We start from the raw sequence: 136,888 nt of genomic DNA on the forward strand, positions 1-136,888 counted from the left end.
GGCTGGTTCTGGCCACTTCTCCTTTTTATGACCTTAAAGCTGAGGTCTGGGCAGGTCCCTGCTCGGAGCCCCCTGAGCATCCCTGCCTTGTCCCTGCTCCCAAAACCACAAACACGGAGTAAATGGGAATAAAGGAAAACAAACGGGACAGAATAAAATGGGAAAATAAATTTTAAAAAAGAAAATAAATCAGAATAGAAGAAAAGAAATAAAAGGGAAGAGAGGGAAATAACTGGATTGGAATAAAAGAAAAAATAAATACAATTACAAAAATAAATACATAGAATGTATTAATAATATAATTATTATTATGTATTAATAATAGAATTAAATAGAATTAAAGAAAATAATAAATAGATTAAAGAAAATAATAAAACAGAAGGAAATATAAAAATAAACGAAAATTGAAAACAAAAGCGAATAGAAAATTAAAATAGAATAAGAATAAAAGAGAAAATAAAAAGAGAAAAAGATGAGATAGAAAATAAAACAAAATAAAATTAAAATAGTAAAGTGAGGATAAAATAGAAAACAAAATCAAGTAGAAAAAATTAAAATAGAAATGAAAGAAAATAGAATGAAAGAAAGCCAAAGGAATTCACACAAGTAGGATAAAATATTGAAATAGAATGAAAGAACATAGAGTAAAATAAGTAGGATAAAATGTTTTAAACACCATAAAACACGAACTGTCCGCCCAGCCCCCTCCGCCGTGCCTTTCGCCCTCCCCCTCCCCGGCCCGTCCCTCCCGTGGGCGGGGCCGGCGCGGGCGGGGGCGGCCCCTTTAAGAGGAAGTAGCGCCGGCCGCGAGCGGCGCGCGGGAGGGCGCGGGAGCGGCGGGAGCGCGGCGGCCGCGCGGGGCGTGCTGCGGCCCGCGCTGAGGGAGTGCTGCGGCCCGGGGAGCCGTGCGCGTCCGCCGGCGAGGGAGCGCGGCCCGGCAGGTGCGGGGCTGGGGGGGCTCGGGCGGTGTAAGGGGACACGGGAGGGCTCTGAGGGAGGAGGGCCTGGCGGGGCGGGCTCCGGGGAAAAGGGGCCTGGAGGGGGCCGCGTGTCCCCGGCCCTGCCCACGTGTCCCCCAGCCCCGGTGGCCGCGTTGCCCCGGCGGGGCCGGGCCGGCTCTCCCCGGCCTTGGCGGGACGGGCCGGGACCTGTTGAGCCGCGGGCACCGCATCCGCGCTCTGGGCGATAATTGTTTGTGTGTGCCGGGCGGGGGGCGATGGCGGCCCGGCCTGAGCCCCCTCAGGAGGGCCCGGGGCGGGCAGGGCACGGATCCGCCTGCGCTGGGCCGGCCCGGAGGAGAAACCCCTGGGATGGGCCATCCCCGGGCTGAGCCCCGGCTGCTGGGCGCAGCCCCTTCCTTTCAGAGGGGTCGGACCTGCTGCAGGATTCATGAGCAACTGAAGAATTCATAAATGAGGAAAAAAAAATGCCGCAGAGAGTAAGGGGGTTGGTGGCACAACTGTGAAGTTACAGCTTTCAACTTCCCTATTTTATCCCACCTCTCCTTCCCGACTTTCTCCAGCCCAGCTGCTATAGGTGAAGGCACAGCTCTGAAGTGCCAACCTTTCAGTCTCTAAACTGGTCGGGGAATGGGGAATTTTCCATTTTTTTTCAGGTCATGGTGAGCCACGGCTCAGCTGTCATGAGGGAGAACGTGTCAGGAGGACTTGAAAGCAAACTCTTGCTCTGCTTCTGTCTCTTGCTGCGGGCTCAGGAATCCTGATCTTACAGAGCTGCCTCTGCTCTGATCTGGGCACAGTGAGCTCAGCTCCTTCAAAGAAACCTGTATGAGAAGGGCAGGCAAAAGGAAAGGGCAGGAGGTCCTCTGGAGGGAAAGGACAGGGGATCTGGAGTTGTCCAGTGTCCAGCACAGATGTTTGGGGAAAGTTTTTCTGTCCGTGCTAGTGAAAGGCAGGATTCCCTCCTCTTAGAGCTTGGAGCTGCACAGTGGTCACACTTTCTGGATTTCCATATTTTTGTTAAAAGTTCCTTTCCGGTCTGGAAATCTTCTGCCAAGTTTCAGGGCAGGGAGGGATTTTGCTGGGAGATGTGAAACTTCCCCAGCCACCTGTTTATCACAGTCCCCAGGGCTTTGTCCTTGCACTCTGCTTCCTTTCCCAACTTCAGGCTCACTTCCAGCTCCCTGTTTATCTGTCGCTGTTCCCTGGACTGTGTATCCCATGTTTCAGATTCACTTTCTGTCTTAGTCACTTCCTGTGAGGTGAACCTGGGGTGGGTTTGTGCCTCTTCAAAATCCCCAGAAAGAGGGAGAGCAGCATTGGGAATTCTTTCCAGTGGTGGCAGAACCTGGAGCTGTTGGTTTGTAGCGAGGATCTGAGCAGGTTCCCTGTGCCTGGCTCACCTTGCAGCTCCTGGGATGCTCTGTTCTGTCACCTCTGCCATCATCAGCCATGGGCTCTCCCATGTGCTTGGCCAAGGCCTGGGGAGCTTGGAGTGGACTCAGCATCCTGAGCAAACTTGTCCAACTTCACTTCAGCTGCCTCTGGAGCTGTTTGCCAGCTGCTTCCTTGTCCACATCTAACATGGCCCTTCTGCTGATGGGGTGAAAAGTGCCCCCACGCTGGAACGGGGTGATTTAGTCCTGTTTTGGAGTTGGGCTGTCCAGATCTGTGCTGTGCTTGGTCGCTCTTGCCCCTCTGTGAGGGCCAGGGGTCTCCATGGCCACATTAATGAAGGAGAAAATGTCCCCTGTGAGTAGTGAAAGTATCTGGGGTCAGAGCACAGATTGCAAAACCTTTCCAATCTTGTCCCCAGGTCTGGAAAGGGAATTGCTTTCAATTTCTGAGTTTTAATTTCTAGTAAGACAGGGCAGTATTTTCTGGTTCTTGAGCCATAAATGCTTCTGTAAGTGGATCCAGAACCAGCTTTACTGGAGGTTTATCAGCTTATCTTTAGGAATATGTAATACCAGCTAATATTGTCAATAAAGAGTGCACCTTTATCCTCCTTTTTCCTGGGAGGATGCCCCAGGATGCCCCTGGGAGGCAGAGGTGTCCCTGAGGCCTGGTTTGGTGTGCTGCCTGCTCCCCTGTGGAGCTGGTGGTGTGGTAGAGGTGCTGCTCTGCTCCTGGTGTATTTGGGTGGGTTTTTGCTCCGGGTACATGAAGCAGAAGGGAGGGCAGAGGAAGGGATGGAGGCAGCGAAGGCCAGAAAAAATCCCCAGCAAAACAGCAACTTTTGCAAGTGGGCAAAGCCAGAGCAAAACAATCCATCAGACTCTGACAGCTTTGGCTTCCTCCAGAAAACCTGGCTGAGGTCCCAAGGGGCTGGTGCTGGTGTAGGGTCAGTGTGAGTGAGACGAGGCCCCCGTGGTGATGCTGCAGACACTCCCTTGTGTGACCCTGTGCTGATTTCCAGGAACTCGTGGGACAGAAGATGAGCTGGAGCCACCCAGGCTGTGGCTGAGGTTGCAGCAGGAGCTGAGCTGGCCCTGTGGCTGCACTGAAAGGCTCTGTATTTTCTGCAGGCCTCTCTTGGGGCCGTTGTCTGGCTGCCTTTGCTTCCTTCTCTCTTTCCTCTGGCTGTGTGATGTGGTTGGTGTCGAGGTGGTCTCCAGCTCCACATCCATGAGCTCCTTCTGTGCCTGGAGCTGTGCTAAGGGATTGAGTTATTCCCATATCTCCTGCCAGGGCAGGAGAGGCCTCGTGGGCCTCTGCTGTCAGCAGGAAACAATCCTGCCATTCATCCCAACGTGTGACATTAACATAGGGAAAAGGGATGTTTGTCCCTGGGATTATCCATGCTCTGAGAAAGGCTGGTTGTGTGGCCAGCTCGTGCTCCAGCTCTGCCCTGGGGTGTGATCCCACACTTCCTGGGATCCCAGCCCTCTGTCAGAATGGTGCCATAGTCATTTTATCATCCTAATGCAAATTTCATGCTGCAAACTGATGTTAGCTTTGACTTGGGTGGGCGCAGATCCCAAAGGTAGAGGAAATGGAACTGCTGTGGGCCCAGAAATATCCCTGTCCAGTGAGGACAGTACAGAGCCTGCACAAGCAGGGAGAGACGAGCAGCTCAGCTGGGACTTAATAAACAGCACCCTGCCCTTCCAGCCCCGTAGTGGGGACAGCAAGAGACCTTCCTGAAGGACCAGGCTGCTCTGGGACCTGGAAAAGTGGGAGCTGCTCCTACTGTGCTGTCACTGGCCGTGCTCTTTTCCCTGTAAATACTTGTGTGTGCAGTTAGCCTGTGTGCTGGAGTCGTGACCCAGCTTGCCAGCTTAGCACAGCCCTGCAAAGCCTGCAGGATTAGCTCTGCCTCCACACGCAGCCCCATCCCGCCTGGCTCCGTGGAGACCTTCCAGCAGCTCTGACATTGCAATGGATGCAGATGTCACGTAAGAGCAGCAGGGCTGGCCCTGACTCAGTAACACCCGGGGCTCCGTGGGGCTCCCTGCAGTCACTGCTGTTCCACAGGAACACTTGGACATTGCAGCATCTGCTGCCTGACCTTTCCCTCTGGGGAGGGACCTTTTACAGAACTTACTTTCTCGTGTGGCTTTTCTCCCTCTGTGGCTGTGGGGAGGAAGGCCAGGGGGACAAAGCACGCTGGAAATTTGGGTTTCTTGCCTTCCCTCTCCCTTGCCAGACTGGGTTTTCCAGCCTCCCCAGCACTCACTGCCTCACCTGCCCTCGCTCAGCATCCTGTGCAGTGTGAGCAGTGTCACCTGTAATGTCCCTCCTGTCATTGATCTTGAAGCCAAGCAATAGACTCCCTGTTCATCCATCTGCCTGGGATGGATGCTGGTGTCTCCCTGCTGGCTGACCTGGGCTCTCTGCTCCAAGCAGCAGCATTCCCACTTGCAGCTCTTGATGGGCTCTGCCAGAGCTCCCCTCCCCTCTGGTGGTTCCTCTGCTATCCCAGATACTGCTTAATTTAACAGGGCTTTTCCCTTTATTCCATAAACTGACTCAACTTTAGGATTATCTGGAATGCTTGGCCTTACAGGGACCAAGGAGATGCCAGTTAAAGCCCAGGATAACTATTTCTGGTCTTTTATTATGCTTATGTTGTGCTTATAGCCTTGTCCTGCTCCTAAACCAACCTCTTCGCCTAAGCCCCGCTCTTTCCGGGAAGGGCCTGGAGATGCGGGAAGTCCCAGGAGAGCTGTACCATTTCTTGCTCGGGAATTTCCAAATTGTGCAGCAGATTGGAATAGCGGGGCCTGGGGGTGGCTGGCAACAGGCAGGACCTTCTTAAAGCTGACTGGTGAAAGACAAAAGGCTCTTTGTTTGCCCAAACCTTGGGAATTCAGCATTTCCAGTGTGCCCCTGTTCAGACTTGGTTGCAAATGCTGCTGCTAAAGCACTTTCTAAAAGAAAAATGTGGATGTTGTCCTGCAGAGCAGCAGAATGAAGTGGGGTTGGGGTTGGAGGTGCAGCTGGGCTGGGTCAAGCTGCTCCTTCTCCAGAAACTTCTGAGCAGCTTCAGCTGAGCCCAGGGGACGGACGGGGAAGGCAGTGCCGAAGGGAAAGGTGGCTCAGCTCTCCTGCAGCAGCACGGGGTGATCCTGCAGGAGCAAAGACAGAGCTTGCAGAGGGGAAGGATTAGCTTTTGGGAAAACATTGGCAGCTCCCTGGGCCGGGAGGCTGGAGGCAGTGCCAGACAGGAAGCGGCTGACGTGGAAGTGCGGCTGGCTGGGATTATGAATGGCCAGGGGTGCCCTCCAGCCACGCTGAGCCCTCCTCGCCCTGCCCTGCCCTGCCCGAGGTAAGCACGGGGCAGACCTTTGCTCCTCGTATCACAAATCCATTCGAAAGAGCGGCTGGAAGTCTTGTCCCAGGAAGACAAGCCCTCGTTTGTTGCCAGACTGGCTCTGGAGGCACAGAAACTGGCTGCCATTAGTGTGGTGTGGCTGCCAGGACTGTTCCGGTCCCTGCTCTCTGTAGTAAAATCTCTCCTTTGATTAGAGAAAACCAGGATCATCCTGTCCCGAGACACTGAGCTAGTGCAGAGTGGCCATAGGAAGGGATTTGTGAAAGGAGGGGGGTGGAATTGTGGAAAAAATGCATGTCTTGGCTGTTTTGTGCAAGTTGCCTGTTTGAAGCTGCTTTTCTTCTCTTCCTCACTCTGTAAATTCAGGTTTTTACTTGACATGCTCAGTGCATCCAAAATCCCTTTATCAGGGCTGCTTTATCAGTCAGGGGGGTTTTGTGTCCTGTGTTGGGAGCTCTGGCCTGGCGCTGAGGGCCCTGGGAGTGGCTCGGGGGAAGCAGGATCGTGACTCCCCTCTCCTGGTGAGCTCTGGGGACACGGTGGCTGACACACGCTCCCCACCCAAGGGTTACAAGCAGCTGGACTCGGTGGGATGTGAGCAGCCTGGCTTCCCGGTCAGGAAACTGGACAAATCCCTGGTTGGAAGAGCTGCCTTGCTGCCTGGGCTGTGCTGCAGGGCTGTTTTACCAGAGGCAGCAGGATGTGGCCGCCCGGCGCTGGGGTCACGGCGGAGGGAGGCGGCCTCGTGTCTGAGCCCTCCCCAGCTGCGGGGCCGCCGGGTTGTGGCCGCCCATGACACAAACGGGGAGGTTTTTTCTCCTCTTTTGAAAAAGGAAGCTTGGCCTCGGCGCCCGCCAGCGCTGACAGAGGTGCAGAGCAGGGCTGAGCCCTCTGCAGGAGTGACCTGCTGAGGCCAGGAGCACAGGTAGGAGCTTGCTGACTGCTGCCTTGCTGCTTTTCCCTGCTGTTGTTAAACCCCTGTGCAGCGTTGGCAGCAGAGGGGAGCATGGAGTGCTGCTGGGGCTGGCACTGCTGGAGCAGTCATGGGACTCCTGGAGTCTTTTTTGGGCCATTCTGCCTCTGTAGGGAGGGCAGGATCTGTTGGGAACTCTGCTGGCTTCTGGAAAACCTCGGGATGGCTCAGCAGGGCACAAGGGGAGGCAGTTTCTTGGTGTTTTGGAGGAGGTGACTCTTCCCTTTTCCAGACTCTGAGCTGCTTTTACAAGTGATCAGGAGTTGGGGAGCAGCTGCCTGGGCTTCCTTCCTCTGCCCAGAGCCTGGTGTTAGAGCAAGGCAGCTCCTCATGATGCACCATTCCTGGTGAGGGAAGAGGAATGGCAGGACAGTGCCAACAGCCCTGGCAGCAAAGCCAGCACAGGACTGGAGCTGCACAAGCAGGGAGTCAGAGAAGAGGAGCTTTTGGGATGGGAGGGGAAGGGAGGGCCAGGCCTTGACAACCCTGGGCAGGCAAGTGCAGCATGGAAGGGAGCTGCTCCTCCCGTGTCCTTGGGATAAGCTGGAGGTGTGTTTGTGCCCTGCACAGCCCACGGGGGTCATGGGCTCTGATCCTGAGCGCTGGCCAAGGTCCTCTCAGAGCACCAGTGACGTCTGCTGTGATCTTGGCTGGCTGAAAGGAGGAGGCAACAAAATGTACTGAGGTTTGTTTGGAGGGGGGGGGGGGAGTGGTTTTTCCCCTTGCCTTTAAAGCTTGCAGATAGCATCCAGGTGCTTTGCATGTCCCATTTTCCAATTGTCTCTAACCTTTCCTTTCCCTTGTGTGCGGGGGCGGTGTCAGCTGTGACTCCTGCCTGTGGAAGTAGGTGTTGTACAGATGATATCATCTCTGAGCAATGTCAGGGATGCTTTGGTCTCTGTGCCTCTTTATTTTTATTTTTTTCCTAGAGCTAAATGTTTCTTTTAGCTCATCGCAGTCAGAGACCGTAATTAAATAGGCTGCATCTGCTTGATGTCTCAGCTACTCATTTTGCTAATGCTTCACACAGATGCTGAATCGTCTGAGAGACAATTGTTCTGTGTTGAGCTCCCCTGTTCTTAGGGCTGATGTCTCCATAGGATCGGGAATTGGTTTGTAGGATGAGTACTGCCTCAACACCAAGTGAACTGCCCTGCACAGAGACCCTGACAAATGGGGGCTGGGAAATCCCCAGCCGTGTGACAAGTGACAAGGGCAAGTGTCAGATCCTGCCCAGGGATGGGGCAGCCCTGGATGCAGGGACAGACTGGGAGTGAGAGGCTGGAGAGCAGCGCCCTGGGAAGGGCCCTGGGGGTCCTGGCAGGGGCAAGTTGGATCTGAGTCACCGCTGGGTCCTGGCTGCCCAAAGGGCCACCCTGTCCTGGGGACACCAGGCCCAGGGAGGGACTGTCCCACTCTGCTCTGCACTGGGGCAGCCTCACCTCCAGGGCTGGGGCACTCTGGGCACCACGAGATCAGAAGGATCCAAAGCTGTTGGAGAGTGCCCAGAGGAGGGACACGGAGCTGGGGAAGGCTCTGAGGAGCGGCTGAGGGCCCTTGGCTGGTTCAGCTGGAGCACAGGAGACTGAGGGGAGGCTCCTGGGGGCTGCAGCTCCTGCCCAGGGCAGGCAGAGGGGCAGGGGCTGAGCTCTGCTCTGGGCCAGGGCCAGGAGCCCACCAAGGGCTGGAGCTGTGGCAGGGCTTGGCATGGAGCTCAGGGCAAGGTTCTTGCCCCCGAGGGTGCTGGCACTGCCCAGGCTGCCCAGGGAATGGTCCCGGCCCCAAGGCTGCCAGAGCTGCAGGAGCGTTTGGACAGCGCTGCCAGGGCTGCTCAGGGTGGGGCTGTTGGGGTGGCTGTGCAGGGACAGGGGCTGCCCTGAGCATCCCTGGGGGTCCCTTCTGACTCAGAATATTCTGGGATTCTATGAAAAGTCTCTCCATCCCGCTCAGATGAGCAAAATGGTTGGTGTTTGTTTCTTGATGTGTGGTGCCAAAGCCAGGGGATGTTTGGTTTTACCCTTAGGTTTTTCTCCCTCCACATCCATGCCAGACCCTGCAGTGCAGATCCTTCAGAAAAGAAGCAGGGATGGAGTCACACTGCTGGGGGTGCTCCAGGGAGCCACTTGGAGGGTGGTGCTGCTGCTGCTTTGTGGTTTCTTGTGTGAGAGGATGTGTTTTCCTCCATCTCCAGTGCAGGGAACTCATCACAAGTGCTTCCCTGGACTTTCTGCTGGAAGCAGCAGCAGCCTCAGCACCTGCTGCCCACATTGCTGCTTCTGTGGGGGCCGTGCCTCAGTTCTGGGTGGGTGCAGTCCCTGGAGCTTCCGACTCTGCCACAGGATGTGGCCAGGCTGTGACACAGCTCCTGCTAACCAGCACTGCTCAGCTGTCTCTCCACACCCTCCACTTCTTCCTCTGCCACGTCTGGGGCTGGATCACGCTCCAAAGGACACATCTGCCAGGGGTTTGTGCTGGGTTTGTCTCCCCTGAGTGGCTCACGGGGTCACTGCAGCTGTTTGGCAGCAGGAAGGCCAGGTTGGATGGGGCATGGAGCAGCCTGATCAGTGGAAGGTGTCCCTGCCCATGGAAGGTGTCCCTGCCCATGGCAGGGAGTGGCAACTGGATGGTCTTTAAGGTTCCTTCCAGCCTAAACCGTTCCATGATGACATATCTGCTCTGGATTCACCTCTCAGCCCATGGTGGATCCCACTGAACCACATTAAAATGCTTTTAGGGTTTCTCCCAACACATCATAGCCCATGTTGGGGTTTGGATCTCTCAGCTCCTGCATGGAAGAGGTTACTGAGCCCATTCCCACAGGAAATGTTGAGCCTGTTCTTAGTGAGGTGAACTGGAGTGGTTTGGGGTTTCTTCCTCACTGTAATTAAATAAGGAAACAAGAGGCCTTGGCTTTAAAGGTTTTTAATCTTTCTTCAGAGAAGAACTGCTGATTAGCACTGCAGCATCTGATGGGCTCGATTGCAGCTGTGGTGCTCATGACCTTGAGTTTGGGATGTGCCTGCCAGCATTTGGTGACACTGTTTACCTATTGGAACAACACTCATGTAAACCTGAAGCCTTGTGTAAATCTAAGTAGATTCTGCTTGGGGAAAGGGGTTTTTTTTTTTTGCTTGCTTGCTTATGAAATTATAGAAACTTATTTATGCTATTTAAGGCATCAGCTTAATTTCTATTACTTTATTAATTTTTCTGTCCAGCACATATAAAATATTTTTGGTACACAAAGCTTTCTGCCTTAAGCTTTCATCAAAGAGCAGCCTGGCACAAATTCTGTGAGGGGCTGGATGTGGGAACAAAGGAGGTATAATTAGCTGCAGATAAACAGAGCTGTGTTTCTCGTCAGCATCCCTTCAGATCTCAACTTGTGTCTCACCCTTGGAGCTGATTTTCTACAGTCTGGAAGAGGAAGATGAGCTTCCCCTCATCTTCCAGTTTTCAGCTTGTAAATGCAGCTAAACTGAAATGGGAAATATGTTTATGGGCTGTGTGCACCTGCAGAAAGGGCTGTGGCTGCTCTCGGGGCTGATGTTATTTCAGGATATTTGCTTTCCGGGTGCCTGAGCTGTGACTTCTTCTTCTCGTTGCCCTCCACCCCGTGGTTCCTGTCTCTCACTTTCAGTGGCTGGCTTGGTGGGGGCTGTCTGGCAGCAGCTCTCAGCTGTCTTGTAGGCTGGCATGACCTGGCCTGGCCTTGTTCCCAAAGGGGGGATGCAGAGGTGAAAACGGGATCTGGGTGAAACCCCGCTGGTTTTACCCTTCTTTGTCAGTGCATGTGAGCCAAGCAGGTGGTGGCATTTCTGCAGGCTTGGGGTCTCGTGGTGTGGCACTGTTGGGGTGAGTGGCAGCCCTCTCCCATGGCTGTGGGGCCTGTTCCCTCATTCCCACATGGAACAGGTCGGGAGGTGACTCTGTTCAGCCCAGGTCACCCCTCCTCCTCCCCTCTGCTCCAGCCGGGGAGGGAAGGGGGAGGAAGGAAAGCTGCCGTGGGCTCCCCCCTTCTCCGATGTGGGGCGAGGGCCCAGATGGCATCCCAGATCTCTTCCTATGGGATTTAGACGAGGTTTCCTGTGGAGAAAGCTGCTCCTAATCGCTGCCCTTCTGTGCTGTGTTGCAGATCAGGACCAGATGAGCAGAGGGAGCTTTCTGTGAAGATCAGAGTCGCCCCAGCCGTGCCCCGGGAAGTGGCCGCGCCTCCGGCTGTCATCTCTGCAGGCCTGGAAGACACGCAAGAGAAGGAAAATGTCCCACGCTTTAAAGCAAGTGTTCAACAAAGACAAAACCTTCCGGCCCAAGCGCAAGTTCGAGCCGGGCACTCAGCGGTTCGAGCTGCACAAGAAGGCCCAGGCCTCGCTCAACGCCGGCCTGGACTTGAAGGTGGCCGTGCAGCTGCCGCCGGGCGAGGAGCAGAACGACTGGGTGGCCGTGCACGTCGTGGACTTCTTCAACCGCATCAACCTCATCTACGGCACCATCAGTGACTATTGCACGGAGCAGTCCTGCCCCGTCATGTCGGGCGGCCCCAAGTACGAGTACCGGTGGCAGGACGAGCACAAGTACCGCAAACCCACGGCGCTCTCCGCTCCCCAGTACATGAACCTGCTCATGGACTGGATCGAGGTGCAGATCAACAACGAGGACATCTTCCCCACCAACGTCGGTGAGTTTGGGTCCCAGCTGGGGCTGGAGGGAGGGAGGGAGGAGTGTGGAGCCTTCTCGTGGAGCCCCTGTTGCTGTTCCAGGAGTTGCTGCAGCACAGCTGACCCTTGTAGCAGTGCAGTGAGCTCTTCCCAGCTCTTCTGCAGGGCTGAAACACCCAGAGCTGTACCAGCTCTCACTGGGAGTCATGGATACCTCGAGGCGTGAAACAGGAGGCTGCCCTTAGAGCAGTCAGCCTCTGAGGTGGCTCATGCTGGATGCAGGGTGGCTCTCTGGGATCTGATGGCCAACCAGGTCTGAGGCACAGCTCTGTGTCATCTGGTAATGGTGTCACATGCCATAATCACCCCCTCTGTTATTAGAGGCCACACTGGCTGCCTCTGCCCCTCCTGAGGGATGGGATGCTGGCACAGGCCTGGAGGGAAGGGCCATGTTTCATCTACAGCCAGGACCATGGAAACAGGAGTTTGGCCTAAGACACCTCAATCTCCATATCCAAACACAGCTTTGGAACAGAGATTGTTGGCTTTTATTTTGTGATGAAGATGGAAGAATTTAGTCTCTAAGTTATCAGGTAAATACAACTGAGCCTCTGCAGAGCTTCCATCTCCTGGGATGGAGGAGATGAGGTGCAGCAGAGCTCCCTCCCGGAGTTTATCCCTTTGGAGCTCTGATGGGATGCGGTTGGTCCCTATTTGGGGCACATCTGCCACTTGAGCATCCACAGGGATCCTCCACTGTGCCAAAATGCTGCTTAAACCTGATGTGGAGTGGGCAGAGAGGGGAGGGGGGCTGTAAACAGCCAGTTTAGAGACAGCTGCAGCACCAAACCCTCCCCAGCCGTTCTCGCGCTGCACGGGCTCTGCTGCAGCTCCCTGGGGACCTCACTGGGGGTGTTGTTCTGTTCTGGGCTGCAGGACGAGCTTCCGACAGCACGAGGGTTGTGGTTTGGGGTTTTTTAGGTGTTACTGTCTCCAGCTCAGCTTTAACCAGATCTTTCAAAGCTGACTGAAATGCTGCAGCTCTGGCAGAGCAAGGAAAGGGTTTAACTCGTCCTTATTCCTCCAGAAACAGTGTGAACTTTACACCCATGGAGGTGGCTGCATGGCCAGACTGCTCTGCTGCAGGGGCCCAGCCAAACAGTTCTGGAGCCTTCAAAGAAGACCTTAACAGCTTTAATTTTTAACCAAAGAGCTACAGATGTACCAAAACAAGAGATAAGTGTGGGGAGTTAACAGCACCAGGCCCTTCCTTTGGGAAGTTGCTTGGTTGTATCTGGTGTTCTGCACTGTTTATATAAATACATCAAACAGTAGTAGAAGAAAACTCTTGTCTGACTGAAACAACTGCTGGGAATGTGGGCTCTGCTTTCAGTCACAGCAGTTCATCACTCTGTCACTTAAAAAATCTGTGCTTTGAAAAATGTGATCCAAAGGAAAGGAAAAAGGAGAGGGGAGCTGGAAATTACCAGGGGCAGAACTTGTGCCTCAATCTGTCCATTTTACCAATTCATTTTAGCCCTAAGCAACCAGCTTTAACTTGACCAAAGGTTTTTCATGGCCACTCTTCCCTCCCAAGGTACTCCCTTCCCCAAGAACTTCCTCCCAGTGGTGAAGAAGATTCTCTCCAGGCTCTTCCGGGTGTTTGTCCACGTCTACATCCACCACTTCGACAGGATCACCCAGATGGGCTCGGAGGCCCACGTGAACACCTGCTACAAGCACTTTTACTACTTTGTGAAAGAGTTCAATCTCATAGACACCAAGGAGCTGGAGCCCCTGGTGAGTGTCTGGTGGGGCTCCCAGGGTCTGTGGCCAGCACAGGGCTGGGGGAGGCACAGAGGGCTCTGGAACCTTCTCTGAAGGCCCCACCTCAGATCCTGGGGTCAGTGTTGGGCCCCTCACTCCAACAAAGACATTGAGGGGCTGGAGCATGTCCAGAGATAGGAACAGATCTGGGGAAGAGTCTGCAGCACCACCAGAAGGAACTGAGGGAGCTGGGAAAGGGGCTCAGCCTGGAGAAAAGGAGGCTCAGGGGGGACCTTGTGGCTCTGCACAACTCCTGACAGGAGGGGACAGCCGGGTTGGGCACAGTCTTGTCCCAGGTAACAAGTGACAGGACAGGAGAGAACCATCTCAAGCTGTGCCAGTGGAGGTTTAGATTGGATTTAAGGGAAAATTTTTTCACTGAAGGGGTGGGACAAGCATTGGAAAGGTCTGCCCAGGGCAGTGTTGGAGTCGTGGCTGTGACACTTGGGGACATGGCTTAGTGGTGACACAGCAGTGGTGGGGTAATAGTTGGACTTAATGATCTTTGGAGTCTTTCCAAACCTTAAGGATTCCATGATTCTCTTCTGAAGCTGGTTGCCCAAATTCAGGACCAGCTGCCTTGCAGTGTAACTGTCAGGAACCTGGGAGTCAGGATGTGATAGGATGGAGCTGTGGGCAGCAGGGTCACCCTGTGCCTAGGAGGAATACTGACAGCTAAACACAGGGGGTTTTCATCTACACCCTCACCTGGGAGCCTGGATTCTCCTTCACAGTCCCTTGTCTTCTCTGTCCCTTTGACAGAAGGAAATGACCTCCCGGATGTGCCACTGAGCTCAGACCCTCCTGCTCCCACCTCTTCCGAGGACTCCGAGCCCCAATCCCACATTGGAGACGTGATTCAAGGGGAGAACAGAGACGTTTCGTTTAAGAAATTATATATTTTTAATGAGTTTCAATGTAAAACTGTGATACTGCAGGAATATTTTTTTAAAGATGCTCTAGATTAACTAATTTTTTTATAGTAATTTCTATAAAAAAGAAAGAAAATATTTTGTGGGCCACTTGATGGGAATGTTGGCTCTCAGAGTGGGGAAGAGCTGCCTGAGCTGCCTCCTCCATGTGCCCTGAGTGAGCTGAGCCAGACACTTCACCCAGAGCTGCGTTGTGGGGCTGGTGCTGCCATGGAAGCAGTACCTCCCTTGGGATGCACATTTCCCACCCCTGGAGGCAGGGTACAGGACTGGTGCACGTGGATCCCCCAGGTGTGGATCCCCCAGCACCTCTTCCACTGGCTGTGAGTCTGGGTTTGGGGCAGAGCTGCTCTGTGCCCACCTGTCCCCAAGGCCTGGCTCTCGTGCTCTCCCTCTGAGTGAGCTGGGACTGGGCTTCATCCCATGGCTGCCACAGCTGGAGCCAGTGCTGTTGGAGTGGAAATCTGCCCTCGTGTGTCAGCCCAGCCCTGAGCTGAGCTCTGCACACACAGCCCAGCTGTGGCTCTGCACTGTCTCCATGGGGACACAGATCCACACTGGCAGCTCCTCGTGGGAGCCACTAGAGGGAAGGTGCTGGGACAGGCACCAGGAATTCTCCTGCATCCCCTCCCTCCCTGTCCCTCGTGGTACGCTGACCCTGTCACTTCCTGCTGGGGTATGGAGCCTTCTCCCTGTCCCCCAGCATCACCACCCCACCCAGCTCTGCACATCTGGGACCAAAATCTGCTGTGCAGCCAGAGCCCCCCCAGCCTCGCCTGCTGCTTGCACGAGGAGAGCTTGGCAGTGCCCCCCAGTAGGTAGTGGGTCTACCTAGGATTTGGGGACCAGTAAGTGACCAAACTGCACCACTAACCACTTCTTCCTTACAAAGCATTCCCGTGCCCTGGAATCTCTGTACATACGTGACTCTGTCATTTCTCATCCTGCCGTTAGGACACTCGTACAAATACCACTCGTGCTCTGAAATGGAACCAATAAATTATGTTGTATTTACACAGCACACGCCGCCGCCGAGCGTCTCGTGACTGCACGTTCGTCAGAACCTTCCCATCAGCAAAACAAACACGGGGTGTTTGGGCTCCTTGGGGATTGTGCTGGGGAGCTGGGAGCTCGTGGGTGTGTGCTCCTGGCACAGCTCCTGGGGGCTTGGTTGGGTTCCTCCTGCTCTCCACGTGCCAGGTCCAGGCTGCTCTGAGCCCTGGGGCCCAAGGCCGTGGGGCCTGACCAGCAGCCCGGGGTTGTCCTGAGTTGTGTCTGCAGTGTCTCTGTACCCAAGGGTTGAGCTGTTCTCCCAGCTCTGAAACTCAGGTGGAAGTGGGCAGGGGAGGGGAATTCCAGCTCACCAACTTGCCAAGAGGCTCCTCTACAATGGGAAGGAGCCAGGGGTGCAGTTATGGAGGCTGGTGGACTAAATTGGGAAGCATTGCATTTGAGGGATGCACATTGTTTTCCTGGCCAGGAGTGGAGTGAGGGGCTCCCCAGCTGTAGCTCCTCCTGCTCCCTGCCTGCAGCACTGGCTCTTGCCTGTTCCCCTGCCCAGTGGAGGTGCTGGGACCACCCTCCAGCCCCTCTCCCAGTGTTCTGTGGGTGCAGCTCAGCTGGAGAACGTGCTGTTCCTTGGTGTGGAATATCTCTTTGGCCAGCCTAGGTCAGCTGTCCCAGCCCTGCTTCCCCCAGTGGTTGTGCCCCTCCTTGCTGGCAGAGCACGGGACACACAAAGTCCTTGGCTTAGGGTAAGCACTGCTCAGCAACACCAAAACATCGGTGTGTTATCAGCATTATTCTCATCCCAGATCCCAAACACGGCCCTGTACCAGCTACTGGGGAGAGAACTGGCTCTGGCCCAGCTGAAGCCAGGACACCTGCAAGGCCCCAAGTGCTGAGCTGTGGTGGGGCTGCAGGTGGGTGGAGAGCAGTGCTGGATCAGCCCTCGGAGCCAGGGCAGCTCCTGCTGCTGTTCCTCAGCTTCCCCTTTCACACCCACCTGGAGTGCTGTGGGTGCCGAGTCCCTGGATGTGTGGCACCCACCCAGCTGTGACCCACAGGGCTGCAGGGACTCGCCTTCCTCAGCCCCCCTTTCTTTTTGGGGGAAAGACCCTCCCATGCCAGACCAGCTCAGCCAAGGGAGGGGGAGGAAAGGCACCTTTGTAGAAGATGTGGCAGGGCTGGAGGTGGCTGAGCCCAGCCCCACGCCCGGCACTGCAGGATGTTGCCCAGACAGGTCTGTGGAGCCACAGCTCAGCCTCGCTCTGCCTCTGCCCCAGCAGCCCCACTTTCATCTCCCTGGGCTTTCATCTCGTGTTTACTTGCTCCTGAGCTGCAGCTGAAGTGCTGCAGGGAACAGGCAGCTGTGAGCCCCTGGGGCTGAGCCCCCCAAGCTGAGCCCCCAGGACTGAGCACCCCAAACTGTGGCCCCAGTGCTGAGCACCACAAGCTGAGTCCCCAGGGCTGAGCCCACCCAAGCTGAGCCCCCCAAGCTGAGCCCAGCCTGGCCAGGGGGTTTAGCCTTGACCAGGACCTCTCGGTACTTTCCCTGCTCATCCCCCTGGCACAGGCTGGGTGCAGAGGCATCACAAAAGCTGTGCTGAGAACCCAGAGAGCAGCTTTGCAGATCTGCACTGCAGGGCCTGGGCTGAGCAGGTACAGTGCCCAGGGCTCCAGCAGCCTCCCCTCTGCAGGGCTGATCCTTTCCCAAAAGCACAGATGGCATCTGCCCTGGAGCTGGAGCGGGCACGGGCTGGCAGCACGGAGGGGGCTGTGGCTGCCGTATGTTCTGAGGGAAATGCTCCTTTCCTGTGCTTCAGAGCAGGGTCTCCTGCTGCTCCCAGGAAGCCGTGGCTCATCCTGATCCTCCCCTGCTGGGTTTCTCCATCCCCTGAACCCTCAGGAGCTTCAGGGCCTCAGTTCTGCCATGAATCAGGATTTAGGATCCTACCAACAATATCAGTTTGTCACGGATGAGTGATTTAGGGTCACTCAAAGAGTCACCATCAATGCTGTTAGCAAAAGTTATTTTAATATGAATCTATGAAAGTGGGTTTTAATAGAGTATAATGATGAGGTTCCCTCTGGTACTTTCTACATGGATGTAAAAGACTAAGAAAAATCAAGTTGGAATTGAGTTGGAATGATTTGCACTGAGACTGAAGATGTAAAAGGGTAAGAGAGACCCTTCTGTTGAATGCAAGGTTCAGACAAGACCCCCCTGCTTCCTAAACTCCTGATGGACCTTAGGTACAGCCCAGGTCCAGTCTTAGTCTCAGATTTGGACAGTGGTTCACATATGAAGGAATTAAATACATGGATTTCATTGGTATTAATTCAGGGTGTTGTCAAGAACTCACCAAGGAGCTGTTGCAAGTTAAGGGTCTCAGTCTCATCCCAAACCCTGAGACATGTCCCACCTGCAGAGATCACAGATGTTCAGTCCAGCTGCAGATTAGGGGGAACTCAAACTGGACTCATGCAAAGATCTGTTGGTGGTGGAAAGGTCTCTGTTCCTTGAGGCACAGGCTGGGAGGTGTCCCTGCTCCAGGACACCACGGCACAGTCACACTGCCAGGCAGGGAGAGCTCGAGGCACTCACTGGCGCCTTGCTGGCAGGGTGATGGGGTGAAGCAGCTGGCTCACAGGGAAGAGTGCAGGGGCTCCTTGTACCCACAACTTCCATTGTTCCCTGATAAATAACTCTTGGAAAAGCCACCTGCTCTCCATGCGTTAATCCCACAGTCAGTTCTGAGCTCACAAGCATCGATGCTCCCCGGGGCACTCTGCCCCTCCATGGGTTTCCTGGACTTCTTGGCCTGGCTCTGGCCTTTTCCTCCTCTGGATCCCACACCAGACCATTGCTGGGCTGTGACATCCATCATGAGTCCCATCAGGGTTTGCTTAAAGTGGGAACCTGGGGAGTGAGGGCAGCCTTTGCAGGGACCCTTGGGAAGCAGCCAAGGGGGAGCAGGGGCTGGGGGTCTCCTGTGGCACCTGTGGCTGCGTGTCTGTGGGGTCTGTGCCACAGCCATGTCCTGCTGGGTGAGGACAGCGATGTCCCCACCTGCCACCACCTCCCTGGGCAGCAGCTCCTGCTCAGAGCATTGCTGGGGCTGTGCTGTGACAGAAGATGTCCTTACACTGCCCTGCCCTGCCCCTCCAGCCCTGGGCACTGTCCCAGAGACAGCAGGGGGACCCCTCCAGAGGGGCCATGGGGCCCATGGACTGTGTTTCCATCCCCAGGAGGTGCTGTCTCATTCCATGCACCTTCTGAGTTGTGGAAACAGGAGCACAGATGGCACAGGACATGTCCCTGCACAGCTCTGCTGTCACACTCAGCCCCCCAGACCCTGGGAGTGCCTCTGTCCCTCATCCCTGCACGGGCAGTGGACGCTTTCCAAGCTCTGAAATGCTTTTTGTTTGTTCTGTGTTCCCTGGACAGCTGATGCCTCTGGAGCCAGATTCCCCAGGGTCCCTGGCAGCTCCCCAGCCCTGATCTGTGCCCGACTCCTCCCAGGCAGGGCTCTGGATTTGCTCTGCTCCAGTTTTGGGCTCCATGGAGGAGGTGACAGCCGTTCCTGGGACAAGGGAACAGTCACCAGCAGGGCACGTGCTCCCTCTCCCTTGTATGGCACCGGCCAGGCCGGGAGCCAGCAGCTCCAGGAACATGGGCAGGACCTGGAATGCTTCTGGGAAAATGCTGGAGCAGGGAGGACATGTCCCATCCCCGCGGGTGACACTGATACCGAGGGCACCTGCTGCTCCAGCCCCACGGGGACAGCAGGTCCCTCCTCACCAGGAGAAGGGGCCCCAGGATCATTTTTGGTCCTGGTGAACAAATCCCTGCTAACCCCAGAGGCTGCCAGTCCTCCAGCACGGGCTGTACAGGCCCTGCTGTGGTTTCAGTGCCCTTTCCAAGGGAGCAGGGGGAATTTTTTGATGATTTGGGAGTTTTTCTGCTCCTTCTAAGAAAATGTGCAACGTGCCAGCCTGCACCTCTTCCTGCCACGTCCCTGGGCTTCCCCGGAGTGACCCAGCTCAGGGGTCAGGGCTGTTGCTGCAGATTTCCCCCTTCCTAGGGAACTGGGAGGGTGGAGGAGGGTGAAAAGAGCCTGGGGTGTTTGAAGTCCTCCTGCAAATGCTTTTCCCATTTGCTGCTCTCTGCTAAGACAGGACTCCCACTGTGGCACAGCATGAGCCCTGTCCCTGCCCTTCTCCCAGCCACCCCAAAAGCACAGCGCCCGCAGCTCCTGTCCCTTGTTTTGGGGGCTGCAGAGATTTCCCTCCTGGAGGAACTTGCTCCATCCTTCCAGTAGATCCCTGGGCCAAGCCCCATCCCAATCCCACCATCTCCATGTCCTTGTCCCCTGGGGTTTGGCTGGTGTGGGGTGTCAGAGGATGGGCAATGAGGGAGGGAGGATGCTGCCCACTGAACTGGCACCTCCCTGAAGGACTTTTTTGGGGTGAAACCATGGTGTGTTTGTACCCTCCCTCAGGACACACTTCCCTGCAGCTTCCGTGTTGGGTTCCAGCTACTCTCACCCCTTATGTTGCCTCTTCCAGCTGGGGAAACTGAGGAACGACAGCACCATTCCCCTCCCTGCCTGTCCCCCAGCTGTGCCAGGGACACACTGGGCAGCTCTGCTGGGGGTTCCTGGGCAAGGGGCAGCCCTGAAACCTGGGGGTGAAGCAGGAGCCGGGAAAGCCAAGCAGGGCTCACCCCAGCCTGTGCCTGCAGCAGATGGGGACTGAGGGACCTGGGCCGTGTCCCTGGGAGAGCCCCACGGTGGCAGGCTGGGGACTTGGGGTGCACTGAGGCCTGGCAGGAGCTGCCAAAACTCCCAGTGGCTTCAAGGTGAGGAGGAAATCCAGGATCCACCGGCACAGGAACCAGCTCGGCTGTGAGCCCGTGTGTGCCCTGGGCATGGGGGAGGGGTGTCCCCTGTGTCCCTGCTGTCCCCTGTGTCCCTCCCATCCCTCCTGTCCCACCCCAGCGCAGGAGTGTCAAACCTCCCCGCTTCTGCCCAGCAGGAAATTCCAGGTTTTTTGCAGGATTTTTTCATTTGACACACAGCCAGAGTTCCAAACCTCTTGCTTCCAGGGGCGGGAAGCTGGGCCCTCCTTGGGCCGGGGAAGTAACACACTGGAAAAAAAAAAAAAAAAAAGAATAAAAAAAAAAGTTTATTTATTTTCCCTTCCAAAACAGAGCCGTGGGGTGGGAGGGGAAGCCCTGGACAGCCCCAGCAGCGCCTGCCCACACTGGGGCACATCCAGGGCTTGTGGGCAGCCACGAGTGGCTCCGGGCACAGGGGGTGACACGGTGGCCACGGTGGCTCCGGCCCCTGACGCTCCCGCTGCTCCCTGGCCAACAATAGCCGCCTTCCGGCACAGCCCCGCTCACTTTCCTGTTTTCCCTCTTGGAATGTGGGGCTGCAACAGCTCCTGGAGGCCCCACAAGACTGTGGGTCCTGCTGGAGGCGGCGGTGTGGGGACAGGTGACACCCTGGGGACACAGCAGGGGCTCAGCATGGGCGGGTCCTGGGCTGGGACGTGGGGAATTCGCTGCTGCCGGCCCCACCTCACACCCCTGGGACGCTGGATGTGATCAGGAGCAGAGAGGGAGCTCAGATGTGTCAAAATTCGTGTTTCCCTGAAAAAAACCATTCTGAAGGCCTGAGTTGTGGTCTGTGAGCTGCCAGCCCGGCCAGGGGCTCTTTGCACTGTCCCTGGGCACTGTGTCCCACAGCTGGAGCCACCAGCGCAGGGACCTGGGGGCCAGGCTGGGCCCCAGGGGGGGATTTTGGCTGTGCCCTGTGCCCAGCAGGAGAGGGAGAGCCCCGGTCCCGTGGGGGAAACACGGGTGGTACACTGGGATGAACACGTGTGCAGGCACAAAACAACACATGGTCACATGTATGTATGTGTGTGTGCTCGTGCAAACACCCCCGGGCCCATGCTCTGGCCTTGCACACATGTGTGGTTTTGTGCACATTCCCTGGCAGCCAGTTCCACAGGGAGCTGGGAAGGGAAGCCTTGGGAAGAGGAGCCTGTCCCGGTGTCCCTGTGCCCAGCGCTGGAAACCTCCCCTTGAGTGTGCACTGAGCGTGTGCCACCAGCACGGGAACAAACATGCCAAGGTCACGCCAGGCCACACGGGGAGCAGGGGTGGGCACTGAGCACACACTGGGTGTGCACAGAGGGCATGGTGATATGTGGGGACACGCAGGGGACACACAGGGGACACGCAGGGGACACGCAGGGGGCACGCAGGTGACGCCACACGCAGCCAGCACACAGCACACGTGGCACACACGGTGAACACGCTGCCACTGGCCCAGCTTCACACGGTGACAGGGACCCCCACGGGCCGGGCGAGCCCCCAGCCCAGCCCTGGGCAGCCCCCCAGGGCTGTGGGCCCCGGCTGTGCTGCCCTGTCACTCCCGGCTCCATGCCCTACACGGTGGTGGGCACGATTTGGGAAAGTGTGGCTCCTCAGGAGCCCCAGGAGGGGAAGGGACCGTCCCTGTCCCCCTGCGGACCCCCCACCACTCCCCCCCCAGTCCGGATTAGCGGGGAGCCCTCATTAGCAGCACCAACAAACAAAGGCCGGGCAGGCCCGGCCTGCGGGACGCAGGAGGAGCCGTGAGGGCCTGGAAAAGCAGGAATTTCGGCGGGTTTTGGGGGGGTGGGCAGAACCCCACTCTGGGGACCCCACACCGGGCTGGCACCGGGGTTTGGGGCGATGCACATCCCCCCAAACACCCCCAGCAGCGGGGAGAGGAGGGTGGGGGGCAGAGCAGGGCTGGGGCCGCGGTGCTGGGGGGGTCCGGGGGTGCCGATGGTGGCGGGGGGGCCGGGGGTGCTGATGGAGAGGGGAAGGGTCCAGGGGTGGCATTGGGGTGGGGGGGTCCGGGGGTGCCGATGGCTGAGGGGGGCCGGGGAGTGCTGTGGCAGTGATGGGGGTGTCTGGGGGGGCCAATATCGGCGATGGGGTGTCTGGGGGTGCCAATGGCAGTGACAAGGGGGGTCTGGAGGTGCCGATGGCACCAGGGGTGGCGATGGCCGCGACGGAGGGTTCCGGGGGTGCCGAGTGTTAGAGGGGGCTATGGGGGGTGCCGGTGGCTGTAACGAGGGGGTCCGGGAGTGTTGGTGTCTGTGACGGGGGCTCTGGGTGCCGGTGGCAGTGACGGGGGGGCCCGGGGGTGCCGTGCTGGTGACGGGGGGTCTGGGGGTGCCGGTGTCTGTGACAGGGGGCTCCGGGTGCCGTGGCGGTGACGGGGGGGTCCGGGGGTGCCGGTGTCTGTGATGGGGGGGCCCGGGGGTGCCGTAGTGTGAAAGGGGAGGTCCGGGGGTGCCGTGGCGGCGGCGGGGGGGTCCGGGGGTGCCGGTGTCTGTGATGGGGGGGCCCGGGGGTGCCGGTGGCGGTGACGGGGGGGTCCGGGGGTGCCGTGGCGGTGACGCGGGGGTCCGGGGGTGCCGTAGTGTGAAAGGGGGGGTCCGGGGGTGCCGGCGTCTGTGATGGGGGGGCCCGGGGGTGCCGTGGCGGTGACGCGGGGGTCCGGGGGTGCCGTGGCGGCGGCGGCGCAGCCAATGCGCGGGGCGGGCGGTGAAGTCACCGCGGTGCCGCAGCCACCGGCCCCGGCGCAGCCGCTGCGCGCAGCGAGCGCGTCTGCTGCGAGCCCCCGCTGGCGTCACACGGCGCGGGGGGGACAGCGGCACACGCGTGGGGAGGGGCTCCCACGGGGTCCCCGCGCCGGGAGGGGGGTCCCGCTCCCCACCCTGCTCCCCACAGCCACGGGTGGCCCGCGGGGACAGAGGGACGTGACCCCCTGCTCGTTCCCCCCACCAGTGCAGGCCGGGCTGAGCTCTGCCCCACTCGTGACCTGGGGGGCTCAGGGGGACCCCCCTCCCCTGCCACCAGCGTCCAGAACACGGAGACGGAGTGGCCTTGTCCCGGTGCAGGGGGGTCCCCAAGAGGTGTCCCTGTCCCCATCCCTGTGCCCAAGTGTGTCCGAAGGGGGAGGGGGGAATTGGGGTGCCTGGGGAGGGGGGATTGTCCCCTAAAATAGTGCAGGGGGGTCTGAGGGATGCGGGGGCTGCCCGCCCCCACCCCTGCACCCTCACTGGGTGCAATTTGGGGGGGGGACTGGGGGTGTCCCTGTCCATGGGTGCAGCACAGGGGGGTGACAGGGGGGTGACAGGGGGGTGTCCCTGTGCCTGGGTGCAGCACAGGGGGGTGACAGGGGGTTGTCCCTGTGTCTGGGTGCAGCACAGGGGCGTGGGAAAGGGGTGCAGCACGGGGGGTGCCAGGTATGGGGGCGCAGGGACCCTTCCGAGGAGTGTCCCCACTGCACAGGAGGGTGCCGGGGGGGTCGCGCTCCCCGGAGCAGCACAGGGGGGTGTCCCGGTGCAGCGAGGGGGGTACCCGAGGGGGGTGCGGTGACCCCGGAGGGAATCCGGGGGGTGAGGTCCCGGGTGGGTGCCCGAGAGGGGGTGCGGGTGACCCCGGGGGGCGTTTGGGGGTCCCCTTAGGGAGGCTGTTTCCCCAGTGAGTGCCCTGGGGGGAGTCTTTGTGTCTCCAGGAGGAATTGGGGTGTCCGGAGGGGGCCTGTTTGCATGTCCGGGGGGACGTTTGTGTCCCCCGGTGCTGCACGGGGCATGTTTGTGTCCGGGGGTGCACTGGGGGAGGTGTTGCTGTCCCTGTGCCCCGGCTCTGGGGTGTCCCGGGGGGGGTGTTTGTGTCCCCGGGAGGGGGGGTCTGTGTCCTGGGCGGGGAACGTTGGTGTCCCGGTGGGTGCCCGGGCAGGGGTGTTTGTGTCCCCGGGGGGTGCCGCGTCCCCGGTGGGTGTCCGGGGGGGGTTTGTGACCCTGGCCGGGGGTGTTTGTCCGCCCGGGGCGGCCTCTTGTGTCCCCGCGGGGTGTCCCCGTGCCGGGGCGCGGCGGGGGCTGTCCCGGGCCGGGGGCGGGCCGGGGCGGGGCCGGGCCGTGCCTATAAAGGCGGCGGGGGCGGGGGCGGTGCGTCCCCCCCCGGCGGCGGCGGAGCGGCGCGGAGCGGAGCGGGCGGCGGTGCGGGCTGCGGTACCACCAGCAGCGGCGGCTCTGCGGGGCCGCGCCGGTGAGCGCCGGCCCGGGGGGCTCGGGGGCGGAACCGGGCAGGCTCCGGGGGGGCCGCAGCCGCCTGACCCCCCCCCCCCCCCGTCCTCTCCCCGCAGGTCTCGGCCACCCCCCGGACTCCCCTCCGGCTCTGCCCGTCCCTCCGCCTCCCTCCCCCCCATCTCCCTTTTTTTTTTTTATTTTGCCGCCCCCCCTCATTTCTCCCAGCAACGCCGCCCCCCGCTCCCCCCCGCAGCAAGATGGTGCAGAAGAAATCAGAGATCCCGGGATTCCATCGCTCCTTCAAGGTAAGGGGGTGCTCCCCCCTCCACGGGGACGCTCTGGGGGGCTCCGGGGCCGGGGTGCCGGCAGGCCCGGGGTGCGCCCGCATCGCTGCATCCCCTGCCCGGGAACGGGGGGGCCCGGCCGCTTCCTGCCCCGCCCCCGACACCCCCCAAACTGAGGAGCTCCGGGGGCGCTGCCACCCAAACCGTGCAGGGCCCCCCCTGTCCCCCCGTGCCGGAGGTCGCGGTGCTCCCGGGGGTTGGGTCAGGGCCTGCCCCCATCCCTCGGGCGGCCGCTGGGATGCTGCAGCTCCCGCGGGGATCCCCTGCGCTGCACTTTCCCCCCGCCCAGCTGCACCCCTTCGCCCTGGTCCGGCAGCGATGTGGGGGTGGGCTCAGGGCCCCCCAGGCCCGGCCCGGTGGGACCGTGCGGGGCTCGATCCCGCAGCGCTGCCCCCCGGGCTGCCCTGGGCCCCCCCAGCCCGGGCCCGTCACCCCCCCCGGTCCCACCTGCCGCTGGCACCTCGGGGGGCGCGGGGGTCCCTGTGGTCCCCCTCCATTCGCTTCCCCCATTCCCGAGCCGCCTCCTGGCTGTGGGTTGGGGGGTCCTTTGTTCGGTTTCGCTCCAGCTCCAGGGTGCGGGGGGGGTCCCCCTAACCCGCCCCCTCATGGCAGTGACCCCCGCTCCTGCTCGGGTGGCCTCTGGCCGGGGTTTGTGTCCCCCGGCGGTGGCCGGGGCTGGAGGCGGGGGGGGACACCTCGGCTGTGCTGATGAAGCCCGTACGCAGTCTCCCATCCCCCAGACCTTTGTGTGGCAGTGCTGCGGCAGCTGGCAGGGCCCCCTGGCCCCCTATTGCCCCCCCAGTGCCCCCCTGTACTTCCCCTGCCCCCCCGCACACCCCGTGCCTCTCCCAGAGGCCCCGTGCCCCCCATCCTGCCAGGGCTCGTTCCGGGGGGCAGCAGCTGCGGGGCGATGCTGCGCTCCCCAAATCCAGGTTTTGAGGGGGAGGAAAGCTGGGAAAACGCAGCACAGGAGAGTTTTGGTCCCGCAGATCCAAAGTGGTGCTTGGTGGGGGGCTGCTCCTGGTGTGAACCCACCCGCCGTTCCCCTGGGACCCCCGGCCCCCCCGGGCTGCAGTAAACAGGCGCCTTCTGGGTCTTTCTGGCGGTGGCCGGGGTTGGCCGTGCTGGGGCTGGCAGCCGGCCCGGGCACCGGGCGGGTTTGGGAACGCCGCTGGAGCTGCCACCTCCACCCAAACAGATTTCATAATCCTGGGGAGGAGGGGGCCCTTTCGCCCCTAGCACTGCCCCATCCCACGGGTGGCTCAGGGGAGCAGGAAGCAGAGGGTCCCCCATGTCCCTTTGGTGCCACTGGGGTTCAGCCTGGGGGAAGGAGCAGGTGCCATGCCCTGCATGGATCCCGGGGTGCAGGAGGGTTTGTGAGGCCTGATCCTGCCGGCTCGGGGGTGTCCTGCAGCCTGCTGGACACCATGTCCACAGAGCAGGCTCCAGCCACTGTGACCTTGCAGGGAGCTGGGAGGACATGGAGGGGTGGCTCGGGTGCCTGTCTTGCCCTGTGACTTCTCTTCCTCCCCCTCCTACCTCGCTGTGGTTCAGGTTTGGGTGGAGATTTGGGGTTGGGTTGGTGTGAGCGGCTGCGGTCCCTCTCATCATCCCCTGTGTGCTGGCCTGGGGCTGGCTGGAGGAGTGACCCTGCAGCACTGTCCCCATCAGGAGATGTGGTCAAAGCCTTCCTCCTCATCCTCTGGCTCTCCCTGGAGCTCTGCTGTGTCCCACCATGAGCTGGTGTCGTGCACTATCGGGCAGCTAGCAGAATGTGTCCCAGGAGCTGGAGCATGCTGGGCTGTGTGTCTGTGCTGGGCTCAGGGTGGCAGCCGGTGGTGGCTGATCCAGCAGCTGCCACCTCACTCCTGCTCTTGGCTCCCACAGGGGCAAAACCCTTTCGACCTGGAGTTCGACCAGTCCAACCACCTGGAGCCCGTCTTCAACTTCGAGTGCCCGCCCCGTCCCGGTGAGCCGCGGGTGCCTCCTCACGGGCTCCCTCCCAGCAGGGCTCCTCCCATCCTGCCCCTGAAGGCTTTGGGGGCTCCCTGGGGGAGCTGTGGGGGGACAGGGATGGCTGACACCGCTGGCTTTGCTCTGGCACAGACATGCCTTCAAGTCAACCCATCGACATCCCTGATGCCAAGAAAAGGAACAAGAAGAAGAAGCGCTGCAGAGCCACCGACAGCTTCTCCGGCAGGTTCGAAGGTGAGCGGGGCTGCTCGGGGACCCCAGGGGCTCCCCGTGGCCTGGGGCAGGGCTGGGCCCTCCTGGTGTCCCCAGGCTGTGTGCAGTGGGGCCAGCAGCTCAGGTGACCTCTTCTTTGCCAGATGTTTACCAGCTGCAGGAGGAGGTGCTGGGAGAAGGGGCCCACGCCAGAGTCCAGTCCTGCGTGAACCTCATCACCAACAAGGAGTACGCGGTGAAGGTAAAGCTCCCCTGCTGGGGCTGCCCTCCTCTCACCCCCTGCCTCAGTTCCCATTTCTGCCCTGCACATCTAGGGCTCTCCCAGCTCCCAGGACCAGTGCTGGCTCAGGACTGTGGCTCTGTGGGCTGGAGGGAAGGGAGAGGGGCAGGGATATGGCAGCGTTGGGCTGTGGTGGTGGCACACCGACCTCTGCCACCACCCAGCTCGGGCTCCTTGGTGACCCCCTTCAGCCACGCTCCTCTCTCTGTCAATGAGGGCAGGCCAGAGACTAAACTAACACTTGGGATGTGTCTGGGGACTGGTGGCAGACAGGGGATGTGGTGTTGGCAGGATGGTCAGTTCCTGCTCACTCCAGAGAGGTCTCTCATGGTGGAGAAGGTTGGGGTGAGGGATGGTGGTCCCATGGCCCTGCACCTCACAGACTGAGCCATGGCATGGGGGCTCTGGGATGGGCCCTGTGTCAAAAAGCAGCCAAATGCTGGGGGAGCTTTGCCTCCCCATCGCTCCATGGGGGCCTTTGGGTGCCCCAGAGGGGAAGCTGAGGCAGCAGGGTGGTGGAATGCTCTGTGTGCCCCAAAGGGCGATGACAGCACCCATCTGCCCCCTCCCTGTGTGGGGTATCCCCCTGTCCACCCTTGGCACGGCCAGGCAGCCCCGCTGTGCCAGCGCCCACTGGGGCACAGGGCCCTTTGCTGTGCCGCTGCTCCGGCGTCACATGGAGCTCTGCTGGCCCCGGCCCCGGAGGGAGCGGCTTGGCACGGCCCTGCCGCTTGGCACCGGCGCCGGGAACAGCCTGTTCTGCTGCCTGAGCCCCGCCCGGCCCCGCGCTGGAGGGGCAGGGGTGCCCCGGCCCCTCCCTGGCAGCGCTGAGCCTCCCCCTCTTTGCCTTCCAGATCATAGAGAAGCGCCTGGGACACATCCGGAGCAGGGTTTTCCGGGAGGTGGAGATGCTCTATCAGTGCCAGGGACACAGGTATGGCAGGGCATCCCCCACTGTGGGCACCGGGAGTGGGCTGGGACCCGGCTGATGCTCGGGACACCCGTGGGCCACAGCCAGGCCGCCCTCTGCCCCCACTCCCTCCCCGTGACCCCGCTGGCCACGGTGGAGCATCCCCAGGGGACGTTCAGTGGTTTGCCATGACGACAGGGCCTCGGTGGCCAAGTTGGAGCCGAGCCCAGCCCCTGCCGCAGAGCGGGGCTGTGTGTGGGGCGGGCCAGGAGGGGCTGTGAGCAATTAGGGAGGAGCAGAGCCCGGCGCTGCAAGCCCCTCTCCCTCCTGGAATTCGGCCAGGGGGGCCCTGGCCGTGTGGTTTCAATCACTGCAAGCCCAGTTTTCCCATCCTGCATCCCTCCCGGGGTCCTGTGCTGGATGGGGCTGTTGGGGGGACCCCAGGAGTGTTTTGGGGGGGATGCTGGACTGATGGATGGTCCCTGCAGAAACGTCCTGGAGCTGATTGAGTTCTTCGAGGAGGAGGAGAGGTTTTACCTGGTGTTTGAGAAGATGAGGGGAGGTGAGTGCAGCCCCGGGGTGGGGGGAGCTGGGGCAGCAGGACCCCCAGGAGCCCCAGCTCTGCTCTCACCTGGCCACAGGCTCCATCCTGACCCACATCCACCGGAGACGCCACTTCAACGAGCTGGAGGCCAGCGTGGTGGTGCAGGATATCGCCAGCGCCCTGCACTTCCTGCACAACAAAGGTGAGCTGGGACGCCCCGGGTGCCACCGAGGACACCCTGGGGTGTGCTGGGCCCTCCCGGGGGTGTCACTGCCTCCCCCCATCCTCCTGCCCAGGGGACAGTGCCCGTCCCAGCACGCAGGGTCAGGCCCGGCTGCATCACAAGGCTTTTTGTGGTGCAGATCCTGTTCCTCCAGTTTGGTTGGGATTCGGGGCCAGCAGCAAATTTTGCCTTTTGCCAGGGTGCAGGCAGTGATTTGGGGTGGGGAGGGAGGGGTCCCTGTGCCACCCCCAGACTTTACACTATAGCAGTCTTGTAGGAGGGGGATTTTTACCCTCATTGGCTCTTTTGCCCCCAGGGATTGCACACAGGGATCTGAAACCAGAAAATATCCTGTGTGAGAGCCCAGACCAGGTGAGCAGGGAGCAGCCAGGGTGGGTGCAGGGTGTGCTGCCTGGGGGGGTGGGCACAGTGGGGTGATTCCTCAGGTGGGGGGTGCAGGAGGGTCCTGCCAGGGACACACACATACACACACCAGGTCCTGCCAGGGACACACACACCCCCCATATGCCACAGCAGAGCGTGGTGTGAAGCATGACACAACCTGGCATTGAGCAGCTGTGGCCTAAAGCACGGCTGTGGTCCCTGGGGGGCTGCCAGCTGTGGCTCCTGGAGGATGCTGGGGGGGTCACCGACCAGTCCTTCCCCTCTCTCCCCAGGTCTCCCCAGTGAAGATTTGTGACTTTGACCTGGGAAGTGGCATCAAACTGAACGGCGACTGCTCCCCCATCTCCACTCCGGAGCTGCTCACCCCGGTAAGCGTGCGAGCCCCCCACATTGTGGGGTCCCCGGGGACTCCCAGCTTCCCCGCAGCCTCCAGGAGCAGGGCTGTGCACGGCCACCCCTGCTCGTCGCTGCTGTGGCGGATGTCCCCCGTCCCCCCCGCCGTGGCAGGCGAGATGCGGTTACATAACGCGGGGGGGCCGGGCTGGCGCGGCGCCCGGGCTGCCGTGAGCCTTAGCAACAGCCCGAGCGCCGCGGCGGCTGCGCCGAGCCTGCCCCGCGATCTGGGTCAGCGCCGGCCGGGGGGCCCGCGGTTCCCCGGCTCGTGGGCCACGGAGGGGGCCGAGCCGCGGGCGGTGCGGGGCGGGCAGCCCGGAGCTCCCGGGTGTCCCCGTGTCGCGTCTCCTGCAGAAAGCCGCGCTCCCTTATCGCCAGCCGCAGGTGCCCCCGCGCGGGGTGCCGCCCTGCACCCCGGGTTTTGGGGGTGCGAACGTGCCGGGGAGGGCGGAGCCGAGCCCGTGCGGGCTGCACAACAGCAGGGCCACAACACCCAGCCCCCTCCTTCCTGCACGTCCGCCTCCTCCCGGGGCGGGATCCGAGCTCCCGGGGTGCCCCGAGTTTCCCCGTTCTCAGCCCGTGGGGGCGGAGCGGGATCAGCTGCGGGTTGTTTTCCTGCGGTGCCATCAGCTGCTGGGGCCGCAGAGGCCCCTCGTCAGGCGGCCTCTCTCGTTACGGGGCGATTATCTGCTGGCTGCAGCTCTTTTCTCCCCTGGTCACGGGGCCTGTGTGGGCTGCGGGTCATGTGCTGGAAAGCCCCAGAGTCCCTGGAGCGATAGGGGAATGGGGCCGCTGGCTCTGCCTCTCCCTGCGCAGGGTTAACTCCTCCCGCCCCGGCTCCTGCGCGGCAGCTCCGCCCGTGCCGCCCGGGAGCAGGCACGGCAGGCTCGGCCCCCCGTGTCCCGTGGCCGCTCCCAGGCGCTGGGGCTGTCCCGCTGAGCCGGTTGGGTGATGACAATGCTGTGGGTCCGGCTGTGCTGCGCCGTGGGGGTTACACCCTTTAGGCTTTATTTTTTTTTTCCTTCGGGGTGGCAGCTGCTGTTTGGTGACCCCAGAGAGGCGGGTCTGTGGCATCCTCTGTGGTGGGAAACCCAGCAGGGTCATGTGGCTGGAGCCAACCTGGGGAGCAGCCATGTCTGCACCTTCCATTCAGAGGTGCAGCCCCGGAGATCTGGCAGGACCCTCCCAGTCCTCCCTGCCCCATTGCTCCCCACCCCTGGGGCTCACCTCCTGCCCCATTGCTCCCCACCCTTGGGGCTCACCCCGCCTGTCCCCGCAGTGTGGCTCAGCCGAGTACATGGCCCCAGAGGTGGTGGAAGCCTTCAATGAGGAGGCCTCAATCTACGACAAGCGCTGTGACCTGTGGAGCCTGGGTGTCATCCTGTACATCATGCTGAGTGGGTACCCCCCCTTTGTGGGCCACTGCGGCTCTGACTGCGGCTGGGACCGGGGTGAGGCGTGCCACACCTGCCAGGTGAGTGGGGGACCCCAGCAGCGCCCAAACCCACCCCCAGCTTGGCTGCAGCCCTCCTGGCTGAGCCCCTGTTATTTCTCTCCCTGCTCAGAACATGCTCTTTGAGAGCATCCAGGAGGGGAAGTACGAGTTTCCTGACAAGGACTGGGCGCACATCTCCTTTGGAGCCAAAGACCTCATTTCCAAGCTGCTGGTGAGAGATGCCAAGAAGCGGCTCAGCGCAGCCCAGGTCCTGGAGCACCCCTGGGTGCAGGGGGTGAGTGTTGATGTCCCCCCCCCGCTCTCTGCTCCCAAAATTCGGGGTAGGGAACACCTGTCTGCACAGTCCTGGCTCTGACTGGCTGCATTTTGTTGCAGTGTGCCCCGGACAACACCCTGCCAACCCCCATCATCCTGCAGAGGTGAGTGTCAGTTCCAGCCCCCGAAACCTGACTCCACTCCTCAGCACTACTGTCTGTTCCTTCTGCCTTTTGGGGACTCTGCCACGACTCTGTGTCTGGGCAGCCCTGCCACTTAGGGTTGGATTTTTTTGGTGTCTGACCAGTCTGGCACGGCCAGCATGTGAGGAGGGACACCTGGATATTTGATCCCGACCTCCCTCCATCCCCCCTGAGCCTGTGCCTCCCCTGCAGGAACAGCAGTGCCAAAGAGCTCACCTCCTTTGCTGCTGAGGCCATCGCTGTCAACCGCCAGCTGACACGGCATGATGAGGACGAGGAGGAAGAGGCGGAGGAGGAAGCACGACCCATCATCATCAAAGCTACCTCACGGGCCATGCAGCTCTCCCCCCCCTCTGAGTCCAAGCTGGCCAAGCGGCGGCAGAAGAGCAGCCTGGCCAAGGCAGTGGCCTCTGGGCAGCACCTGGTGGCCCCGCTGGTCCTGGTGGCCGACCAAGCCTGAGTGGTGCCCCTCACACCTGCTGTACCCCATGTCCCCTCTTCTCCTCCTTTCTTTCTTCCCCTTTCCCTCCCTGACCCCACCATTTCTGGCTAGTGACAAGATCAGGACTCGTCCCTGTGGCTGGTTTCCAAGGTTTTGCTGATCTTGTAGGTCTGGGGGTGGGAGGGTTTGTTTAAGATATTTTTTTTTTTTTAAAGGTATTAAATCAAGTGTGAGGTTGCTTCACCCAGGGCACACTCAAGGACATCTGACAGACACATGGACTTTTGTTTCCCAGCTCTTGGTTTCTCCTCTGACATTTTCCCCCTCCCTGACACCAAAGGACTCTTTGTATCCGCGGCTGCTTTGACGATTTCAGCTCATTTCATACTGTGAACAAAAGACCCTCGGTCGCGTTTTCAACAACGGGAGTTGCGTTTTAACCTCGTCCCTCCCCTCGGAGCTGCAGGTTTTCTCCGATGTTGGGGTAACTCCCACAAAAACCCCTTCCTGGGGGGCTGGGAGGCACCTCCCAGGTGTGGGAGGTGTGGGGAGCCCCTCTGTCCTGTGTTTGGGGGTGTCCCCAGCTCAGCTCCAGGGGGACACAGTGCAGGGAACAGCTCGGGCTGGGGAGAGACGGTGCCAGCAAAGGAGCAGCACCCAACCCACCCTCTCTCCTTGGCATCCTGCTTCCAGAATAAGCTATTCACCCTTTTTCTTTTTGCCCCTTTTCTTTTTTCCTTTCCTTTTTAATTACTGTTGGTTTTAAACTGCCAGCTGTGCTTCTCTACAGGGCACAGAGATGTCTTCCTTTCCTCCCACGCTCCAGCTGGCGGCTCCCTGGGGGATGCACGGGCATCCAGGGCTGTGCTCTTGTGCCAGGTCAGGTGTTGCACCCGGGTTTCGGAAGGGCTGGTGGCTGTGCCCCCGGGGAGGTGCATGGGGGATGAGGTGTTCAGGGTGGCCAGAGCAGGCAGAAACACTCTCTGGGAGTTGTGTGCTCTGTGGAAAGCAGGGACCCCCTTAAAGAGCATCAGGACCTGCTGCAGGACAGCGAGACCTGCCGTGGCTTCAGGCTGGCCCCGAGGCTGCCGTGGCAGGAGGGTTGGGGGGCACAGAGGGTACCCAATGCCCCAGGGGTGCCCGTGGGTGAGCAGTCAGGCTGGTGGCAGCACCCAAAGGCTAGGGAGCAGCCTGGGGACAGCTTGGCATGTGGGGCTAGAAGGTTTGGGGTCAGAGCACCAGGATCTTCAGCAGGGAGAGAGCTGGTGTGGGTGGTCAGGCACGTGCAGCCCTGCTCACGTGTGTTCAGGCGTGCATGGCATTGTCCTTTCCTTGGAGTTCGCTTCAGGGTGGGAAGGACTCAGGATGCTGAGTTGGGGCGAGGCCCTTGGCTGGTTTCTGGGTCTGTCCAGGGGAGCAGGGCCTGTGCTCAGGGCCAGACCGGCCTCCAGATCCCCCTGACACCCCCTGCTCCCTGCCACAGGCACTGCTTGGGGTTGTGCCACCAAGCTGCGCCTGCTGCCAGCCCCAGTCACACTGGGAGGGCAGTGCCCCCTTCACAGCCTCCTCCTGTCCCTTCTGACTCAGTGCTTTGAGCTTTATATTTTGCAAAAGCAGCCTCGCCCATCGTGTGCACAGGTGAGGGTTTGGGAGCTCTGAGCTGGGGAGCAGACTTCCCTGGGTCTTCAGCTGAAGACAGTCACTGTCTCTGGAAAAAAAAAAAGAAAGTTCTCCTTTTTATTTTAAGACTGCTGACAGCAATACTATGCAATATATGTTGTTTTTTGTTTCAGGGAGGTGTGTGTGTTATCTTGGGAGATGATGATCTCGGGTGTTGATGGAGTTTAGGGCAGGGAACATCTTCTCTCACCCTTCCCAGCCTTTCTGCTGACCCTGGGGGGCTGGGGAGGGTGACTTCATCCCCATCCCACCCCCCAAAACTGCCTTGCACTTGTGATCTCCCTCTCCCCTGTGTGTCCCCAGTCCCACTGTGCTGGGTGGGGAGGAGCAAGGCAGTGGTGAGGGGAGACCCCCCCTGCAGGCACCAGGACACCCTGGAGAGGCCTCCTTTAACAGAAAGAAAAAAAAATCCATCTTGATTGTACATTGTTACTTTTTATAGCTTATTTTGTTTTATCAGTTGTAGATAATTCCTTGTTGTCTTATATTAAGAAATACTTGAATGATGTACAGTACGCGATGCCTTGAGCTGGTGTTGTGAAGCTATCATTGATGCTGCACGCTGCAGCCTTTTTTTAAAAAACAAAAAAATCATGGGAAGGGGATGGCAGGGGGATGTCTCCAAAATTTATCTGTTCCCCGTGCTGCTTTTGTTGGCAAACTGAGTTTCCCCTTTCCCCCCATGCATAAGAGCGATCTCTTTTATATCTCTCTATATAAAAGTACTCCACACACTCTGGGGAAGGCCTGGGTGACCCTGCCTCTGTCCCGTGGGTGTCCTTGGCCAGGGATGTGCAGCCAGAAGATGCTGTGGGAGTTTGTGGGAGTTGGAGGATGTGCTGGGAGCATCCGAGCTCGGCCTGGGCTCAGCTTTGCATTTTGGGTGGGGTTTGGTGTGGACCCGGTGCTCCTGGCGTGGTACTGGGGGGTGACCCAAGGCCAGGTCTGTGCATTGGTAGATTCAGAATCTTTAAATGCCTCTAGAGCTGGGGATCGACTGGAAAACCTCCAGCCTGGCTGGTGGCAGCGCTGGGCACCCACAGGTGCCCTGGCAGGGCAGGCATGGCTGGGGACACCTTTGTGCCAGGGCCAGACGTCCCCTCCCCGCTGCCAGCACCCTCCTGGGCTGGTTTCCAGACAGATGCTCCCGTGGTCCAGCACCAGCGACCCCCTCTCGCCAGCACCCTTCTTCCTCCTCTTCCTCTTTCCAAACTTCCCCCCCATAGAGCATCTATCTTGGAAACCAACTTCAAAAAAAAAAATTTTTTTTTTAAGCTGGAAATGTTAAGTGTTTTCGCTTCCTCTCCTTCCCCCCCACCCTTCCTCCAGCCAACTAACTCGACTTAGAACTGGTTAGAAACGTTTACTGTGAAGCTAACTCTTTTTTATCAAACCAGGAGAAACTTTCTCCACTTTACAATTGATGAAGACTGCCAAAGCTGGTTCAACAAGAGTCACGTTAACGCACTGTTGGTTTGTGCAACAGCGGCCTCTGCTCAGGGGCTGGCTGGGAAATAAAAATGAAAATCTAAAAAAAAAAAAAAAAGACAAAAAAAAAAAAAAACAAAAAAAAGAAAAAAAAAGCAAACACACAAAAAGAAGCACTTTACTGTATGTACCAGGTGACCTGATACAGCTGAATTGAAGTTTTCCTTTATAACAATTGTTGATGCCAGAATTTTGTATTCTGTTTTGTAAGAATTTAATAAAAATGCATTGAGACCTATATGGTGGGCAGGTGGCTGTGGCAGGTGGGGCATGTTGCATGGGGGGTTGGGGAAGTGGGTGGCACCCCATCCAGGGGCTCCTCTCCCCCTAATCCTCCCCAACTCTCACTTGGTCCTTCCCAGCCTGGGGCTGGCCCACGGGGGCTGGGTGTGTGGCTGGGGTGGGAGGCCAGGAATAGGGGCTGGCAGAGGCTCAGGCCCTGACTCACTTTTCCCAGAGGGATGGTGTGATCCTCTCAATCCCAATGGGAGCTGGAGGTCACGGGGCAGGACTGTGCTCCCTGCCAGCTGCACCCAGTGGCCTTGGGACTGCCCTGCCACCCCCAGAGACACTCCTGGCACATCTCCCCCACCCCTCCATGGGTCAGGGGGGGACACAGGCAAGAGGAAAGTGTGGTGGGATAGGGAAGGTAGTGGGGACTGGAGGCTGGGAAAAAGGCTGAGCCTTCTTACATTTACAAGGCAAGACCTTGTGGAATTTAAAATAAACATTTTAAATCTTGACTTCTCTAGCCCTGCTGTTATCCTGGGGGATGGAGCTGGATCCCTCTGGGTGTGTTGCCATGGTGCTGCTGCCCTGGCAGAACCCCATCCATGGCACCCCTGCTTTGGGGAATGGGCTGTGGGCTCTGCCGTGGACCAGCTGCTGCTCCCAGCTCTGAGCTGAGAGAGCCCCTCTGCAGCACTGCTGAGAATCCAGGCTCACTGCTTGGTAAACGCTGCAGCTGCTTCTTGCAGCATCTGGATCAGGACAGGATGACACCAGAGGTCTCCCTTCCCTGGCTGTTCCAGGATGGCATGTGGTGAGAACAGAGCTGGGGTTCCCTCCATGCTGAGGATGAGGAGCATGTTCCATCCCATGGTGCTGTTCCTGCCTCTGTTGAACAAAGCTGTTGCTCCCTCCTGGGCCTGGGGCCAACAGCTTGTGACCCTGGACATTTAAGGAGCATCCAGCTCTTGGTCCTTCTTCCTCTCTTGCATCTTGTTTCACCATCACTGGGCCCTCAGCTGTGTGCTTCAGAGATCCTTCCTCTCCTGCCTTTTGCTCAAGAGTTCTCCTGCAGGCAATCCTCTTTCCAAAATTCCAGGTGGATCCCAGACAGGTGTGTCAAAGATGCTGGTTTATCTTTAAATCTCTGAAATTCCTTCACATGGTTCCTCTTCTCCCCCTTCCCCAGTTTCCCCAACCCCAGAAAGCCCCTGGTAGTTGGAAACCATTCCTGAGCACGTGCAGAGAAGGGCAGCTCTGAAAATAACCCAGCGCTGGGCTAAAATAACCTGTGCTGCTCTGGTGCCTGAGCATCAGCCCAAAATAGGCTCCGCCGGGATAAGGGTGCTATAAATACCCTGGTGTGGATTTGCATTGGAGAAAAGCCCCGCAGCAGGAGCAGCGCCGTGCCGCCCACGCTGGCCCAGAGGGACAGGGAAGGGGCCACTGCCGAGCCACCCGGGTGGCCTGGCTGACGTAGGGGGGCAGCCGGGCTTTGGGTGACGTGGTGGCTCGTGCCAGTCTGCCTGTCTGCAGGATTTAACAGAGCCATCAGGTCACGGTAGGATCTGAGTGGCCACAGCGCTGGGTGGCTGGTGGGGTCACATCTGCCTTCAGCACAGGGCACTGAGGCAGCTGGGCAGGAGCAAGGATGAAGTGTCCTCAGTGTTTTGGGTCTGAGCCCGGCTCTGCTGTGACAAATGATGAGCTGGATGATTAACCAACATTGTGGTTCAACGTCTACCCAACAAACCACCCTGGAGTGAGTAACATGCATTCCTTCAGACCAGACTGCTCTCCTGAACCATCAGTGAACCCCAAACACGCACTGGCCAATGTGGAGTGGAAGGTGTGAAGTGTGTTTTGATGCAAAACAACTGCTTTGGATCAAAAAAATATTTTATTTTCCTTTTTGTGCTTTTAAAATATTTTCTGGGATGGGGCAGAGAAGGAAAGAACTCCTGTGCATTTTGCAGAGAATCATGTCTCCTATCCAGGCAACCCAAACCAGCCATCTGGGGTGGTTTTTTGGTAGGATGTGCCATTTTGGTGTGGTTTTGACTGGTGTGTGCAGGCTCTCCTTCTGAAGTCATCTCAGGGAGTGAGTGATGTGCACTCCAGCAGAGCCCAGCACACAGGTCTGGCCCTGCCTGTGTTTCCTGTGGCTGCTCCCTCTGCACCAGGAGCCTCAGTGGCACTGGCACAGCATGGCACGCCTGATTCCTCCACTGTCTGGGAAAGGCCTTGGTCAGCGTTGTTTGTGGTTTTGGAACTTTGAATTTTGGAGAGCCACGGGTGCAGGTCTGGCTTTGCCACAAGATTCCAGCTCTGGGTGGCATTGCATGGGCAATGGGAGCTGTGGTTGGTCAGTGGGAGCAGAGCAGGGCCAGGTTTTCCCAAAACCCACCAGAGCTGTGCCCGTGGCTGGAGTGGGCCCTGGGCCTCGTGAGTCACCTTCTCACCTGGCTGGAGGTTTGGATCAGGGTTTTGTGCTCAGTCACAGGGTTTGGCAGGTCCCACTTTGCCCTCCTCTGCCTCACACCCAGGATGTCTCTGTCTTTGCCATGCAGTCTTCCTTGGAGCTTCTTACACCCTAAAATGCCTCCTTTGAGGTGAGCTGCTCAGCCAGGGGAGAGCTGCATCTGCCTGGCTTTTGCTTGGAATACACAATTCCAGCTTTTGCTTGGAGAACACATTCTAAAGTTTTTTTCTGCCTCCATGAGGTGAAGAAAGGCCAGATGTTCTCTGCTCTCCAACTCTGAGGACTCTGGTCCCACTGGTTTCATTCCAGCTGCTTGTAGCCTTGTGAGACCCTTGATGTCCAGCCCTGGATGGGGTCAGCTTTCATGCCACCAGCTGAACCCCAGCGATTTCCCTGCCCAGCATTACTGCTGGGGTGATGCTGTGAATGGCCCAGCTAAAACAGCACTGCCTTTGCCCAGTGCCTGATCTCTGAAGGAATCTGTTGGCTACCAGACCCAGAAATAATGACACCGGGCCTTTTATAGGAGTGTTCATTCCCAAGTTTATTTTTGGGGTGGTAAAGTCTCCTGTAGGACACTCATCTTTTTATTTCTCTGGTCTGATCACCGTGGTGTTGGTGCTGGGTTGCTGCAGCAAACCTGCCACCCCATCCCACAGTGTCATGGTGAGTGTCCCACACAGATCCATTGTCCCTGAGATCCATGTCTGTGTTTCCTTACACTGCTCTCGAGTTAAGCTTCTGGCTCCTGCCACAACACAAACCACCCTGATTTAGTTTACCACGGGCTGAATAGCCAGGATCTGTCAGATGCAGGGTGGCAGGGCTGGCGCTGTGAGCATGGCACAGAGCAGGCTGGTGGTGCTGGGAAGACCAGGATTGAACGGGTGCAGAATCCCCATCCCAGGTGATGGAGAAGCACCCGTCCTCCCTGACAGGCACACCGACCCCTCGACAGTTTGTCGAGGGTGAATTTGCTGGGATTTTGGAGCAGAGAATGCTATGGTGACTAAACTTCAGCCTCCAGCAGCAGCATGGGCTGGGCTGGGTGATCCAGCACCTCCCAGGAAGAGCAGGAGCCCCTCAGCGGCACTCCTGGAGCTGGATACGTGTGGGATGACACGGCCAGTTACCCCCCGGCGCTTGGGACGTGCCTGCAGGCCATTCCTGCCAGCCGCCAGCCGCCTCCAGCCATCCAGCCGGGCACGGCGAGTCTCCAGCTCCCTCTAATGTTCCTGGCCCGAAAGGAGCACCCGCGAGCAGGACAGGCCTGGGCAGGGAGCGGGCGGGCGGCCAGGCTGCACGGCCCCGAGGGAAAAGTGTGACGCTGAAATCCGTGGAAGCAGCTGGGCCAGAAAGGGGGGAGTGATGTGCCGAGGAAATGGTGCTGAAAAGGAAAGGATGCAGTGTTTTAAGAGAGAATACGGCTGTACTGAATGCCTGGTTATTATTAATAAATGAAAGATTTCACAGGGAAAAGGACTGTTCCTCTGAAAAATACTATTTCTAATACTCTAAATGTAAATGTTCCCATCCCTGGAAGTGTTAAAAAAACATGTGGTGACATCCTTTAGTGGTGAACATGGTGGGATACTGGGGTGACAATTGGACTTGAGCTTTAAAATGTTTTCTTATATTAATGATGCTATGGTTCTGTGGTTGTCTGATTTTAAAGGCTCCTACTCATTCCTGCCTTCACTGGGACTGTTAGGACAAGAGCTCTGCAAAGGAGTTTCCCAAACTTGTCCATGTGAAATGTACCTTTAAAAATGCAGCAAGAAACCTGACTGCACAGCATGCATCAGAAATTGGTATTGATAACAAAATACAAAGCCAGGCTGGACCCTCAGTCAAAACCTGTGGTGCAGCAGCACTGCTGTGTCCGGCCATAGTGGCCCATGGAGAGATCCCAGAGCTGTGTGAGGGTCTGGAAGCATTGAATCCACACAAACAGCACACAATCCACACCAACAGCACACAATCCACACAAGCACTTCTCTGTGTGCTACAGAGGCTGTAACACCAAGGCACAGGAAGCAGAAGGGGCAGCCAGGCCATCTCCCCTCTGACACATGGACTCACGGGCCACACGCCTGCTCCTGACTGGGTGTGTGTGCAGCACAGATCAGGGGATGGATAACAGAGAGAGGGGGAATGTAATTACCCTGCAAAGAATAAATCACTTTAACGGTTCAGTTACTGAGATCACAGCGAGGCAGTGGCACAGCCTCTTAATTAATCTTCTGCTTTGCAGCCGGCTCCTGCCCCTGCACCATCTCCACCTCGTGCTGCCTGGTGAGGAGATGCCATCGCTGGGGACAACACCGGCCAGTGGTTTCTGGCTGAGCAGGCCCAGCAGGAGCAGCAGGGCACTGTCAGGGTGCTGTGGCTCCTGGGTTTGTGCAGGGTAATACCCGTGGTGGGCCTGGTAATGTGGTGTCCTGTGGTGCTCCAGGCCTGTGTTAGCAGTAGCAGCCAGTAACTCTGATTATTGTGAGGAATTGCTGGGCAGGAAGCAGGGGCCTGGAGTTGTTGGAGGCCTGGGTCTGCTGCAGAGGAATGGCTGGTGCATGAGATCATGCACCAATTCACCTCCAATTCACCTTCACCTCCACACGGCCCAAAACTCCCTGGCTCCTCATGCCCAGCACTGATCCCCTTCAGCCCCTTAAGTCTCAAGCTATTCTCTGTAATTGCCCTCCCATTTCTCATCCCTTCACAAACTGCTCTCTAGGCTCCCTCATCCTCCTCAGAACAACCCCTTTCACAGGATATTCCCCTTATCCCTCAAAAGTGCCCCTCAGAGACTGCTCCCTTTTGACCCCCTCACGTTGCTCCTCAGGGAATCGCCATTATCTCCAAACTGGTTCTCAGGGATTGCTTCTGTCAGTCCCCGACACTGTTCCTCAGGGAACCTTATCCCTCAAAACTGCCCCTCAGGGATTGCTTCCCTCACCCCCTGACACCCTCATTGCTCCTCGGGAAATCACTCCCATGCCTTGCTCCTCCTCCTTTCACCCCAGGGATGTGCCCTCATCCTCCTCAGGGATCAGTCCCTCATTGCCAAAACTGCCCCTCAAGGATTGCTGCTCTTGCCGCCCTCTCCACATTGCTCCTCAGGGAAATGCTCCCTTATCCTCAAAATTGTGCCTCATGTTTGGCCCCTCATCACATTCAGGGATTACTCCGTCCTGGATCACCCCTTTACTCCCTCTCAGGGATCGCCCCCTCATCGCCAAAACTGCCCCTCAAGGATTGCTCCTCTTGCTGCCCCCTCCAAGTTGCTCCTCAGGGAAATGCTCCCTTATCCTCAAAACTGTCCCTCAGGTTTGGCCCCTCATCATCTTCAGCGATTATTCCCTCACGGATCATCGTTTTATTCCCCTCAGGGATCACCCCCTCATTCCCAAAACTGTCCCTCAGGGACTGACCCTCACTGCTCCAGGGTCACCCCCTTTTGCCCCTCAGGGATAGTCCCCATCCTTTTCAGGGATCAGCCCTTCAGGGATCATTCCCTTATTCTCCCTCATCCCCCAAACTGTCCTCAGAGATCGCCCACCAAAATTGCCTCTCTCATTCCTCCACACTGGTTCCTTAGGGGGGGTCTCATCCCCTCTTGCCTCAAAAGTGCCCTTCAGGGATTGCTCCCCTCTGCTGCTTGTCAGGGAAATGCCCCCTCAAAAGAGCCCCTCAGGGATCGTCCCTCAGCCCCCTCAGGGATCGCCCCCTCATCTCCAAAAGTGCTCCTCAGGGATGGACGCTCATCCTCCTCAAGGATCTCCCCCTCAGGAATCATCCCCTTAGGCATCACCCCCTCACTCCCCCTCGCATCGCCCTCCATCCTCCCCCTCGGTGCCGGCCCCGCCCGCTGCCCCACGCCCTCTCCCCGCCCCGCCGCCGCCTCCGCCGCTCCCCCCGTGCCCGGCCGGCGGCGGCGCCCGCCCCATGCGCCGCTGCTGCCCGGCGCTCTGCATCCGCACCGCCATCGACGCCACCGCCATCGACGCCACCGCCGACATCTCCGCGGCCCTCGCCCCCGTCCCCGTCCCGCCCGCCGCCGTGTCCCGCCCGCCGCTGCTGGTGCTGGTGCTGCTGCAGCGCCGCCCCGCGCCGCCCGCCCCCGCGGCCCCGCCGCACAAGATGGCGGCCGGAGGGAGCGGCGGCCCCGGCGGCCTCTCCTCCTCCTGCCCGCAGCCGCCGCCGCCCCCGCCGGGCAACGGCGCCGCGGCCGCCGCCTGCACCAACGGCGCGCCCGCCTCGCCGCCCGGCCTCACCTACAACCAGAGCGGCGCCGCCAACCCGCCGGCGGCCGGCGGCGGCGCGGGGGGCCCGGCGGCGGCGGGGGCGGCGGGGGCAGCCGGCGGGGCGGGCGGTCCTGGCGGGGCGCTGCAGCGGGAGCCGGTGTACAACTGGCAGGCGACGAAGCCGACGGTGCAGGAGCGGTTCGCGTTCCTCTTCAACAACGAGGTGCTCAGCGACGTGCACTTCCTGGTGGGGAAGGGCCGCGGCTCCCAGCGCATCCCGGCGCACAGGTGGGGCGGGGGGCGCGGGGATCCCACGCGTGGGGAGCCGGGAGTGCGGGAGGGATGAGGGGTGAGGGATGAGGGGTGAGGGGGCAGCCAGCCGTCCCCATGGCCCTGCGGGGCGGCCGCGGGTCCCGGGCCTCGGGAGGGTCGTGGGGGCCGGCCCGGTGGGCCTGGGGGCATCCCCTCACTCTCCCCACACTGATAAAGGGAATCGCCCGTTTATTTGACAAAAGTGCCCCTCAGGCATCGCTCCTCCTCCTCCTGTCAGGGATCAACCCCCAAACTGCCCTTCGAGGATGGCTCCGTTTTCCTCCCCCCCCTTATTCCCTGAGGGAATTGCTCACATATTCCCTCGGGGCACTGCATCCTTATCCCCCTCACTTCCCATCAGAGATTGCTCTCCTCACCCCTCTATGTTATTCCTCAGGGAATCACTCCCTCATCCCCCAAAACTGCTTCTCGGTGATTGCTCCCTTTGCTCCCTCGTGTTTCTCCTCAGGGAACTGTCCCCTTATCCCCCAAAACTGCTCCTCAGGGAATGTCTCCTTATTCTCAGAACAGTTCCTCAGGGATGGCCCTTCATCCTCTTCAGGGATGATCCCTTTGGTCTCCATCAGGGATGGCCCCTCATCCCCAAACTGCCCTCAGAGCTGGCCCTGGGAGTGCTGTGGGTTCTCCTGCAGCCTCGGATGGTGATGTGCCATCGTGTGGGGTACAGGAGTGCAGGGTTTGGGCTGCTGCACCTCCCCTGTGGGGAGAGAAAAAGGGGTCACATAACTGCACCCCATATTTCACCCCCTGCTCAGGGACATGTCCTGAGCACAGCACCCCCACTGTGGTCAGTCAGTGCTGCCCCAGATCTCTCCCAGCCTTGGGTCAGTGTCGTGCCTCTCCTCAGGGTCACCAGCCTGGGATGTGTCCAGGGTTTGGGTGAGAGTGTTTTACCCAGAGGGATGCTGTGACTGGGACAGACACAGCATGGAAAACCCCACATCCCTGGGTCTCGCTTGGAAGTAACCCTTGGTTTGGTGGGAAGCAGAGGAGGGGAGGAATAGTCTCCCTCATCTGTCTCATCCCTGCTGACAGGGATCGCCAAAATCTGTGGGAGCTTTGGGGATGGAAATGAAGGAACAATGATTTGAGACCCCAAATTTCAGGTGGAACATTTTAATTTTAAAATTACCTTTATTGACTCTTTTCTGAAGCCCTGTGTTTTGGGGGTTAATCCACTACCATGAGGAGCTGTGTTGAGAATGACACCTGGGCCTGAATAACCCGGAGGTTAATGCTTAAGGCTGAGCTGCCATTTAAGAATTTGCAGCTCAGAGGCGCTGGGAATCGCCTCCACCTGGATGATGCAGATCTGATGTGGCTGATTGACATTCAGCTGGTTCCTTGGGGGAGCTCCAGTGAATCCATGTGTGCCACCCTCTTCCTCCTACCCCGGGAAGGGCCTCCCAGGGAAGAGCTCAGAGATGGAACCAACTTTAATTGTGTGGGTGAGGTTCCTTGGTGCACCTGGAAGTGGTGCTTGGCAAAGGGAGCCTCGCTCCAAACAGTTTCCAGCTATTGCTTTTCTCCTAAGTGCTCACGTTACTGGCAGTTCCCCCTTCAGATTTCCCCCCTTTTCTCTCATTTTTAGAACAAACCACACTTGTTCTAGGCTGGTTTTAGTGTTTAGGGTGTCAGCTTTGCTCTCTTAATAATTTGAAGCTTAATATTTGGGTAAGCTTGGTCCTACCCTGAGAACTAGGCTTGCTGGGTGGGGACAGGTGATGTTCAGCCCAGAAATAAATGGAAAATAAATGGAAAATAAATGAAGCTTTGGAAAAAAAAGAATTGTCCCTGAAGTGACATGCTCCTTAATTGCTATGAAATTCATCTGGTGCTCTGGGTGGCAAAGATAGAATGGAGTGTGTCATGGTGTGACATCCCACCTAAGGATTCTAGAGATTTTAGTAAAACTTGTCTGTGTGATGTTACAGTTGGGATATCCTGGTGATTCATGAAGTACTGCAGTTATTTCAGAAATAAGAGAGTCTAAAATAAAACCACCCAGACCCCTTCTGTGCTCAGTTTTCCCACAGCAGCTTGTCAGCAGAAGATACTTTGTGTTGGAATGGAGTTGCAAAGCAGCCATGGGTTCAGTTGGAGGGATGCTGTTTTGCCTCAGCGACCAGGGCAGATGTTGGTGCTTTGTCAGATGTCTGAAATCATAAACTCATGGAGTTATTAGTGCTGGAAAACAACTTTAAGATCACCAAATGCAATCATCAGTCCAGCACCTCTACATTCACCACTAAACCATGTCCCCAGGTGCCACATCCACAGGTTTTTTGAACACTTCCAGGGATGGTAATTCCACCACCACTCTGAGCAGCCCATTCCAATGCTTTATAACTTTTCCTGTAAAGAAATTTTCCCTAATATCTAATCTAAACCACCCCTGGCACAGTAGTGCACAGCTTCCAGGTAAGTATTTCTGCAGTCTGGTTAAATTGTGTAAATTTTCAGACCAGGCCAGGTGCCAAGCATGGCTGCAGGAGGAGCAACTCCTAAACAGTGTTCTCAGACAGCTCCTTGTGGTGCCTTGAGGAGTGGTCTGCAGCACCCTGCTTGTCATCCTCGATATGACTTCATGGTGTGCTGGGAATGGCTTTGGCAGCAGACTGGGAAGCACAAATAATCCAAGAGATTCAGCCCTGTGGGAGCTGGAAGTGATGGTGCAGGTGATTCCTGGTCAGTCTTCTCCGGGATGGAGCTGAGGGAGTGTGGAGGGTTTGTAGGTTGAGGTTATGAAGTGGTGTGTGCCCAGTGAGCACAGGTGATGTTGTCTACAGGTGCTGGTGCCAGAAGAGTTTTCTGACAGAGCTGTAGGTTCAGGTGTGTTTCTGAGTGTGCCTGGAAAATTCAGTTAATGGCCTCAGTCTGAAAGGAGGGGAGATTTTTAGATTAGGTGTCAGGAAGGAATTCTTCCTTGTGAGTGTGGCAAGGCCCTGGCTTGGGGTGCCCAGAGCAGCTGTGGCTGCCCCTGGATCCCTGGCAGTGCCCAAGGCCAGGCTGGACAGGGCTGGGAGCAGCCTGGGACAGTGGGAGGTGTGGTGGCACTGGATGGGCTTTAAGCACCCTTCCCACCCAAACCATTCTGGGATTCTGTGCCTCAGCAGTTCATATCAAGCCACAGAAACAGACAAAAGAAACCTCACAGAGCAGCTAAGAGCAAACATGCATTTTGTGTGTGAGACCCCAGTTTGTAGATAAAAGATGTAAGTGGGTTTGATTGAAGGGTCACCTGTCCAAGTATCTGCAGCCCTGAGAAGATCAGGTGTTTCCCACCTGGAGGAGACTCCAGGCCCCCGTGGAAGTTCCTTGCCTACCCTGAAGCAGGCCCTGTCTCTGAGCCTTCAGCTCATTCCTTCTTGCTGCTGAATCAGCCATGAAGAAGATGGGATGGCCTCAATTTTTTTTTTTTTTTTTTTTTTTATGTCAAGGCCAGGTGAAGCAGCTGCCTTGAAGCTTCATGGCACCAGCATGGCCAAGGTCAACACATTGATTAGACCCAGCAGTAAGAGGGAAGGGTTTTTTGTCTTTTTCCAGATCTGCTTCATTGAGCACGGTATCAATGGGATTAGAAATGTCTAAACCTCATCAGCCAGGAACTGCGTGGGTGTCATAATTAAACTTGTTAATTGGCCAGAAAACAGGGCCCAAGAGTGAGCAGGGCAAGCCTGTGAGGGTGCAGCCCTGTGTGTGCTCCAGGGAGACCTACAGCTTGGGGACAGCCTGAGTAAGATTCTGGCTGTTGTTTCCAGGAGTCTCTTCTGAGCCCATCCTGTCTTTTCTCGGGCGTGTATTCACTCACAGTTCCTGTGTCCCATGGCTCCTGCTCCAGTGCAGGGCTGCTCCTGCCTCCTGCTCCTTTCACCTGGGGTCTGCATCCTCTGCAGCCCACGCACCATCAGCAGCAGCAGCTTCTCATCACCTCTGGTGTCACCGAGCTCCAGCATGTCATGTTTTGCTGTGTTCCTGTGCCAGCTCTTCTAGAATAGATATTTTAAGGTTTCTCTGCAGTGGTGCAGATGGAGGAGGGAGCTGTTCAGCAGCAGTGGGGTAGTTGTGGATTTTGAGTGGTTTCTTTTGTTATTGGTGTTATTGTAGTGCCTAGAAAGGGAGCAGCAGTGGTGGGTGTGCAGATGAAACCAGGTGACAAATGGTGCCAAGGTGAGCATGAAGTTGTGATAGGAAACAAAATAGCAGAAGGAAAGACATTTTCTTGCAGGCCTTCAACAGCCTGTAGTCAGCTTTGGATCCTTTTGAAGACAAATTAACTCAAGGAAGTTCCTGTGACTCTTATTGCTGACCGTCAGTTTACTTTGGCTCCTCCTGGTGCAGAGGGAATGAGGAGAAATCGGGTGTTGCTTTCTTAATTCTTTAGTTCTGTTTCTGCTTATTTCTCTGCCTCCTTTCAGTAGTCCACTCTGTTTTGGCCACAAAAGTATTTAAAAATAACCCTCTGCTGGATTTTCCCATTTGAAACAAACCCCATCTCTTCCTCCTGCATGGCTGGGGGAAGCTGGTGGATGGTGTAGGAGGAGTGGTGAGCATCCCTGCTTTTCCTGGAGTGTCTTTAGAGTAGCTTAAGAAAACACTGGAGAGAGAGAGGGATTTTCTTATGTTAATTATGTTCTCTTAGTGTTTTAAGAGAACTTCAAATGTGGAGTCCTGTGTTTCTCTGGCACCTCCTGGGATCCTATTAGGGCTCAGCAATTTACAAAATCTGACTAATTTGTCCCCAACTGAAATGGAAGCAAACATTTGAGAGTTTTTTTTAAATGAATGCCCTTTTCAAATAGCTTCTGAAGGCTCTTGCTCATTGAGGACCTATACTGTGCTGGCTGTGAGAATGAAAATTTGAGAATGCAATTAATATATGTTAATTTTTAGTATCAGACAAAGCCAGCAATTGTTTTGCCACCATCGCTGCTTTTGGAGGAACAAGGATTTTTGTTTCATCTGGCAATTCTGGTATTGTGAGGAAGGTTTTTATTTGTTCTTGACATTTTTCTTGAGAATGGTTTGACAGAAATATGCATGTGTGTACTTTTTTGTAACCACTGTGGCTTGTCCCGAGCTCCCTGAGCCCATCAGGAACAATGAGCCAGCTCGTCAGCCAAACTCCGTCACAGCAAATGAGCCTGGCACATCCATGGGGCTTCACTCCATTGTATCCCTGGGAAGCCTCCTCTGGATGGGAGGGGAGGGAAAAGCGAGAAAATGAAAACATTGTTTAAATGGAAATTTCCTACTTTTAAAACAGGTAATTTCCTGTTCAATCTGACTGAAATTCCCCCGTAGTGCTGGACTTTCCTTGGGCTGGAGGTTTCTGCTCCATGCCTGCTGTCTTGTATGGATTTCTGCCTGCAGTTCTTGCTGCTTCTCTGGACGAGTGCATCAGACCACTGCAGTAAGAACCTGGAATATTCCAGCTTTTTCCTTTTTCTAGTTGGTAGAGAAGTGGTTGTAGTCATCTCCTGCAGCCTGGGCTGCTCTGCTTCCCTTCTGTGCTGAGTTGTGACCTTCAGTTTAACTTCAGGGAGCTGCATGGTGGCAGACACAGGAATCCTTCATGGCAAAAGCTCACCTCTGCATTTTTGAACAAGAAAGTTTTCAAAATGGCTTTCTAAGTCCTGAGGCAGGTACAGCAGCTTAAATATACACAGGCCCCTCAGCAGCCCAGGCCTGGGCCTCCTCCTAAACAGGAGATGTCTGTTGGGGGGGATCATCTTGTTTGTATGGGAGTACTGGGACATCATTTTTGGTGTCAAACCTGTTTTGTGCAAGCTCCTGCTTTCAGTCTCTTTAGAGCTGATAACATCCTTGTCTGTGCCAGTATTACCATGTAAGTTCCCAGCAGTGCTGAGGTTTGTGTGCACCTCTCTGTGCTGGTTTGCTCTGAGGGAGGTTTGTTCTTCCCTCTGGCCTGAGCCCAGAGCAGGATCTCCATGGAAGCTCTCAGCAACGTGTGGAGGGCAGCTCCCATGCCAGCCTTGGGTTCTGCAGCTCCCAGTGCTGCTGCTGGTGCAGTTTTGTGTTTTGGGAGCTTGCTCTGCCATCACCAAAGGTGTGTGCCTGGGCCTGTGGGTAGTGTGCAGTGACAAGTTTTCCATAAGTGTTTCCAATAGGTGACTGTGGGGGATTGCAGCAAGACTTGGGCTGTTTACTGGAAGAGCTTGAACTCCTTAGCTCTGCTGTTTCTTTGCTTGTCAGTGTTGGGATGATACATAGGCTCCTACAGGGGCTTTACAAAGCATGTGTATTCTATTCCATAATTCCCAAAATCTGGCCTTTGGGGAGCCATTCCTGTGCTGGATGCCAGGACAGGGCTCAGAAGGAAGCTCCTTGCAGCTTTGGTGCTTTGCAGTTACGGAGCAGCAAACCTGACTCTCCCTGCTCTTGCAAAACACCTTTGCTTTAACTCCACAAACGATTTGCCTTCCCTGAGGGTGGCTTTGGGGATTAGCAACCAGCCTGGGATTTTTTTGGAATATAAATATGGTTTAACATAAGGTTTTATTTGCATGTTTGTTTTTTCCACGTTAGGTTCGTGCTGGCCGTGGGCAGCGCTGTCTTCGATGCGATGTTTAATGGTGGGATGGCCACAACCTCCACAGAGATTGAGCTGCCTGACGTGGAGCCTGCTGCCTTCCTAGCTCTGCTCAAGTAAGCTGCTTCTAAAGCACAGGATAACTGGGATGCACAGATTTAGTGTAGCAAAGAAATGTTTTTAATGAAAGCAGGGAAGTATTTGTAGAGCGGAGATTGTTAACTTCCAAAATGAAATGCCTCTTTGATCTGTTCAATGGTATTGAAATGCTGTTGTTAAATCCCTGTTTTCTTGGGTAAAAGTCTACTGCAGCTACTGCATTAAAAAAATTATATATATATATGTATAATATTGGCCATTGTGTTACAGCTTATTCGCTAATTGGTTTTGTTTAATCTTAATGCTCTTTGAGAGAAGAGGAGAAAAGTGATCTTTTGAAAGCTCTGTAAGTTACAAACACTTGGAGCTTGTTTAGGTCATGAGCAAGTTGTAACAGGTAAGCAGGGGTGTGTAATAAACCTCAGCCATTCCATGTGGTATCAGCCTTTGTGTGGGTTTTGTCCCTCTTTTTGAGAGCTGGGTTTGAATTTACATTTCCAGTGTGTGTTGCAAGTCTGTGTGCTGGAGGAGGAGGAGGAAGGGGCTGTAACATCCTATTCACCAATTCCTTTAAGCTCGGCTGGTGCTGCACAACATCCAGCAGCAATCCTGAATGGATGCTGGAAAGTCATTGTCCTGTTTCTATAGGATTTCTGTAACCTACTTCCAGGGGTTTCCAGTCCTGTGCTCTTGACATGTTCCCCACTTGCTTCCTGCTGGGAGCAGTGACTATATATAGCTCTGGCACACTTTTTGCTTTACCTTCAGAAAGTGCTTTGGTTGTGCCTGTGCTGTCTTGGAATACTTTAAAATTGATCTGGGCTAGAAGGAAAGGCCAGAAATAATTGAGAGCCCCGAGCTCCTTCCCCTTTGGCTCACTTTAAAGCAGACACCAGCACGTGGGGAATCCCTCTAATTGGTGTGTGCCTATCAGCCATGTGGATCTCTCTGGAGTGCAGAGCTTGTAACTATCTTTAAATCTTTGTGAGGCCCAAATATCCAGTGAATTAGAGGCAAAAATCCTGATGTTTCCCTGCCAGTGCTGAGATTTCAGCACTTGATTAAACAGAGTGATTTCAGAAGAGACCCATCATCTCAAAAGACAAAGTGATGAGTTTAGGTGAATTTCGACAGAAATATTTACATTTTTTAATGGAAGAAGTCTTTGTAGATTACCTCAGTGCTTCTGAGCTGTGCCCATGGTCCAGTGACATCTTGGGTGCTTAAATCTAGAAATGAATTTTTAAATTGCTTTTAAAATGCTCAGAGCTTAAATGTGTCAGAGGAAGTTTGGGTGCTGCTTTCCAGGAGAGAGCTGACCAACTATGTGGTGTGAGTTCCTGGAGTAAAACCAGTGCCTCCAAACACTGATCTGGAATGGCAGCTGATCCTTACATATGTCTCTGGACTTGGTCCAAGCCATGATCTAATGCTGTAGGATCAGGAGCTTATCCAGGGACAAAGTGCCCATCCTGAATGTTCTGCAGAGGGTCCCATCTGGATGCTGGATTGTGATGGAGTTTGTGGGCTAGTGACCTTTAAATAGGTCTGCTGTAATTGTGTAAAATATTTTTCATTATTTTTATTATTATTATCATGTTAACCCAAAGATAAGAACACATCTGATTGTCTGGGTTTACGGTCTAAATATTCTTTTAAATTGCTACTGGGTTTTTTCACAGTATCACAGTTTTTTCACTCTTGTTGTTTCTCTTAGCACACACTGGACTGTGGTAAACAGAAATACTGACACAGACACTGAAGTAAACAAATAATTGTTTTTAGAGCCACCATGTTCTTTTAATCTTGGAATAGAAAGGATTGCTCAGTGCAAATGGGGCTGGGAAGGGGTGTGTGCAAAATACATTGATTAACCTGTGGCATGATGCTGCTATTGACAAATGCCCTGGAGCAGCACAAAAGCCTGCTTTCAGCAGTGAGAATGCTTCCCTGCCTGTGGATCACACTGGGGATGCTTCCCTGAATGGCACCCTGGTCTTCTCTAGCTGGAGGAGCAGGAGCTCCTCTGCTGCAGATGGGAATGCTGCCTGGCATCCCCCTGGAAGAGCCCTGCTGCTGCATGAAGCTTCCAGGAATAGCAGCCACACAACCTGCTGCTGTCCCCCCTTCAGAGGAATGCAGAGCAAAACATTGCTGGAGTTTCCAAAATATCCCGTGGAATAGGAATGCCAAGCACACTTAACACAATATTGCATCTCTGTGCTTTGTGTCCTTGAGATCCTGACTGGCAGATGCTGCGCTGGTTAAAGGAGATACAGCAAAAAAAACCAAAACCTCTACATGAGCTGTTCAGCCTGGAGAAGAAAAGGCTCTGGGAAGAGCCTAAAGCCCCCTCCAGGGCCTGAAGGGCTGGAGAGGGACTGGGGACAAGGCCTAGAGGGACAGGAGCCAGGGAATGGCTGCCAGTGGCAGAGGGCAGGGCTGGGTGGGAGATTGGGCAGAAATTGTTCCCTGTGAGGGTGGGCAGGCCCTGGCTTGGGGTGCCCAGAGCAGCTGTGGCTGCCCCTGGATCCCTGGCAGTGCCAAGGCCAGGCTGGGCAGGCTTTGGAAGGTGTCTGTGCCCATGGCAGGGGCTGGAACAAGGCAGTCTTTAAGGTCCCTTCCAAGCCAAAGCATTCTGGAATTCTGTGATAAGGACTAGCAGCAGTGCATCACAAGTTTTACTGAGCTCAGCCTCTCAGTTCCTGCTGTCTCTGGCCAGTGAGTTCAGGTATTAGGGGGCTCAGTCAGGTTTCCTTTGTTTTTTAGGTCATTAATGTGCTTCCTTGTTTTGGCCTAACAGTGAAGGCTGGTGCTTTGCTGCAGCGTGGCCATCCTTGCTTTTCACTGCAGTTAACTCTTGCTTGATGCTGAAGTTACATTGTGAGCTGTACTTAAACATCTGTGTCATGAAATGAAACAGTTCAATCTGTAAAGTGGAGAGATGAGAAAGGGGAGTGTGGGTAAAGCACCTCGTGTGCAGTGGATGGGTATGTCTGAGTGCTTCTCAGCACTTCTGAATTAGTAGTGTAAAATGGAGTTTCTCTTCTGAGGGATGCAGGCAAGATTGAATCTGTCCTTGTTTATTCTAACTGAGCAGCCAAAAATACGAATTTTAAGGGGTGCCCTTGGCCAGGGACTGTTTTAGCCTGGTATAGGCTAAGAGCTCACTGGTAGTGAGATGCAAGGCAGATTGAGCTGCTTCAGTGGAAATCCCAGCTGTTAAACTGTAAAATGTCTGCTAAAAAAAAAAAAATCTTGGTAAACCAGAGTCAGTGGAAAGGATGTGAAAACCCTTCTATCTCTCCAGTAGAGGAAATGGACCAGGATGACAGGCAGAGGCACAAACATGTTTTCTCTGAATTGAAGGGGTTTTACCGTTATCTTAATTCACCACAGCAATGTTTGTTTGCATGTTTTCAGATTTCTTTACTCAGACGAAGTTCAGATTGGACCAGAGACTGTTATGACAACACTTTACACAGCTAAGAAATATGCAGTTCCAGCCCTTGAAGCTCATTGTGTGGAGTTTCTTAAAAAAAACCTCAGAGCAGACAATGCATTCATGCTATTAACTCAGGTGAGTTTGTGATCATCTGCCTTCAGCAGGGTCCAGCACAGTCAGAAAATGGGAATTTTCTGGGTGTTCCAGAGTTGATCATCCAAAGTGGAGCAGCTCTGGGTCGTTTTGAATTCTTCCTCACAGGAGTCCAGCACTGCTGAGCAGGTTCTTACAGAGAACAATATACAGCAAATGTTGCTGCTGTTTCAGATCTTTCTGTTTCACTGTGGCAGGTGGTTCCTTCCAGAGTGTGAGCTGGGGATGGAGTTAACAGGGTGGAAAGATTTCATCTGCCAAGAAGAAAAGTGGAATGAGAGGATTTCCGTGTGTTACAGAATCAGGACTGGTAATGCTGAGCTTTCTCTCAGTGCTGTGTCTGGCTGCTCAGCCATTCCTTGAAGGACTTTTGTGCAATACTTTTCCTGAAGTGGGGGTGAAAGAAAACCTTTTCATGAGTGCTTTGGTTTATTTTGCTGGGAGAGGAGCAAGGTGCTCTCTTCCTCAGCCTGTTCCAGCTCCACCTCCTGCACTGAAGGCTCACAGACCCAGAGTGCCAGAGCAGCTGTTCCTTGGCCCTGGGTCTGATCCAGTCTCTGAGGGTTGGGCTCCTCCATCTTCCACTTGACTCTTGAAGCAGAAAAGTAGGAAACAGTGTTTACAACTTCTGCTTAGTTTGAAAAGATCAGACTTCGTGTCCAGGTTGATTAAATGAGCATCACTCATCCCCATTTCCCAGCCCTGTCTTCTCTCTCTGGTCCCTGTCACTCTTTCTCAGACAGCTGATGCCATATTGGTGACATCCACAGTGCTGTCATCTGTGTGGTGGAGTCTGGCACTGCCAGGGACACCCTGTTCTGGGTGCTACAGGAATAAGAAACACACAGGCTTTGTGTGTGCCTTTCTTTCCTTTAGGGAATGGGCAGACTGGAGTGGCTCTGGAGGGATATTTCTGATCAGCCAGCTCAGGAAAGCTGCTGTGCTGTCTGATGTTAAATAGAGCTTGCAGAGGAGTTTTCCAGCTGCACTGAGTTGGGAAGCAGCACACTAAGGTGGCCTGGCTCTGAGGGACTGCCTGCCTCACCCAGCATTCCTGTCTGCTGCATTCTCCCCCTTGTCAGGAGTACAGGTGTCTCAGGCTCTGCCTGTAGGTACCATGTGGGTGGCAGTGGCTGCGCCAGCAGTGCAGATATTGAAGCAGTGCTGGCCTGAAGCAGGATTAGGCTGGGATTTTTTTTAGTTTAAATATTTGGATCAGTTCTCAAAGTAGTTCCATGTCACACTGCTGTTTGTAGACATTTGTCACTGCTTAGGTTCAGCTACTGCTGCAACACTCCATGGCTTCTTCACACATCCTCATTAACCTGGCCCTTTTCCACGTGCCCTGAACAGATGAGGCAGCCCCTGAGACAGGGGGAGATCCACATTGTACTTCCCAGAGGCAAATTCAGGACTTGAAGGCTCTTGATTGGGAATGGCACCCAAATCTGTGCTCCATCTGATGCACGGTGGGACAGCTGCAGCTCCTTGGCTGCAGCTTTCCTGTTCTTTGGCTTCAGCAGTTGCACTCTGAAAGATCAGGAGCTGTTAGCCAGGAGCTGGGAGTGTATCTTTCCCATAGACTGAAGTTTTGGGGAGGCATCTAAGGCTAGCCATTGCTCAGTGGTGGGTTAGAGGTGTTGGCTTTGTGGTATTCCATATGCAGAGATTTTTTGTGGTTTCCTGTGTCTCTGCACTTGAGTTTGTAGCTTTGACAAGGTAATATTTATATTTATGGTGACTTCCTTACAGGTCACTAAGGTCCTTCTTTGGCAAAGGAGGAAGGTATCCTTGTGTTTCAGGTGCCAAAACCAAAATACTGGCTGGTACTCTGTCAGTGGCACTGAGGCAGGTCAAATGCCAGATGGGGAAAGGCTTTCCTGTTGCCTTTTGTTTGTGGCTTGTTCATTCTGTATAATCATCAGTGATGATTCCCATCTAGTTTTATGTTCACTATTTCTCTGTATCAAGTCTGAGATGTTTGAGGCAGGTCTTGCTTGAGAAATGTGCCTGATCTTGATGGCTAGGTGCACCTCACTGAAAGGATCTCTTCTCACAACCCTCTTGTTTCTGGTCTGCAGTGTGAAAACCTACCTGTTTTCTGCTTTCACTGCATCAAACCAACAACCTCTTCAGTAAATTACAGACCTGAGATATATCTTGTAAAAGGCATTGCCCAATAGTCTTAAGATCATGGATCTGAGATCCCAGGTAGAGCCCCAAACCTCCTTTTGTGTGTGTCTGCCCAATCCCCTGGTCCAGCAGCTGTGTCACTGTCTGTCTCAAACAACTGCTGATCAGTGGCAGAAATATCAGAGGCAAACAGCTTTCCTCACTGATTGTGCCTCGTAGTGAGCTGTGATCCTCTTTCATGCCAGACACACATCCAAGTGTCACTTTGATCAGCAAGGAAATAAAGCTTGCCTGGAGCTGCTGTGGGGGAGAGCTCTGTGAGTGTAACTGAAGTCCTCACGTGTCCAAAGAGCCACTACAGTAGTAAAGTCTGAGTCAGTCACAGCTCTTGATGCCAAGAGTGTAAAGGCACTGGCAGCCCTCCAGCCCCCGGAGCAGGTGACAACTGCTGAAGTTTCCCTGGGCCCTGAGAAATTGTTGTTTCAGCTTCCTGCTCTTGAGGTCTCAGCACAAAGATTGGCCTTGCTGAGCTCTGCGTGCCACAAGCAGGGCTGAAGCAGAAGATGCTGGAAGGCACCTCCTGAGTGATGGAATTCCCAGCCCAAAACACGAGTTTTAAACCTTACCTGTGGCAGTGAGCTCAAGTCTGGTGTATTCTTGTTAGGTCTGAAGTCAAGGCAGTTCCTTCCTAAACAACAAAACCAAAGCACTGAAGTAGGAGGTCTTTTAGTGGTTTTTTGTGTATTCCACCCATTTCTGCTTATGCTGGGCACAGGGCTGCTAACACGTGGCAGTCCAGGCTGATCTGAAGTGGCAGCAAAATTGTTACAAGACTTCTCTTAAGTTGGGCAGAGAAATTCTGAGCAGCTCTCCAGGCTGTGTAAGGCTTTTCTTGGAATAGTAACCTATTTTGGGACAAATTCTTTAAGGTAACTGGATTAAAGTGGCTGTTTCTGTGCAAAACATGGAAATGCACTAAAGCAGGCTGTGTACCCTGTAGGGCTCCCCAGGACACACAGGCACTGCTGCTACAGCTTTTTCTTGCTAATGCACAAGATCAGTGTGGCTGTTCTTACAGAATAAGCTCCCTCTGCATTATTCCTAGAGCAAGCGGGCCTGGAGTCACTGGGCAAAGCTTTTTTGTAAATAGAAAAATGATGTAAAAATTGCCTGTTCTGAGCTGACAGAGTCAGTGTGGTGCTGGAGAGCACGATTGGTGCCTGCACCAGGCCATGTTAAAACAAAGACGTGCCTGAAGACATGCACAGCTGAACCAGGGCTGCTGCCAAACACAGAATTTTCTAGTGTTTGCCTTGTCATGCTTAACTGCTTGTGAAAGGCCCAGTGGATTCCTGGTGCAGTCAGGCATGGTATTGCTAATGAAGATGGGCTGTGGGAGGGGAAGGGGGGTTCTTAGTGTAAACTTTAAAATACCTTTTCTGTTAATGATGCTCTTCCCTGCCTAGGCCCGGCTGTTTGATGAGCCCCAGCTGGCCAGCCTGTGCCTGGAGAACATAGACAAGAACACCTCAGATGCCCTCAATGCAGAGGGGTTTACAGACATTGACCTGGGTAAGCTCTTTTCCACCCCTCCCTCTCTCTCCCTGCTTTCATAACCAGCTTGTCTCCAAAGTTGTTACAGGTTAATAATGCCTGGCACTCGTGGCTTGGCTGTTCTGGAGCAATCAGTTGAATAGGCTCTGGCACAAAGTGGCTGGAGACAGGGGGTTTGCCAAAGAGTTTGCTGCCTTGCCTGCAGAAATACCCTGGAATCTGCTTACTTTGGTGCAACTTGAGTTTTCTGGGCATGACACAAAGCCCGCTTCCTGTGTTGATGTTGGCAGGTTTTGGGTGGGTGTAAACTTGCCTTTTTTTGTAGAGTTGGCTTTCTTCCCCAAGTCTTTGTCAGGTTTTGGAGTTAAAAAGGTGGTGTGTTTTTGGAAGCAAGGACTGGCTATTTTAATTACCGTCTGCAGTTTCCAAACTTGCTGGGCACAGTTAATGAACATTAAAATTCAGGCTTTAACCTTCTTCTAATGAGATGGGCTGTGGAGGTAAGGCACAGGTCACCTTCTGGCTTTCATGCCGCTTGTTTCATCCAAATTTGACGTCAAGCAAGTTGCAATTCATCCTCCTGCACTTGCATTAACATGCCAATTAACTGGGCTCTGTTTGCTGCTCCAGTGAGTTCCTTGCTGATGGAATATGCAGATAAATCATCCTCAGAGGCTGCAGGCAGCACTTTTGGGAGATGCTGTTGCTTCAGCCGCTTCCTCTTTTACCTTGGCTGTGCACGGGGCACTCCTGGCGAGGTGCAGGGGCTGGTGTGGGGTTCAGAGCTGAAGCTGTGCCTGTTGTCGTGCCCTGCAGACACCCTGGTGGCAGTGCTGGAGAGGGACACCCTGGGCATCCGGGAGGTTCGCCTGTTCAATGCCGTGGTGCGCTGGTCGGAGGCCGAGTGTCAGCGGCAGCAGCTCCAGGTGATTCCAGAGAACAAGAGGAAGGTTCTGGGCAAAGCTCTCTCCCTTATCCGCTTCCCACTGATGACTATTGAGGAGTTTGCAGCAGGTAACTCTACAAAGGTGTTTCTGGCAATCCTGGTCTTTGCTTTCCCTCAGCTACAGATTGTCAATCACACAAAAAGAGAGTTTTCTCTGTGTATGCTGTAGTGATTTCAATAGCAGATTCCTCCCCATTTTCCCTCATTCTCCCCCTAAAAGGCTGGAAAGGGACATTTCATAGGGGCCTGGAGTGACAGCACAAGAGATAATGGCCTCCTGAAGGAGGGTGGGGTTAGACTGGATGTCAGAAGGAAATTCTGTAGTGTAAGGGTGTGAGGCCCTGGCACAGGGTGCCCAGAGCAGCTGTGGCTGCCCCGTGCATGGAAGTGTCCATGGCCAGCCTGGGCAGGGCTTGGAGTGCCCTGAGGTAGTGGAAGGTGTCCCTGCCTGTGGCAAGAGGTGCCACTGGATGAGCTTTAAGATCCCTTCCAACACTCTTCTGTGATTCTATGATTACAAAGTCTACTGTCTGAATGCCATTTTCATCCATGCCCATTCACTCATGTTAGAGCCTGTGGTGCTCCCCTGGGAAGAGCAGGGGGATCACAGCTGTGTTTGCTCTCACAGCATGGTTGGATGGTTACTGTCCCATTCAGCTGAGAGCAAAGATCCAAACTGGGGCTCACCTGCTCCCCTTCCCAGCCATCCTGAGGGTTTAAACTACACAAAGCTAATGGATTTGCAAATAATTGGTGTTGATCATAGCCTGTTCCCAAAGAGAAGTGGGGATGTTTCTCCCCATCCTCTGCCTGTGGTGGTGTTGGCCCTGTCTTGCCAGTGCTGTTCAGAGCAGAGCCCCATATCTGAAAAACTTTGAAAATGTTCTTTGAGCTGCAGGATTGGTGTTGTTTAGTCTGTGTCTCAAAGTATTTTTCAAGTTTACATTAAGATCTTGATCCACAGAGATGTCTAACTCATTTCACAGCTTGGACTATAGATTGCCTTGTTTTCTTTTCATTGCTTGTTGTCTTTCACTTCATCCTCTGGGGATTCCCCGGGGATTGGAAGCTGGCAATTGGCTTAAATAGTTGTCATGCTAAAAAGACACAGTGGAGCCATTTTCCAGACTGTAACTTGTCTCAGGCTGCAGTGCTGTGTACACAGGAGCAAACAGGGGCACTGACCCCTTCCTTTGCAGGTCACTTCTCAGGGCAGTGCTGCCATCAGCTGCTCAGTCCTTCATGTCCCTGTTCCCACGTGAGGGGGGCTGTTGGTAAGGAGAAAATCTGGGCTTCAGACTTGGTCCCCACTCTCTGCTTGGCCTGTCACAGCTGTGATGTGGCCTCAGGGAATGTGGATTTCTTCAGAAGGAGCTCGCTCAGTGAAGCAGAGATCTTTGCATCTTTCTGCAGATCCCATTTCTTTCAGTCCTTGCTGGTGACCTTGTATCATTCTCTCACTGGAAGGAAAATGTTAATTTTGGCATGTTTGGGTTGAAGGCTTTGAGCTGGGAGAGCCAGTGCCCCTCCCCATGTCACAAACTGCCTGTCCTACTTGGACCTTTGTGCTTTAAGAGAAATTATTAAGTTTTCTGCATCCACTTTAATCTAAAAGATGACCAAAACCCCCAAACCTGGGGAACTGCAATGATCAGCTGTTCCTTAAACAAGGAATTAACTTGGAATTCCTTCAGCTTTGTCCTTTCTCTGAATTTCTGAGTGATTCTGATTTCTGTGGTGATCACAGCAGAGACAAGGAGGGAAACCTTTTCCCTCCACACCCCTCTCTGCCAAAAGCCAAGAAAAGAGGGAATTTTACAGCAGTGGTTTCACCAGTTTGTTGTATAATCTGGTATCAAATGTAGGGTTTTGCATGAAGATGTTTTAACTGGCAAATGTGTCCCTCCCTCCCCTTAGAGCAGGTAATTTGAAACATTGCAGAAGTGAGTTGCAACAACCCAGGATAAGTTCAGACACATCAACTGGGCTGTTTTTTTGCTGAACAAAGTATCCAGAAGCTCATTTACCTTTGAGATTTCCTTGAAATCTTGAGTCTCTCCCCATTGCATCATTGGACCAGGTTATGTCTGGGTAACATCATGCTGAATTTAACCAGCTACAAGTAGTTTTGGACCTACAAGTAGCTGGGCATTTGCTCCCCACATTAAAGAGCATTTAACTACTGTTGTTTCCCCAGTACTCAATGGTCTTGTTTATGTTCAAAGCCTTGTGCAAACAGCTGTAGAGAAGCTTTTGAGTGTTAGGCTAACAAATTCATTTTATCCAGTTTCACTTTTGAAAGTACTTCAGGTCGTTTGCAAAGATTGAGTTTAGCATCACTGAGTTGGATGCCCAGAGCAGCTGTGGCTGCCCCTGGATCCCTGGCAGTGCCCAGGGCCAGGCTGGACAGGGCTTGGAGCAGCCTGGGACAGTGGGAGGTGTCCCTGCTATGGGAGAGGGTGGCACTGGATCAGCTTTGAGGTCCCTTCCAACTCAAACCAGTCTGTGATTCTGTGATCCCTCTGGGAAAAAATGTCCTGTTACTGGAGAAAAGATGAGAATGTGCTCTAGCTCTTGCTAAAATCATTAGCATTTCCCCCAAGGTTCTATAATGAAGTTATTAAAATGCAAGATGTGGATTAAATGCCTGAAGGAATGAGCTGAACCACCTTTGTCTTGAGTAAAGATACCCTTAAACTTTTTGAGTTGATGGTAACTGTGTGGCAGCCCCCCTTCCTCTTCCTCATGGTCCTCCATTGTGTGTGAACCACCAGTGTGGATGTTTGGAAATCCCTGTCTGTTACCATTGTTGTCATTTCCAGAAGGAGTGGGACAAGGATCAGCTGCATGCTTTTGGGTTTTTTTGGTAGCCCTGTGCATTTGGGCTCCACAGAGCTGGGCAGTTAATCACAGTTCCATGTTCCTTGAAGGCTCTGCAGCCTGTGACTGCCCTGTGGATAAAGGGCAGCACCTTTGTCTGGGACTTAATATCCTGATGCACCACTGGGATCCCATCTGTGATGGGGGTTTAGCCTGCTCCCAGCTGGAGTCAGGCTTGTTTCCCCATGAAAACCCCAGAGGGATTCTTGCTGCTTATGCAGTTCTGGGGCCCCAAGATCAGAAGGATCCAAAGCTGTTGGAGAGTGCCCAGAGGAGGGACACGGAGCTGGGGAAGGCTCTGAGGAGCGGCTGAGGGCCCTTGGCTCGTTCAGCTGGAGCACAGGAGACTGAGGGGAGGCTCCTGGGGGCTGCAGCTCCTGCCCAGGGCAGGCAGAGGGGCAGGGGCTGAGCTCTGCTCTGGGACAGGGCCAGGAGCCCACGAAGGGCTGGAGCTGTGGCAGGGCTTGGCATGGAGCTCAGGGCAAGGCTCTTGGCCCCGAGGGTGCTGGCACTGCCCAGGCTGCCCAGGGAATGGTCCCGGCCCCAAGGCTGCCAGAGCTCCAGGAGCGTTTGGACAGCGCTGCCAGGGCTGCTCAGGGTGGGGTGTTGGGGTGGCTGTGCAGGGACAGGGGCTGCCCTGAGCATCCCTGGGGGTCCCTCCTGACACGGGACATTCCAGGGCTCTGTGGTTCCCTAAGGCTGACGGCACTGCCCCTCCCCTCCCCTCCCCTCTGCAGGGCCTGCCCAGTCGGGGATCCTGACGGACCGGGAGGTGGTGAGCCTGTTCCTGCACTTCACGGTGAACCCGAAGCCGCGGGTGGAGTTCATCGACCGGCCCCGGTGCTGCCTGCGGGGCAAGGAGTGCAGCATCAGCCGCTTCCAGCAGGTGGAGAGCCGCTGGGGGTACAGTGGGACGAGTGACAGGATCAGGTCAGCTCTCGCGCCCATTCCCACCCCTGGACTGTGTTCCTGAGCTTCCCGCTGCTCTAGCTCTAAACACTCAAGGTTCTGTGCCAGACCCCGACTTTCCACCGTGTAAACCCCAAAGGGAAGGTGTTCTGCTGGGCAGAACCATCCCCCCATGCACTGACCTGCATGCTGCTGCCACTTTGCATCTCTATTGGCAAAGGTTTCCAGGAAACGTGGCTCCCAGCACAGGCCTCCCTGGAAGGGGAGGGAAATAACCCCCCAAAGGCTTCCTGCAGCTTAGGGGCACATAAATGAGTTGTCAGCAGTTGTCCCCTGCCATGCTTTGTGGGGGACAGGTAACCAGTGCTCCATCAGGTTGGTTCCCTGCTCCAGGTGTCAGTGTGGCTTGTTGAAGCCCCTTAACCTCTCCTGTTGGAGAGAGGGGTTGGGGTGAAGTTCTGCTGACACCCAGTTTGTTCAGACCTGAGCTTGTGGACAACCAGCAGAGCCCAGTTAGGCTGGCACAGACTGGCTGGAAAATGGTGCTTTGCAAGGCTTGTGTTCCCAAGGCAGAAAATGAGAGCAAGACAGGAGGGAATCAGGAAGCCCTGGGGTTCTTTCCTGCTTTGTGGTCATCTTGGGTGGAAGGAGACTCACAGCAGTGAAGCTCTTCACAATTTTTAAGATGATTCTGTTGCACTGGAGCTGTTGGTGAGATCTTCTGGTCCATTCCACCCTGGCAGTGGGAACTGCTGCCAGCTCCAAACACTTCCTGCTCCCACCTCTGGCACTCACAGACCTTTTGGAGTTTGGGTTTGACTTCAGGTTCAGCCTCTGCAGCATCAGGGTCAGTTCCAACACTGAATATTCCATGCTGGCTGCAGAGCTGAGGCTGCCAGCCTGCCCCAGGTGCTTGTTCTGGAAACACTACAGGGCTAAAAGAGTTGGTGGGCAGACACTGAGGCTGCTGCTGCCCAAGAAGGTGGAGCTGTAGTGGGGTAAATACCCTTCCCCTTCTTCCTTGGGCAGCAGGGATTCCTGCACTCAGGAGTGACTGAATCCTTGTGTCTGCTCTGGTAAATCTGGAGTGCAGCAAACACCCAGCAGCACATGAGCAGTTCCCCAGGGCTCAGCAGTGGAACACCCAGTGGTGTTTGCTGGGCACAGCACTGTGAGGTGGGCTCTGTTCCACACTCCCAGGCTGCCCTGCCTGGGCCTGGTGGGTGTCTGGGGGTGCTGATGTTTTGCCACAACTTGGAACACTTCCTGAGCCTGGACCCTGAAATTTGGGGATGGGATTGTGCAGCTTTGTGTTTCACACAAGCCCACTGGACCAGAGGTGTGAGTGTGCAGCTGATGGTTTCTGTGCAGGGTTTCACCTCTTAGTAAGGGCTGCACTTAAATCTGTGTAGGTTGGATTAAATCAGAGATGTAAAATCAGCACAAGTGGAGATATTTGTGTATCAGCTTTGTACTGGAGCAATACAGGAGTGGCAGGTTTGGACTGACTTTCCTGCTCTGTTCCTACAGGTTCTCAGTAAACAAAAGGATATTTGTAGTTGGGTTTGGATTATACGGATCCATACACGGGCCAACAGATTACCAAGTAAATATACAGGTAATTCTCTCTGCTACCTTAAAAATCCTGGCTGTTTTAGGGGCTGACAAACACATTTTAGTGAATCTGTGACAAAAAAAAAGGTTCAGAGGGACTGTGTTTCTCTGGGCAGGGGGCTGGCAGATGTAGCAAGGGCCAGATGGGGCACTGGGGATCAGAAGGATTATTGCTCTTGATTTTATTGCACACGTCACTGCAGCATCTCCCCAGGTCTGCTCCCAGCTTTGGGGCAGTTGGGAGGCAGTTTGGGCAGCAGCTGTGCATGATTTCCCACCCCGAGCAGGCTGGGAGAGGCTCAGTTGTCTCCAACTTGTCCAAAGAGCAGGTGGATCCCGTGGATCAGGCTGGTGCCTGTTCTGGGTGCCCGTGTGCCACCCAGTGTGGGTCACTGGAGGAGGACTGTCCCCACGAGAGTCACTCCAGCACACAGGGCAGGCTGTCAGCATTTCTTCCCTGATTGTCAGGGCTCATCCTGCTGCCCTGAGCTCTTGGGGGAGAAGGGTCTGAGCACAGTGTGGGCTTGCAGTGCTCTGCCAGCCTGGGGGTGAGGAGGGGGCGTTCTGGGCTGTCTGGGGCCTGAGCCCACAGCTCTGTGCTGAGCTCAGAGAGGCCCAGAGCAGCTGTGGCTGCCTCACCCCTGAAAGTTCAAGTCCAGGATGTGGCTTAAAGCAACCTGGGATAGTGGGTGGCATCCCTGCCCCTGGCAGGAGGGTTGGAGATGGATGATCCTTAAGGTCCATCCCAACCCAAAGGTGGGATTCTGTGGTTCTGTGATCATTGGTGGTGACAGGAGTGAGGGACAGTGCAGGCATGGTCCATCTGGCAGTGCCTGGGGCTCGGCCTAGCTCAGGGACACTCTCATGGGCAGTGTCCAGATGAAAGCTGACCCTTTCATGGATGATCTGTGCTGCAGATCATCCACACAGACAGCAACACGGTCCTGGGGCAGAACGACACCGGCTTCAGCTGTGACGGATCCTCCAACACCTTCCGGGTCATGTTCAAGGAGCCTGTTGAGATTTTACCCAACGTCAACTACACAGCCTGTGCTACTCTAAAGGTACCACCTGGGGTGGGGAGAGCTGCAGGCAGCTGAGGGCACCTGCTGTAGGACATCAGTGCAACCTCTGTGTCCCTCGAGGCCAGTGGTGCAATCTCCAAGGTCTGAGTGTGCCCTGCTGCTGCCGTGAGCTCGTTCACCCCCAGCATTCAGAGCTGGTTTTTGACTTGTCCCACAGCACTGAACTGGTGTTTCACTGGGGAGGGGATGGGGTGGTGGTTTTGGTGTGCTCAGCTGAGCTGTCAGTCCTGCAGGTGTGTAATGCAAAGCCTGCTGCAGTGGCCTCAAAAAGTTCATATGTAGCTGTTGAGACCTGGTTAAATTAGTGTTAAGTTCTGATAGAGATGAGATTGAGCTCAGAATACCTGAGGTGCAAATCCAGGAGGAAAAGGGAGGAACTGACATCCCCACAGCTCCAAACCCACCAGAGAGGCTGGGCAGCAGCAGGGTCCTGACCTGTTCTTGTCTTCCGTGACCCCTGCAGGGTCCAGATTCCCACTATGGAACCAAAGGACTGCGCAAAGTGATCCATGAATCACCAACAACGGGAGCCAAAACCTGCTTTACATTCTGTTACGCGGCTGGGAACAACAACGGCACCTCCGTGGAGGATGGACAAATCCCAGAGATCATCTTCTACACATAGTGCCACTGCCCAGCCCGCCCTGGACTCGACTCTTCCCTGTCGCCTCCCAAACGAAATCTCTGGCTGAGTTTGACCACACCAATTGGAGCCACACTAGCCAAAGGTCACAGTGAAATCATTTCAAAGCTCATGTTCTGCCTTGTGCTAGTGCTGCTGCTGCTCCCAGGTGCCAGCCCAGCTGGTGTCCCAGTGCAGCCCAGCTGGTGTCCCAGTACCATTTGTAGGTTGTCTGTGGCTTGTTGTTTTTCACCTCCTGATTAACCCTATCTAACAACGTGCGTTTTTTGGACTGTAATGAATGTAGATGCTTTTCCACCGGTCAGAAACAAGGCAACGAGTGGCTCTGGTTGTGGTTTCACTTGCCATGAGGAGATGGTCCTGCAGGCAGACTCGGTCAGGGCTGGGTGGCCTCTGCTCTGCTCCAGCTCAGCAGTCCAGGCCAGCCTGCAGGGCTTGGCCAGCCTGTGTCCAGCACCTTCCCTCCCTCCCAGCAGCCTCAGCACACAGAGCCACCTTCAAAAGTCATGGAAAGTGGCCTTTTCCCTGAGGCTTTGCTGTTCCAGCACTACACAGGCTTGGAGATCTCAAAGCTGAGCTCCTCTGGAGGGACTGAGGCATTTTCCTGCTCTTCCCACTGATCTGTGACAATCTTCACCTCGGGCAGTTGGTGGCAGCGAGGTGACCTCCCTGCAGAGGGTAAGGGACAGCAGCCTGGCCGGGCAGCTCCTCCTGCATTCTGAGTCCCCGTGGTGCTGCTTCCACACCCCTGGCACAGCCCAAGTGCTGGTGATGCTCAGCTCACCCTGAGCAGCCCCAGCTCTGTTGTTGGCTGTTGTCCTTTGCAGAGTGCCAGGGTTTGTCAGTTGAAGCAGAAGGGCACCTGCCTCAGCTGTTCCTGGGCATTCCTGCAGTTTCCATGCACGTTTCCATGCGTTTCCCTCTGTTCCTGTGCATTGCTGCCTCGCCCCTGCTGCCCTGATGGCAGCAGGAAGAGAGGCTGGATGTGCACCTGCCTGTTACCTGTAATGCAGCAGATGGACAAGGATTTACCAAATGGTTCAGGAAAAGGTGGAATATTCTCTGTGCTGGTGTGTGTTTGCACACTGCCTGTTGGCCAGGCACAGCAGGGAGATCACAAACATCACCTGTTGAGCTGTGGAGCTCGGTGACCTTGAAGATACCCCTTGTTCAGGGCCAGCTGCTTTTCCCCGTGGCTGTCACAGAGGGTGGCTGGCCCTGGGCTGCCTGACCAGCCCCACCCTCACTGCCCACGAGTGAAGACCACGAGACTCTTCCTCCCCTCCTTTGCAGAGGAAGCTGGAATTAATCCCAGCCTGGCAGAAAGACCAGAGCCAGCGGGGTCTGCGTGGGACTGGCTGGGGTGGTGCTGCCTCAGGGCCCCTTCTCCAACCTCCTGCTCCAGCACGGAGCCACTGCCACTCTCTGGGCAGCTGCTGCCACTGGATTTCACTGCTGGGAGTCGAAACCTGGCTCTGCTTGGCTGGAGCACGGCTCCTCCTCCTCCTGCTGCCCCAGCCTGGATCCTGGGGCTGTGCTGGCTGGAGTCTCCTCCTCAGCCGTGCAGCAGCAGCCTGGGACTGCCCTGCATCTCCTCACCAGTTAAAGGTGCCCAGAGTGTGTTCTGTGCTCCAGGGAGATGGTGTGAGCTGTGTATGGTCAGCCTGCTTCCAGGTGGGATGGTTCTAATATGGCCAGTACTAAAAAAATAGAAAAAAATCCCAGCCCTGGGTCCATGACCTGGTGACTGAGCCCGACTCTGTGCAATGCAGACAGTGCTGTGAGATGGAGTCCCAGCCCAGGCTCCGTGTCCGTCGGGCTGTCTGTGCCTGCTCCTGCCACCACCCCTCTCCCAAGGGGGTGGGAATGTCACTGCTGGCAGCCAGGCCCGTGCTGGGGCTGCACCTTCCCCAGGGGCTCTGATCGGGGTTCTGCACCTCGGGCCGTCGGGTACAGGTGGAAATAGTGGAATAATTGGAATTTGAGAGAAGCAGAGCTGGGCACTTGGCTCTGGGAAGAGCAGGGCTGGGGCAGGCCCTGCCCAGCTGCAGGGGGAGCCTCCCGCTGGCTGCTCCCTGCAAGTTCTGTTCTCATCATTATTTTGTTACTCAAATTCTCGTCCCAAATCCCACCTTCCTGCCCTCCCTGCGCAGGGCAGGTCAGGCAGCTTGTCCTGTCACAGAGGGAGAGGAGTCAAACTCTGAACTACACCTGAGCAACTTCTGTTCTTACGGCTTTTCTGCAGTTTGATGCAATTCTGGCTTTTGTAGATAGATGAATGTAATTCCTTGTTGGACATGCCTGTTCCCAGAAGTATGAGCCATTCTGTTGTACCACATCACCTTCGGCAGAGCGGGCCCGCCCGGCTCCTGTGCTACTTGATGAATGTATCCGATGCTCTCGTCCCGTGTTCACACTCTGCTTTTCGGCCAGCTTTGTGATTTGTAAATAGGAAAACAATAAAGACATCGAGGTTGTCTTTATGAAGTTTCTTTGTGAGGGGAGGAGAATGGTGGAGGGGAGATGTTGGCCAAGCAGGCTCCTGGCCCATCTCCCCCAGCCGAGGGTGGGGCGTCCTCAGCTTCCCATCCAGGGGGTGTGGGATGAGCCAGATCCTCGGGCCCCCTGAAGCCTGGCAGTCACTGCTGGGGAGTGCAGACCCTCGGGCTCTGAGGGTGGAGGGAGGGCAGCAGGATGGCACAGGCTGGGCACACTCTGCTCTGGGTGATGTCACTTTATGACTGCATTTCTTAAACCTGAATTGGAGGTTTTTGACAATTAAATGCACAAAAGCTGCCTCAGCCTTTGGGGGTCCAGGCCTGGGGGAAGGCAGATCCTCTGGCCTGTGATTCCCAGCACAGAGAGGCTGTGGGGGCTGCTGCAGCAGGGTGGGAGCTGGGCTCTGCTCCGTGCCCAGCACAACTCCCACAGCTGCTCACCCTTTGCTCGAGGGAGCAAGGCCAGGGCCAGGGGCAGCTTCCCAGGGCTCCAGGCTCGGCCTCGGGGCCCTGCAGTGCCCGGAGCAGGGGGGCCCAGCCCAGCCCGGTCCCTGCTGGAGCACTGGCTCAGCTGGGAATCGCCCTCCTGCACCATCCCCTTCCTCACTACCTTGAGGAATAAAAAGCCTGAGTGGCTTTGCAGGAGCATCTGCCGGGAGCCTGGGAGGGCTGCCCAGGGCCATCGGCTGTGCTGCTGTTCCCTGACCTGTCCCCCCGAGATTTTCCTCCTGCTGCTTCAGGAAAGGGCAGGGAGTCCCTGCGAGGGGCTGGGGCTGCTCCCACCCACTGCTTGGGCAATGTCCTCACCCTTGGGAGCCACACAATGAAGCACATTAGAATGTGTTGGGTTTTAAAGATTTTTTTTATTTTATTTTTTTGTTTTTATTAAAAAAAAGCCCCTAAATTCTATGGCTTCCAGGAAGCATCAGAGAAATTGAAATGCCATACCTGTACACTTGGTTTTAAAGCAGTAACTAAACTCGCAATGGAACAAACGCTCTCACGTACAATCGCAGTATTTGGACTCCTCGCTGGAAGGACAGAGAGCCCCGGGCTCGGGCCGGCCCCGAGGGAGCGCGCACGGAGCCGGGCACTCCGGGCACGCCCTGGGGCCGCTTCCCTTCCCCTCCGCGGCTCCTCTTCGGCCTCGGCCGGGGCTGCTCTGAGCCGGCGCGCTGACAAGGGACCACTTCCAGTGAAAATTTTAAGGCGATTTTAAAATTCGTTTGTTCGCCTCGCTGGGGACACGAGGTCAAACGTTGCACGTCCCCTTCCTGCCTGGCCAGGGACACAGCAGCAGCTGGGGCCGCAGCCCGGACAAGCCAAAGCCGGGGTCAATCCCGAATTCAGGATGAAGAGGGGCCGTGGGGAGGGCACGGCCCCGTGGGAGACCCCAGGCCCCCCCAGCCCCTCCACAATCCGGGGCTCCAGCCCCCCGAGATGGTCAGTTTGGACAAATGTTTCAAAGCAGCCACAGATGGTCCCATCCCTCCCCCGCCCCCCCAGCACAGCCTCAGCCCCTTCTCCTGGGGCAGAACAACAGGGTTTTGGTAAAGATAAGTGTGTGTCCCCCCCCAAAGTGTCACGATCAATACACAGACAGCGCACGGGGTCAGTCAGGTGGGGAGCTGCAGTGCCCTGGGGTGGCGAGGAACACGGGGGTGCGGGGTGTCCGTGTGTCATTCCAAAACCTGCATTTCCCCCAGCCCCAGGAGAGGCCGGGAGGAGCCCACAGCGGGGATGCCGTGGTGGGGATCCCCGGCTGGCAGAGCCGCTCCAGCCCGGCGCCCTTCACCGCCCGGCCCGGCCCCCGGAGCGGCCGCGGGGCCTCGGGCTGTAAAACCAAGAGGCCGATCAAGCCCTGCCCGCACCTACAGCTGTTGTGGAAACATCCAGCCCTAAGACATGGCAGCACCAGAGACGAGGCTGCTTTGCTTCCCCTCCCTGCTTTGCCACCGCCATTCATGGGTCCCTTTGGTCTCGGCCGTTCCTGTCCCTGTGTCCCCCAGCCCCTGGGAGTCTCGGACCTGCTCTCGGCGGGACCGGACGGCGCCTGTATTGCTCGCAAAAGTGCATCGTAAATAACCTGTAAACGCGTTTCCTCTCCCCGCCCCGCGCGCCCCGGCTCTCCCCGCCCGAGCGGGGCCGGAGCGAGCCCGGCGCTGCCACCGACGGCCTGACCGAGGGGACCCGCGGGGGGCCGGAAGGAAGAGCAGAATTCGGTAACACTGAAGATGACGGTCAAAGACTGACGACTCAGCACTCTGCACCGAGACTCACTTTAAATTAACTTAAGAGACAAAGAAGCAACAGAAAAAAAAAATATTCCTCCTTAGCCCACTGCTCTTGAAATTGTCTTCGTCTTCTTCTGACAGCGACGGGTCAGAGTCTGTAGTTGATCCCCATTTCAGACTGGTTATAAACTCAAAGCAAGTGACGCCGTGGGTTTTTCTCTTCTTCTTTTTTTCTGTTTGACGGACGCAGGAACTTCAGCGAAGTTGGGCTTGGTTCGAGTAAACGGCCACGAGTGGCGGAGGAAAGGACAAGCAGTTTGGGGAGGCCCCGCTCCCCAGCTGCGCGCGGGGCGCTGGGGGACCCGTCCGGCCCGGCCCCCCGGCCCCGTCCAGCCCGAGGGGCCGCTGGCTCCGCGGGGCAACATCCAGCCTCGGCCAGAGGGAGAGGAGCCATCGCTCGCCGCTCCGCCCGGCCGGCAGCTCACTTGCGACGCTTGGTGGTTTTCCTCTTCCTTCTCTTGAAGAAACAGCAGCACCTGGGGACAGAGGGGACCCGTCAGCCACGGCACGGAGGGTGCAGCAGCCCCGGGGCAGGGAGGACAGAAACCCCTCGGGGCCTTGGTGAGCCCCACGTGGGCAGAGCTGCTCCACCAAGTGCCCCTGGCACATGGCAGGGGCTGGACTGGGAGCACCACAACGGCCACCAAAAGTGACACCTGCCACAGCAAATGGCACCGACCGGGGAGTGACACTGACTGTGGCACACAAGGCCATGAGCCAGGACCAGGCAGGGACTCCAGAGAAGGAGCAGTCCCAGATCCATGCATGCCCCTCTGTGCAGGAGCCCTGGGCAGGACGAGGTGGAAGGGCTGGGGTGGTGGTGGCCCTGCAGGGACACCCCTCATGGGGTGGCAGGGGTCAGCTGGGCTGTGGCTCCCAGGAGGGCACTGGACAAGGCATCCTGGGGCAGCAGGGCTGGGGCCTTACTTTGTATCGTCTGTCACCTCCACCTCGGTGGGGGCTGTGATGGGGGCGTTCGAATGTCCTGCCGTCGGGTCATCTGTGTTCAGCTCTCCGTTGGTGGAGCTCATCACCTGGGGAGAGACGAGTGTCAGCAGGGACAGCCCGGGGGTCTGCAGCCCTTCCCCTCCCTGGGGGGCAGAGGAGCCACCCAGGAGACCACCCAGCTCTGCCCAGGAGCACCACAGTGCCCTTTGTGGCAGGATGGTGCCCTCACCCAGTGGTGAGGGCAGTGCTCGGCCTCAGTGCTGAGCTCTCTCCAAGAGCCCCCTTGCACAGAGAGCTCTGAGCCCCTGGAAGGATCCCAGCTCCTGGGAGCCCCCGCACCAGGAGAGGGGCTTGCTGGCAGCCAGCTCCAGTGTGGGTGAGAGACATGGCCTGGGAAAGCTGACAGCTCCAAGGAGCCCTTCCCCACAGCTGAGCATCTGGACACAACTTCTGCTTCCTAGCACCAAGACTCAGCCCAGTGCCTACCCTGCGGGCTCAGGCATCCCTGAGCTCCTGCCCACTCACCAGGGCAGCAGGGTCAGCCACAGTGCCAGGGCCACGAGGACATCCAAGCCACCAAGGCAACTGAATCGCCATCCTGTGCCTGCTGCCCACAGGCAAAGCCAGGAGCTCCCTGGGGATGCACAGGCCAAACACTCTCCAAGCTGCTCGGCCCCAGCGAGGACCCTCAGCCTTCCCCAGCCCTTGGAGGAGCTGCCACTGACAGCCAGTGCCCAGCCAGCAGGGCCAAGTCAGGCTCCAGCCCCTGACACCAGCACAGAGAACCGGCACATCACCCCGCAGTGCCGGGCACAGGCGGAGCGCGGCAGGAGGGTTTGCAGGGCAGGAGTGGGGAGGAGGAAGGGGATGAGGGACAGGAGGAGCGAGGCAGAGCATGGGCTGGGCCCTCGGAGTGCCCGGCCCCACGGAGTGCCCGGCCCCGTGACAGCACCAGCGGGAGCTGTGCCCAAGCCTGGGGCCGAGCACCAGCAGAGTCACTGTGGAGCAGCAGGAACGAGCAAGAGCGGCGGGCACGGAAGCACAGACAGAGGCAGCGGCGCAGGCCCAGCCGGGGACCCGGCATGGATGTCCCACCATCCATGAGGGAGGGACCCCCGGGCCAAGGCAGGGCTGAGCGGCAGCGGGCAGGAGGCGGCGAGCGCGGGGCTGACGGCGCCAGCACAGGACCGAGGCAGGGCCATGGCAGGGACACGGCCAAGGAATGCCCGGGAAGGGAGGAGAAGCAGGGCTTGGAGCCAGGGCTCCAGTCAAGGAGGCGCAGGGACGTCCCTGCTCAGACGAGTGGCACTGGGGGCAGAGCAATGCCCACCCAGCTGCCGTGCTGCAGTGTGCCTGCCATCCATCCATCCATCCATCCATCCATCCATCCATCCATCCATCCATCCATCCATCCATCCATCCATCCATCTCCAACCACCCTCTAATTCCCCCTGGCAGCACCAGGGGAGCCCAGCAGCCCCTGGGAAGCAGCACCAGCCTCGTCTGCGAGCCGTGACCATCCCCTCACAGCACGGGGACAGGCAGTACGTGCTGCAGCCGGGGCAGGCCCCGGGATGGGTGGCCCCGGGCGGGGGAGCGGGGCTGGTCCCGGCTCCGCGGGCGGCCACGCGGCCCAGGGTGGCTCCGCTCCCTCCCGTGCCCGCCCCTGCCCCAGGCGCGTGGTTTCGTGTACCTGGACGGACCCCCCGAGCCTGCCGGCTGCCAGGTGAGCTCCCAAAGGCTCCTCGGCAGGCTGCCCACCGGCCTGAGGATCCCACAACTCCGTCCCCTCGGGCGGCTGCTCGCGACAGGCAGGAGGAACAGAATGAAAAGAAACAAAAGAAAAGAGGGAGAATGGGGAAGAGAAGGGAGAAGTGGAGGGAAGGGGTGGGAAAAGTGGCAAAGGGAGTCGAGAAAATAAGACATGCAAAAGCAAAATCATGACCGGAGCAGCTCGAGTTGGTGATTGCAGAGGGCACCCGTGCAGCACCGTCCTGGTGGCTCCCAGAGCGGTCCCTGTGGTGACAACGGGGGTCTGTGTCCCCCTGCCACCTACACACACACTCCCACGGCCAGCCCCACGCAGCCCCCGGAGCAGGGCCAGCTCCAGCAGGGCTGGTGGCCGTGTTTGGGAGCGGGCTGGGGCAGCAGAGCCGGAGCTGCAGCCAGGCCCAGGTGACGCCGCATCCCCAGGACGACGCAGGGCCCGGCACGGCCCGTGTGCCACGGGCTGGGCCAAACCCTCCCCCAGTGAGCACAGCACGGCCCCAGAGCTGCGGGGACACCCTGTGTCCCCAGGCTGGACGCTGCTCCATGCTCCAGGAGCTCTGTGCTTTGCTCTTCCCCCTGCTCTGGAGATGTCCAGCATGGCACCTCCCTGGTGCTGGGGCACAGAGCAGACCTTACTGGCAGCGAGCTCCCAGAAATGAGCCAGAGGTGATTTGAAGATGTTTCCCTCTCCCTAAGGAAGCTCTGCCGGTGAGAGCAGGTGAGTGCCAGGCTCCCTGTGCTGGGCAGGAGCAGAGTGGGGAGGACAGGGTGCTGCACCCCCTGCTCCAGCCCCTTTGCAGGTGCTCTGCCCCCAAGGAGGTTTGGGAGGACAAGGGCTTGTACAGGACTGCGGGGAAACACATGAGGTTTGCTCTCGGTGGCAGCAGTGCCAGAGACACCTGTCCTGCACCAGGGCAGGACAGGCCACAGCACTGGAGCAGTTCTGAGCAGCCTGGCCCCTTTCCCACACAGCTCTGCCTCATCCCTGCCCTGGGCTGGGCTCGCTGTGCCCTGCCCGTTCCCAGAACAAAGACAACCCCAGCATGGGGCAAAATGCTGCCAAGCTGCCCCCCAGGCCGGCCCTCCCTTGTCCCATGTCACTGTCCCATCAATGGAAGGGCACCACAAGCAGAGCAGCGAGTCACCCCATGGGGACAGGGTCCTTAGCAGAGGTGGCTCAGCCTGCACCAAGCTCTCTCCCACACCCCAGGCTAGACCCTGCTCCTCACCAGCTGATGTCCAGGCCTGGCACCCCCCAGTCACACTACAGCCCCCACAGCACTTCCTCCCTCTTCTGCCACAGGGACATTGCCCTGGGCTCCAGCGAGCCACAGACCCAGAGCTGTGGGAGGGAACTCTCCTACAGACAGCACTGGAGGTAAACCATGTTCCAGTCCCTGCCACCATCCCTGCTGGCTCCACGTCCCTGGAGCTGCAGCCTGAGCTGCCCAGCCCACGGCCCCTGCCCCAGCCAGGCCCTGCCACTGCTCACCTGGTGTTTGGTGTGTGGCTGTGCTTTGTCTCTGTTCGGGGGCTGCACCTGCACCTCGCTGTGCATCGTGCCAATGGGGGTGGGCTGGGGACACAAAGGACAATGTCAGTGCAGCACCAAGCCCTCCCAACACCCGCAGCCAGATCCAACCTCTGGCCAAACGTGCAAAACCCCCCAGAACCAGGGCCTGATCACTGCCCCTGCCCCTGCCCCAGCAGTGCCACACTTGGTATCTGGCTGCAGTGAGCCCAAGGAATGCACCCATGGCAGAAAGTGAGGTGCCAGCTCGGCTGCTGGGGTCCCCTTGGCTCCAAAGCCTCAGATTCCCGTGTCACAGCCCTGGAGCTGTGAGACTGGTGAGGAGGGTGGAGCTGGTCCCCTGGACACAGTGCGTGGCAGGGATGGCTGAGAGCCACCTCCTCCCTGGCTGCTGCCACCAACCCCGCTGCCCCTGCTCCCTGGGGTGCCTCCCCTCTGCCCCCAGCCCTGAGCACTCACCAGAGGTTTCCCTGCCCAGTCGTATTCGTAGTCGAACACGTAACCGTTCCTCTCGAACAAGTCTGTGAAGAGCTTCCTCAGGTAGTCGTAGTCAGGCTTCTCGAAGAAATCCAGGCGCCGCACGTAGCGCAGGTACGTGGCCATCTCCTCTGCGGGGACACGGGGCTCAGGGACAGGGCACAGGGGGCTCGGGGCGGGGGGCTGGGCTGGGCACTGCTCTCACCTGGGAAGTTCTCACAGAGCACCTCCACCGGGGTGGCTCTTTTGGTGTCACCAATCTTCTGGTACCTCTCCTTTAGTGTGTCGGCCTGGCGGGGACAGGGCGGGTCAGCACAGGGGCCAGGCACTGCCCTGGGCTGTCACACCATGCATGATTTTATGGGCCCCCTTTCCTAGGTAACTGCTTCCCAGGAAATTCCCTCCCCAGGCAGCTCTGGAGGACAAGCCCCAGGGTTTCCAGGACAGCCACTGTGAGAGCTGGGGGGACACAGGGAGACCTGCAGCTGCTCAGCACTGCAAGGGCCTGGCATGGGGCTCCGAGCTGGCAGGGTGCTAACCCTCCAACACCCCAGGGGCCAAACCTTCCCCTCCCCATGCCAGGGCAGAGCCACACCCACAGGAAGCCATGCCCAGGGGCAGCAGGAGCTGGCAGTTACCTTGAGGCCTTGCCAAGGCAGGCTCCCACGGAGGAAGTACATAAACATGTGCCCTAATGCTTCCAGGTCGTCCCTGCGGCTTTGTTCTGCATGGAGAAAAAGAGACATGGGTCAGTTCCCACTACAGCCACTGTCCCTGTCCAGCCCCCAGATCCTGCAGCACCCATGTGTCCTGCCAGCACCCTGAAGAGCAGGAGAGGCAGCTTGTCCCCATGCCCACCTCTGGCACCCCTGCCCTGCAGTCCCTCCCTCCAGCCAGGAGGCAGGGCTGGCTGCCCGTGCCCACACACCTTTCCCCAGGTGGGTGTTGATGCTCATGTAACGTGCTGTCCCTGTCAGGCTCTTGTGCTCTCGGTAGGGGATGTGTTTTTTGGTCTCGGGGTCGATATACTCTTTGGCCAGGCCAAAATCGATGATGTGGATGGTGTGCTGCCGCTTGCTGCCCGGCCGCCCCACCAGGAAGTTCTCTGGCTTGACATCTCTGTAGATCAGGCTTTTGGTGTGGACATACTCCATCCGTGTGATCTGGGGCAAAAGCAGGTGTCAGTGCCAGGGCAGAGTCCCACCCTGTGTCCTGCACACGCCTGCCCTGGGCCCTGCTCCAGCCACCTTGCCCCTGCTCCCCTCAGCCCCAAGGACAGGCACGTGGGCTCCTTCCCACCGTGGGAGCCAGCCCCAGGCCAGCTGCACCCTGGGCACACAGTGAGATGCTCTGGGCCACTTAGATGCTTGTCAAGGCTCAGAGAGGGGCTGTGAAGGGTGGAAAGCCCTCCCTCAGCAGGGAGGGGGTGAGGTACGGGTGAGCCAGGCTGGGTTGTGCCAGCATTTCCCCCCCACTCGCCATGGGATGCCCATGCTGCCTGCCCACGGTGCCCACACACCCCCTGCTCGAGGGCTCCAGGGGGGCAGTGCAATGCTGCAGGGGAGGTGCAGGGCTGCAGGGGAGCTGTGCAGGGCTGCAGGGGAGCTGTGCAGGGCTGCACTCACCAGCTGGATCGCGATCATCAGGACGGTCTTGAGCGTGAAGGTTCGGTCACACAGATCAAAGAGATCTTCCAGGCTGGGTCCGAGCAGCTCCAACACCATGGCGTTGTACTTCCCACAGGGGCCAAAGTAGTAAACCTGAGGAATTCCTTCTGCAAGAGATGGAGCAGGGGCTGTGCAGGGCTGCAGCAGGGCCACGCTGTCACAGCCATGCCACTGCCAGACAGGGACAGGGGCTGCAGAGGGGGAATGTCCTGCACTGCCCTCCCTGCACAGCCAGCATGGCTCTGCTCGTGGCAGCAGGGGAAAGGAGGCAGCTCCATCTGCATCCCTGACTGCTGCAGGATGGTGGAGGGAAAGAACTAAATCAAAAGAGATCAAAGATGAGACGAGGCGCCTGTGTAAAACCAGCCTCTCCCTGTGGAGCAGATGGGCAGGAGCTCCAGCTGGGGGTGAAGCTGCAGAGTCACATTTAGGGAAAGCCTCTCTCCCAGCAGTGCCCCGGGCAGGCAGCTCCCCAGGGCAGCCCAGCCCAGCCCAGCCCGTACCTGCATTGCCGAGCTGTTTGTAGAACCGATACTCCAGGTGCAGCTGGGGGGCCCGGGATTTTATGGGTTCCTTGGAGGAGAGAAAGGAGAAGTTAAGTAGGAAGCAGGATGTTCAGGGGGTCTGGGTGTCAGACACATCTTTCACATGCTGGCAGAAGCTGGACTGAGAGCATTTGGGGTTGGGAGCAACTGGTATAAAATGGAGATGAAGCCTCAGGGGATGATGAGAGAAAATCAGCCCATATGGGAGCCAGATCATCCCATCCAGAGAGGGAAAAACATTAATGGGACCAGGTACTAGTGGGGCCACCCTCTCTGCTGCTGGCCCTGGCTGAGCACAGCACAGGCCATGGTGAGGGCTGGGAGAAGCAAGACTCAGCTCATCCCTGCCCAGACCTGGATCACCCCTCCTGCAGTGATGTGTGTTCCCAGACTGCCCTCAATTCTGAGCAGGAACAGAGCCCCCCCACAGCCCCCCAGCCACCACATCCATCACACCCCAGCCCAACACCATGGGAGAAAGGGGAGAAGCCTCCTTCCCAATGGCTGGAACATCCCCCACCCCGACCATGCAGGAACTCCCCTGTTTGACAGCCACTCACCAATTTGATAGCTACGTATTCGTTTGTGTAGAGATTCTTCCCTGCGGGGAGAGACACAAAAAGGAGATGAAAAGCAGTCCCTGCATCACCCCCACCACACATCCACCGCTGTCCCTGAGGGCTCCTGGGCTCAAAAACATTCTGAACAGGTTCTGCAGCTCCCACAACACCTGAAGGGGCCTCAAGGCACGAGCAGGAGCAGAACGCACTGTGGGGAGTTGCAACATGCCTGCTAATTATCCCAGGTGGGGTACGTGGATTCCTCTGGGATGGGGAGGCTCCTGGGGGCTGGAGCCAAGGCTGATGGGAGGGGGCAGCAGCAGGGACGTGACTGGGCAAGGCAGGGACAAGGCTGAGACTTGGTGCTTCTCCAGCCCAGCCCCACAGGGGATGGCCAGAACTGGGGGACACTGAGTTCTGGCCAGGGGGACCCTGCAAAGGGTGGCAGGGAGGAAGGACACCCAGGCGCACTGACACAGCTGGCAGTGGTCTGAGGGCATCACAGGCAGGTGGGAATCTGTCCCCCACAGCTGGGGTCACTCCTGGGAATGGCACACACTTGTGTGTAGGTGTGTGTGAATCAACCTCATCCTGGGGATGCTCCTGCCCACCCAAGGGCACAGGGGAAGCCAGGAGCAGATCCACGGCATGTCCCAGACTGTAGGGGAGCTGAAGGCTGCAGGGGAGTGAAGGAGCAGCCGTGGCAGCCAGCACCCTGTACAGGACCCCCGGAGGGCTCCCCACCTGCACAGGACTTCTCACATGACAACCACAGGAGGGTTGAGCGCAGGGTGCCCCCACATCCCCCCAAAACCAGGGGGCCAAGGAAAAGGGGACACACCTGGGAAGCAGCAGCACAGCCTCAGCCCAGGCCCATAGAGGCCAAGATTAAAGGTCTGCAGGAGCAGCTCTGAGTGTTCCTGGTGCAGGAGCCCAGGCAGGGGGGGTTAAGGGCAGCAGGCTCCAGATCCCAGCGATCCCAGATCCCACTGCCTGCCGTGTGGGTATCTGACCGAGCTGCATCTGTCTCCTCGGATTTTCTCCAAGCAATTTGCTTAGGGAACAAGCTCCTCCTGGCGTAAGATTTCATCTGCTGCCACTGCTGCTCTCCACCTGAAGCAGCAGTAAATCCTGCCCGGGTGACATCAGAGGCAGCTGCTGAGCGCCACGGCCGGCAGGATTACGGGAAGAGGGATGAATGGGAGATATTAATGGAGCAGCTCCTCCCAGGGATGGGCTCTGCAGCCAAGGAGGGGCTCGGTCCTGCTGCCTCCCTGACCCTCTCCCATCCCAGGGGACCTCTGCCAAGCCACTTTGTCTGCTGCTTCTGCATAAAGCAAATCCGTTCACAGCGATTAGGGAGGAGGGGATTTGGGAGGGAGGGAGGAACTGAATGTCTGGTGAACACAGCTCGTGCCACATCCAGGGGGTTTGTCCCATCACACACTGACATTTCCTGGGGAGCAGGTGGGACACCCCCAGGCCTGTGCATGGCTCCACAGGGCCCTACAGTTCAGTCCAAAACAATTACTGGTGCCTTCAGGGCAGCAACATGTGATCAGAAAACTCACAGCTGGATTTTCCCTGAGGTTAGGCAGGATTTGAAGGGGGAAAAATGTAACATGGCAGGAAAACTGCCAGAGGGACACTTCAAAAGGGACTCAGCGGGGAGGGAGAAGGGATGGAGGCAGGAGAATCCCCAGCAGTGGCATCTGTCCTGTCCCCACCACACAGTGGTGGCACAGAAAGCTACAGCAACAAGGCTCTGGAGCTGGCAGCATTCTCCCAGCCCAGAAATGGTCCAAATCATTTGGTTCAGCCCTTCCTTGGGGGGCTTGGACACAGCTGATGGACAAGATGGGGAGCAGAGAGGGTATGAAATCACCACGCTCTGCTTCCCCTTTCTGAATTAAAAAAGGTGCAGATAGCAGAACTGGCCTGTCATGAAATTAATAAACCAAGAGAAAAGAAAAAGCAAAAGAGCAAGGAGGGAGGATTCCTTCCATGCCAGGGAACTCCCCACTCCAGCTCCTGGAGCCCCCTGCTCTGTCCCAGTGCTCCCAAAGGGGCAGCTTTGACACCCAAAATGTGCCAGAGCCCAGGGAGTGCCTAGGAGGACTAGAGCAGGCAGGACTTGCAGCACAAAAGGTGCTTTTGAAAGGAAATAAAAGAGAAAAGTGGTGAGACGGGTGGCAGAAGGCAAATATTTGCATTGCAGGAGCCTTTGCCCGGCCCGGTGCTGGAGGTGCCTCAAACCCAGCTGGCAGCAGCTGCAGGATGCAGAGTGGGATCAGAGCAGGCTGAAGGCAGGAGCAGGCAGCCAGGCCTGGGGCCAGGGTGTGTTCAAGCTGACCTGGCTCTCCCTGCTGTCCCTCCCCAGGGATTTGGCAGCAGTGCCCAGCACCTGCTCCTGCACGTCAGCCCGGCTCTGCGCTGCCTCCCAGCTGGGTCCCCATCCAAGCAGCTCAGAGCCAGGGAATCACAGAGCTTTATGGTGGGAAAGACCTCTCAGATCACCACTCCAACCATGAGCCAGCAGCACCACCATGTTCACAACAGCCCATGTCCCCAAGTGCCACATTCACATGTTTTTGAACACCTGTGGGGTGGTGACTCCAATCCTACCCTGGGCACTCTGTGCTAATGCTTCCCAGACCTTCCCAAGAAGGAATTTTCCTAATTTCCAACCTAAACCTCCCCTGGCCCAGCCTGAGGCTGTTCCCTCTCCTGTCCCTGTTCCCTGGAGCACAGCCAGACCCCCACTGCTGTCCCCTCCTGTCAGGAGTTGTGCAGAGCCACAAGGTCCCCCTGAGCCTCCTTTTCTCCAGGCTGAGCCCTTCCCAGCTCCCTCAGCCTCTCCTGGTGCTCCAGACCCTTCCCCAGCCCCATTCCTGTCTCTGGCCATGCTCCAGCTCCTTGCTGTGAGGAGAAAAGGGAGCACTGAGGCTGCCCCTAGCCCGTGGCACAGCACTGTGCCCACACTGGGCACCTTTGTGCAGCAGCAGCACAGAGCTGAGCCTGGGCACGGGGATGGGAATTCCCAGAGCTGGGAATGCAGTGGGGAACGGGGGATGAGACAGCTCCATGCAAAGGCAGCCAGGCCCAGCCCTGCCAGCACTGCAGCTCCAGTGACAGTGGCTGCACCAGGCCAAGCAACGACAGCTCTGTGGAATGCTGGGCTTTAACACCATCAGAAGAAAAAATGTTATTTTAGAACCTGACCTTCTCTAAAGGAGGCTCTGAACAAGCAGGAAGAAAAGCAAGTCTGAGCCTTCAGCAAGGGAGGGAGGAGCAGCAGGAATTGTGTAGGTTCCTCTCTCCCAAAGCCTCCAAAGACACCCATGTGCCACCTCTGGCACGTGGTGGGTCTGTGGCTCCAGCCTCTGGGAGGTGGCTGAGCCCTTGGCCACACTGCAGGTGCTCACAGGGAGGTCTCTGCAGAGCCAAGACAAGAAAGGTGTCATGAGCAGGGCACTGAGCCCAGACACTTTTTCAGAAGGTGCTTTCTGTGGCCCCAGGTAACTCCCAGTGAGTTCCTGGGAGCTGCAGGACAGGCCTGAGAGCCACAGCTCAGGAGAGCTTGGGAATGTCCCCAGCACCTGCACATGACCCTACAGCTGGCATGGCCCTGCCTCAGCTGCAGCAGTGAGCTGCTCCTGGCTCACACACTGCACACACACTCACCCCCCGTGTTCTTCCCTCCAAAATCCCAAGTTTACTCTAAAAGATAATTAATTTCCAGCTTTTAATTTTGAAGGAAAACAGCTGCTGTGGCTCCAGGCTGCCAGCAACAATGCATACAGCAGGTTGGGGGAGAGGGGTGGGTACTGAGAAACTGCAAAAAGCACATTTGCAGAAGTTTATTGCTGGAAGAACAGAAACAGCAGCTGCTGCCAGGTCCCCCATCCTTCCCTGCACCCTGCTCTAGGCTGAGGCTGCCCTGGGGCAGCTCCATGGCACAGGCTCAGGAAGGGGCCCTCAGGAGCGTGCCAGGACTAAGGGCAATTCCTGGCTCTGAGGCAGCCCTGCACCAGGGCAGGACCTGCACAGCACCCAGGTGCTCTGGGCTCAGTTTTCACCTTTCTGGGTTTTCCTGTCTCCCCCTACCCCAGCCCATCCATCCCATCCCAAGCACTTCTAAGTAGCTGCCAAGAGGAACCTGCTCCAACAAACCCTCTCTGTGAGTGTGCTGGCCCTGCTCTCAGGGTGCAGGGAGCTGGCAGGGAGCTGGCAGGGCTGCAGCTCAGCTGTGCTCACTGCCAGGGCACACGAGCCACCAGCCCCTCATGTCACCCACTGCCACCAGCGTCCTGCTGCCTTGTGTTTCAGAGGGCAGGGTCCCACCCTGGCAGGGAGTGGGGCTGGCTGTGGGCAGCACGTGGCCAGGGGGAGCTCAGGGGGCTGCAGGCTGCAGGCACTGCCCTGGGATGCTGCTGGAAAGCCCCAGGAGGAGCTGGGCTGGCGCTAGACCACAACTGGAGACTGGCAAGGGGAGGGATGAGCACTCACCAGCTCAGGGTGAAGCTCCAGGATATAAGAAGGTAACAGGAGCCGGCACCTGCACAACATCAACCTGCCCCTCTGTGCAGAGGGCTGGGGCAGCCACCCTGCTCTCCCGTCACGCTGGTCCAGTGCAGAACTGGCTGGCAGCACTGCCCGACTGGGACTGGCACCACGTCCCTGCATTGCCCGGGATGCCAAGGCCAGCAGGGACAAGGAGAAGCAGGATCCAAATGCACAGCCCTGGCAGCCACAACTCCTGCCCACGTCATTCCCCTTCTGGCTTCCCACAAATGCCTTATGCCAATTGTTTTTTATATTTCATCTTTAAAGAGATCACTTCATTTTGGACACCTCCTACATGGGTGGACATTTGTCTCTACCTGGGGCAGCTGAGCTGAAGCACCCTAAGGACAGATCACCACGTGCCCCTTGGTGTGGTGGAGAAATAGGGCAAAGTGGTACCTTTTTGGGGAAGACAGTGTCCCTTTCCTCCCTCCCCACCACTGGGAGCTGGAGAGTCACCTCCAGGTACATTTTTCCAAGATCTCGTGGCCTTTGTTATGAGAGGGAAAAGGCCAAAGAAGATCTGGGAGCTTTTAAATACTGAGCTGCAGTTTGGCCTCTAAAGCCTTGAGGACTGAATTCTCTATTCCCAGGGGAAAGCTGTGTGCCCAGCAAGAGCTGGGGAACATTCCTGCTCATGCCACCACTTCACAGCAGGAGCCCTCTGGTCCCTTGCCATTCATCTGCAGCTGGAGGAATCCCTAAATCCTGAAAGCATTCCTGAGCCCTGATGCAGTTTGGAGGCACACCTAAGGAAGAGAGATGTGATTTTAGGAGAGAAGCCACATAGCTGTGGCTTCCACTGCTGTGATGAGATCTCGTGCTCAGGCCTCCAGCATGTTATGGCCAGGCACTGCAGGGTGTGACAGAGCAAAAAAGCCACGTGAAGGGACTGGAAGCTTCTCTTGCTGGTGGCAAGGACAAACTCTCACTGTGAGAATCGACCACTGTGGAGCCCTGGAGCGAGAGCTCACTGCTCATCCCTGCAGCCACGAGCAAACCCAGCCCAACTGCTCCCAGGTCCCTGCAGCAACCTCACTGTCAGTTTGACAGATATTCCTCAGATCCATGTCAGACTTGTCTCCTCAGTGCTGCCCCTGAAAAACGAGGGGGAGGCCAAGGCAGGGGGGTCACACTGACCCTCAGCACTGAGCATGGCAAAGCAGCACAGCCCCAGCCTCCTGCCTAGAGCAGGATCCTGGGTTCCATCTCACCCAGAAACACAGATCCACTGCGGAATGCTCAGTGGCAAGCAAGGAAAAAGAGGTGCAAGGACACAGGTGGACCCTGCACAGCTCAGGGCTCTCTGTCCACTGGCCCAGCAGGGAGGCACGGGCAGCAGGAGCGTCCAGATCCACCCGGGGAACTGAAAGGAGCAGCTGGTGTGGCAAAATCCCCCAGTACCTCTCCTTCCACAAGCCCTGGGTCTGGAGGAAGGCTCAGAGCTCCTCATGACAGCAGGAGAGACAGCTGAACAGGGGAACTGCTTGGCTGGATTTTCACCAGAGCGTCTCCCCAGCTCTGCAATTACGCGGCGATCCCGCCGGAGTGCGGGGACCCTGGCACCAGCCAGTCTGTCACGCCAGGAAGAGCTGACATTAACTCCCCACAGAGGGAGGTGGGAACTGACCTCACCCCAGCCAGGGCTGCCACAGCTCCTCCCCAGGCCCATGGTCAGCGCAGGTTTAGCTCAGAGCAGGTTTAGCTCAGAGCTTGGTTTGAGAAGGCGCTGCTTAAAATATCACAGAGCAACAAGGCCTGTGGCTGTCACAGGCTCTGGGGACTGCCTCTCTTCCCTCTTCCCAGAGCACAAACCCCTTCCCAAAGCCCTCACAGCCAAGGCCAGTGCTACAGCTGGCAGGGACTCCACCCACGCATTCCTGGAGACATCCAGACTGTGCTGCTGGCACAGAGGTGCCTGGCCCTGCCAGACCACTCCCAGCTGCCTGATGCCAAGCAAAGGGTTAACAGCTTGAAAGTCTCCAGGGACATTCCCAGTCCTGAGACAGGAGCAACCTCCCCACCCTCCAAAACAGGAGTTTGCTTGAGGGGTTTCCTGATAAAACTGGTTCAAAATGGAAAGTGACTATGGAATATGCTTGTGTTTTATTCCTCCCTTTCTCTGACCTGCACAGAATTTCAGGAGAGTCTCTCAAACAACCAGTTTCAGCAACTGAAGAATTTACCCAGGATAAAACACGGATTCCCCTTCCTAGATGTTTGTCCCAGCAGAGTGAACATCCCCCAGGCCCCCATGATCCATCCCCCTGTCCCCAGGCACACCCAGAGCACAAGTGGGGTGAGATTTGGTGAGCACACAGTGACATTTCCTGAGTCCTTCCTCACTCAGTGTTCCTGGATTTGGGGGACACCCAGATCTCCATGGCCACCACCAGTTACAACAGACAGACCCAGAGAGCAGCAGGCATGGGAGGAGAGGGGAAACACCTCTGCAATCAGTCCTTTGGGCTGGGATGGGCCTTGGTAGATCAAGCACAGCCTGAAAGGATGAAGGAAGTGGAACCTCTGTGACAGAACATGGGCGACCTGCAAGGGGCAATGCTTCCACTCTGTGTGGCCAGTCAGCACCCCAGTGCCCATGGCCACAGCCTGTGCCAGCTGCTCCTGCTGCAGGAGGAGATGCCAGGGCAATCCTGGCAGGAGTGGGTACAGTGAGGACAGAGATGACCCTTCTCACCTAGACGGAGCTCCCCGAAATTGCCGCATCCAATCTTCTTGCCGACACGGAAGTTGGGACCCACCATTAAGACTCCCGAGTTGGTTCCAGCACCCCGGCCTCCATGACCACTCCTTCCTCCACCTGTCTTGGACATTCTTTTACCTTCCTCCAGCTCCCCTTTCCCTCCTCTCTTATCAAAATCCATAAGTTTGTGATACCCCGGCCTCTCCACGGTTACGCTGCTGCCATACAAATCCCAGAGCTGCCGAAAATGGAAGGGTGAGGAGGAAAGAAGCAGGGTTCCTCGTGGTTAATAGACCATCCCGGTGAGCGCTGCGAGGGCGGGGTCTGCACAAGGAGGGGTAAGAGGCCGTCCACGGGTGCTGGGCTACTGAAATGTTAGTGCTTCCCAAGGTCCCGCCGGGACTGTCATCATCGCCGGTCACAGGGAGGTCTTTGGTGGAGAGAACATCCTGCAGACAGGGTCCTCCCAGCGCAGCTCCTCGGTGTCCCAGCTGTGCAAAAGGAGAGGCAGAAAATCAGTATGAGAAGGCAGAGGACAACAGAGGGCTGTGGGCTCTAGGTTCCTCAGAGTCCCTCCAGCACCTTCCCTGCAGACAGGTAACTCCTACAGCAATGACAGTGCTGCCATTGAGGGGTGGGAGAAGATGGGATAAACATCACGTTCCAGAGTGCCCCACGCCTGAGATGTTGTTTTAAATAAACAAACAAATGAATTTAAAAAAAGCTTGGTCAGCCAGAGGTGAAATGGCTAATGAGTGTCTCCATGCTGGAGCCAGCCAAGAGTGATGTGGGGACAAAACTATCCCCCCATGGGGAAGGGCTGCTGGCAGCTTTGGGAAGCATTCAGAGGCACCAGCCAGGGACTCAGAGCTCCCCCAGGAGCAGAGGACACACGTGAACCCAGCATTACAGGCACACCATGCCAGGCATGGGGCTGCCCAGGGAGTGAAGATGATTCCACCTGGCTGGGAGGGTCCCTGTGGATCCAGGGCCAGGATCCTGTGCCAGCAGCCCTGCCCAGGACACGGTTCCTGGGGAACAGCCACACTCAGGGTGCCCACCACAGCCCACCTGGGCTGGGGGAAACACCCACTTGGCAAACAGGAACTTACTAACATCCCACTGCCTCTTATCAACCAACTCTGATTTTAATTGCAAAGCTGGGAGTGAGGCCCCTTGGCTGCAGCCTGGGCCAATGCTGTGACACTGGCCAGAGCAAATGATGCTCATGGCAGCTTGTTTGCTCAGGGGTGCAGCACCCTGCCTGCCTTGTGTGCTCCCAGTGAGGCTGCTGGAAAGCCCTGTGCTGCTGGTGGGGTTATCTGGGCTCCCCTCAGCTCCCACAGACAGGCAGGAATCAGCTCAGCCCCCCAAACCAGGGAGCTCCTTCTCGTGTGCACAGCCCTGCTCATGGCAGGGCTGGATGAGGTGACCTTTAAAGGTCCCTCCAGCCCAAATATTCCATGATTCCAAGACACTGGTTCCACACATCCCTGTGCAGCTGCCTGTCCTCACGTGGGTACAACAGCCCAACATCAAGGCCAACCAAAGCCTTGCTTCCTTCTGGACACAAGATTGGGATGAAAAGAACCATGGACCTGCTCTGTGCTGAGGAACCAGGTGTCCAAGAGGGAACTGCATTCTCCCTCCAGCATTCCCCCAGAGTGGGACCCCCCTGCACTGGGGGAGGCCAGGCTGGGCTCCTCCTCGCAGGGGTGCCGTGGGGAAGGCAGGAAGGACAGTCAGGAAGCTCAACATGGACAGAGGGGTCAAGCAGGATCCGGGCGCACACTGGGAGGGCACGTGAGAGACCCACACCTCCATTTCTCCCCCAGCTCAGGTTTGGCTCCCAGCCTGACCCGTGCCAACCTCCCACCCCTCCTTTTTCCTCCCCCATCCCCACCTCTCTCTGCTCCTCTCCAGGCTCCTGTGACACCACTGAAAGCCTCCCAAGAGCCCCCAGGGCCACAGACTCCTGCTGACCCCATGGGTTATCCAAGCAAACCCCCCCTCCAGCTCCAGGAAATGAACACACTGCGAGCTCTGATGCTTGGCCAAACCCTGTAAAACTTTTTATTGGCTCTCAATAGCTATTAATAACAAAAAAAAAAAAATTCTCATGCTCAAGGGTACACAGAGGGAAATGTGGGAGCTCTAAGAGCAGCCCAGGGAAAAAGACACCAAAGCCAGAGCTCAGCAGGGGGAAGGACTGGCTGTCTAAGGATCCAGGGGCAGGACAGCCCCTGAGGGGGGCTCCCAGCCCCCTCCTGACACTGAACCCTCACTCTCCACGGCATCCTGGCACACTGCCACTGCTCTCCAGGAGGGACCAGAGCTGCTCTGAGGGCACAGAGTGCTGGGGTGCCACTTGTGGGACCTGCCTGTTCAAGCACAGGAGAATAAGGCTTCCATGCATCATGGGAGCCCCCTCCTGCCCCCACAGGCTCCAGCCTCCATCCAACACCTCTGGAGCATCCCTAGAGCACAGCAGCAGCCTGGCCCTCCGAGGCCACCCCCAGCACACCAACACCCAGAGACCATCCTGCTGCAGGCAGCACACCTCAGCCGAGGGAAACTGAGGCACGGGGAGCCTTCCAGCTCTCCCGAAGCCGGGCAGGCACGGGCTGGCTCCTGCCCTGGTGCTCCCTTCCCCCAGCAGCGTGTCCGTGCCAGCAGGAAGCGGGGTGGGAGCGGCAGGAGCAGGGCTTCCCTGCGCTTTGTTCTGCCCCAGCCCCGAGCGGCTCGGCCCACACGTGACATCCTGCTCATTCTCTGCTCCCCCGATGATTTCCGCTCGGTTCAGCACATGGTGCTGCCCTCCCGACCTCCTCATGCCTCTCCCACCTCCTCAGCACACTGCAGCCATTCCCCCACGGCCTCCCAGCTCCCAGATCTTGCCCGGGGTTTTGGGAGCTGCTTTCCCTGGACACGGCTCCAGCCACACGCTGGGCAAGGGGAGCAGCTGGTGATGCACAGGCCCTGCTGCAGCTCCATAACCTGTTTTCCTTCTGAATCAGACCTTTATGCTCAGTCCCAGGGGATTCCAGGCCCAGACTGTTTGCACAGAGTCAGGCGGCCGACAGCCAGAGCTCAGGGAGCTCCAGCCCCGGCACTCAGGATTATTTTCTTTGAAGAGTTATGGGCCAGCCTCTGCAAGGGAATTTCAGACAATGAAGTGAGGCAGAAGGGAAAAATTAAATCCTGTTTCCTGTGAGCACAGGGAGGCTGTGCTGCCCTTTCCCAGCCCAGACAAACGCAAGGAGCAGCACAGCACAGCTCTGGTCCTGCCTGCAGAGCCTCAGGAGCAGCTCTCCTGGAGGGGCCCAGCTCCAAACTCCAATTTCAGGCAGCTGGGCCAGATTCATACCCAGAGGCCACAGCCCAGCCCCCCACGCTGGGACTGCCATGCTGCAATTCCCCCTTTCCCAAGCTGGGCAGTCAGAGCAGCAGGAAGTCCCTGAACCAAATGCATGTGAGTCAGGCCAGGGCAAGTGATGCTCCCTCACCCTGCCCACCAGCCTCCCCGAGGATGAGCCAAGGGCTGGGAGGAATTTATTTTCTCATCCCAGGAGTGCCAAGGAGACACAGCGGCTCCCTGGACCTCGGGACAAAAGCAGGACCCACCTCTGTGCAGTGTCAGTGACTGCTCAGGTTTTCCACCCTGTGCCATAAAGGGATCACTGGCCTTTAAAATTGAGAATAACCTAATTAGAAACAGAAACTTTTGGTAAAATCCCAGGACTCCCACTGCTCCAGAGCAAAAAACCCTGTGTTTGTTAAAACACAGCAGCCTTTGGACAGGCAACAGGGACCCAGAGCTGAACCATCCTCCCCAGGCAGCAGCAGCATGGGGGCAGATTCCCTGTATAAAACTGATTTCACAATGTTCCTTTTTGCACAGGAATCCTCTCCCAAAAGGTCACAGCGAGGCAAGCAACCTCAGGAAAGCACCTTCTAGGCTGGATTTGTTGGCCTGGAATCAAATCTGATGCAAGATGAGACTAAGAAAACTTGTTTCTCTCTTTGGGAGGGAGTGGGATAAATAAAGAAAAAAATGAATTGTCCTGAAATTTGGCAGGAGACATTCCAAAGCAAGCTGTGGTCTTAAAGCAAATAAGCCGTGCCCTGTGGTGTTTGCAGTGCCAGTGCTCTGAGCCAGGGATCCTGGAAGGGAAACAAACTGCAGGCAAGTGCAAGTGCCTCAGCACCCCAAACCAGAACCTCAGAAGCACTGGAAGTGCCATAAAAACAGGGCAAGCCCACACACCCTCTGATTTCCAAAGAGGGAGTTCACAGTGCTTTTGTTGAAACATTGGGTCCTTTTTCTTTGCCATCTGGTTTTAAGCAGGTCAGAGCTGCTCCAGTCACATTTACAAGTTTCTCCCTGCAGATGTAATGGTGAGAAAAGGGGAATTGGGGTTGGGGGGAGTTGTTTTTTTTTCCTTAAAAGAAAAAAGCTACAGTTCTAGTGCTACCCCTTGTCTCTGTGACATGGACCAAAATATCAAGGCTCGGGAAGTTCCTGCCCACATTTGCAAGTATAAGATGCTGAAGAGTTGTATTTTTAAGAATTTCTTTCCTGTAGAATGAAACCCTGTGGCTGCTGAGAAGGCACTTGTACAAACCATCTGGGCCACACTGTTCTCAGCCCTTTATATGAACACACACACCGTGTTCCTGCCCGAAAGAGGTTACAGTTAAACGGGGCAAGACAAAAGAGGGGAAGAAGAGGAAAAAAATAGCAGCCTGGAGCAGGGAAGTGGCTGGTGGAGGTCAGGGGGCAGGTCCATGGTGCTGCTCGGAGCAGGGCCCAGGTGTCCTGGAGCAGCCATGCCCCGGGTGCTGCTCCCTGAGCCTCACCAGCCTTTGGGATGGTTCTTGGAGCTGGTTTCCCCATGTACTCTGTGCTCTGTGAGCAGAAGGGAAACACAGCTGCATCCAGATGAAAGAGAAAGGAAAGCTTCTTGAGAGCACAAAGAGAAAAGCCCTTGACACTCTGCAGCTCCAAGTACAGATCACTGCCAATTAAAGGCTAAAAATAATCACAAATACCCCAATGTCCCAAAGGATGACCCATCAGCTGGCTCCCAGTGCAAAAATCCAGACCAAAAAGCAACCAGTGGCCTTACAGAGCTGAAACCAAATCCCAAAAAATTCTAAAAGTTAAGAGGCTGAGCTTACAGGAAGATCAAAAGTCTTAAAACAAAGCAAAGTCTTAAAACATCTTTTAGAGCAAGCTACAGACGGTCCCAAATGATGTCTGCAAGGGTTTGTTGTTAAACACATGTTCCAGCCTGCAGAGCTGCAGCCAGCCCTGCTCGTGATGGAGCAGGGAGAGCTGTGCCACACAGAGGTGTCCCAGAACAGGGGGTCATGGAAAGCCTCAGCAGGAGCCCTGCCATGGCTACTGCCAAGCTCACAGGGTTGGGTCACATCAAATTTCTCATCTATCAAAGTTCCCAAATCCCTCTCTCCAGGACTGATCTCCATCCATTCTTTATCCAGTCTGTGTTTCTGTTTGGGATTGTCTCAGCCCATGGCAGGACTCTGCAGCTGGCCTTGCTGAATTCATGAGTTTGGCACAATCCCACCTCTCCAGGTCCCTGTGGATGCCCCATCCCTTCCCTCCAGCATGTGACTGCTCCACACAGCTCTGTGTCACCAGCAAACTTGCTGAGGGTACCCTCAGTCCCACTGTCCACGTCACCAGCAGAGATGTAAAACAGCACTGGTCCCAGTACCAACCCCTGAGGACACTGCTTGTCACTGGTCTCCACTTAGAGAGTGACCATCCAGCCAATTATCCACCAGGGACCAACCAACAGGCTCCAGAGAGATCTCCTGAGCTTCCTCCACCCTTGGACACACACCTCTCCTCCAAGCTGGGCACAGCAGCTGAGCAGGCTGGAACTCAGCTCCATGGGTGTGCTGTTTGGAGAAAACTCATCCTGACCCACAAGGAAGTTTCCTCCATGGGTCTGAGGGGCAGAAGGGCTGTGCAGCCCCTGGAGCTTGCTCCACCTTGGACCTCCGCCAGCGACAGCTCCAGTCACGGGAGATTCAAGCAAGCCTACCAGGACAGCAGAAATTCCTTATGGCAAAGGAAGATTGGCTTGTTTTGGCCCCATTTCCTCTGGATCCCTCAAGAAAACAGGAGTTTCAGTGCTCTGACTGAGGAACTCCAGGAACCTGGTGGAGATGGGAGCTCTGGATGTGAACACCTCACATTTAGAGCTCTGAGAGCTGCACCCACCCTGTCAGGATGGAGGATGGGCTACACCACTCAGGGGACAGCACCTGTGGAGGAGCTGGAGCAGCAGGGCAAGGGGTGAAGGGGAATTCCATCCCAGAAATTCCCTTAAAAACCAAGCAGTCCTGGAAGCAGCCACTTGCTGAGCAGTTTCTGCCAAGTGCAGCCACAAGAACACCAGAACTCGGGTTGGGTTCAGAAGCGATGGCACCCCAGCCTCCTCCCGATCTCCAGCCCCTTCTCCAGCCTCCATGGAGGCAGGAGCCAGCACAGCTCTGTTTACTCCTCGTGCTCCTTTGTAGGCTGGTGTTGGTGTCAGCACAACAGGAAGCTCTTGTTAAATAGTTTGTTACTTAACTGCTGATGCAGGGCCACCGGGGAGCCCGGGCGGAACGTGCAGCGTGCGGGGAGAGCCAGGGAGCCTCGCAGCTCAGCCCCAGGGATTCCAGAGCTCCTGGCTCTGCCACCCCTTCCATGGGGATGTGGGCATGAACTGAGTCCCTGGCCCTTCACATCCCACCTGTAACACTGGGATAACTTCCCTGCATCCACCTCCTCCCTGTGAGGTCCCTGGAGAGATGTCTGGCTGTTTTTCAGCTTTTGAATGGTGCTGAGAGCTCAGCAAGCCACCCCTGCCTGCTCCAAGGCATCTGCAGAGACAAGGACCAGACCTGAAGGAACTGCTCCCCCAGACAGGAACAGCCCCCTGTGAAACCCACCCAGCCCACCCGTGCTGCTGCTGCCTGCACACAGGCTGGGCAACATCCAGTGGTCACAAAGCCACTGTCTGGATGCCCACAGCCAGCTGCCCCCACAGGGCAGCCCCAGCCCACCTCCCTGAGCCTGCTGTGTCCCTCACCCCCAAACACACACCCTGGCTCATCCATGCCGTGCCACCAGGCTGAGTCACCGATGACACGGCAGACACAGCTCTGTCACCACCACTGCCACTGCACCAGGAGGCTCTGAAGCACTGACAGTGCTGGCTGGTTTTCCTCTCACCAAAAAAAAAAACCCAGCAGGATTTCACTCTGGTGCCCCAATATTTGCAAGTAAGAAAAGTGCATGGGCAGTTTGTCCAACACATGCTTTTTTCCATCCAAATTCTTTCTTGAAAAGAAGACAGGAATAAAGCTGAAGCTAATGTTTCTACCAGAATTCCTTCTAGTGTTTAGAGGCAAAAAAAAAACTCAACAGAAACAACCAACCCACAAAAACCCTGAACTGTGGCAGCAAAGCTTTTAATCCAACATGATCCCAGGAACCTCTCCTCCCTTCCTGGCTTCCCAGCTCAGTGAGAGCACAGTGAGGAGAGAGGATCACACCCAGCTGCCAGAGCAGTGGGCACAGGGCACTCCTGGCACCTCCAGCCCACCCAGTGCCCCATGGCCAGGATCTGTCCCCCCCTTGCATGACCCCAGGGATGGACACAGCCACCAACGCTCCCAGCACCAGAATTAAAAACATAAATCCACTCCCAGAGCAAACAACCAGACACACCATCACCTCCAGCCACACTGGGAACACAGAACAAGCAAAAATGACTTCAGCAAACGAGACAGGAACGGGCTGAGCGTGCCAGAAGTTACCATGTGCAGGTACTGCCCTGCTCCCAACACCCCAGGGTTTCACCCAGATATCCATCCATGGCTCTCAGTCACATCCATAAAAATATCCAGGGCACAAAACCACCAGGATGAAAAAAGAATTTAAAAAAAATTTAAAAATAATAAAGCATTTGTTGTTTGTTTTTTGTTTTTTTTTTCCTAGAGTTAAGCTGTGCTGTGAAGAATACAGAATTTTCTTTCTGGCTTCCTTTTCCAGCTCTCACATCTATTAAACTTTTCTCTAAATTAGAAATGTTCTCTTGTTACTGGATATTCCCTTCCCCAGGAGACTTTTATGACACTCTGAACTCTGGTCAGTTCTAAACCTATAACAAATCAAGCTCCAAATTGTTTCAAAGTTATTTTCTCCCAGCCTCTGAACCCAAATATGGCTTTTTAATGGATTGCTATGAATTTTCAATTTTTTTTTAATGTTTGTGCCATGCCATTCCCTCTGCAATAATGAGGAGAGCAGAGTTTCAACAAGGCAGCAGGGAAATGTTATGTTGAAGGGGGGTTATGCTTCCCACCTTGGAGTCTCCCCCACAAACAGATTCTCACAGCACACCAGTAATGACTTGTGTGTGGTTTCACAGAGATCTCTGAAGGACACCAGGTGACATACAAACCCATCAGGCTGCCTTAAAAGCCAAATCTCAGCCCAAGCTGCCCAGGCTCCTGCAGCCCATGAGCTGGGAGTGCCCAGGGACTGGAGCGAGCACAGCATCCCCTGCACGGGCTCCCCAAGGAGAGAAGCAAAACTGAAACTGCTCTCCAAACACCACAGAATCAACAGGGAAGTAAAAGATGGGGGCAGACCACCAGTAGCAGAGCTTTCAGTTTCCACCAGAACCACAAGGCACCACACAAGAGCTGGTGTGAATTCCCTGCGTTGGTGAGATCCTAACCCAAAAATTTCCTCCTCTCGAGATGAGCACAGAAGGGCTGCACAAGCCACGTGCCAGAACACCCCTGGAGCAGCAGCTGGAGAACTTCACCCCAAACTCTCACCCCAGCTCAGGGTGGATGAGGAGAATCCCTGCCTGGCAGCAGTATGTGTGCACAGTGTCAGCTTTCCAGCAGCAGGTCAGCAGGAGTCATTTTGCACCCAAAAATATCTGAGGAGGGACCAGGCTCCTCTTCAACCAACAGGAGTGGGACTGTCTGATGAACATTTGCTCCCTGCACATATGAGCAGAAAGAAATCAATGTGCTATGGACAGTTCAAATGCAGAACTCGGATCCTCAACATCCAAATTTTTGAAACCAGCCTGCAGAGTAAAGACACTTCTAAATCTCTTAGCAGCCACAAAAAAAAAACCCCTCATGAAGCATCTCCACTCCTATGAGCTGCCAATTCACTCCCAGCACAACACACAATTTCACTCATTTCCTTGGATCATCATCCAAAGCAGCTACACCTGGATGGAAAATATTAAACTGTGCTCCACCAAGGAGCTGGAAATACCACACTGGAAATTTCAGCAGCAGCACAGGAACCAAGCAAAAAGCTGAAAATACTTCTCTAGGAAAAATAATAACAGTAAATACACACGCTAAAATAAGACCAGATCTGAAAACTAGTCTGGAAATAACAAACCCAGCCCAAGTCAGACAAACTTATCCATGAAACAAGTGCCCAAGAGCATTGATTTACCTTTTTGGGTTCATCAGGCACAAATTCAGACTTCCAGCTGCAGAATTCATAACCACAAAACACACTGAAGCTCTACGAGAAATTACCTGAAAGGAAGCAGCTTTTTGGTTGACATTACAGACCCCACAAAAGGTCTGCATTTTGATTTACACCTTTTCTAATGTGACTGTGCCCAACGAAGCCCAAGGGCAGCCCTTTCCCAGTTCTTGGCCATGCCCACCTTGGGATGCATTCCCCATGTGGGATCCACTGCAGGGAAACAGGAGGAACACCAAAGCACTGCAGGGGGTGGGACTGCAAACCCCTGGCTGCAGGGGGGAGTCAGGGAGCAAACTGGCTTCTGATTCCCACCTTCCCATCCAGCCCTGCCATGATGCCTCTGGGATGTTACCATCACCTTCCACTCCAGTATTCCCTCTCCATGACCAGTAACAGCCATCCTCAGGGCTGCTGGGCCAGGAAAGTTCAGGCATGGAGCTGGGAGATGTCAAGATGAGCGAATGACCCAGCTCCAGCCCACTGCCCGTGCCAGCATCACTCTGGTGTCCCTGCTCAGACGGGACAATTTCTGTCTGGGGAACTGCAACTTGCTTTGCTCTTACCGTAAGAGGGAGGGCCCAGATAGCACACAGGTAACCAGAGCAGGAAATCTCCTTCTGAACAACAAAGGCCCAGGTCTGCTTTCTGCCCGCACAGCAATTCTGCAGAATCTCTCAGCAGTCCAAGGCAGAAAAGGCCAATTAGGATGTCAAATCGCTTTCGGTTTTACTAAGCCAGAGTTTGTAGCACCGGAAGAAAGGAAGTTCACTGTGGACAAAGCTGAATCCCTGCCTGGGAGACCTTAAAAGGACAGCAAGTCCAGCTCCCAGCACTTCAACCCTTCCCATCTGCTCTGGCGTTTCCGTGGGACACGCGCAGCCACCCCGGCCAGGACGTGACGTTTCTCTCGAGCCCCTGCTCCCCACGGCAGGAGCTGGATGCACTCAGGCTCTCCTCACACAGCCCCTGGCTCAACCCAGTGGTCTCAGCCCCCCACACACTCCAGGTCTGGCAGCTCTGCCACGGGGTTTTCCATTTAAACAAGACAATGCACCCCCAATGCTGCAAGCTCCAGGGAGACACCGGATACTAATTAAATCCATGCTGCTGCTGGAAAACCCAGCTGCAGAGAGGAACCAGCTGCCTTCCAAAAGTCCACAGCAGTTGGCCAGCAGAAAGGTGTTTACCAGTCCCATGGCTTCCGCCTCTCCTGCTCCCCCATCCATACATTGACGTTTACATTTTCCAATCAGTCCCATCCTGCCCAGTTCTTGCACAGCCTCATTATCACAAGCATGCTCATCTTGGGAAGGAGCCAGCAAAGATTTCCTTTCTAGTCAAGAACCAACATTGCTTTTAATCCACTCATGTCCAGAGCATAAAGCCCAAGACTCAGCTGCTCCACCGACACCAAATCTGACAAGATTCAGAGCAGAACAACCCAGGCAGATCTGACTGACACACTGGGAAAGGACAGGCCCCCAGTGCTCACCTCCTGCAAAACCTGAGCTTTGCTTCACGCCTGGAAACTCTCTGCAAAAGAGGCTTTGCCTGCAAGCAGGTGTCCAAAGAACTGTCTGTTTCCTAAACCACTGAGTCACATCTCTGTGTGTTCACGCTGGGAAACAGAGAAGCCCAAGAAGAGCTGCTGCTCACACAGCTGCTGAGCAGAGACCAGAGAGCCCACAGCACCTTCAGGGCAGGCAGCCCTACCCTGTACCTCAACCTCTGCCACTGGATGCTGTGGGAAAAATACCCAAAGTCTTGACAGCTCATAAAAAGTACCCTTTTACTTCCCTGGGAGGTTGAACAAGGACAGAGTGAAGTGCCTGCCTGTCCTGCAGGACCATGGGGATGCAGCCCAAGGGCAGCTGGCTGATGAGGAATGGGAGCTGCACAGGCACAACTGGAACAGGCATCACTGAGCCCTCCCCATCCCCAGCTCCACAGAAGCTTCCAGAGCAGATTTAGCTTTGGATTCAAGTGGCAGCTCTAAGACTCCCCTGCAAAGCCTTTCTGTGAAAGGGATGATCCTGTGTGTGTCACACAAACTCATCACCACCACATTGCCAGTCTGGCCATGACAGTTCCTGTGCTGGGCCACAAGAACCAGGCAAGAAAGCTCTGCATTCACATGTCAGGTTTCTGAGCAGGCATGCTCTCCTTCTACCTCCTCCCCTCCCCAGAGCTTGCAGCCTGCTTCATAGTCACCAGGCAGTGGGAAAAAACAGGCTTCTAGACAAATAGATAATTTTCACCCAGCAGCTGGGAACAACAGCTTCCATTTCCATCTGAGGCTGGAACACCTCCTCCTGCACTGCTGTAGCCTGAAATGAGGTTAAGACCATCTCTACCAGCACGCTACTTCCCCAGCCCTGTCCCTGAATGCTCCCACACCCTCAAAAGCCAACACTTTACATAAAAACAAGATGAAGTGCTGCTCGCCTTTCCCTTGATAAGGGATCTTAATGCACTTCCGGCAGCACGCCCGGGAATGGACGTGCAAGGAGAGCTGCCATCGGCTTCCCAGGGAGAACAGGGGAAGGCTCTCTCCCCACCTCCACTGCAGCCAGAGGTGTGCTGCACCTTTCCTTTGCAGCTGAGAGCTGCCCTGGCTCTGGAGAGCTCCAGCACGGCCTGCAGGACGTGCCCAGCTGAAGGACAGGGCTCAGGGACAACCTGCTGCAGGAGGATTTGACAGCACGCCCAGAGGAACAGCAGGTACAAACACAGGCAGCAGCAGCAGGAACATCAGAGGAACATGCCTGGGGCTCTGAAGGGCCAGCAAAGCAGAGAGGGCAACGCTGCAGCAGCTGGGAGGCCGCAATGTGCCCGTCCAAGAGTTGATCCTGATCCCACCTGCTCAGCATCTCCTGGGGCACAGGAGAACAGTGCAGAGCTGGCACTGCTGACACACCTCACCAGGGCAGGAGGGACAGCTGTCTTAGCAAGGGGACATCTATTTCACAACACACTGGGATGGGCTTATTTCCCAGCCTGGTATCCAGGCCACTCTGCACTGCTTGTTTGCTAAACTTCAGGCTCTTCCCTCCCTCTGCTGAATTTTCAGTAATACAAGAGAGTACACACACATATTTAAACATTGGTACCAAGTCAGATGGCTGAAACAGTGAACAACCAGAGATCTCTGAATCCCAGTCCATGAAATGAGTTCTTCCCACCAAAGCAGGGGGATGGGAAGGCATCCTGCTCTCCCTGCCCTGGGACAGCCCAAACACCACCACAAAGCCTCATCCCACACACAACGCTGTGTATGGTGCCAGTGCTTCTCTCCACTGCACTGAAAGCAGAGCAGGGTCCACACTCTCCACTACAACCCACTGAGAAGACCCTGCAGCAAAAGCCTCATCCTTTATGCAACCACAGTCCCCTGAGGACAGAAACTGAAGCAGGCCCTGACAGCAGCCATTCTCACAGGGGAGAATGCCCCAGGAAGGGCTGCAGTGCCACTGTCACCCCTTGCCACAAGTTACAGAGTGAGTCCCCACCTGTAGCAGGCAGCCCTGGACCCTCAGCCATCAGTGCACGACAAAACAATTCCCTGCTGACACAGCTTTATCAGCTCCTTTATCAATTCCCACGCATGGGAAAGCTGAGAGCAGCTCTCAGACAGCGAGGAAGGGGATCCCCTGCAGTCCCCAACACCCTGAGGCATGGCCTTCTCTGTCCCATGGGACTCTCTGGAGGAAGCACTGCTCTCCCCAGCCAGCTCTGCCTCCCACCCAGCCCCTCTCCTCTGGGAGCCACCCCGCTGGTGTCATGGCATCTTTGGAGGGGGACACTGCCCACGGGATGATCCAACCTTGTCACAGCAGGATGAGCCTCCAGAGGAGACTCCAGAGCTGTTTTGGTTGCATGAGTCAGGGTCTGAGCACATGGTGGGGTGGGATATCCCCCACACGCCGTGGGAGAGCTCCTCGTGGGACAGCGCTGCTTCCAGAGCAGGAACCATTCCAGCATCCCACGGGCCAGGAGCAGCAGCAGGGAGGACACGGGGTGACGGGGCCATCCAAGCACTGTCTCACAGGGAGTGCTGTCAACTGGTGGGAGATGTGCAAGAGCAGAGGAAGAACAGGACCCATTCGAGGATGTCCTCAAGAGATCCCTCAGTCTCAAATCCATATGGGCTCCTTCTGGCATTGTGAAGGATCAGTGGAAGGCAGGGTGACGGGATCAACGTTTGCTCTCCAAAGTATAGGAGACACTTCCCAACACCTCTCCCATAACAAAAGCAAATTTCTGGATGCATGTGTCTCCCTTCCCTTCCTCCACCAAGCCCAAGCTGGGTCTGAAAACCTTTCATCCACCTGGAAGAGATTTCTTCCCCACAGAGGAACTTGACTGAAAACCAGCAGAGGCAAACCTGGCACTCTGCTCCCCACAGAGTGGAACACCACACCGACACACTCAGGACTTGTTCCCCCCCACAGCCTTTGGACCAGCTCCTAAATAACCTCAGGAGCAGGAGAAGGGAACACACTGCTGTCCTGACTCACACCACAGGCCTCCCCACAGCACAAATGGCTGAACAACCCTGGATAGCCCAGCTCCCAACTTCCAGGGAGTGGGAGATCAAAATTTAGCAGAGCTAAAAGTGGTTACATTTCCCTTCCCTGCAGCCTCTAATGAGCACAGAATGAGCAAAACCACTCCCTCCACTCTGTCTGCACGGCATCCTTGTGTGCAAGGCACAGGGAGGAGGGGAATCCCAACAAGGAATCTGAGGGATACCATCAGCACATTGCACCAGCCTCACAATTTCTGTGCCAGGGACACAGGTGATGTTCACTCTTCTGGAAAGCACCATCTCTGGAGGGCAGGACATCCCCACTGCCCCAGCTGCTGCACGGCCACAGCAGACTGCCTTGTCTAATCTGAACCACAGCTTTCCAAGCAGCCATGCATGAGAAAACCCCTCTGTTCCTGGAGAGTCCAGGCCACCAGGGAGAGCAGATGATGTCAGGGGTGGATGCTGCCCTTGCAAATTCTTTACATGACACGCAAGGTGGGACACCCCAGAAGAAACCCCATTTGCTCTCCTGTGCTGGCATCCACACCACATGGCTCCCGGCGTTGGACACACACCTCCTTCTCCCCCAGCAGGCTGGGAAACAATCCAAGCAGCAGCATCAGCCATCTTATCTTCCCAAGGGCCCTCGGCACAGGCTCCAGGGGCTTTCCAGACCAATGCTCCCCTGCTCCCACACTGCTCCTGAGCAGCTGGCTCAGAGTAGGTCACCAAGGAAGTGTCATTACAGAAGAGGGAACTGAGGCACAACACTGCCACATGTCACACAGAGAGCAGTGGCAGAAGAGGCAGAAAAGCCCAGTCCCCAAAGGCTGCTGTGCCCTCTAAGGTCACCTGCAGGGAGGTTGGCCCTGACCACAGGTGTCCTCTCCAGGCAGGGCAGTAACCTGGCACACAGCAGTAACCTGGCACAGGGCACAGCCCCAGGAGGGGGTCAGAGACCTGACCTGGAGATTGCCAGATTGGTTTCAGATTTGTTTCCTGGTTCACATTTCCAGGAGGTAGATGGAGCAGATGCCTGCAGCCAGCAATTCCCTCCTCCTCCTGACCTGAGCCATCCCAGGCAACCTCTAAAGAGTGGCTGCCCTCCTGCCAGGGGATAGATGCACATCACCCAGCTCTGCCACTCCAGAACTGTCACCACAGAGGTGTGGGAAAGGAGGGACACCCAACCCAACAACTTGGGAGGGTGAGCTGTTCTGTGCCATCCAGAGAAGGAAATGCAGAGCCAGGGAGGCACTGCGAGCATCCAAAAGCTCAGCCAGAAGAAGCTGCCACCCATCAGTCCAGCAGCCCCAAAAAGCCCCAGTGAGGGGCTGGGAATTCTGTGTGGCAAAGCAACCAGCTCCTGACAGGAGAGCCAAAGCTCACCTGGGTGGCTTTGAGAAACCAGAGAACCTGTCACCTTCATCAACACAGGCTGGATATCAGGAGGAATTTCTTCTTAAAAAGGGTTGTTAACATTGCAAGGGGCTGTCAGGGAGGTGGTGAAGTTAACACCCTTGAAGGTGTTTGAGGAAAGACTGGACATGGCACTCAGTGCTCTGGGCTGAGTGACAGTGTGGGGTTTGGTCACAGGTTGGACTCGATCCTGGGGGTCTTTTCCAGCCTAAATGGAAAGGTGCTTGGTACCTCAAGCACCAGTGCTCCTTCCCAGCCCTGCCTGGGAGCAGGGGAGGAAGAGGCAGAGACAACACGCAGCACTGGAGGAATGAAAACCACAGTTTCATCTCCCACCTCCAAGATGTGGGATAGCTACTCATCCCACAAGGAATGGGGGCAAGGGGCGAGCTGAGTATCCTGGAAGCTGTTTTTAATGAGCCATGCACACACCAGCTACAGTTTAAAGGGGGAAACAGACCCACAGAGAGTCCAACTCGGCGGATTCGGAACAATCCCAGCCTGGCTGCCAAAGGCCTGAGCTGTGTGTGCCAGCAGGGTTCCCTGCTCCTCAGCCATCTGGGGACTGTCACTCTGCACAGATCTGCTTGGCCTCCTGTCATGTGTAGCACTCCCAACCCCTTTTCTGTCAGCAGGATCTGGGTTGGCAGAAACACTTTTAATTGTAGGATTTTTTTTTTCCTTAACCCATATCCTCTTGACAGAACCAGGCTAGGAAGCAGCTGCACTGGCAGATCTGGGGTGGCCTTTTGCAAAGCAAGGCAGGGAAAAAAGGGGTGCCTGGATCCCGTTATCCCTTCAATCACCAAACTGCAGCTAATCACGACTTCCCCACCTCTCCTGGGGTCACACAGAAAGGGGAAGCACCACCAGCTCAGCTCTGTCCCAGCCCAGGTCCCTTGTCCTGGAGAGTCCCAGAGCAGGGTGGGTGGGAGGGATGTCATTCCCACTGGTGACAAAGGCTGTTTCCATTTCTGGGTGGCAGAGCTGCAGCTCTGCCAAGCTGAGCTGTCCCACATTTTTCCCTGTGCTTTCTTTCTTAGGCTGCTCCAAGCCCCACACATTTCCCCTCAAATGACTGCCAAACCATACAGATTTGGGGGGGACAAGAGGGGAGGGAAGGGTAAGCATCCAGTGGGGCTAACTGGGAAACCCCTCCCCAAAGAACTGCCAAATTCTGTGTGCTGAGACACCAAAAGCACTTCCCTGCTGCAGAGGAGCAGGAGCTGACTTGTGGCTGCCCTGGCTTCCAGCTCTCCTCCCCAGCAGGGACAGCATTCCAGGGCCACAGGCAGGACCCACAGCCCAGACCATGAGGAGGAAAGAGTAGCACCATGCAATTAATGTTTCCTGAGGAATAACTGGGGCAGAGGGATGCTCTGTGGCATGACAACATCCATCAGCCTCCCTGCAAGAGCCAGCAGCATCTTGAGGGAAGCAGCGAGTGATCCATGACGTGTTCATCTTCCCACCCCCTCTACTACAGGATCATCAGCAACTCAACCCATTACAGCTTTCCTTGCAACCTCTCAAAGGTATGGAAGTGACCTGCTTATTTCACAGATGGGCATGGAAGCATCTGTGATCTCAGAGAAAAAAGGAGGATAGAGAACAGAGATTTCCAACTAACTGGGACAAATTCCTAAGGCCCTGCAAGCACCAGTCTGCTGCCTTGCAGGGAGGGAGAAGTTTCAAAACAGGGACCAGAGACCTACATCCCATTGCTGGTCACACCACAAGCTGTGCAGGATCTTTTCACTCCTCCATCCCTCACACAGAGGATCAGCCTCACAACCCTTTATTAAGCATTGGGACAGCTTTGTGCATTAAGGATTTGGTCTGGTTTGTACCAACCTCCACATCAGAAAGGCACATTCCAAAGGTTTTCTTCTCATCTTCCCTTGTCTCCCACCTGTGTATTTTGCAAGGGATGAGAAGGCCAGGACTGAAACAGGAAGAGCACAGGACTGACGACAGCTGAAGAGGTGGTGCTGTGCACTGGCAAAGGAATCTTTCAAGGGGTTCATCCAAAGACTCTCTCAAACAACTACATCCAGTGCAACCTTGCTGGTTCCTCCCTTCCCCTTACCTGCTTCCTTCAACCCTACACAAAGGGCTTAATTTATAAAATCAGAGGGATCATTCCAATGAAGGAACATGTAGGATACACCCCCAGGAGGACCCATTTCATCTTGCTGGTATTAATACCTGGAACATTATTTGCACGAACAGACTGTCCTTTCTCCCTCGTTTCTGGGCTCTCACTTCTCTGGTTTGTCCCAGAAATCCCAGCCAACACACGTTCACCCTTCTCTAGTACACACTTCCATCCAAAACCCCAAATTCTCCTTTTTTTCTTTTTTTTTTAATTAATTACTCATGTTTCTAGTCTACATCACCTCTTTCAACCCCTGCAGACAGGATACAGCTCCCCTGGCTCCCTCATTCATTAAGCAGCCAATTTGTGGCCCTAAACCCATCAACTGTCATTATGGAAAGAGACCAAAACTTCCCACAGCTGCTCAGCATCCCACTATCCTCCAAGCTGGATGGGGCTCTCACTCCTCTTTGCCTCCCCAGCAGCAAAGCTGTGACCAAGAGCCAGAGCCACGCTCTGGCTGGGCTTGGCTCTCCTTGTCACAGCTTCAGACTGGGCCCAAGGGCTGCTTGCAAGTCCTTTGCCACACTGGCATGAAGAAGTTCCCAAGCTTTCAGAGCTGTGCTGAGCTCTGGCCACAGGAGCCCAGCAAAGCCTTCTCCTTGCAAACAGCCCCGCATGCCTTTGGTTTTGCTTCAAGAGGAAACATGTTTTCTCTGTATCCAGGCGTAAAACAGTCAAGCCCAGCCAAAACCATCCAATCAACAGCACAGAGCACGACAAGTCAGGGCAGAGGGTTACCATGGAGCCAAGGAAGCCCAGACTTCCCAGGCAGACCCAGAATTCCTCACCTGCCCTGTGTGCAGAGAGGGGCTGGGAAGAGGATCAGGTTCCTCTCAATCACTGTGTCCTCACACACCACAACCAGCCTGTGCAGCCTGAATGCCACCAAACCCTGACCCGAATTCTGCCATCCACCAGCACACGGCCCCGTTCAGCTGCTCTCCCTGGGAGAAAGGGGGGACAAGCTCAGCACAGAACCAGCAGCAGGCTTTACCTGGTTGTTTGGGGCACCCTGCGAGAAGGATCACCCAGAAAGGTGAAGGATCACACAGAAAGGTGAAGGATCACACAGAAAGGTGAAGGATCACACAGAAAGGTGAAGGATCACACAGAAAGGTGAGGAGAAGCCATGAGCACCTCATCAAGCCAGCCCAGGGAATGGGAAATCCTGCCATTAGCAGGATCCACTGCATAGGATTTCACAGCTAATGAACCCTTCCCACCACAGACCACAGCGAAAGCAAAAGCAGCAGGGTATTTCTTTTCTGATAAGCTGCTTTTATCAGGAAGTTCAGCCTGGCTGCCCACAGCAGCCCCAGCTGGAGAGCAGCTCCCAGCCTATGCCTTTAAATCCCCTTGGCAGCGCAGGACTGGGGCTGAGGGAGCAGACACGCCCTGTGCTCCAGCGCTGGAGCACACAAACATTTCCTCCCAGCCATTCCACACCGCGGCTCAGCCAGAGCTGCCTCCTACCTGCCAGGGCCGTGCCAGAGGGAACACAGGCTGTGCCACACACACCGGGACATGCACACACTTCAACTCATTTCCTGAATCCCTTCTGCTTCCCCACCAGCACTGGACATTCTTCCCTCAAACTTCTTCCTTAAGGCAAATATTTGGAGTCTAACAGGCATTCCTCATGGAAGGCACAAGTTAAATATTGGCCCTAAAACAACAACAAGTGCCTTTCAATGATTCTGGCTGGAGAAGCACCGCTCTGGACTTTGATTTCTGGCTCTGAACAAAAATAGGAGCAAAGCACTGAGCGTTACACTCTTCTCCTGGGAGAAGTCAGATTTCAGGCTCTGCAAGTCCCCTGCCAGGACCACAACCAGCAGTGGGAACTGTCCCTGCTCGTGCTTTCTCACACCTCGGGTGTCTGCTGTCACCCAGCCAAGGCTCTGCAGTGCATCCTCTGCAGGGCACAGGACCAGTCTGAGTCTCATTCCCAGGTCTGTGATCATATATCCTCAGGGAGACACTGGAGAAGACCTGCTGGGAAGCATGGGTGTCATCCAGGGCATTTGCACACCTTGTGCTCCCTGCCTCTGGATGCAGCACCAGCATTCCCAAAGGTGCCCACCTCTCCAGCCAGCCATGCCCAGCTCCTCAGTGCAGAGGATGCTCCAGGCTGTTCCCGCTCTGCAGGCAGCCCAGCCCCCAACAGACAGGCTGGCTCTTGTAAGAAAACATCCCAGCAAGGCAGGAGAGCAGTCAGAGAGATGGCAGCACAGTAAATGGGAGAGGGAAGGGTGAGGAGGAAAAAGAAACTTGCACTGAGGTCAGTACACCTGAAGGCTGGCAGCACTCAGGTCCTGGGATGTCATGGGCACTTTCCACATGAATCAGGGGAGCAGAGCTGCTGTCTTGATTCTGCAACCAGAGCCCTGCAGAGCCAGGTTTGTTGGACCCCACAGCAGCTCTGTGATGTCCAGATGCTGCTGATGATCCAAACCCGAGCTTGGCTGCTCCATCACCCCCACTGCAGGCAGGTCCCAAAGAGCTCCTGCCAAAACCACCCCACACCAGAGTCTCCTCCAGCACCAGGGCTCTGCCCACTGCTTCTTCAGAAAACACCTCAACAGTTACCCTGAGAAAGGTTACACGGCGCAGATGTGGTACACACCAACTCACAGGGTTTGTCCTATATCCTGCTAAATCCAGCATGGGGTGTGTTAAATGAGCTTCCCTTTCCCTCTCCTGTGCACTCTGTAAGCCCAGGACCACCTTGCTCAGCTCTGCCTGCTCTGAGCAAGCCTGCGAGGCAGGAGAGGGACTGAGCAGTGGAGAGCAGCTCCCTGGCAACATCCCCCTGCTTGTGGGAGATGGAGAGCTCTGATGGTCTGCTATGCTGGAATCCCTCTCCAATTCCTTCCCAAGACACTTATGATGGCACTTCAAGCTGGGGAATCTGCTGGGGGCTCTGACAACCTCTCAGGGAGATCCCCTGATGAGGCAGACACCCCTATGAAAACAGTGTGGGTTTAAAACCAGCTGCGAGTCACCCTGGAGGAAATGTTAAAGCTCTGAGCACTTCCTATTCCCTCCCCAGCCACTGAAGCCCATGGAGGGACGAGCTCCAGCAAGTTTGAGCAGGAATTCCCAAGGCTCAAGGCAGAGACCAGCCTGTACCTGTCAGCACCAACACCTCCTCATCCCACAGCACACTGACCCCGCACTTCCAGAGCCAACTGCAGCTCTTCAGCTCCTGGCTCTGAGCAGCCCCTTCCAGCACAGGGACCCCACCTCTGCTGCCAGAGTCCTTCCTAAACATTCCCTGATTGGCAACACCAAAGCCAGACTGACTGAAACCAGCATCGCCCTTGGGATGAGAGGAATCGGCAGAGCTGGGGGCGAGGGGATTCCAGAACAGCCTCAGCTTGCCCCTCGCCCACACACACAGCACAGAAGTTGCTGGAAAGCACCATCCTCTCCCCACATCAAACCAGGGAAACCAAGCAGAGTATAAACTTCATCACTGCCAACAGTCCCTGCTAAAAAAAGGATGAGAGAAAAGGGTTTTTTGCTTTGTTGTTTGTACCTCAGTGCTACCTCAAAAGCAGAAAGATTTTTTTACCTGAAAACATTGGGCAAGGACAGAGTCTGCAAGAATGGAGTTTTTGTAGCACAAACACAGCTCTGTTCAGCTTTAAATTAGATTTCCACTGACCTTTTTGAGCCCATCGTTCAGCCACCCACACCCAAGCAGCCCCTCTTAGCAAGACTCTGCAGCCCCCAGCCTGGAAGAGGAATAAACCCCCAGAGACTTGGCTGTGCTCCCAGGGAACCCCCACACCCCTCCCAGCACTGCTCCTGCTGCACAAACTGCTCAGCTGCAGGGCTGCAAAGCTCTTCCAAAGGAAAGCTGCACAAAATCCAAGTTCAAGCTCAACCTTAACCCCTGTTTATTAACTTAAGAACATCCCTCTCAGGGTGACAAAGCCCGTGCATCACCTGACAACTGTCTCATTCACCACTGGGAAAGCAAAGGCCAGGCCTGCCTCATTAAAAAGCATTACATAACATTAAGCAACAAAGGGCTACAGGACATTCTTTGCTTGGTGGACATGTAAAAATGAATGACTCAAAAATTAACGCTCCTTTCCTCCAGACTCCAGCACCCCGGGAGGCCAGCGAGCACCTCATTTCCAAGGCAACAGTGTCTTGCCTCATCCCAAATCCTGCTCTCACATCCAATTTATTGCCACCCCTGCCCTACAGACACTAAACAGCACACAGCACTGCCCAGCTCTGGTTCAGAGCATGGTCCCCAGGCACCAGTGGATGTGTTTCTGCTGCCTGTGGCACAGGGACCCTTCCCCAGCCTGAGGTCAGCTCAGCTGGACCTCGCTGGGCAGGACTTGGGGCTTCCCCCATGTCACCATCTCAGTGCAAGCCTTTCACAGACAGGACTGTGAGAGCACCTGGTTTCACTGTCACCACAAGGCCTCAAGAGCTGTGTTTCCTACGAGCCAGGATGATTCTGCTGTGAGACTTCAAGTGCCAGGGGCCTGATGCAGTGGGAAGGCAGGTGACAGCAGGGCAGTGCTTGGAAAGGCCACTGCCACCAACCTCCCAGCAGAACACAGACTCCACAGCACTGGGAGATCCTCCTGCAGACACAGTGAACTTCTATCCACCATCTCACTGGAGCCAAAGAAGCCTATTTAAAGTCTTTACAGAACTAATTGAATTCCTCTACTGCAGGAGCAAACTCTCCTTACTGTGGGCGGTGGATGAAACCAGAGACTTCCTGCTCCACGTAGCATTTTGAAACACCCTGCAAAGCCTTACCTCGAAGTTTCAGCTTACCTGAAGAGCCATTTCCTACACCACACAGGGCTCCTGGTGGGTGCTGATGTGCTGTGCACACTCTGAACGCAGCGAGCAGAAGGCAGAGAGACATCCTGTGGTTTTACAGCCACTGCACCACCCTCCCTCCTGCCCCCAGCAGGCTGGGGGGCTGTGAGTGGGGGTCACAGCTCTGAGCACCACAGGTGTCACCCAGGAATCTGACAGGATAGGACAGACAAGGCAGGGGTGTGCTGGAACACCTTGGAATGGAATCACAGAATGGTTTGGGTTGGAAGGGAGCCTAGAGCTCACCCAGTTCCTCCCCTGCCAGGGGCAGGGATGCTTTGCACTAGTCCAGGGTGCTCCTTTGATCCAACCTGGCCTTGGAACTTCCAGGGTCAGGGCAGCTACAGCTGCTCTGGGCAACCTGTGCCACTGCCACAACCAGGAATTTCTTCCCAGCATCCATCTAACCCTGCCCTCTGTCAGGGGGAAGCCATTCCTCCTTGTCCTGTCACGCCAGTTCCTGATGCACAGGCTGCTTTTTCCAAGCCAGTTATTAGAAATAATGCATCGATGTAACACGCAAGGGAGGGGCTGCCCACAGGAAGGGCTGCAGGGCCACAGCCTGGGCAGGAATTTAGAATTCTTCAGCAGGAGGAGGAGGGCAGCTGGTGTGAATCAGAGAGTCTGACAGAGGACCCTGATGTTCCACACTCAGCTGCCCCAGCAGAAAATCACCTTTTTACCTCCCTCACAACCAAAGCTGTTGCTTCTCTGCAGAGACGAATCTACCAGAGACAGCAACTGCCAGCAGGAAGCAGAAACGGCCTCTCACGAAACCCCAAAACTATTCACACAGCTTTTCTAACAGGAAGATGACTTGTTCTCCTGCAGAACCCCAGAGCTGCTGGGACCTGCTCTCCCTCCCAGCTCACAGGTACAGCTGGACAGAAGCAGAGTCCAGGTCACACCATGTCTGGCCAAGGAAGGAGGCTCAGGTTCACAGCTTCTCACTGCACCCACAATGAGCCACGTCTGCCCAGTCAGAGCCCAATTACAGGGCTGTGGCAGAGCTGTTCCCACAGGCTCTCAGCAAAAAGCCAAGGCAAACACACGCAGGAAGCTCCTGTGATGGCACGCAAGCCTGTCCCTGCTCAGGAGCACTACAAGGGAAGAGGGTCTGACTCCTCAAACTGCAGTGGGACGTCACAGGAGTAGCACAGGGCAAAGCAGGCCACTGCCCTCTGGTACCAAACCCCACCGTGCCTGGCCCTGCAGAATGAGGGGAGGGTCTCCTCCCCAGCCCAGGGGCTGCAGCTCTCCTGCTCACCCCACAACAGCACATCAGGGCTTGCTGCTCACCCAAGGCTGCTCCCACCCCTCCCACCAAGCCTTTAGTGCCCGTGGAGCTGCAGTTCCTGTCTGAAGGCAGAGATAAACAGCTTCCTACCCACCCTGGGCCTCGCAGCAGCGCCAGATCAAGGGCCAGGCACACACCTGGAGGCACCAGCCAAGCACAGGAGTGCTGCTCCAGCACAGCTCAGCTAGAAAAACAACGGGGAGGGGGTGGGCAGGGGGAGACAGCTCCAGAGCACAGCCAGCCCCAAGCCCAGCAGAGACGGTTGTTGGCAGCTGCTCTCAGACGTTGTGTCTTCCAGCCCAGTGGGGCTGGAGGGGGGAGGAAACACTGATTGTCCACAGCACAACCCTCATGTCATTCCCATTGATCCGCTGAGTCACTCCCGTATTAACAGTTTTGACAACAGCCGGGCTGCACAGGAGCTCTGACACGGAATACCAAACGAGGGGCACTGCGAGGCTGCTCCCGGAACCTGCGGAGCTGCCAGGAGGAGCTCCCCGCGCTCAGGAGCTGCACCCAGAGCAGCACACACACCTCGCTGCAAGGGCACCGCACGCAGCTCAGCCCGCGTGCCCGGGGAGCTGCTGGACACCAGCTCTGCCCCGCAAACCACACCAGCTGCGCCCCGTGGATGCAGGGGCAAAGCAGAGCAGCTGCTGCTTTGGCAGAGGAGAGACACGAGTGATTTTTAAGTGATTTATAAGGCCTCACAGAGCTGTCAGTTAACCAGGAGGAGATCAAACCCTAAGGCACAGAGAGCAGCCACCTCTCCAGGCTGAGGGATCTGAGCCCCTCCAGATCTCATGTTCCCACAGACCTGAGCATGCTGGTGTGGGACTAGTCAGCACCACAACCCTCCCAGCACCCCAAAGCTGCTCACGAGTGATAAAACACTGACCAAACAGCGTCCCTATCTGCAACGTACCAAATTAAAACAAAACCAACAAATCTTTGGCAAGTTCCTCACAGCAGCCAAGCCTATCCTGCCCCGGCAAAGGCTCCCCATGGAGGCCTCCTGCCCTAATTTGCAGCAATTCTTTGTCAGACCACTGGCAAACACCAAACGTTTGCTCCGATCTGTTACATAAGGCCCAATTTTTAAACCTGTGTGCTGGCCGTGGGGAGATGGGGGCACACTGTGTGTGGCAGCCTGACAGGGCAGCCTGGCTGCCAGGTGAACTCACACACCCCTCAGAATGCACTTCCACATCTCCAACCACTTGTTGTGCGGAAGGAAAACAAATAGATTAGTTAAGGATGCAACTTCCAAAGGTTTTACAAACCTTTCAACCCGGGTCCAGGCTAACTTGAACTGTTTGGAACGGACTGATATCATGGCAACTCAAAAGGGGTTTGTGAAACTTTGCTTTTTAACTTTAAAATACACCAAACACGGCAAGTCTTCGTGTTGCCTGGCACACAAAAGAAAAGGCACCTTCCTGACCATCCCCACAACTTCCCGTTGTTGGCTCCCCGAGATGCAGAGCAGCTCCCTCCTGCCAGCCAGCGCCGGGAGCCCCGGGCCTGCCCGGCAGAGCCGCTGCTCATCTGCAAACCTCAGAGCAGCTCGAGTGGCTCCTGTCTGCTGGGGGCAGGAGGGGGAGGGCACTTTTCCCTTTTCTCACATTCATCCTCACCCGCTCCGCTGAAGGAAAAAAAGCCGTTTTAAACGCCAGGTTCAGCACGGTCCTTTCCCCACATAAACACTTCCCGGCCCCTCTGGAGGGAGGAAAGCCACATACAAAGGAGCCCACATCCTGCGAGGCTGGGGCAGGCGGGCAGGGAGCGGGCCGGGGGACACGGCGGGACCACCCGAGCCCATCCCCGCCGCCCGCCCGGCCTCGGGGCACCGGGGGGCTCGCAGCCCTTCCCCGGGGCCGCAGAACAGGCACGGCCGCGAGGGGACGGGGCGAGGCGGCCGCGGGCCCTCACACCCGGCCCGGCCCGGCCCCAAAGCCGCCCCAGCCCCCGCTCCCACCGTGACCCCACAGCCCCCCGCTCTCCCCCTCAGCCCCACCACCCGGCGACCTCCCCAGGCCAAGCCGGGGCCTCTCCCGGCAGCCCCGCGACCCCCACAGCCCCTTCTCCTCTCCGGGCCCCTCCCGGCGCTCAACCCCCCCCGCCGCCGCCCCGGCCCCGCCGCCCCCGCCCGCGGCGCCGCCCGGCCCGGCCGCCCCTCCCCGGTGCCGGCCGAGCGGAGCCGAGGCCGCAGAGCCCCCGCCGCGCCGCGGCGCTCCCCCGGTGTTACCTCGGCGGTCCCTCAGCGCCGGGCGGCGGCGCCGCTGCCCCGCGGCCGCTCCCCCATGGCGGCGCCCCCGGCCCGGCCCCGCTCGCCTCCCCTCCGCCGCTGCGCCAACGGCGTACGGCCCGCGCTGCGCCAACGGCGTACGAACCGCGCCGCTCCCTCGCGCGCCCGCGCGCCGGCGGCGCAACCGCGCTTCGTGAATACGGGCCGCGGGGCGGAGCGCGGCGCAAGCGCAGCGGGCGCGAGGGTGGCGGCGCGGCGGCGCTGGCGTAGGGCGCGTTCGGGAATAGCGGCCGGCAGGCGGCGGCGCGGCTTTGCGGCAGCGCCGCGCGCTTTACGGCAGCTGCGGTTAACCCCGCGCTGCCCGGCGCCGCTGTCGGGACAGGCGCCGCTATCGCGACAGGGCCGCGCCGCCTCGGCGCCCTGCGGCGGGGAGCGGCTGCCACAGGGAGCACACCGCGCTCCGGGGGTGCTGCAGGGCCCGGCCGCACTGGTGGATGGGGCTCCGGTGTGGGTTATCGCGCTGCTGTCGCGATATGGATGCCACCGTCCCCCGGTGGGGCACGGGCCTGCTGCAGGGAACGGCGTGAAGGGAATGGAGCCGGTGACGGGGGACAGGCCCTGATGTGCGAGTGAGCCCCGCGCCGGGTACAGCCCTGTTCTGGGGTAAATCCCTGTTTGGGGGTAAATCCCTGTTTGGGGGTAAAGCTCCTCTTTTGGGGTACAGCCCCTGTTTTGAGGTGCATCCCTATTTTGGGGTAGATTCCTGTTTCGAGGCACAGCCCCTGCTTTGGTGTACAGCCCCTGTTTTGGGGTAAAGCACCTGTTTTGAGGTACATCCCTGGTTTGGGGTACAGCCCTTGTTTTGGGATAAAGCTCTTGTTTTGGGGTACAGCCCCTGCTCGGGGGTACAGCCCCTTTTGGGGCACAGTTCCCTCATCCCCACATCCATCCACACTCCAGGTCCTCGGGGGCAACCTCGGGACAGGGACTGGGGGTCCACACCCCACCAGTGGGGACCGAGGGAAGCCAGGGTGGGATTTTACAGGCATTGTCACCTTTTTGGGGACACCAGCCCCGAGCAGAGCCACTCTGAGGGAAACAGAGGCACTGCCTTGCAGGGAACAGAGCTGCAGGACCGTGGGAGCTGCTGGGACAGTGTGGGGGTTTTAGTTTGGGCAGAAATACTAATTTTGGTTTGCTAATTGGAGATTTGCTTAATTTTGAGATTTTTTTGTTTTTGAGATCACGTGCTGTGGGGTGTCCTGAGCAGGGACACAGACCCCACTGCCACTCCTGATTTTCTCCTTCACAGACCCCACTGCCTTTCATTTTCTCCTGGTTCTCACCCGGGGACAAACACTCCATCCCAGAACCCCCTCAGCAAAGGAGGGCACAGCCAGAGGATCATTTCCTTCTCACCCCTTTTCTTCTCAGCCCCCAAGTTTGAGGCTCTCAGGGTGAGGCTGGAGGGAGGGGACACCCCTGCACAACCCTGCTGGTCACATCTTCAGCACAGCATGGAGCAGATGCACCCCAAAAGTATTTTCAGGCAATAGTGTGAATGTGTGTGGGTTTGGGGGACAATCAGGTCCAGCCACCAGCATCACCCCAAGCACCCATTTCAGCATTTCCAGCTGCTTGAGTTGGCTCTTCTCCTGTCACAGAAATGTTCCAGGGAAAAGCTCTCCCCACAACGTTTGGCTGGAGGACTTTTCCCTGTGGGTGTTTGCTCCTCCAAAAAAAGCTGATTTTAGAGCATCAGGAAAATTCTGAATGCGTGAATTCCAACTGCTCCCATCCTGTTCCTGTGTTGTGGCCTGGCTCAGGAGGGTGCTGAGGTGCTGTGACACATGTCCTGCCCTGGTGGAGAGGATAAAATCACCCCCAGGGAGAATAAAATCACCCCTTGAGAGGATAAAATCACCCCTGAGGAAGATAAAATCACTCCTGGAGAGGATAAAATCCCCCTGGAACCCTCCCTTTCCTATCTGGCCCATCCCACCCCCCAAACTCTGCAATTTTGTGGTGATTTCACACACTTTGAGAACTCACAAGTTGTTCAGATGTTTGGCTGGGGAATTGAACCACCCTCTGGAGCAGGAGAGTGGGGAAGAAAGGAGTTTGGGTTTTATTTCAAGGCAGATCTCCAGCGGTGAGCACACGCTGTGCCAAAGGCCTGCAGAGACACGAGCAGCTCATGCCACGGAAGCAGCACGGGGAGCAAGAGAATCCAGGGAATTTCTGCTGGGAAATCATCCAGCCAGGAGCCCTGGCCCTCTCCTGGGGGCACCACACAGTTTGGGCTCATTCACGAGCAGACAACACAAAGGGAGCACTGTGACTGCTCGGGAGAACGAGGAGTGAGCTGCTCCAGGGTGGGTGGCAGCACCTTCCAGCTGGAACTGCAGAGGGACAGAAACACAGCAAGAACCAGAGAAAGGAAAAGCCAGGCCCTCACAGTGCCCCTCACACCCTGGTGCCAGCAATCCAGAGCTTTTTGGAGCTCCTCAGGGTGGTGGGCTGAGCTTGGCTGTACCCCCATTTCTGACAAACCCTGCCCAGTCCTCCTGCAGCAGAGGCAAAAATCCCCTCATTCCAAGTGCCAAGGTCCTGCCCGAGCAACAGCTGGAGCAGGAGCTTAAAATGTGCCTCATGCTCAGATCTTGAGGCTCTGGAGCAAGAATTTGAGGGAAATCCAATTCATCCTCATGCTCAACACATCAGCAGCAGCTGTAGGGAAGCACTGAGAGAAGGGTGGTGAGGGCCAGGCAGGGGGAGCCTGGCACAGGGCTTTGGAGACAGGGAGACACTGAGATCAGCAGATGTCACATCAACAGCTGTGAGGGAAACAGCTCTTCTAGGATTAACTGTCTGCCTTGGAGTGGGGCTGGGGTATGACACCACAAGATGGTGATTTCCATACTCCCACCTGGAGTGTTGTGTCCAGCTCCAGGCCCCCACACAGCAAGGACATGGACCTGTGGGAATGAGGTCATGGAGATGCTGCCAGGGCTGGAGTCCCTCTGCTCTGAGCCAGGCTGGCAGAGCTGGGGCTGCTCCCCTGGACAAGAGAAGGCTCCAGGCAGAGCTCAGAGCCCCTGGCAGGGCCTGAAGGGGCTCCAGGAGAGCTGCAGAGGGACTGGGGACAAGGCCTGCAGGGACAGGAGCCAGGGAATGGCTGCCAGTGGCAGAGGGCAGGGCTGGATGGGAGATTGGGCAGGAATGGTTCCCTGGCAGGGTGGGCAGGCCCTGGCTTGGGGTGCCCAGAGCAGCTGTGGCTGCCCCTGGATCCCTGGCAGTGCCCAAGGTCATTGAGGCTTGTACAAACCTGGGATAGTGGAAGGAGTCCCTGCCATGGCAGGGGGTGGAATGGGATGGGCTTTGAGGTCCCTTCCAACTCAAATATTCTGGGATTCTGTGATAACTGGAAGAACATTTTGGGCAATAAATTCAGCCACATGCTAAAGGGATTCAAGTCACCTCCGCTGTCCAAGCCCTTTTACTCCAGGGGTAAGAGTCTCCTTCCAGGCAATAACTGGGGAAAGCAGACACCAGCACTGCCAGGGGCTCTCTGCACTATGGAGAGGCCACAAAAATGACCCCAGTGCTTGGGGGATGGGACTTTCTCCACACCTCTGCTCTCCCAATCCCATTGTTAGCAGATGGGAACAATGACAGCACCTTTGGTCAAAGCTGCATCTCTAAGAGAACAAACCACAACAAGCCACTCACACCAGTCCCCAGCACAGAGGATGAGCCTCATCCATCAACGTGCTGTTCTTTCACAGAGAAAACAACATGAAGTGGGAGACTTTGGAGGAACACAGAGATTTTGCCATTTCCCTCTGCCAGATAACTCCGGTTACCTAGGAACAGACACTTCTCTGATGCGGCCAGTTCTCCTCATCAAGCACAGGATGAGCATTTATTGTCTTGTGATCAGGAGAAAAACACAAACAAAACCCAGAGCTCCACAGGTGACACGAAACATCACACACAGACACGCCACGTGACGCCCGACCACACCAGGAGCCAGGGCCGGGTTAATGGTGTTAAGAACTTTTAGAAATCTAATGTAAACATTTAAAAACATACAGAGGAGTCCAAAAAACAAAAAAAAAAAAAAAGAAAAAAATTAAGCCATTTGTTCAGGCAGCGTGTTGGACTTTCTGGAATTACGGTTTCTGGCATTGAAGAGGAGGGAGGGGAGGGGATGGAGCTCCCAGCTGGAGGTGCATTGATCTCCACAGGGATCTCAGGCAGTGCAGGCTAACAGGGTGTGATTTTGGTGTCCAGCTCCAACCATTCCGGTGGGCAGGCTCCCAGGCACCCCCTCTCCTTGCATCAAACATTTCCAGTGTGACTGAGGGTGGATGCTTCAACACAGCCCCCAGATTCTCCAAGGGGAAAATCCCAAAGAGAAGCAGGATGTGGAGCCCCCAGCAACACTCTTGGTTCCTTCAAAACCTCCAACTTGACACATTGAAATGGGGCAGGTATCAAATGGTTTTGAAGAATTTTGGCAAGAGGATGGCAAGGGGCAGGACTGAGGGACACAGGTGCACCATGTCCTGGCTCCCAGGCGTGGCCAATCCCACCTTCAGCCCTCACCCCGTGGTGCATCCATCGTATTTCCAGGGAGTCAACGCCAGGCAGTTCTTCCATCACTCCGATGGCAAGCGACAAAGAACATTTAAAATTACACTTGACACTAGACAAAGGCACCTAAAAGCTTCACAATGCCATCAGGTCATGGTCTGTTAAGAAGGCTCCAAGAGCTCGTCCTGCCAAGCACATTGCACACTCTCCAGGAAAAACCCCTGGTGCTGGGAGCACATTGCACATCCCAGAGCCAGTGGAGGGCTGCTCCTGCAGCAGGGGTCAGTGTGGCTGTAAACGGAAATTTGGGGAAATCTGGGGTTGCTTTTGCTTTGGCCCTGGTAACACAGGGGTCTTGCAGATTCCAGACTGTGCTTCCCTCATTATTTACAGTGTGACACAGGACGAGTTAACAGGAAAACAGGGAATTCTGCAGGGGCGAGGGGGAAGCAGGAGCTCTCCTCTGTGTACTGTGATTTCATTAGATAAGGCACATGTAGAGAAAAAATTTCAAAAGACCACTTGCAAATCAATTCCACCTAGCTAGGACCATGTCTCTGTCCCTTTCCAGGAGCCAGTTGTGTTTTCCAGTTGCTCAGTGTGAATTTAGGAATTTGGAATAACCCCACCAACAGCCTGCCAAGGCAGCAGGCTCCAGGTCTGATCCCCAGGGTGCCCAACCCCTCCTAGGTCTCCCAAATGGAGCACTCTGGATCATTGGCCAAAACTTTGAGAGCCAAAGACTTGAAATACTCACTCCCTATAAAAAAATTGGGAACTGACCTCCCAGTTTGGACAGGTTTTAAAAAATTCACAGCAGGCTGAGGGGGAAGAGGAAAGCGCAGCCTTTGCTGCCTGGATCGCTGCAGGACACAGGGAATTGGATGGCTCAGGCACAGAATGGAGATGAATGACAAGGTGGAGGATAATCTCAGGGAAAACAATCCCTCCCAACAGCTTCATCCTCCCTTCAGCTGATTGCTGGAGAAAGGCAGGAATCTCTCCCTCATGGAAGTCCTGCCAGCTGCAGCCATGAGGACTAACAAACTTCCCTTGGTCTCCCAGACCCCACTGTAATATCTGGAGTTCAGCTACACCAGAAGGCAGAATTAAACTATTCATTGTAACAGAAGCATTTCCAAACCACACTGGGGCTCCAGCACTGAGATCAATCATTATCTTGCATCCAGCACAAAACCTGGCTGGAAGTTACATGGTGGGGAAATCTCGTGCTGAGTCCCTGTTCCAGGGTGACATCACCAAGGCCCAGTGTCAGCTCTGCACTGGGTTTTGATTCAGGCTTTACAGAGAAATCATGAACCTAAGTTGATGAATCTGTACCTTTGGAACACACAGATCCAGCAAGAGGTTTTGGCAGCAGGGAAAGCAAGATCTGTAGCATCACAACAGTCTGAGCAGGCAAAGGAGGATTGTGGGGACTTCCCATCCGAGGACTCACCCAGGGCACCTCTGTTACCTGCAGGGATCCTCCACGGAGGGTGGAGCTTTCACAAATCACTTCAGTGTCACTAGTACCAAATCATTTAAGTGCTGCATTTCCCTTAGAGTGAAAAATTCCACATTATTCATCCAGGAGAGTAAACACCAGTTGCTACTAATGCTCTGATTGCTTTGCTACAGACGGCGTGGTGCTGTGCTGGGCATTCCATGGAAGCTGAGCAGGAGCAGGGGCAGGAGCAGCTGTGGGAGTGTTGCCATCGTGGGGAAGCTGAGCCTTTTCCAGGGATGGTCAGGAGAGGATTCCCTCAAGCAAGGGCAGCGAAGGGTTTGTTCTTAGTCTGCAACGAGGCAAATACTGGTGACTCAAGGCAAACAAAAAGCTTTCTGCCATGGCCGTGCAGTGCAGTGGAGGTGGGAAGGGCTGAGAGCACGGATATTCCTCAGGGATCAGGAGACAAGAACCAGAAAGGCCCTCGAGATGAGTGGGGTGCTTGGGAGGGAATGCAAATGATCTTTTCCAAGAACAAGAATAAAAAGACCAAAAAGGAGAGACTCCAGGCAGTTTGCAGCTGTTGCTGCTTAAGGCCATTGGTTTGCAGAGGGGTAGTTGGGCACTGTGGGGTACTCTGGCAGGCTGTTCCCAGAAAAATTGCTGTACTGGGCCTCCCTGCTGGGAGGGTTCCTCCATGCGCCGCTGTTCCACTCATCTTGAGCCTTCTGGAAGCTTCCACCAGCCCCTCGGTAGATTTTATGTACCTAAGGGACAAAAGGGAGGACAAGAGGAGAGTCAGCACCAGGAGCCCAGAGCTGGGCCCCTGCAGAGCCACTTGGCAACAGGATCTGTTCCTGTCTCTATGAAGAGCTGCATTTCTGAGGAACAAAGCACAAGAAATGCACTAATACAGTGAACAGAGGTGCAGACAGGGAATATCAGCCCAAAACTTGAACACATTCCAGCAGCATGCCCACAATTCAGGTGGGGGATCCCACAACAAGGCAGCCAGCCCAGGCCAGGGGGTCAAACCTCTCCAACACAGAGTCCAACACCAGTGCTGCCACAGAGCTTCTGTTTTCCTCTCGGGATCCCCTTTGGTCAAGGTGATCCTGAGGAGTGTTAAAGTCTCTTTTCCCCAACACAGCTGTTGAAGAAGAAGTCAGAAGTCTTCAGCTGTAGTTCTCCAGGTTGTTTATTATTTCTTATCTAAAACATTTTCTGTCTGGCTTGCTGAGGTCTGTTTTGCAGGTCAGTCTGAGACACACTGCCCTCCCACGGGGCTGGTGTTGTCTTTTATACTATAAACTACTCCATATTTACTCAATATTTACAGTTATGTTCTAATACTTATCACTTATGTTAGACAGTGACTTTTTACTCTACACCAATCCCAAAGTGCCACCAATACCAAGAAGATGGAGGCTAGGAAGAAGCAGGAAGAAAGACAGGACAACGCCTAAATTCTTCCACTTTGTCCCTTAGACCCCCGTAGTCAAATTCTTCAAAATTTCACCTTTCACCCTGTGACAATTACTGTTATGTTACTTAAACTTTTGTGACTTGTAATTCTTCATATAACGTTGGTAATTTGCTCCATGGGTTGAGATCGAATTCCCAAGTGTCTCTGGCTTCCTGCCAGGGTCTCTGAGCCCCTGCCAGGATTTTGAGCTATCCAGGGCATCCAGAGGGATGTCTTGGGTTCTGACATTTTCCCTGCCTGCCAAAGCTTTCCAGAGAGTCCTACTACAAATCCTTGTTCCTGCAGAGACCCAATTCTCACCCTGCCACCTGGTTCCCATTGCAGATGCTTCACCAGGAGTAACAAATCATGGAATCACAGGATTGCTGAGGCTGGAAAAGACCTCCAAGACCACCAAGTCCAACCATCAGCCCAGCCCCACCATCATGTTCCCCACTAACCCATGTCCCCAAGGGCTACACCCACACATTTTTTGAACAACATCCCAGGGATGATGATTCCACCACCACCCTGGGCAGCCTGTTCCAACATTTTACAATCCTTTCTGTGAAAATAAATGTTTCCTAATACCCAACCCAAACCTCCCCCCTTCACAGAGCCTCAGGTTCCTCCACATGAAGCTTGCTTTGCATGACACAAAGCAACATCACCACATGACACCGTGACAATTTCCAGCCTGAGCTGTCTTGTGCTGTCTAGATTTGTCCTCCAGAAACTCTGAGAGCCATCAACTGACTGCACTGTGCAACCTTTCAAAGCAGTGATGGCTTGTGGTGGCTGCTGAGCTGCCTCTTCACATTATTGTGATACACAGCAGGGATTCTCCAAGGCAGAGAGGGATCTGAAGAATCCCAGAATCTCAGAATGGTTTGGGCTGGAAGGAACCTTAAATCTCATCTCATTGTGCTCCCCTGCCATGGGCAGGGACACCTTCCACTAGCAGAACCTACCCTTACAATGCAGATGAGCATTGCGACCGCTGACATGGTGAACATGATGGCAGGGAACAGCATGAACACAGCAGCTGCCACACTGGTGCTGAAGAAGGTGATGGCTGCCAACCATCCACTGGAAGAAACAGAAAAAGAGACACAACAGCATTATAATCTGCTTTTCAAAGTGTCCTTGTTATCAGACAAACTGTTGATGTGCTTATAAGGCCCTGACAGAGGCTGCCCAGAGCAGCTGTGGCTGCCCCTGGATCTCTGGAAGTGTCCAAGGCCAGGCTGGACAGGGCTGGGAGCAGCCTGGGACAGTGGGAGGTGTCCCTGCCATGGTAGGGGCTGGAATGGGATGGGATTCAAGGTCCTTTTCAACCCAAAGCATTCTCTGTTTCTGTGATTAGTAACCTGGAAATAACAAGGCAGCTTTTAAGCTCCTGAAAAGGAAATGAACAATGAAGACAATTGACAGAATTCAATGCAGGTATTTCCCCAAGATCTCAACTCTCACTTGCCAGCATCCCCCACTAATCCAGTCTGACAGCTTTAAGGGACAGCCAGCTGCATGGATTTTGGGAAGAGAAGACATATTCCCAAGGTGCTTTTGTTGTGCATCTAGAGACCAGAACTGGGATCAGGGAACACCAGAGTCCTTTCATTTACACTCCATCTCCATTCCTTTCTTGGCAAAAACCAGGTGAGGCATCAGCAATTCTGAAACCAGTGTTAAATGGAGTGCTAAGACTTTCCATTACTTGTAGTTTCAGCAGGAATTGCTCTCAAGTCTCTGTAGACAGGAAGTTAAAATGCCAAACAATAATAACACAACCAGGGACAGACACTGACAAGCTCCCATTTATTTTAGGAGAACTCTCACAGTACTTCTCATAGGCCAGCAATGAGTCACCACACTCAGCTCACCGTGTGCTGCCAGCACTGAGGGCAATGCTGAGCCTGACACGGGCTGCTACACGGCAAAAGAAATGGACACTGAGGGAAGAGGCTACAAAGAGAAACCAGGTGAAGATCACAGAATTATCTGGGTTGGAAGGGACCTTAAAGCCCAGCCAGACCACACGGGCAGGGACACCTTCCACTAGACCAAGCTGCTCCAAGTCCCATCCAACTTGGCCTTGATTTCTGCCCAACACAGCAATGAAACCCAAACTGTGCACCCCAAGAGCAGATACAGCTATGCCACTGGGGAAATCAGAAAGCTTCCTCCTCTCCACCTGGTACAGGCTCCCATCAGCCTCTCCAAGCCCATGGAAGCAGCCACAGCCCAGAGCTCCTGGGCCAGCTGGGACATTCCCACTTACCACGCTCCCCATCCGGAGAAGCCGATCGCCTGCAGCACCGTGAGGAGGAACTGTGCCCCAAAGATGAAGAAAAAGGCCATGAAATTAAAGGAACTGTCCGACCTGTGGAGGGAGAAAGGAGGTCAGGGGGGCACTGGCACCTTGTGCTGCTCCACACCCATGTCTGACCCCACCACCACATTCAAACCCCCCACAGTGGGGACTCCAGAGGGTTCCCTCCATGGCTGTGTGCTGGGAGGCCTCTCCCCCTTCCCTGGCAGTGAGAGCACACAGCTCCATGACTCAGCAGCACAGATTGTCTCCCAATAATCTGGCTCTTGCAGTTGCCCTCCCTGAGGAATTGCACGTATGATGACACACAAGGAGAGGCTGAGGGACACGAGTCTCCTACACAGAGAGTCTGAATCATTCTCTGACCGAATGTCAGCCCAGCCTGACACCTGCCCAGCTCTGCCCTGGCAAGGAGGCACACAGGGGCCTGGTGCTGGCAGGCAGAGCTTGTCCATACCCTAGAAAGGATCACTAAGCACAAGAATTCCAGCTGGGAATGTCTCAGTGTCTGCTTGTCATCATGTTCCCACACCCATGGTAAATAATCCAGCACTGGGACATCACAGGAGGGAAAACAGCCATGGGAGAGGTGGGTGGTACCCTGAAAGCAGAGGCACACTTCCCATCTCTGCAGGCTCCCCATCCTCAGGAGGTACAGGTGAGGTCCTTGAGTTTATGCAGGTACAATAATTAGCATGAAAATGACCCCAAGCAAGATGCTGACCAGAGACATTCACAGTCTGTCATGGGTGCACTGGGGGCCCAGCACTGCCCTTGCCCAAGTCTGGGCTCTGTCATAACACATCTTCATCCCATCAAACCTGCCACATCTTAAGTTCCTCAAACTATCCTTTTTAATGATACAAATGATTCCCATAACTCTAAGGAAGTCAAAAGGCCAATGATTTATCTACAGATCTACAAATAGATGCTTGTGAGGCAGTTTGGTGCAAAGGGGACTTAAGAAAAGAGCTGCAATCACTGCCAGCTCCTGCTTAAACCCTGAAAGTATTTAAATGCTTATTATTTTAATTATTTTTATTATGGTGATGGTTGTTAGTTTTATAATTCTAGCCCCTGATGCCTTGGGAGGAGATGAGGGAGGTGAGGCACGTTGAGCAGCCTCCAGTCACACCCACGCTCCTCAGAGCTGCCCGTGCTGGTCTGGGTGCCACAGATGGTGGCTCTGGAAGATTTATTATCCTTGAGTATCCCCACAATCCCACCCTTCAAATACCACCTCAGAGTACAGCATTGAGAAAGAACTACTTTAGGCAGGGCCTGCTGACAGTGGTGCCTGTCAGAATCCAATTAACAAGGATTAGGCTCGAGGCTGAGCCTTCAAACAGACTCTTGCAACTCCAACCTGAAGGGGCTGGAGGAGTCTTCATTTGAAAGGATCTGCAGGAATTAGTGGGGATACAGAGAAAAGGTGATTTCTCATCCAGCTTTCTGGTGCAGATTTGCTACAGCTTTGCCCTAGCACCAAAGCTCTGCAGCTAATTTAATTTGGGATGCAGTGGGATGACGAAGGTTTTAGAGAAGCATCCTCACAGGATGTCACTCTGTCACAGGGTGCCAGCACTGAAGGGTGGCTTTCTCCAGGACAAGCAGGGCTGATTTTGCCTCTGCAATCACCACTTGTGATCCCAGCAATGCTGCCCCACTGCAGTGATTTCCAGCCCAACTGCTGTCCCAGGGGATGATCCCTGCTCTCCCCACTCTGTCCCTGGGGTTGAGTCTTTTTTTAACTGCAAGTCTCTGCACAGAGTAACCTCAGGGACCTCTCAGCATTCATTGCATAAACACATCCAAACAACGTTCAAGGAATAATGAGAAACGGCCCTTGTGGAGCCCGGGGGAGGTCAGTAGGGAGGAGTAATTTTTCCCAGACTTTAGAATGGAAATTCCTCTTTGAACAGAGCTCCAGGACTTGGAGGCCCTGGGGCTTCTGAGCTCAGCATGGGGACAAACTCCAGCCCCACAGGGCAAGAGTTCAGAGCTGGGATTTTCACGTCATTTGGAACTTTGAGACAAATCCAACCCTTCTCTTTCCAGCAGAAATGACCCTCCCCTGTACTCCATGATGCCACTGGTGATTTAACAGCATCCAGTGCCCAGTGCTGTGGGCACACAAAGCATCAGCTCAGAAGCACATTTAAACAATTAATTTATCATGGGTTAGACAGGACCCACCTGTCACCTCCCATTTCCATCAGCTGCTTTTGCTGTCGTCCAAACCAGCTCATCACAGAGTCTGGTGAATAATCAAAATCCAGAGCATCCTCCCAGGAACAGCTTCACCTCCAGAGGGCAAACCCCTGACTGGTGTGTGGGGTGTGATGGTGGCACTGGGCAGGCCCCTCCTTTCCCCGTGTCAGGCTGGGAACTGCTCAGGACCCTCCTAGCTCTGCCAGGCTTTACACATTAATGTTTGAGTGATGCCTCATGGTCCACAGCAAATGCAAATGATTATTAATTAAAGCAAAAATGTAGGATGGCTTTAAATATTTGTGGAGTTTCAGAAGGACTGACTCCAGGGAACTGCTTTTATCTAAAAAGCTAAGCAGACAAGCTCTCAAGTAGCTGGAGACAGGAATCAGAAGAGTTCTCAAAAACTAATAATAGTCTTCCATCAAAATAAGCCTCAATGAAGCTTTACCAAATTAGTACCTATTTTAATGCTGCACTGAGATGAGGGTGCCGCTAAGTTTGAGATATTTAAGTAAAATATGAATTTAACCCTCTCAGAAGTGCCAAACTGCTCACCTCCAATCTTATGTGACCCTCAGTCCGGTACCTAGCATATAGAAGTAGCCACATTCTTCTTCATTTTGGAAGTAAACAAGACATTGTTTACTTCATCCCAGCCAGAGAGATCTGCCCCAGCAGCACCCCCCAGAACAACCGAGGAAACTTCCAGAGGGAACTGCACCAGAAGCACCTCCTGGGCTGGCACTCACCGGAAGGCTTTGTAGGCAGGTCGGAACCAGCAGACGTAGCCACAGGGGCTGAAGAGGACCAGCCAGAGGATGGCCAGGCCAAAGTTGGCCCCGTAGCCTCCCCCGATCCACCAGGCCAGGCAGGCGATGAGGTTCACGGCCAGCGTGATGCAGTAAACTGGGGAGAGGGCACAGGAGAGAACGTGGGCTGTGGCACTGCCAGGACTTCGGGAGAAAAGGAAACAAAAGACAATGGCTGGGGCTGTGTGAGGGGGTTGGCATGGAGCTCAGGGCAAGGTTCTTGCCCCTGAGGGTGCTGGCACTGCCCAGGCTGCCCAGGGAATGGTCCCGGCCCCAAGGCTGCCAGAGCTCCAGGAGCTCTCAGGGCTGCTCAGGGTGGGGCTGTTGGGGTCTCCTGGACTGATGGTCCCTGTGGATCCCTGCTAACTCAGGATACCCCAGGACTCTGTGAAACCCCCAGGGTTACAGTGGGAAGGGCCCCTGGGGCAGCAGTGCAGCTGCTCTGAGCGAGGCACAGGCTGCTGTGTGACCTGGAGCTGGGAGCACAGGAACATCCAGCTCAGAGGGATCCTGCAGCACAGGGATGAGGGAACTCTTTTATGACCTGTCAAAGCATGGAGAGCTTAGGTAGCAACTGATGTGACCAATAGAAGACTCAGGCCAGTGTTATTATGAATTATGAGCAAGGTCTAATTTCCATTTATAGCCAAACCCCTTTGTGAGAGGAGAGGGGGGTGACCCCAGCCCTGCCCCTGCCTGACTGTGCTGTGGGGCTGCCTCAGGAGCCATCTCTGAGCCAGCTCAGTGCCTTACAGGCTCTGTCTCTGCTTCCCTGGGCCTCTGAGGAAGCCTGGATATCAGCCTGGGGCCTTGGCAGGGCTGCCTTGAGCAAGGGGATAAACAAACTCCAATCAAGCTGAGAATATGGGACCACAGGGGTGGCTTAGAGGCCTTTTCACATCCCTGTTCCTGTCACTTGGATAAAAAGGAACAGTTGACAAAGGCCCCCAGGGCACAGCACTGCTGCACTAAGCAGTACTTAGTATATGAAGGGCTGCTGCTCCCCATTTTCCTGGAGCTCAAATCCCTGGAAAGGGGGTTCAGCCCCAAGCCAGGGGCTCCCCACAGCTGTCCCTGCATCCCCCCAAGCTCTGCCAGGCTCAAAGATGCCAATTTACAAGCTCCTGTTTTGGAAAACTGCTGGTGACTCTTCAAACCCTTTGTGGTAACCTGTATCAACAAGCACAGAGAAAGGAGAAGGTGGAAGGTCCAAACACCAAACTCCTCCAGCACAGCCTGGTGATAAACTCATGGTGACACTCTGGACCTTGGCCTCATTCAGGCAAAATTAAACCCTGAATTTCTCTTCAGCTGTGCCAAGGGAACGTGCCCTGCCCATGCCCCACTCCACTCCCTGCCATGGCTCTGCAGCTCATCTGCTCATCACTGCCTTGGTCCTCCTGGGCACTGACCCACCTGCCTCCACACAGCCTGGGGGTCCTAAACAACTGCAAGGTTTTATGGTCACAAAATCACACTGACAACACAGTCAGGGGAGCAAAACCTATACCCAGCTGCTACTTCTGACTTACACATAGCCTGAGAGTAAAATAAAACATTTTCTTTGCAGTAAAACAATGTCTTCTGAGTAGCCAACAAAGCTTTGTACACAATGGTTTGGATGTGTCTTAATGTTGGGGGGAAGAATATTAGTTCTTTAAACTAATTAATTCTACGTATTTAAACTAACAGTTTGAAGATTCCCCATCCCTGGAAGTGTCCCAGGCCAGGCTGGACAGGGTTTGGAACACCCTGGGATAGTGGAAGGTGTCCCTGCCCGTGACAGGGGGTGGCACTGGATGGGCTTTAAGGTAATTCCAACCCAAACCATTCAGGGATTCCATGAATCTGTGATATTTCAGTTACACACCAATTAGCTGTACTTCTCCAAATATTCATTTTCAGAAGCTATTTATTCTCCAAAAGTTACTTATTTTAAAATACCCAACAAAACAACACCAAGCCAGGGGTATCTGCAAAGTTTTAAGAACTTTTGGCTCTCCCTGTTCCTCAGGTTGGAGTTTGCTCTCCAGCAGTGGGAGCTCTGGTACAACCTTCCCCAAACCTCCCTCCACCTTAATCCAGTGCTCACATCCAATTAAAGTAATGAGCAATCACCCTTCCAGCTTGTGTGTTTCCACTTTTCAAAACTGCCCTTTCCTTGTTTACCTTCTTCCCTTTACACATCTCTCTCCAGCCCACGCCAAAAATTCAGGGAGACCCCCAAAGGAAGTGCACTGCAGATGGAAATGTGAAACTCCTGAGTGCAGGAGATGGAAATGTGAAACTCCTGGTGCAGATGGCAGCTCTCCTGGCCATGCCCAAATCCCTGGCTCTCCTCCAGCCTGCCATTAACTCGACTGAGGGACTCTTTGTTTTGGGAGAGGGGAGGACAAAGGCGGCTTTACAGCTTCGACATCGCACCAGTGAGTCTGGAGGGACAGGCAGCTTCTTCAGGCAAGAAAATTACAGAGCTCATTGCAGCAGCTCCACATAACCAAAGAACAATGGAGCCATGGATTATGCCATTATTTATGCACACAAATCTCTCTCCTACACACATCCCGTGCATCTGGAATAAAAGCCACGCCACCAAATGCAGAGCTGGCAGAAAACAAGCTTTCCTTCAGTGAGAAGGGTAAAGAGGATGACAAGCATTTGGGGGGAAAAAAGATAAGCAAGGCAAAAAGATTCTTAATCTTGCAAAGCATTCCCTGTGGTTTCCTAGGCCTGCCACACCGATTTCATTCCTTGCAGAAGAATGGTCAATTTTCATTCCTGGTTCCTCAATGGCTGAGGCAAACAACAGGAGCCCAGGGCCAGGAGCTCTGTTCACAGGGTATCAGCACATCACCAGCTGTGACAGGATCAGTTCCCAGCTCCAGCAGGATGTTTGGGGGGCTCTGGAGAGCTAAGGGAGAGCCAGCATGCAGCTAGAAGGTACTGCTTCCATTGGGAAGGGAAATGTGGGAATAAGAGGGAATTCTGGCCTTTCTAGAGCAAGGTGGGGAGCCAGGTAGCAGCAAATGGGCCACATTTATTTTGTCTGAAATTCTCCTATTCCTCTTACTTTAGGGGAATCGGGGATTTCCTTAAGGTAGCTATTTTTGGGAGTTAAATAAGGTTTAAAAAAGGCTGGAGAGGGACTTGGGACAAGGGATGGAGGGACAGGAGCCAGGGAATGGCTCCCAGTGCCAGAGGGCAGGGCTGGATGGGAGATTGGGCAGGAATTGTTCCCTGGCAGGGTGGGCAGGCCCTGGCTTGGGGTGCCCAGAGCAGCTGTGGCTGCCCCTGGATCCCTGGCAGTGCCCAAGGCCAGGCTGGACAGGGCTGGGAGCAGCCTGGGACAGTGAAGGTGTCCCTGCCATGGCAGGGCTGGCACTGGATGGGATTTAAGGTCCCTTCCCACCCAAACCAGTCTGGAATTCTATGATCATTTGACATTAATAAAGGTATCAAACATGGTCTGCTTTCTCCCTCAGATTTACTATTAGACTTTTCCAGCACTGATACTCTCCTTTCTTCAAGATCCCTCAAGGATTCAAGGCACAGCAGCTTAAAATTCAGGTATAAAGTTATATTAGAGTATTCTAAGGGGGATCATTGCTCCTCATCAAAACTTTAAAGCACATTAGTCATTGAGATCTATGGGGTTTTACTACACAAATACCTTTTTCCAGCACAGCTGTTTTTATTCAACTTACAGATCCACACATGATAGATTCTCTTCACCAGGAACTGGTAATCGATGGGGATTTCATCAGCAAAATTCTGGTAGAAACATGGTTTCAGAGGGATGAACTTGGGGAGCGGTGGGAAGTTATTCACCTTTTCTGGAACACAGAACACACATTTCAGCTGGGAGCAGAAATGCCTTGTATCCTCCACACCTTCCCAGCAGTGCTGCGTGTTCATCCTCTCCCCAGACCACAAATATATTGGTTTTCTTCCTCAGCAGTGGACAGGACATTTGTTCTGCTACACACAAGGCTGAGAGAGGGGAATAGGAACAAGCTAATAAACACCACGTGGTTTAACACCTTTCCACATCAGTGTGAAGTTGTCTGAAAGGTGCTGCAAGGAAAAAAAAACAAACTTTAAAGTTCCAGGATGAGCTGCCTCAGGAAGGGGGAGGTGTCAGCAACATCTGGGGGAAACAGCTGCACAGAGGTGTTCAATTACAACCCTGCAAAAATCCACAGCAAGAGGAAAGAAAGGCTGGGGAGTGTCCAGACAAGCAGATTTACCTTCAGCCACCAGCTCTGGGTAGGCAGGAGCAAGTCCTGGCCATGGGTCAGGCCTCAGGACCTGTTGTAGCCTGGGACAATAACGAATTGTGTACCCAGGTATCATCCAGTTCATGGAGTAAGTCAGAGTCGGGAAGGAATTTCTGTCCCTGGCTTGGGGTGCCCAGAGCAGCTGTGGCTGCCCCTGGATCCCTGGCAGTGCCCAAGGCCAGGCTGGACAGGGCTGGGAGCAGCCTGGGACAGTGGCAGGTGTCCCTGCAGGGCTGGCACTGGATGGGCTTTGAGGTCCCCTCCAACCCAAACCATTTTGTGATTCCATGATTCTGTGTCAGGGATGATCTTGTTTTGAAAACACACAAGATTTTTAATGGAAAAAGGGTACATTCAAGTTTTTCCTGCAAGGTTAAGGCATAGGGAAAAAAAAGCAAAGAAAAAAAGAAAAAGCTTTGCATTCAGAGACAATAAATCAGCAGATGCTGCCAAAAGCTATATGGTGAAGAAAACTCTACCTTGGGAAGAATTTCTGTTTTAAAATCAAGTAATTAAATGCCTAAATCCTGAGCTGCTGTCAGCTTCCAGATTTGTCTGTGTGTGCCTGGATGTGTGCTCCTACATGTTTGGGAATGTTTGCTCTTGCCTTCCAGAGCTGATTAAAGTTTGATTCCAGGGCATTGTGACTAATTGTCTCTAGCCTCCTTCAGCCCCAGTAAACAGAATTAAAAACAACCAGAGGAAGAGATGAAGAATGTCCTGGGAAAACCTCCAAATGGCACAGGAGACAAGAGGAAATGTCTGAACAAGAACTGTCAGCACAAGAGTTCCCCTTCCCTTCCCATTATCTCCGGCTGAGGAGACATTTTGCAGGAGCAGCTCCTCAGCTCTGTTTGAAGGTTGGCAGGGAAGAGCCTGGAGCTGCAGCCAGGCTTGAGGAAGGAAAAAGGCTTTCCCTCATGCATATTTTCACACAGAAAATATGGTGAGAACGCCCACTGGGAATACATCAGAAGTAGCTATGGAAAAATGTCTGAAGTCACCAGCCCAATTTGACTTCTCCTGATAAAAACAAACATCAAGCCCCTCCTCACCCCTCTCCCTTAAACCCACTTTACATTCATTCAGATGCTCTCCAGGCTGGTTTGAGTTACTGGTTAACACCACTGCTGACTCCATCCATGGAGAGCTGATGGCCCACGGATGCTTTCAAAGTCCACAGCAATTTGGGCTCCTCTGCATTAATTTTTTGTTTGCTGTAAACACCTAATGGGATTTCTCCTGCACAGTGTGTCCCTGCAGCCTAGAAAGGGATTTAACAATGCTGGATCAAGGGAAAGGGAGGGGACACAGCTTTTAAATCTGAAAGGACAGGTCTCTAGGGAAGCCAGGAAGACCAAGATTAATCAATCACAGTAAAAGCAGATTCTCTAACAATTTTTTTTTTCCTGAGGGATGAGGAAACTTTTGTTCTGTCCCTCTTCAACAGCTGAAGCTGCAGATTGTTCCTTTGGTTCTGCTCTCTCCCATTTTCTGTCATGGGCAGAGCTGCTGCCAGCTCCCAGTGCAGAGCTCCCACATGGTGGGGCCAAAACCAAGCAGCCACTGCAGTTTGTCATTTTTCAAGCTCATAAAAATGGTCCAAACATCCCCAGGATTGTTTGCTTGGTACACAAAGCTGGGGATTACACCTCTTCTCTGCTGCTGCCCAGCTGCTGCTCACCTCCTCCCACCCAGAGACCCTGCAGTTGCCAGCTGTTCTGGGTTACTTCTGAGATTAGACAAAATAAATTATGTGAAAACATGCCCTTTTATGTCTGACTGCAGAGCTTGGAGTGCTACAGCTCTCTCATCAAGGCTGGGATCAACACATCTGATAGCAATGAACCCCATGCTTCAAAAACCAAACTGCATCACCCATGAGCAGCAGCTGGAGGCAAATTCCAGACTTCCTCTTATTTTAAAAAAGGTTGGAATTTTGTTACTGGTTTTACTGCAAGTATAATTCAGACGGATTAATGTCAATAGCACAGCTAGGAACACTGTGGAAAGCCTTGGAAAGAAGGAATTATTCTCATGTACTTTGTTTCTGAATAAATTCCACTCTCATAAAACTTTCAAGCAAGTCACACCTGAACCTTTATCACCTGAGCAGAAACCTCAGGTGACAGATCAGGACACAGCAGGAAAGTGAATGTGACCAAGGCAAGAGAAGTAGCTGAAGAGCTTTAGGGATCACCAAGGTCTTGGAGAGGGACACAGGTCACATTCCTGACATGTTACAGCCACCACAGCATCATGAACAACTCTCTGAAACCACTCTCCCTACTGGCTGTACCTGAGCTGCTCTTACCTGCCATTTCTAACACTTGTGTTCCCTGGTGAGGTTTCAGACAGAGCAATAGATCTGTTGGAGAAAGAAAATCAGGTCAGCACATGCCACTAAGCAGCACCCAGAGAACCTCCTGGAACTGGGAACGTTCCCAGTGTGTGACAAACATGAGCCCAGGGCTCCCACTACAAACTACTCGTGGCCATCACCCAGAGGAGGAAGGCTGGAGCCCCCCAGACAGGATCCTGATTTCTCCTTGGGCAGAGGAAGCTCTGGCAGCACCTCATTCAGCCACTTGGGAGGTTTGTGTTATCCAGCAGCAAACAAAAGTGCCCCTGGCAAAGGCTGAGGATGCTCAGGGAACCCCTACCAGAGCATCTGCAGCTCCCAGGGGCAGCCACAGAGCTCAGGGTGGGACCCAGCAGAGCTCATACATTGGAAGAGAAATGTGTAGAGCTCACCAGACTTAATGCCTCATGGAGGTGTTGAGATGATTTGTTGGCTCCCGGCTCCCTGTGGTGCTTCCCAGCTCCTGGAACAAACAGATAATCCCCGTTAGCTGGGCACTAAACTCCTGCTTAACAAAAAATAATCAGCTGGAACCAAACCAAACACCCCTTGTTATTTTAGAAATTCTGCACAAATGCAGATTCATTCTTCCTGTTACCACCACTGAATGTGGCTGTAGCTCTGGCAGAAGCAAATCCTGGGAAGTTTACCCAGCATCAGGCGTGTTGCTGATTTTGGCAGAGCTGATCCCACAGATGAAATACACAGAGAGGTCTTTGCTGAGTTTTAATTCCACCCCTTCTTCCTTAAGGATAAAAACACCATGTGTCCCTACCTGCAAATCCCAGAATGGAAACACAGAACACACAAACCAACCCTGCAAACCAGCACTGTGGAGTCTGACAGCAATGAAAGGAGTCTAGACTAAAATCTGCCCCTAAAAACACCACCAGCAGCCTCAGCAGCGGGGTCAGAACAGCCACACTGTACCCAAATCCCTCAGGATTCACAGCAGCTGGTCCTGCTGCACCTTGGTGCTGTCCTCAGCTAAGGTCTGGAGGCTGCACAGTTTTGCACTGGCACAGCTGTTTTCTTGGGTTGCTTTTGCTTTTCTTTTCATTTGAGCTACTCTAACCCAGCCTGTGGAGACAGCAGCACCTGGGACTGTGCCAGCAGCCTGCTCTTCCTCTGCAGGGATGTACAAGCTTAAATATGTTTGCACAGAGGAAAACATATGATTTTCCTGGACCAGTCTCCAGCAAGCCCCAGCGTGTGGACAGGAGGCTCTGTCCCCATCCCTGCCACAGCTGAGGCCTCAGGGCTGCCCCTCAACACCAACACTGCCCAACACCGTTTTGTGACTGCTGGTTTGGAAATGGCAGCCTTTTGCTTTGCATTTTTCAAATGTGTGAATAGAAAACAAAGGATGAAGATGGTTAAGAACACCATTAAAACTTCACCCCACCCTTCTGCAGCTGCTCCCAGTTGAGATCTGGGAATTTCAGGGGCAGAACAAATGGCCACCAACCAGCTACACTAAAGCACTAAGAGAGAGAAATCCTTTAGTGAAGAATGAGCCTGCAAATAATCCTCTTCTTCTTCAGAAGAGAATTATTTAGCTACTGCACTTCAGTGTTGGTGTCCTACAGCTGCAGAGAGGTGTTTGTCCACTGGAAAAAGGACCAGAAGGGAAGACTGAGGGGGACATTCCTGGCTTGACAGAGCCAGACAATGGATTTCCTGCAATGGCCAAACAATCCTTTTCCTGTGCCCTCCTCTCAAGGAGGCCTGTGGTGCTGTGGAGAGGCTTTAACTCAAATAAATAAATAAAACTCCCAGATAAAGCAGCATTCTGGTGATGCACTCCCTTCCATAGAAAGATGTGGATCCACAAAGCAGCATTAAGAACATTCTTTCAGCAAGGATAAGCACACATGGCCACGTTTCACAGTGAGTAATCACTTCCTGAGATGTGCTGACCTTCCCAGATTCTGGTAAAAGGATAGGGAGCTTCTTCCTAATAAGTTCTTCCCAATATCCACTCTAACCCTGCCCTCTGTCAGACTGAAGCCATTCCCCCTTGTCCCTTCACTACACCCTCTTACAAACAGTCCCTCTCCAACACATAAATCAGATCTCTGTTCACGTGGGTATTTTCAGTTTAATTTGGAACAGGTGAAACCCAACACCCTGCACCCACTGCAGAGATTTTCTTAATCTATAACCCACTGCTTGTGGAGGGAGGAAAATCCCACACATGCTAAGGAAAATCTGGTGTGAAGTGAACTTCCTTTTTCCACCGTGCTCATCCATGGTCAATGAATAACTCCCAAGTTCACAGTCCAATGCACATGACTCAGGAGTCCACTGGAGACACTTGGAGCTTTTCTTCACCAGGACCTCGCAGACAAAATGCCCTGTGTCACTTCCAGGGACACCACTTCCCTCTCAAACCAAGACACAAACACAAACAGTGCTGTTTTTCCAGGCAGACGACAACACGATTCCTTTGAATGTGACTGCACTGTGAAACACTGCACCACCTCAGACTAGGGAAAATGTTGTGAAGGAATTCCTGTGGGAATCTGCTTTGAGGCACATTTTGAGTATCGCAGAACCCCAGAATATCTGAGCTGGGAGGGACCCCCAGGGGTGCTCAGGGCAGCCCCTGTCCCTGCACAGCCACCCCAACACCCCACCCTGAGCAGCCCTGGCAGCGCTGGCCAAACGCTCCTGGAGCTCTGGCAGCCTTGGGGCCGGGACCATTCCCTGGGCAGCCTGGGCAGTGCCAGCACCCTCGGGGCCAAGAGCCTTGCCCTGAGCTCCATGCCAAGCCCTGCCACAGCTCCAGCCCTTGGTGGGCTCCTGGCCCTGTCCCAGAGCAGAGCTCAGCCCCTGCCCCTCTGCCTGCCCTGGGCAGGAGCTGCAGCCCCCAGGAGCCTCCCCTCAGTCTCCTGTGCTCCAGCTGAACGAGCCAAGGGCCCTCAGCCGCTCCTCAGAGCCTTCCCCAGCTCCGTGTCCCTCCTCTGGGCACTCTCCAACAGCTTTGGATCCTTCTGATCTCGTGGTGCCCAAAGTGCCCCAGCCCTGGAGGTGAGGCTGCCCCAGTGCAGAGCAGAGTGGGACAGTCCCTCCCTGGGCCTGGTGTCCCCAGGACAGGGTGGCCCTTTGGGCTGCCAGGACCCAGCGGTGACTCAGATCCAACTTGCCCCTGACCAGGACCCCCAGGCCCTTCCCAGGGCGCTGCTCTCCAGCCTCTCACTCCCAGTCTGTCCCTGCACCCAGGGCTGCCCCATCCCTGGGCAGGATCTGACACTTGCCCTTGTCACTTGTCACATGGCTGGGTGTTGCTCAGCCCCCATTTGTCAGGGACTCTCTGTGGGGCCTCTCTGCCTTCTAGGGGGTCAGCAGCTCCTCCCAATTTAGTATCCCCAGCAAACTTACTGAGTATCCCCTGCATCCCTGCTACTGCAAACACTACTCCTCAGTCCGCTACTTTATTCTGTCCATATCAAGTAATTTTGAAAGTTTGTTATTTCTCCCTGCTGTTTTCTCCTCTGTCACAGAAAGGTGGTAGAGAACAAGCAAAGGCCACACCAAAAGAGGAGCAGTGACAGGGAGGTGGGAGAGCTGAATTCATTCCTGCTTTGTCAAACCCACCAAGTGACCTGGAGCATGTCCCCAAGACCAGATTCACAGGACACTGGCTCCTCTTGTGCCCTGCAGATGTCCCAGCCAATCTCAGAAGAGCCCAATAGCCCAAGCTTTCCATCCAACAGATCCCCCAGGTTCTGAGTCCTTGCTTTAGGATATTTTCTGTACTGCCTCTGTATTTTCACTCTGATTTGATGACTCTGCTCCCAGGGAACACGTGACAGGACAAGAGGAAATGGCCTCAAGCTGTGCCAGGGGAGGTTCAGGTTGGACATCAGGAGGAATTTCTCCATGGAAAGGCTGCTCAGGCCTTGGCAGGGGCTGCCCAGGGAGGTTTGGAGCCCCCATCCCTGGAGGTGTCCAAGGAAGGGCTGGATGTGGCACTCAGAGCTCTGGGCTGGGGACAAGTGGGGATGGGGCACAGGATGGATTTGATGACCTTGGAGGTATTTTCCAGCTGTAAGGACTGACTCTGTGATGCAGCAAGGCAAGCTTCCACACAATCCTGTACTCCAGGGTCTCACCCAGAGCACTTTGCCAAGAGCAAACAGAGGGGCAGGACCCCAGCACAGAGCAGAACTGCCCACACTCCCTCAACAGGGATTTAACCACAGGAACACAAGAGGAATGAGGAACCTGGGCACAACACACAATCCTGACAGCAGCTCAAGCTGAGCTTTGGGGAGGACCAGCAGCCTACCAGGCTTTCAGAACCCACCCTGAGCCAGCAGACCCCAGACCTTTCAGAAGAGCCTAAAAGGAATGAGACCCCTGCAGGGATCCCAGAGATCTGGGTTTGGAAACACCCAGCTCAGCAGAGAATCAGCGCAGCCTCTGCTGCTCCCAACACAAGCAAACGCCCTTCTCATGATCCCTCCAGTTGAATTTAAAGAGAAAGTGGTGGCCCTGCACTGGTTTCAAGACAAAAGGCTGGGTTTGAGCCTCTTCCAGATGCCCAGCTCCTACCAGGAACTTCCCAGAGAGCCCACGGCAGCAGCAGCCACTGCAAAACCATCAGCTCAGCACTATAAACCCAGAGCTGACACAGCCTGGCTGTGGCGGTGCTTCCTGCCCCTGACGCACCCCCAGCCCTCACAGGGTGGGACACTGTCCCTGCAGTGACAACCAGCCAAAAAATAACTCCAAAAGCCACACACAACCAGTATGGCAGCAGTGCCCTGAGAAAAGGAGCAGGGGACAGTGAAGTTGCAAGGGTTATCCCCCTCCTACGTCATTCCAGGAGGCTCGTGGGGACTCCTGGCTATACAGGGGCTTCTGCTGCCCCATGTCTCCCCATCCTGGAGCTGGGGACACAGCACATGTGGGAGCAATTCCCCTCAGGGCTCCCCCAGCCTGTTTACACAGCCCTGTGCTGCCTCAGCAGGCGGGCAGGAGCCTTGATTTGCCTATGCAAAACCCACCGCAGACAAATATTGATTTTGGTACAACCACGTCCAGAAGTGAAGCGTGTCTGCTCAGGAACAGAACCTCAGATGGCCCAAGAAGGCAGAAAGCACAGATGTGCTTAGGACACCAGCCTGTTCCACCCCTTGTCACCTGCTCAGACTGGCCTCACACAAAACAGCTGGACTGCAGACAGCAGCAAAAATATTGATTAGCCCAGAATAACACCGAAATGCAGGTAAATCAATCCACCAACTGCTTAATTTCTAACCCACTGCTCTCTTTATCACAGGTTCCACAAAGGAGTTTCTCGAGAGAGTTACAAAACGCTGGGACCAGAAGGGGAAATCAGAAGGGGAAATCAGAAGGGGAAATAAAACTACAACATCCAGGTGCTGTCTATCGAGGGCACCACACACACCTCCAGTACCCGACGCACACAATCACAGAGGTTCAACCTCAAACCCCCGGGAGCCACGAACCTCCCCGGCGGGAGCGGGGCCGCTGTGTCACCGTGTCCCCGCTGCGCCCCCCGAGCGCTGCCAGCCGTGTCCCCGGGGCCAGGCCGGGAAGGAGAGGCGATTCCCGAGAGCCCTGGGCACGGCCGGAGCCGGCAGCCCCGGGGCTGGGGGTCCTGCCGGCTGCGGCACGCGGAACCCGGCTCCTCCCGGCGGGGCTGCCCCGGCTCCCCTCACAGCCGAACCCGGCTCCCCTCACAGCCGAACCCGGCTCCCCTCACAGCCGAACCCGGCTCCCCTCACAGCCCGCCCCGGCTCCCCTCACAGCCCGCCCCGGCTCCCCTCACAGCCCGCCCCGGCTCCCCTCACAGCCGAACCCGGCTCCCCTCACAGCCGAACCCCCTTCCCCTCACAGCCCACCCCGGCTCCCCTCACAGCCGAACCCCCTTCCCCTCACAGCCGAACCCGGCTCCCCTCACAGCCGAACCCGGCTCCCCTCACAGCCGGCCCGTCCCCCCGGAGCTGTCCCCGACACCTCCCCAAGCGCAGCCCCGCCATCCTCCCCGGCACCCCCCGTTACACCCGGACTGAGGGAGCGGCACGGCCCCCGCTCGCCCCGAGCCCACCCGCAGCCTCCCGACCCCAGCTCCCCGCGCTGCTCCCCGCTCCTCCCCCGTGGCTCCCTGCTCCCCTCATCCCCCGGCTCCCCCTCCCGCGGCACCCCCCGACCCTCAGCTCCCTCTCCCGGCCCCCGGTTCCCCCCCGCCGCGCTTCTCCTCCCCGACCCCAGTCTCCTCCATCCCTCCGCCCGTGTCGCCCCCGGCCCGATCCCCCCGCGCCCACCTCAGCGAGCGCCCGCTCCCGCTCCCCTCGGGCCGCCGCGGGGCGCGCTGGGAAACAGAGTCCCGCCAGTCGCCGCTGCCGCTGCGCGCCCCGCTCCAAGAACTACAACTCCCAGAGCGCCTAGCGGCGCACACCCACCGCTATCATGTGAGGGACAGGGCGGAGGGGAGGGGCGGTGGCGCGGGACGGCAGCCGGGAGGGACAGAATTGTGCGAGGTAGCGGGAGCGAGCCCGCCCGGGGGCCGGGACGTGGCCGGGAGAGCGGGAACGTTCACCGGGATGGGAGCGGGCTGCAGGGGGGCTCAGAGCCCCGGCAGCGCCTGACGGGGCTCGGGAGAGCGGCAGAGGGACCGGGGACAAGGCCTGCAGGGACAGGAGCCAGGGAATGGCTTCCCACTGGAAAAGTGAAATTTAGATGGGAAAAAAATCCCATTTAGATGGGAAAAAAAAATCCGATTTAGATGGGAGATTGGGCAGGAATTGTTGCCTGGCAGGGTGGGCAGCGCTGGCTTGGGGTGCCCAGAGCAGCTGTGGCTGCCCCTGGATCCCTGGCAGTGCCCAAGGCCAGGCTGGGCAGGGCTGGGAGCAGCCTGGGACAGTGGGAGGTGTCCCTGCCATGGCAGGGTGCCAGTGGGTGGGATTTAAGGTCCCTTCCCACCCAAACCATTCTGGGATTTTGGTACAGCTCAGTCCCGAGAGCACAGAAGAAATTAAAGTTTTTTCCATTTCAAGACCTTGAAGGATTCATTTTCAGTCTCACTCTTTGCTAAAATTTAAAATCACTATTTCCAACATTAGCAGCTGTTTGTGGGGTTTTTTTATTTACCTTTTTTTTAAACTTTTTTTACTTCATAAAACAGGCTTTATTTTTGTTCCTGTAAATGTGCACTATACATCTGTGTACCCACAGTACACACCTCAGTAAAAACGTTGTCACCCATATATTACATTACTTTTTATTTAATGTTATGAAAATTTCCAACAACAGTTTTGTCCTTACATTAGTGATTCTTCCTCCCCTGCCCTCCTTTCCTAAGCTGCCTGGTCTAAAAGAGGAATTTTATTTTGTTTATTTAATTTTTTTTTTTTGTCCCTTCCAGCCTGAACACTT

At 55.6% G+C, this 136,888-nt stretch overlaps 6 protein-coding genes and 1 long non-coding RNA gene across 12 annotated transcripts; 4 read left to right on the forward strand and 3 right to left on the reverse strand.

The window, feature by feature from the left end:
- Positions 1-784: 784 nt before the first annotated feature.
- MOB3A (MOB kinase activator 3A) lies at positions 785-15,147 on the forward strand. 2 transcript variants are annotated; one of them, XM_064396592.1, is made up of 4 exons: positions 785-941; positions 10,845-11,387; positions 12,965-13,167; positions 13,957-15,147. In XM_064396592.1, exons 2-4 carry the CDS (start codon positions 10,970-10,972, stop codon positions 13,984-13,986), a joined length of 651 nt encoding a protein of 216 aa, XP_064252662.1. In that variant the 5' UTR covers positions 785-941; positions 10,845-10,969; the 3' UTR covers positions 13,987-15,147. The 2 variants fall into 2 exon arrangements, with proteins under 2 accessions (XP_064252662.1, XP_064252663.1); XM_064396593.1 differs by lacking the exon at positions 785-941 and adding an exon at positions 5,541-5,730.
- LOC135284509 (uncharacterized) lies at positions 14,293-15,147 on the forward strand (the record flags this gene model as incomplete). The annotated part of the gene is given in 3 exon segments (XM_064396046.1): positions 14,293-14,786; positions 14,788-14,876; positions 14,879-15,147. Coding segments are annotated over 3 exon segments (666 nt in total), but the record flags the coding sequence as incomplete, so codon positions are not given.
- Positions 15,148-24,171: 9,024 nt separating this feature from the next.
- Positions 24,172-35,278, forward strand: MKNK2 (MAPK interacting serine/threonine kinase 2). The gene is made up of 14 exons (XM_064396352.1): positions 24,172-24,249; positions 24,347-24,535; positions 26,462-26,543; positions 26,681-26,782; positions 26,905-27,002; positions 27,896-27,975; positions 28,440-28,513; positions 28,593-28,697; positions 29,035-29,090; positions 29,396-29,491; positions 30,796-30,990; positions 31,082-31,246; positions 31,348-31,391; positions 31,623-35,278. The coding sequence occupies exons 2-14, from the start codon at positions 24,488-24,490 to the stop codon at positions 31,888-31,890; spliced, it is 1,413 nt and encodes a 470-aa protein (XP_064252422.1). The 5' UTR covers positions 24,172-24,249; positions 24,347-24,487; the 3' UTR covers positions 31,891-35,278.
- A 2,990-nt stretch (positions 35,279-38,268) lies between these two features.
- On the reverse strand, positions 38,269-41,822 carry LOC135284937 (uncharacterized). The gene is made up of 2 exons (XR_010350007.1): positions 41,731-41,822; positions 38,269-40,042 (listed from the first exon to the last, which is right to left on the reverse strand). It is a non-coding gene; the product is annotated as an uncharacterized LOC135284937 (long non-coding RNA).
- BTBD2 (BTB domain containing 2) lies at positions 41,669-66,824 on the forward strand. Its single transcript, XM_064396785.1, has 9 exons — positions 41,669-42,282; positions 48,877-48,996; positions 52,403-52,559; positions 56,177-56,282; positions 57,081-57,278; positions 60,828-61,020; positions 62,530-62,617; positions 63,531-63,677; positions 64,162-66,824. Exons 1-9 carry the CDS (start codon positions 41,696-41,698, stop codon positions 64,321-64,323), a joined length of 1,758 nt encoding a protein of 585 aa, XP_064252855.1. The 5' UTR covers positions 41,669-41,695; the 3' UTR covers positions 64,324-66,824.
- Positions 66,825-69,104: 2,280 nt separating this feature from the next.
- On the reverse strand, positions 69,105-110,127 carry CSNK1G2 (casein kinase 1 gamma 2). 2 transcript variants are annotated; one of them, XM_064396331.1, is made up of 13 exons: positions 109,971-110,127; positions 83,896-84,392; positions 76,632-76,672; positions 76,030-76,099; positions 75,485-75,633; positions 74,788-75,022; positions 74,498-74,583; positions 74,065-74,149; positions 73,842-73,990; positions 73,344-73,427; positions 71,775-71,879; positions 70,061-70,167; positions 69,105-69,609 (listed from the first exon to the last, which is right to left on the reverse strand). In XM_064396331.1, the coding sequence occupies exons 2-13, from the start codon at positions 84,080-84,082 to the stop codon at positions 69,555-69,557; spliced, it is 1,353 nt and encodes a 450-aa protein (XP_064252401.1). In that variant the 5' UTR covers positions 84,083-84,392; positions 109,971-110,127; the 3' UTR covers positions 69,105-69,554. The 2 variants fall into 2 exon arrangements, with proteins under 2 accessions (XP_064252401.1, XP_064252402.1); XM_064396332.1 differs by lacking the exon at positions 71,775-71,879.
- A 3,735-nt stretch (positions 110,128-113,862) lies between these two features.
- Positions 113,863-135,857, reverse strand: SCAMP4 (secretory carrier membrane protein 4). Of its 4 annotated transcripts, none has more exons than XM_064396302.1 (8): positions 135,778-135,857; positions 129,871-129,941; positions 129,431-129,484; positions 126,544-126,672; positions 122,780-122,936; positions 119,766-119,867; positions 118,456-118,573; positions 113,863-116,786 (listed from the first exon to the last, which is right to left on the reverse strand). In XM_064396302.1, exons 3-8 carry the CDS (start codon positions 129,435-129,437, stop codon positions 116,610-116,612), a joined length of 690 nt encoding a protein of 229 aa, XP_064252372.1. In that variant the 5' UTR covers positions 129,438-129,484; positions 129,871-129,941; positions 135,778-135,857; the 3' UTR covers positions 113,863-116,609. The 4 variants fall into 4 exon arrangements, with proteins under 4 accessions (XP_064252372.1, XP_064252374.1, XP_064252375.1 ...); XM_064396304.1 differs by lacking the exon at positions 135,778-135,857 and adding an exon at positions 134,959-135,241; XM_064396305.1 differs by lacking the exon at positions 135,778-135,857 and adding an exon at positions 134,898-135,241.
- Between the last annotated feature and the right edge of the window lie 1,031 nt (positions 135,858-136,888).

Source organism: Passer domesticus, chromosome 21, assembly GCF_036417665.1.
Source record: "Passer domesticus isolate bPasDom1 chromosome 21, bPasDom1.hap1, whole genome shotgun sequence".
Taxonomy (NCBI): domain Eukaryota; kingdom Metazoa; phylum Chordata; class Aves; order Passeriformes; family Passeridae; genus Passer; species Passer domesticus.

Excerpts from the sequence above, each read along its gene's own strand:
- MOB3A (XM_064396592.1), top strand. The coding sequence starts at position 10,970 with ATGTCCCACGCTTTAAAGCAAGTGTTCAACAAAGACAAAACCTTCCGG. Across the intron at positions 11,388-12,964 it reads CATCTTCCCCACCAACGTCG|GTACTCCCTTCCCCAAGAAC; the intron begins GTGAGTTTGGGT and ends TTCCCTCCCAAG. Across the intron at positions 13,168-13,956 it reads CCAAGGAGCTGGAGCCCCTG|AAGGAAATGACCTCCCGGAT; the intron begins GTGAGTGTCTGG and ends TCCCTTTGACAG.
- BTBD2 (XM_064396785.1), top strand. The coding sequence starts at position 41,696 with ATGCGCCGCTGCTGCCCGGCGCTCTGCATCCGCACCGCCATCGACGCC. Across the intron at positions 48,997-52,402 it reads GCCTTCCTAGCTCTGCTCAA|ATTTCTTTACTCAGACGAAG; the intron begins GTAAGCTGCTTC and ends GCATGTTTTCAG. Across the intron at positions 57,279-60,827 it reads TATTGAGGAGTTTGCAGCAG|GGCCTGCCCAGTCGGGGATC; the intron begins GTAACTCTACAA and ends TCCCCTCTGCAG.
- SCAMP4 (XM_064396302.1), bottom strand. Across the intron at positions 119,868-122,779 it reads CCTGCCTACAAAGCCTTCCG|GTCGGACAGTTCCTTTAATT; the intron begins GTGAGTGCCAGC and ends CTCCCTCCACAG. Across the intron at positions 116,787-118,455 it reads TGCTCATCTGCATTGTAAGG|GTACATAAAATCTACCGAGG; the intron begins GTAGGTTCTGCT and ends TTTGTCCCTTAG.
- MKNK2 (XM_064396352.1), top strand. The coding sequence starts at position 24,488 with ATGGTGCAGAAGAAATCAGAGATCCCGGGATTCCATCGCTCCTTCAAG. Across the intron at positions 27,003-27,895 it reads ACAAGGAGTACGCGGTGAAG|ATCATAGAGAAGCGCCTGGG; the intron begins GTAAAGCTCCCC and ends TTTGCCTTCCAG. Across the intron at positions 31,392-31,622 it reads ACCCCCATCATCCTGCAGAG|GAACAGCAGTGCCAAAGAGC; the intron begins GTGAGTGTCAGT and ends CCTCCCCTGCAG.
- CSNK1G2 (XM_064396331.1), bottom strand. The coding sequence starts at position 84,082 with ATGGATTTTGATAAGAGAGGAGGGAAAGGGGAGCTGGAGGAAGGTAAA. Across the intron at positions 76,673-83,895 it reads TTTCGGGGAGCTCCGTCTAG|GGAAGAATCTCTACACAAAC; the intron begins GTGAGAAGGGTC and ends CTCTCCCCGCAG. Across the intron at positions 73,428-73,841 it reads ACTGGGCAGGGAAACCTCTG|CCCACCCCCATTGGCACGAT; the intron begins GTGAGTGCTCAG and ends TTGTGTCCCCAG.